We start from the raw sequence: 141,979 nt of genomic DNA, 5'->3' as shown, positions 1-141,979 counted from the left end.
TTAATGGTCTACACTCATTCAACAGTGTTTCCTGTAAAATGGACGGAATGGATGAAACACATACATTATGTTGGGTCCCACAGAGCACCCACCACTAGCCATTGGCTAGTGTCGGGGGAGTAGCCAATCCGTTTCCCCTGAGATATCCAACCCGGACGCGGATTTCCTTGTAAAGTCTTTCGCAGGAAGTTCCGAGCATTGGAAACCTACTTAAGGCCACTATAATGTTTGTGTGAAATCAATTACTTACATCCATTTTGTGAGATCATTTAGCCCTGTTTGGGCAAACGACTTTGGGTGTAAAAAGGGATATAGAATTATCGTGTCAGGTGCCTTTATTGCTGTCAGTGGATGGTCAGCTACTTTGGGTGTACACGCCAATCCCATACCCAGCGACCTGACCATTTGGGTGTTGCGGTATTGCATCCATCCCACCAATAGCGAGTGTTTGGGTAACCGAGGAATTGTTTCCACAAACCCATAGCACACAGCAATTAGAAATTATTTTGTAGCAAGCATACTACCATAATCTATACACACGCACACATGTAGTGTATTCCCAGAATAGGTACAATTGAATCAATCTAAACCATCAAAATAGTGGCCCAAAGTTAAAAATGTCCAAAAACTGAAAATATAACTGAATCAGATGATACTAAGCATTATTTTGGCCAACATATGGAACCATAATCATGGACATGACATCTATATATCCCTGTCTGTTGTCAAATTTGTGGTGACAAAATCACTGTTATGTTATATATAACTTGCTTAAGTGAAGCTCTCTCAAGGATCAACATTCATGAACAAGCTAAGCTCACAACAAACAAAGCTCACAAGTACAAGGATCAATCTTGAATGAAAGAACTGCTCACAAGACAAGACTCAAGCTGCAAGACTTCAAGAAGAGTTCAAGGCAGTTTGTACACTTTCAAGATTGAGCTACATCAAGGTTTAATCTACATCAAGTCTTCAAGGCTCATACTTCAAGGTCTCTTGTTCCTAATGTTTCAATGTCCATACTTCATGATTGAGGTTTGATTGACCATAGGTTGACCTTAGAAGTAGGTCATTTCGGATACATAAACCGAATGTTTATTTTACATGTGATTGGTCTGTTCTTCGACTAGTCCTAAGTCTTCTTCGACTAGTCCTAGACTTGCTTCGACCAGTTTAAGAAATTCCTCGACCAGTCGTGAGTTTGTTACAAAATTCGGATAAAATCTATTAGCCTTCGACTAGTCCAGAATGCATTCGACCATCGTAGGAACAGTGTCGGCGCTCTTCGACCCGATCGTACAATCTTCGACTTCGAAGTCCGAAGATTTGCGGGACCTACAACCGATCGAAGGAAACCTACGACCCGTCGTAGGAGAGCTGAGCATATCCCGCAGGATTTTTCAAATATCTGTTAGTGCTTCAACTAGTCGAAGAGCACTCTAGCAATCGAAGACCCGATCTTCTCACTTATAAATAGTGCACGAATCTCAGAAGAAATCATCGAATTAATTAAAGTATTCAAGCGAATCTTCGTCGAACTTCTGAGAGATAATTCCATGCTCCATCTAAGCTAAGTGTGCTTATTTAATATTCTCTTTCCTTAGCTTTATTTAATTGATTTTGTTTCGGCCTATTCCAATCGATTTGATAAGAGGAATTATTATTCCCTTTCTTTGGAATCAAAATCAATTAAGGCAAGCCCTATTTGGTTAAAATCTATTAGAATTAGAACCATTGTAATCAGTCTGGACATTGAACTTGGACATTCAATCATCTACTGGATTTGGTTCTACCGGTTGCTACAATGAAGGAGATATTCGTATTTTACATATTGTAAATTCTTTCTATTATTTTGGTTTCTTTCAAGATTTGCTTAGAAAAATCTTGTTATATTGGTTATCCGAGGAAAGCCAGGAAAACTCGAAAGTGGGTTTTTTAATTATGTAAGCCCACATACAAAGACACAATTGTAAGGGTTTTGGGTGAACCTGGGAAAACCTATTTTTAGTGAATGCTAATATCCCCTGTGTGAGGATATTAGGAGTGGAGTAGCTTTTTGTGTGGCTGTTGTTTAACAGTTGGTGAACACACAGGCGAACCACTATAAACCTTGTGTTGTGGTTGATTGTTTTATTCTTCTAATTTTTTATTCTTTTGTGGGATGTATGTATGGTGGTGAATGTTGTAATTATTTTCAAGCTTTGTGAGAATGTTGTAATAGCTTAGAATTTATTTTCTGCTATTCCTTTATCACTTGATTTTCAATTTCATTTGAAAGTTGTTCCAGCAAGGTTGCCCTGCCATTTTTATGGTGTATGGCTGTCCCTAGAACAATACATTTTTTATTACAAGTTATTTCAATTCACTTTATATTTATTTTTGTATTCCTCTTCGATTTGAGACTTGATACAAAGATCTTTCTAGAAATAAGGTTTCTCTACCATAAACTCTGTTTTTGGTGTAAGGTTGTCCTTAGAACAACGTTTGTATCAACCTCTCAAGATATGAATTTTGAGGTCATTTTAATTTACTGCATTGTAATTTACTTTGGCTATCATATTCTATTTAATTCCGCTGTTATAAGTTTTATTTGGCATTGTCCTATTCACCCCCCCTCTAGGACATATAGCTTGGCTTTTCAACAATGTTATTTAATCTGGTATAGAAGTCCATGAACATTTCATTTTCAGCTAACGATTTAAGCTATTTAAGATGTCAAATTTTGATAGCCTTTCAGTCACAAGGCCTCCACCCTTTGATGGCTCCAACTATGCCTATTGGAAAGCTAGAATGAGGATCTTCCTCAAATCAATGGATGAAAATGTGTGGCAAGCCACAGTGACTGAATGGAATCCTCTTATCATGGAAGTTACTGGGGTTGATGGTTCAAAATCTATGAAAGTCACACCATATTACCAATGGACCACTCTTCAGAAAAGTGAGAGTAGTGCAAATGCTAAAGCACTAAATGCAATTACTTGCGCACTATCACCGGATGAGTTCAAAAGAATCATTTCCTGTGATATTGCAAAGCAAGCTTGGGATATATTAGAAATGACACACGAGGGTACTACAATTGTCAAAAAATCTAAAGTCCAACTCCTCACAACCAGATTTGAAGAAATTCATATGGAGGAAAATGAAATGTTTATGGACTTTTACACTAGATTGAATGACATTGTAAACTCAATGTGGGGTCTTGGCGATAAAATCCCAGAAAGTAAAGTGTGTGCAAAAATACTACGCTCACTTCCTGAACGGTTCAATTCTAAAGTAACCGCGATCCAGGAACTTCGTGATACGGATAATATGAGGGTAGAAGAACTAGTTGGTTCACTACAAACCTACGAGTTAAACTTTAAAGCTCCTAAAGGTAAATCTATCGCACTAAAATCTTCTAAATGTAATTCAGAAGAAAATTCTGATTCAGAAGATGATATGGCTCTTTTAGCTAAAAAATTTTACAAAATTTTCAAAAGCAAGAAAAGGGTTAATTTTCAAAATCAAATGACAAAAGAAGTTTAGACCCAAATGTCAAAAATCTTTGAAAGATAGTCAATGTTACAATGTCAGAATATGGGCACTTAGCAAATAGATGTCCTAAAAGGGGCAAACCCAAAAAGAAGGGTATGTTGGCTACATGGGATGAATCATCGGATTCTGAAGGTCTGAATTAGAAGATTCTCAAACCGAGTCGGGTAATTAGGTCAAAGCTCTTATGACTCTAGCCAAATTCACATTTTTAAATAATGACTCAACAAGAAAATCTCAATAGTGAATGTGAAAATGAAGATGATCTTCAAGACGCTTACAATGCCCTATATAAGGAAAGTTGTAAAATTGTTACAAACTTAAACTTCAAAAAGAAAAGTTTTCTAAATTCAAAAATTGTTTTGATTCACTTGTCTTAGAAAAATCACAAATTTCAGATTGTTTTGAAAAATCAAAATGCGATTTGGAATTCAAAACTCCCTAATTGTTGATTTAAAATCTAATTGAGAATCTTAAAACTGAAGTATCTTCTCTTCCGAGTCTAAAGGACACATGGAAATATGCCCAAGGTGATCCAAAGTTAGAGAAACTTTTATCCGGATCAAGAAAATGTGGCGATCGATCCGGTTGGGCTATGATAAAAATTTACCTCCTAAACAAAAGTATACTCCTCCTATGTTTGTTAAAGGAGAGTCCTCAAACTCAAAAGGGAAAAGTACTTATCAAGATTTTTCTAAAAATTCAAAAACTTTTCAAAACCTAGAAACAGCCATGTCAACTTTAATCAGAATCGAAATCCACTAGGTGAAAAGATAGTTGATTTACTCAAGGAGCTCTTAAAATCTAACTCTATAGGTCATTCCTACAAATATACACAAAAGAAGACCAACTATGTTCCTAAACCTAAAACCATTATGAAATGGGTTCCTAAAGTCACTGCTTGGTTGCTCACACTGCGCTTTCAAAGCAACAAGTCATTCAAAGTGGTACCTAGACGGTGGATGCTCCAAGCATATGACAGTGACAAAGCTTTATTCATCGATCTGAAAGATATGATGATGGTTCATCACATTTGGTGATGGTAGCAATCGCAAGATTATAGGCCAAGTCGGTTCAACTTTTTAATCTTCCGGTGTTTAAAAATGTTTTATACGTTGAAGGCCTAAAGCACAACTTGCTTAGTATATCACAAATATGTGATAATAACCATAATGTTCGGTTTTCTAATCAAAGCTGTGAAATACTAAACAATAAGGGTTCTGTAATATTAACTGGACGTAGAACGTCTGAAAATTGCTATATTATTAGTGAATCCAGCTCATCTAATCAAACATGTTACATGGTCCATACAGACGAGACTGATTTATGGCACAAACGTCTTGGACATGTACATTATCGAAATTTATATCGATTGAGCAAACGAGAACTTGTAAGAGGTTTACCCAAACTTCAGAAATTAGATAAAATATGTGGTGAGTGCCAGATAGGCAAACAAACAAAGAACTCACACAAAAAGGTGAATTCAAATACCACATCAAGACCACTCGAACTTCTCCACATGGACCTGATAGGACCTACCAGAACGGAAAGTCGTGGTGGTAAAAAGTATATCCTGGTAATAGTTGATGACTTTACCAGATATACGTGGGTAGTCTTCTTAAGGGACAAATCTGAAACCCTTGAAGAAGTAAGAAAAGTTCTCAAAAGGATTCAAACTGAAAAATCTTCTCAAATCAGTAAAATTCGTAGTGATCATGGATCTGAATTTGAGAATAGCAATTTTGAGAAGTTCTGTACAGACCAAGGAATTTTACATGAATTCTCTGCTCCCAAAACTCCACAACAAAATGGAATTGTTGAAAGAAAGAATAGGCTGCTTTAAGAAATGGCTAATGTCATGTTGAATGGCATGAAGCTCTCTAAAAATCTTTGGGCTGAAGCAGTCAACACAGCTTGCTATATTATTAACCGAGTATACACTAGCAAAGATAATAATAAAACGGCTTACGAATTGTGGTTCAATAAAAAGCCTACTGTTAAATACTTTCGAGTTTTTGGCAGCAAGTGCTATATTTTACGTGATCGTGAAAATTTGGGAAAGTTCGATACGAAGAGTGATGAAGGTATTTTTCTAGGATATTCTTTAAACAGTCGAGCTTATAGAGTTCTGAACAAAAGGACTGGTGTGATTCAAGAATCCATTAATGTTGTCATTGATGATCACTTAAACACACTAATTTCTAATTCAGATAATGATGAAGTACTAATCAATGATAAACCCGATACTTCATCGAATCAGACTGATTCTGAGTTGAGGACTGTTAAAGATCATCCAACCACACAAATTCTTGGAAACCCTCTCACCGGTGTTCGCACTCGTAGACAACTTGAGGATATATGTAATTATGTATGTTTTACATCCCAAATTGAACCATCTAACGTAAAAGAAGCTCTGCCGATGAGAATTGGATTGTTGCGATGCAAGATGAACTCAACCAATTCATAAGAAATGATGTTTGGTATCTCGTACAAGACCTAAAGATAAACACATCATTGGAACAAAATGGATTTTCAAAAATAAGTCTGACGAATGTGGAAATATAATTAGAAACAAGGCTAGGCGGTGGTACAAGGTTATACTCAAATTGAAGGGATTGATTTCGATGAAACCTTTGCACCGATGCACGTCTTGAATCTATTAGACTATTTATATCCATTGCATGTTTTAGAAAGATAAAGATCTATCGGATGGATGTGAAAAGTGCTTTTCTAAATGGCGATTTACATGAAGAAGTCTATGTTGAAGAGCCAATGGGTTTTGAAATTCCAAAAATACTGATCATGTATATCGGCTTAAAAGGCACTTTATGGATTAAAACAAGCACCTAGGGCATGGTATGAGAAACTAACGAAATTTCTTTTAAGTCATAATTTTCAAATGGGATCTGTTGATAAAACTCTATTTGTTAAGAAACATAATGATCATATCTTAATGGTGCAGAGTTATGTTGATGATATCATTTATGGATCAACTTGTACTACTTGACTACTGAGTTTGCAGATTTGATGAAATCACAATTCGAAATGAGCATGGTTGGGGAATTGACTTATTTCCTTGGATTGCAAGTAAAGCAACAACCGAAGGAATATTCATTTCTCAATCTAAGTATGCCTTGAATCTAATCAAGAGATTTGGATTTGAGAATGACAAGAATTTCGATACTCCTATGAGTACTAAACTCTCAAAAGACTCTAATGGTAAAAATATTGACTCAAAACTTTATCGGAGTATGATTGGTAGTTTGTTATATTTAATTGCTAGTAGACTGATATTTCTCTAAGTGTTTGTATTTGCGCAAGATATCAATCGATCTAAAAGAATCTCACTTGATTGCTTTGTCCAGCGAATTATTAGATATGTCGCAATACAAAAATCTTGGTTTTTGGTATCCTCATGAAACCAATGTCCAATTAGTTGGGTACTCGGTGCTGACTGGGCCGGTAATCTAGATGATAGAAAATCAACCGGTGGTGGTTGTTTTTACATTGGAAATTGTCTAGTTTCCTGGTTTAGTAAGAAACAAAATTCTATATCACTTTCAACATCTGAAGCTGATCGCAGCTGGTAATGCATGCACACAACTTGTTTAGATGCAACGACTGCTAAGTGATTATGGAATTAAATAGGATTCTATGTTATTACATTGTGATAATTCCAGTGCGATAAATATTTCAAAAAATCCTATTCAGCATTCTCGTACTAAGCATATTGACATTAGATTTCATTATATAAGGGAATTAGTAGAAGAAAAAGTTATATCTCTGGAATATATTCCTACTGAAGATCAACGAGCTGATATTTTCACAAAACCTCTCGATAAAAACAGGTTCAAAAAGATGAAATTTGATCTTGGCATGTGCATTTTAAATTGATAATTCATGCCTTCTTGTATTATAGTGTATATATTTGCTAGATTGAATTCCAATTTTTGTTTAAATTGCAAGAAATTTGAATTTCTGGGGTTTATTTGACCAGTCGTGAGTATACACGACCAGTCGTCCTACGACCGGTCGTAGATACCCACGACCAGTTGTGGAACACGGGTTTCACTTCAAATTGGGGATTTTTCACTTTCTTCCTCATTTCTTCTTTCTTCTCCTTGGAGCCGAACTTCGACTCGTTGAACCCATCCTTCAAGTTCTTCAAGGTTAGTGTTCCAAATCCCGTTTTTCTTGCATATTAGTGTCTAGATTGCTTCCTTTTCTCTCTTGAAGCTTTCTATTTTGAAAATCATTGAGATTTGGGGTTTGGATTTTGAAAAATCTATTTTGAGCAAACCCACTTCTCAATCCTTTGCAACTTCTTTATTCCTTTAAATCCTTGTTGCAAATGGCTTCTAGAGGTAGAAAAACTACTTGACGTGGTCCTTCTTCTTCCTCCAGATCGACCGCTATCTCTAAGCGTCATCCTCTTGTTCCTAATGATGATCCATCATATGTTAGGGACATTAGATCACGTAATGTTATCATTGAACATCCTGTTGATGTCAATCATATTGCACCTTTTGACATCCTTCCTATGCTTGAAGCTGTAGGTTGGGTTAACTTATTGCATTGGGGTGGGCCTACATACCGGTCCATTGCCCAATCCATGTTTACATGTATTAGTGCATTTTCACAGGATAATTTAACTTTCCAAATATCCACTAGAGAAGGGCCTTTTGACGTTGATCGTCATTTAATTTTAGCCCTTATGGAAATTCCTGTGAATGATGAGGGTATTCCTATCCATAATTTAACCGACAAACCCTCAATGGCTGAAAAATGCATGCTCACTAGAGACTTGTGCAATATGGATGTTCAATGGACTCAAAAAGGGAATGCGCTCCCCGTAAGGTATTTGTTACCCAAATACAGAATTCTCCACAGAATCTTTGTGTCTAATCTGTATCCTCGTTCGGGTAATAAATCTGACTTGACTTCGTTTATGGTTCGTGTTATCCATGCTATCTCAAATGGTACTCAGATTTGTTTGCCATCCTTAATCTGTCATTTCATTATTCAGTTTCGACTCCATCCTGGTCATAGTGACATTCCTTTTGCTTATTTTATGACTGTATTGGCTACTCATATGTTAGTCGATATGCCTGTTGATGAAGCACCAATCCATCATCTAATCTTCAACAATACAAATATCAATAAGATGAAGTTGGATCTGCTTCCTGAACAAGGTGGTGGTGGTGGTGGTCCTGAAGAAGCTGGTGTTGACATTAATATGGATGACATTTTTGAGGAACTGGATTCTGACTCAGCTAATGATCCAGATTTTATACCATCTGATGTTGATGCACGTCTGAGTGCATTAGAGAGTAAAGTTGAGGATATAAATGTAAAGTTGGAAAACATGTCTGTTACTCATGATTTGCAATTCAAGTACATGCACAAATATCTTAGGCGCTTGAACAAAGGCATGCACCAACTTGATCCCTCTATTCCTGCTCCGTCATCAAGTTCTAGTTCTGACTAGTTTTTATGAGACTTCTGTTCTGTAATAACTTTATTACTTCGCACTTGTTTGCTTGAGTTTGAGTTGGATTTTATGCTGATATTTGTTCTAGATGTAATATTTATGCTGGATATATGTGATGCTATCTTGAGTATCTCTATGAATCTTTTGCTATACTCTCTTACTTCCTCATGTTTCCTCTCATGACTTCCTTTATTTAGTTCTCATTTGTCATATTGTGACAAAAAGGGGGAGAATGGTTTGATCTTAATGTGATTGTGTGAGGGGAATAGCAGTGGTTATGTTACCCAGGGGGAGTTACGGGGAGTATATGTAATGGTTAAATGTTGAAAATGGTTGAATGTTGAAACTGGTTGAATGTTGAATATTGAATATTGAATATTGATTTGCAGGTATTAACCAGTTGTTTTACTTTAATGTTTATCTTGATTATGTGTTTTGTCACTAATTTAACAAAGGGGAAGATTGTAAGTGCTATAGTTTATATCCCTGTCTGTTGTCAAATTTGTGGTGACGAAATCACTGTTATGTTATATATAACTTGCTTAAGTGAAGCTCTCTTAAAGATCAACATTCATGAACAAGCTAAGCTCACAACAAGCAAAGCTCACAAGTACAAGGATCAATCTTGAATGAAAGAACTGCTCACAAGACAAGACTCAAGCTGCAAGACTTCAAGAAGAGTTCAAGGCAGTTTGTACACTTTCAAGATTGAGCTACATCAAGGTTTGATCTACATCAAGAGTACAAGGCTCATACTTCAAGGTCACAAGTTCCGAATGTTTCAATGTCCATACTTCATGGTTGAGGTTTGATTGACCATAGGTTGACCTTAGAAGTAGGTCATTTCGGATACATAAACCGAATGTTTATTTTACATGTGATTGGTCTGTTCTTCGACTAGTCATAGGTCTTCTTCGACTAGTCCTAGACTTGCTTCGACCGATCTAAGAAATTCCTCGACCAATCGTGAGTTTGTTACAAAATTCGGATAAAATCTATTAGCCTTCGACTAGTCCAGAATGCATTCGACCGATCGTAGGAGCGATGTCGGTCGCTCTTCGACCGATCGTCAATCTTCGACTCGAAGTCGGCGAAGATTTGCAGGACCTACAACCAGAGTCGGAGGAAACCTACGACCGGTCGTAGAACGGTCAAAGCATATCCGCCGGATTTTTCAAATATCTGTTAGTGCTTGACTAGTCGAAGAGCACTCTAGACGATCGAAGACCCGATCTTCTCACTTATAAATAGTGCACGAATCTCGAAGAAATCATCGAATAAATTAAAGTATTCAAGCCAATCTTCGTCGAACTTCGAGAGATAATTCGTACTCCATCTAAGCTAAGTATGCTTATTTAATATTCTCTTTCCTTAGCTTTATTTAATTGATTTTGTTTCTTATTCCAATTGATTTGAGAAGAGGAATTATTATTCCCTTTCTTTGGAATCAAAATCAATTAATGCAAGCCCTATTTGGTTTAATTTAAAATCTATTAGAATTAGAACCATTGTAATCGAGTATTGGACATTGAACTTGGACATTCAATCATCTACTTTGATTTGGTTCTACCGGGCTGCTACATTGAAGGAGATATTCAAGTAATTTACATATTGTAAATTCCTTTCTATTATTTTGGTTTCTTTCAAGATTTGCCAGAAAAATCTTGTTATATTGGTTATCTGAGGAAAGCCAGGAAAACTCAGAAGTGGGGTTTTTTTTTAATTGTGTAAGCCCACATACAAAGACACAATTGTAAGGGTTTTGGGTGAACCTGGGAAAACCTATTTTTAGTGAACGCTAATATCCCCTGTGTGAGGATATTAGGAGTGGAGTAGCTTTTTGTGTGGCTATTGTTTAACAGTTGGTGAACACACAGGCGAACCACTATAAACCCTTGTGTTGTGGTTGATTGTTTTATTCTTCTAATTTTTTATTCTTTTTGTGGGATGTATGTATGGTGGTGAATGTTGTAATTATTTTCAAGCTTTGTGAGAATGTTGTAATAGCTTAGAATTTATTTTCTGCTATTCCTTTATCGCTTGATTTTCAATTTCATTTGAAAGTTGTTCCAGCAAGGTTGCCCTGCCATTTTTATGGTGTATGGCTGTCCCTAGAACAATACATTTTTAATTACAAGTTATTTCAATTCAGTTTATATTTATTATTGTATTCCTCTTCGATTTGAGACTTGATACAAAGACCTTTCTAGAAATAAGGTTGTCCTACCATAAACTCTATTTTTGGTGTAAGGTTGTCCTTAGAACAGCGTTTGTATCAACCTCTCAAGATCTGAATTTTGAGGTTATTTTAATTTACTGCATTGTGATTTACAAAGTTAAAAATGTCCAAAAACTGAAAATATAACTGAATCAGATGATACTAAGCATTATTTTGGCCAACATATGGAACCATAATCATGGACATGACATCTATAAAATTGCATTTTTTATTCAATCAAAACTGTTGAAATAACGTTTACATCTTAGATATATGGATTTAAATCTCCTAATATCGTATGTAGCTGCTGAATTTGGATTGTTGTTTTTTTTTTCACTTTAACCATCCATTCTTCGAAACTAATAGTTTAACTAATTAATTACATTATTAAATTTTCACTGATAATGATTTTTCAGTGGCCAAATAAAAGTAGGCCCCACTATTTTGATGGTTAATATTTATCTACATCTATGCCACGTGTACAAAATCCATGTGCATGCGTATAGATTATTATACATTGCCAGAGAACATTTAAGAAATCTATACAGCAATAGGTAGGGTGAGGGAGGCTCTATCTTCGTGCATGCATTTTGATGCATTTCTCCTTCTCAAGCCTCTTCTTCTCTCTGATCGGACGCGACTCGGTTTTCCGATACCCGAAACGCCGACAACGGGTATCTCCTCCGTATCGGATCCGGCACGTTTGTTACTCAAATTCCTGCTGTAAGCGAAGCGAATAAGGAGCTGAAATCAGACATGGGTTTTCTTCAGAAGGTCTGGAAATAGAAGAAAAATGGAAAAGGCTCTGTTTTTTCAATGGAAATCGCAGATTTTTTTGGGGCTTTGGAGAGAGGGAGAAAGAGAGAGGATTGATGGGTGTTTTTGTAATTTTTCAGATTGGGGAGGGGTTGATTTGAATCATAGCGTCGAGGGCTTGCATGAATGCTGGGTGCGGGGCGACGGCTACGATCGAATGGAAGAAGGGGTGGGGGCTGAGATCTGGAGGATTCGCGAATCTCTGCGATAAGCACGGGCTGAGCCGGCGTCGAATCCAAGGAGGGATTTTGCAATCCCTCCATAGCTCCCGCGTACATAGCAAAGGACGGATGACTTCCTGCAGACGAAGCCGCCCAAACAGGAAGAGGGATAGGGTAAGAGGGATTTGACAATCCTATCCCACCTAATCCCCTTTAATATGCCGCAAGCCGGTTGCCCAGACAGGCCCTTAAAGACTTAGACCAAGATTGAGTAGGGTCAAAGACTCATTTGAACAGCACGCCTGTTTGATTTTCCAGTGCACTGGTAAATACCGAGTAAAAGAGTGATGATTATTTCCTCGTGTATTTACAACATACCTGATTTGACTACTTACTTTTTTGACACGGAAACAAAAAACATTACAAAATATATGGTTCCCACTGTGATGCATTTCACTTATCCACATTGTTCATCCATTATGCCATTTGAATTTATAGTATGAGCAAAAAAATGAGGTATATCCAAAACTCAAGTGAACCACACCATATGAAAAAGGGAATCGAATACTTACCGTTAAAAACTTTGTGGGGCACTGTTTCTTTTGGTGTGGGCCACTTGAGTGTTGTATCTGCTTCATTTTTTGTCTCATGCTTCAAAATATTGTAGTAAAATAGATGGACAGAACGAATATATCATATACATTACCATAACATTCAAAAATTAAAATTATCTCTTTTGAACTAGTTTCACTAGCACAAATACCTATGAATTTTCAAACAAGGTAAACCGTAATAATTACCTATTTCCAATGTATTTACACTGGCTTTGAAAAAACAAATAGGCCCGTGAGTAATGAAATTTCTACCGTTGAAACCTCCAGTTTGACAGTGATGTTTACATGCCATCCATACCGTTCATAACGTCATACCTACCAGGATGAGGAAACGGATTGGCTACTCCCCCTGCCACCAGCCAATGGCTGGTGATCAGTGCTCTATGGGCCCCACCATGATGTATGTGTTTCATCCATACCGTCCATCTATTTTTATAGATCATTTTATGGTATGAAAGAAAATAGGAGGTATATCGCAATCTCAAGTGGACCATTATAGGAAACAGTGTTGAATGAACGTTGACCATTAAAAACGTTTTGGGGCCATAAAAGTTTTGGATCAAGCTGATATTTATTGTTTCCCTTCATCTGGCTCTTTATGACCTAATCAAAAGATTGGATGTCAAATAAATAGTACAATGGGCCTTAGGAGGACTTTAATGGTGGATATCCAATCATTATTATTTTCCTGTGGTGTGGTCCACCGAAGATTTATATCCATATCATTTTTTTGTATCAAGCCATAAAATGATCTGTAAAAATGGATGAACGGAATGGATGAAACACATACATCATAGTGGGGCCCACAGAGCACCAACCACCAGCCACGGGGCTAGTGCCATGGGGAGTAGCCAATCCGTCTCCCTGTGAGGAACTGAAAACACAAATATAATCGTGATTCAAAGCTTCCGTGGCTCCAAGGAGTTTTTAATGGTGGGCGTTCAATCAACACTATGCGGTCCACTTGAGATTTGGATCAACTTAATTTTTGGGCTTGTACCATAAAATGATCTAGAAGAAATGGGTGGATGGCATGGATGAAACACATACATCAGAGTGGGGCCCACAGAGCACAACTACTAGCCATTGGCTAGTGGCAGGGTAAGTAGCCAATCTGTTTCCTCGACGAAATTGCTTGGAAGTCCGCCTGGGGCGCGGATTGGGTACCACCCCCATTGGGACCCTAGCTAAAGACGGACGGTCCTACATACGCTCACCATCGAAACTTTCTTAGGCTCACCGTGATCTTTATGAGCTGACCTAACCTATTCATGACGTCAGGCATTCTAGGATGGAGGCAAAACATAATTATCAGCTTGATCCAAAACTTTTGTCCCTGGAGGTTTTTAATGGTAAGCATTTCATCCCCACTATTTCCTGTAGTTTTGTCCACTTGAGCCATAATATTGTTGCTTGGTTTTCGAATGTGGGCATGTTATAATTGAATTTACGGTTTAATTCAAACTAAACAACTAAGTATTGTTACTTGGCACTAAGATAGGCAAACACGTAGTGTATAATTGAGATATAATGAAATCGATCGCATATTTACCCACCCGCTCAATGTGTAAACAAGATTAGGCGATATTCAGAGGCTAAGGTTCGTCCTCTGATGATGGGTTACACATTTGACTTCCGTATAAAAGGACTTTTCAATACAGATAAATAAAAATGAGAAAGTGATTCCTATAGTCGGTCGTGAACAACAACTGCAAAGCACCTTTTCTAAGTGAAAAATTGAATCCAACGTGCAGGCATGGACTCAAAATACAATTATAATTACCAGCTATTTGATTAGCACTACGGATTACACTATGGAATGTAAAAAGTAAAGGATTACACTAAGGAATGCAATTTACTTGGCAGAAAAAGTAAATGATTATACTAAGGAATGTAATTAACTGGTAATTAAAAGGATAATTAAAGGATAATGTTTGGTTTTGATTGGGTTGGTATGAGACAAAATCTTCCTATTGAATCCCTTTTCTATTTATAACTTTAATCTGGCCATCTAGATGCTTCTCACATTCTAAAGGTTGCTATAACCATTCAGCACTACTTGCTTTCCTCTGTTTCTTCTTTTGTCATCTGTCCTATAACTACTACTTCATGATCGCGCTTTCATCAACCACTTAAACAACGACATGGCATTACTCGATGCTTTTTGAAATTGTGGTAAGACCACTACTATTGAAGTATGGAAACATATCCAACTGTCCTAGAGGGGGGTGAATAGGACTTAAAAAAATATTTACTTGTTATAACATATAATGCCTTAAATTAATTTATCAATCAAGCTAAGTAAGACAAAGTAACTCTAAGGCTTCCAAGCCAATAAAGGGTCCATTCACATAAGTTGCACATGATTTATATGTAAAGCAACTAGCCTATAAAGATAAGTGTTTGAGAGTGTGTATGGGATGTGATTCCTATCAATTCTTAGACATTCATTTAATCATGCATCATAAATAATCATTTAAGAAACATAAGCATAACTAGATCAATGCACAAATAGCAATCCCAAACATAACCATATATAGTGGTTCAACTACGTGCTTACTCTACTCCCAGCTGACGCACTCCACCCTAGAGTATGATGAAATTCACTATGAATGGTTTTAAATCAGGTTAACCATAAACATTTAGGTTAGCTAAGGAATCTATACAAGACAACTTTATATGTCTACGCAAGGTAACAAGTCCTACATAAGGACACTACTAGAAGCCTACATAAGGCAAACACGCTATGCCTACACAAGGCAATAGGTCCTACACAAGGACACAACTAGGAGCCTACATAAGGCAACCTATGCCTATATAAGGCCACAAGTCCTACATAAGAATACAGGTCCTACACAAGGACACATAACGTATTCTCCCGTCGGAAGCCTACAAAAGGTCTTAGCGAGTTTGTCAATTCAAACTCTGAATCCCAATCCTACACAGGGAAAGAGTTTCAGACTCAATGGACTCTGTATACTTACAAATAAGTGAGTGAGTCTCGTTTTATCACATGTTGTTGAGAATCTTCCTGGTGACGAAGAGTATTCAACTCCCTTGAACCGCAACCGCCTGATGATGCTTTAATCAATGCTCTGAGGTTGTTGGTTTAGGGTTTGGTCTGATTTTCTCTAATAAATGATTCTTTTTTGGAAGTTAAAGAAGATTCCTATGAGCTAAGCATTCAAGTATTCCAATACAATGATTTGCCATTAAAGAATGTTGTTGGAAACTTAATGAATGCCAGAGTTCATGATTCAATCTAAGTAATGAAGATAGGAGTAAATGCTTGTGCAAGGATTGAATGATGAACTTTTATGAGAAGGAGAGTTTAAGGATGAGGGTATTAACTATGATATTTACTTTCTTAAAACTCTCTTCAATCATAGCTCTCAAGTCCAAGAAGCAACACAAGCTGTATATAAAGACAAATCCCAACAAGAAAAAAAGACAGAAATCTGACATTGTCGATGCCACCGAAGGGTCTTCAATGCTGTCGAATTTTGAATTTTGATGTCATCGAACCTTCTCCAATTGCATCGACTACCTGCACCAAGATATTCAGTTGGGTGCAGGACAGATTCTGTCCGATCTCATTGAGCAACCTTCGATGTCATCGAGGTATGTTTCGATGCCATTGGGATTCCTTTAAACAATACACTTTGGTTATTAGACAATTTTGTCCCCTTTTTTATTCAATCGATCAGACATTCGATTCCATCGAAATTTAAAATTTGATGTAATCGAAATATCTTTGATGCAGTCAAAAGTATCAGATTTTTTTGCTAGACAAACTGGTCCTAATATCGATGTAATAGAACGAGCTTCGATTCTATAGATAACTTATTCTTTATGCTATCGAAGGAGGTTCGATTACATCGAAGAACACTTGGAGTATTTCAGAAGTGGAGGGAATAAGCCAAAGGTCAATTCAATCGACGTGGGTTCGATGCCATCGAAACATAAGTTTCGATGTAATCGACAATACCTAGCATTTGTTCAGTTTGTTGCTGGACTATATGGGCTTGTTGTCAATGCAATCGAACCATGTTCGATGCCATCGAAATTGTCCTCGATTGCATATCGATGCAATCATTAGACCATTGATTTTACCCGTATAGTTCATATTTCCTCCAATACTCAAGAGTTGTGGGTAAGTTTAAGTTCTTATATTGGGGCATATACCTAATTAGGGTTTGTTTGGGTAGATGAGACTTAATTTACATTTTAAGTACATTCGTCTTTCTTCATCTTGACAAGTCTTGAACTTGTGGTATTCACTCTGGGGCTCACTTTGACAAACAGACTTACCATTCAGGTACATTGACAAACAAGGGCACTTTTACACTCTAGCTGTGTTACCAGGAAATCCTCTCCATTCATCTCTGTAGATCTTAAAAACACCACGCGGATCCATCCAGATCACATGTAGCTTACTCCGATTGGTTCTTATGAGGAGGGGTGACTGTAAGAATGAACATTGGCCCCTACGTCGCTTCGCATTTGGAAAAAGGTGAAAGCGACGTTGACCCCTCATTTATGCAACATTAACTACCTGTGTCAACACCCCGATAATCATCTTCAGTCGACTCATTGCAACATGTCAGTAACAATTGCCCTTTATTGAAACGAGAGTTGAACCCCATTTCGATACACATTCTTACATCATTTCCAACAAAATCATAATGATGCCCTAATAAATGCTCTATCGCATCGGCCGATATAAGCGTCATTTCAGTATTCTTCCATCTTCCACAATCATTTTCCCTTATGAACATTCAGATATGAACTTCAATCTCATATTTGATCATTGGCTGCCCCATCTTCTTCATTTCCCTCCTTCCATTAAGACGATCCTGTCACAGTGATAAATGCCCTTTTTGAAACATATCTCAATAAAAGTCTTTAAATCACATATTAGAGATTATTACTGCATGGGTTCGGCATTTTCTCCAGTAACAAATGTCAATGGTGTTAGTATGATGGATCCCATGTTTGTCATCTACCCTGGTGAAACTTTGTTGACTCAATCCGGATCCGTACCAGAACCTACCAATGCTTTGAAGAATCCTTTGACATGGCCGAAGCCACTACTAGAATAGGATGCTTGGTTCACTCGTGTTTTCTCTCAATATGAGGCAACATGTAGAAATTTGGGCATTTTCTAATGCATTAAGCTATCCGTCTATGATTACCATCAGATCACACCCTTCTTACCGCAGCTTGGACATTTTAGAGCTCTTTCACCAACACATTCTTCTTTGGTTGTGGTTCCATGAGTCTAACTATCTTGGATGTTACGGTTCTGACTTAACTTCTTCCCTTTGGTGAAGCTATTTTCCCTAGTTTCACACAAAAAGAAACCAAACGCTTCACGAATAAAGCTAGTAAAGCTTATTCTTACTTTATACAAGCTTACTGTTGAGTGTGAAATATTGTATATTTTCCCCTAATTGCACCTAGGTTTTATGAACATGATAATGCTTAATCGATCCATTTATACATGTTTTTTCTTACAAGGTGATTTTAAGAGCTTAAGGTGAAAAGGATATTAAAAGCATGGATTTGATACTAAAGAATTACCAACATGAGTAATGGATCTTTGAATGTTAAGATTGAAGAATTCAAGAGTCAAAGATCTAAGAAAACCAAGTGAAGAAGGAAGAAATTCGAGATTATAAGGATTTGAATCTTAGATTTCTTGACAATGTTAGTTCCTTCGTGTGTCATTTCAAGTATATCCCAAGCTTGTTTTGTTGTATCATACGAGATGATTCTTTTGATTCATTTGCTGATAAAGCACCAGCAATAGCATTAAGTGTTTTTACATTAGCATTACTTTCACTTTTCTGACCTAGAGTCCATAGATTATATAAACTTGTACTTTCATGGACTTGGTTCCATCTTCGCTCACTACTTCTAACATTGGAGTGACCCATTGCGTCATGGTAGCTTGCCACACACTTTCATCAATAAATTTGAGGAAGATTCTCATTCTAACTTTCCAGTAGGAATAGTTCGGGCCATCAAAGGGTGGTGGCCTGGAAATGGATAGACTATCGAAATTTGACATTCCAATAGCTCTGTATCTAGCTCTAGGAAATTAATCCCAAAAAGAGCAACCTCTCTCTGATACCACTTGAAAGGACGAGCTATAGATGTCATAGAGGGAGGTGAATAGGACGATGTCAAATATTTCGATATAATGCGGAATAATAAGTCAATGATATACAATTCTGCAAAGTATTGAATTCTTGATATCAAGTAGTTCGTAGGACAACCTTACACCTAAAAGATTTAAGTAGGACAACCTTATGTCACGACGTCTTTGAAATTAAAATCTCAAACTAATGCAAAGAATAGGAAAAGTACAATAGCACAAATAATCAAATCCAATCACCACAATACACAAAAGAGTTATAATGGTTTGGTGCTTCAATGCAACCTACTCCACTTCCAAAATTATTACCCTCGCAATTTTGGCTTTTACTATTTCAAGGTTTTTCAGGGTCACCTTAACAACCTTATACAGTTATTGCGATTTTCACGGGCTATCACAATCAAACCCACTTTGTAATTTTACGGAGTCACCACAAACAAACCCGCTGAAATTTTCGGGCTATCTTATAAAATCCCAAAATTGAAGTAATTTAAACAATTAGTACTTATTTTCGATTTGACGAGTCGAAGTCGATCTTCTTCTTGGGATATTGATGAAGAAGCCGATGTATGAGTTCAACCCAAAAAGATGTAAAGGGATTTAATAGATTTTAAATGAAATGAATGAAACTATATTATTGTAGATTCGATTCTCCTTCTTCTCAAAGTGGAGTATTGATTACTCTTATCAAAATAATTTAATCTAACTTTGAAAAAGAGAATATAATAATCTAATAATAAAATATGAATTACAACACAAATAGCTTAAGGAGGCTTGAAGGATCTTTCTCTACAACACAATAAAAGAATATGAATTTTTATGATTTATAATGTAAGAAAAAGTCTCTATTTATAGCCAAGGATCTGTGTAGTTTGGCTGGCCCAAGATTCAGTTTAACTGGCCAAATTTCAAAGATTACATTCCAATCAAAATCTGAAAATCGCGGGATAAAATCTTTTGAAACTTTAGCTGGCTTAAGCCCAGATTCGGCTGGCTGAACATCCAGTTCGGCTGGCCTAAGCTCAAGTTCGGCCGACCTAACTGGCCTGGATTTTTAAATCGTTCCACTACTGGAAACTTGACCGAACCACCTTGGGCTAGCCGAATCCCACCTTGGGCTGGCCGATCCTACCGCAAAAAAAAAAAGAAAGAAAGAAAAAAAGATCTTATATAATCTGAACTTTGCATGATTGATCCAAGTAGTTAGGTTAGTCGAACTGGACGTTGAGCTGACCTAACTATTGTGTATTTAACATAAAATGTGATTCAAGATATGCACGAGTGAAATACACCTAACCTATGGTCCAACTAGGTTTATACCACCTATAGATTAACTCATATGAAATGTGTTGAACTCTGAATCTTGAATGATCTTGCATTGAGATGTTGAATCTTCTTTCCAGGTACTTGATTAGTTAATAACTTGTCTTCAGTCGAGCTTGCGATCGTAACCGGATTACGAAATTTGACAAACAAATATGTGCTTTAAGTATAAGCACTTATAAATACATTCCAAATATCAGACATCCTTCATCTCGGCCGTAATGTACAGACTGAGTGGTCCTTTTACAATCCACCTGGTCCTTGTGTTGTAGTACGTACACCTGGTACTTATCCGTTGTCAGCTATGCTTGTCACATCCTTGCTATAGTCACACATCGCTTCTTAAAAGACATCCATTAATTTCACTGCATCACGACGATCCCGGGAATGGCTAGATTAGTCTCGATAAACTCAAACACCATTGCTCCCCACATGTATTAATTGTTGCACAGCTACACCTCGTTTATAAAAATAGAACTTGGGTTCCAAGTAGTCTCACAAACCCACTTGGCCCAAAGCCTTCACCATTATAGCCTCCATCTCCGATGGATCCCCTTTCTCAGGCGGCTAAAATCATGGAGGAAATACTTTCAAATGTGTTAGATTCTTTTTCAAACTCTTTCCTACTTTATCCTTCTCCTTTCATCCAAGGTGCCGCTGCACTTTCTGTAGACTTCCAGTCTACTCAAGTGATTCTGGAGGTTCTCTCAGAACTCCGACGACTTGGAGAATATGCAGCGGCAAATCGAGAACTCGACCACTCTACTGCTTTTTTCTCACGCCTATCATCTATTAACACTGAATGCAAGACTTTACCGATTCGTCAGGAGATGGCTTGGTAGAACGTAGTACATTAGACATGAGAATGCAATTTCAACAAGGAGATGTTGCGGTTGATGAGGCTTTCCCTTAACACTTTGGCTGTTGACTTTGCTCAAATCCATCTGTTTTACTTAGATCGGGTTCAGCCAAAAAGCGAGGAGCTAGCTGCATTCATCAGGTCCTAGATAACATTTTATTGGGGTCACATCGCATCCATCAAAGCTGAGATGAGATTGGCTAAATAGGAGCATGAAACTCTGAGCCAATGTCTTACTGGCGTATAATGTTCTTTTGTCGCGCTTGCAGGTCAACATTCTTCATAAGTGAGGAGGAAACATTGTTGAGGGTCAAATACTGCATATTATCCCCCATTTATTACTTGGTTTTATAAACAGGATAATGCTTAATGTTCTACTTTAATCATGTTTGTGTTGTAGGGTGAATTTAAGAGCTTTGATTGAAAAGGGTGCTAAAAACATGGTTTGATGCTCAAGAATCACTAAGGCAAGGGATGGATCTTAGGAGACCAAGATTAAAGAATTCACATGCCAAGGATCTAAGAAAATCAAGTGAGGAATGAAAAGAATCAAAGATTTGAAGTAAAGAAAAGGAATCCTGAAATCGTCTTGAAAAAACATATTCTGAAACTCTGGGTCATTTTGTGAAATTACAAAAAGTGAAGTCTATTTTGAGAAACTGTGTAGAGTGAAGTCTATTTTAACAAACTGCGTAAATTTGAGGCGCTTTATAGAGTTTTCCAACTAGGTACGAAAGTTGGAGTTCCACAGCTATAAATAGGACTCTCTAGGATATTCCTAGGGATCTTTTAGGGTTTAAGGAGTGGAGCAAAAGGGTAGAGAAGCCGTCACCAAGAGTTTTTCTTCTTATTTGTTATTTTCATGTTTTTCTTAATAGACTTTAGTCCAATCATGTCTATGGTTGGCTAAACCTCTTAGCTAGGGCGAAGAGGTGAAGCTTATAGCATGATGGGATGTTTTTTTACTTTAATTCATATTTATATTCAACTCCATGGATTCTAATTTGATACTTAAGGAATACTTTCAGTTTTTAATGGTTTATTATGACTCAAACTATAGTAGATCTTCAACAGCTTTGAGTATCTTCTTTTCCTGATTTGAGATTGTGAAATTAGTAAGTCCTGTTATTCACCATCGTCCCTTGGGCATGGTAGAGTGATGGAATCCTTCTTAATCTTCACAATTCTCCTGCTTTAACATTATGGGATTGGTAAATCTTATTGTTTGCTATTGTCTCCTGGGCATAGTTTGGTGATGGAATCCTTGCCAATTATCATAGTTCTCCTTCATTGAGAATTAGGTCAATGGAAGTTCAGATTTGGTTTTATTGATGTATTTTCTAATTGGATAGTATAGGACTTCAATTCTAATCGTGTTACTTGAATTAAGCAAAAGGGTTCCCTGATCACTACAAGTGGATCCTTGGCACCCTAGTTCCCACCTTTAAATTCTTAGTTTTATTTACTTAATTTACAATTACTCTCTTAATCACTTCAGAATTAGTTTTACATCTTCTTCTAGTTAATTTCAGAAACACATAAGATCAGTCCTTGTGGATTCGACCTTGGTCTTACCGAGATTATTACTACATCGCGACCCTACACTTGGGATTGTGAACAAGTTTTTGGCGCCGTTGCCGGGGATCGATGGTTGCGTTTTCTGAATTTGATTAGTTTTGGAATTAGGTTAAGATTATGATTTTTCTACTTTCTATTTTTAGGTTAGGTTTTTTTTTTTCTAAAATTATTTTAGAAACTAACTTAGCTTTCTATTTCTAGGTTTAGAAACTTTCCTTTTTTATTTTTAGAAACTAATTTACCTTCTAATTCTATGATAGAAACTTTCCTAATTTATTTTTAGAAACTAATTTTTTATTTTTAAGAAGCTTTCCTAATCCATTTCTAGAAACTAATTTCCTTTCCTTTTTCTGTTTTTATAAACAAACTTACTTTCTATTTTTAGAATTTTTTATTTTTTTTAGAAACTGGGTTGCTTTCTTAGTTCTTTTTTAGAAACTAATTCACTTTCCTTTCTCTGTTTTGTAGGACCTTAATTTAGAAACTTCAAATTTAATAACTTCTTTCTAATTCTCTCTCTTTCTATTTCTAGATTTCTATTTCCCTCTTTCTTTTTAGGTTTATGTTAGATTCTGAAATTGAGGGCTGAGAGTGTTTCATGCCCAAGTGGGTCCGTGATAACACTCGACGTGTCTTGAGTAAAGGAGGATTAGTTGAGGGGTTATCTATCCATCATAGGATTAGACACCACTCGGGATCCACAGAGTTAATTGAAGTTATGGCAGCCAATCAACTGGCCAATTAATCTCCAAATCCACCATAACCTAGCGTTGATGAAATCCAAGATGAGAATGAGGTGCATCAAACACCTCCGCCTTGTACTTTACAAGATTATTTACAACCAGCGGAGGTGAGCATGCCCTCATACATGGTTTTTTTAGAAAATACGGGACGTATGAATATCAAGCCGGGACTGATCCATCTCCTTCCAAAATTCTATGGACTTGAATATGAAAATCCATATCTGCACTTGAAAGAGTATGATGAGATAATAGCCACTTTATACTTTCCTAATGTGTCTGAGGACATGGTAAGGCTGAAACTCTTTCCCTTCTCCTTTAAAGAAAAGGCCAAGACGTGGTTGCATTCACTACGTCCATGATCAATTGGCAGATGGAACGATATGACAAGGGAGTTCACTAAGAAAATTTTCTCATATCATAAGACGGACACCCTTAGAAAGTCAATCATGACCTTCGCCCAAAAGGAAGATGAAACATTCTTACAATGTTGGGAGCAGTTCAAGGATCTTGTCAGTTCATGCCCACAACACAATTTTGAAATGTGACACATTACAAAGTTCTTCTACGATGGACTGACATCTTCCATGCACCAATTGGTCGAGACGATATGCAATAGGAAATTCATGAACAAATATGTCAATGATGTGTGAGATTATTTAGACAGACTTGCTAAAAACGCACAATCATGGGACATCTCTCCAAAAACCATCACTTTTATGCCTACTCAATTAAAGGAAATGGGAGGAACGTATGCTTTAAAAGAAGAAGATGACTTGAGTGCAAGGGTGGTCAATCTCACAAGAAGAGTCAAGGTCATGGAACTTCATAAGGATAAGGCTAAGGAAGTAGTTTGTGGTATTTATGCTTGCAACATACATACAATTGAAAATTGTCCACCAATATCTGCTTTTCAAGAAATTATGAATAAGCAACCAAATACTGTGAACAACTACCAAAGACCTTTCAGTGGATTCACCTCAAATACATACAACTCCAGCTGGAGGAATGGACAAACTACTACTCTTCAAGGATTCCCTAACCAATTCCTGAATCAAGGGAACCTTCAAGAGAATTTAGTCTCAAAACACCTTCAAAATCAAGAACTTTTCAATTGGAGTATATTGCAAGCCATTTAAGACCTTTCAAAGGCCATACAAGGGTGTGAGATAAAAATTTCAATCAGGGATAAAGGGATCTTTTCGGCCTAACCTCTCCCCAACCCTAAATCGCAATACGAAATTAGTGACCCAAGCTCTTCAAATTAATATGTGGAACCATCTAAATCTATCATCACTCTTAGGAGTGGTAAAACAATTGACAAATTTATTTCAGTAAAGACTGAAAAGTCTAAGGACCCGGAAGAAGACACGGATGATAGACCTAACATTGCCCCACATAGGTTAGAACCGGAACCTCAAGGCAAGCCGATTGCTCGATTCCTTTAGCGGTTGATTGCACCAAAACTTCTATCAAACTCTTAAGATATTCTAGAGGTGCCTAAGCAAGTGAAGGTTAACATTCCTCTACTGGATGTTGTTAAATAAATCCCTTCATAAGCCAAATTTCTGAAAGATCTATGCACTACCAAGAGACGACAAACTATTCAACAGAGAATTTTTCTGACAGAAAAAGTGAGTGTCATCCTCAAATAAGATGTGCCACAAAAGTACAAAGACCCTGGTAGCCTAACCATCACTTGTGTAATTGGGAACTACCGAATCGAGCACGCACTTTTTGACTTGGGGGCAAGTGTTAATCTGATTCCTTACTTGGTTTACGAACAACTAGGCCTAAGTGAATTAAAATCTACCTGGACCACATTACAAGTTGTCGATCAATCAATTCGTGTACCGAAAGGGATAATTGAGGATGTGTTGGTTCAGGTTGACAAATTCTACTACCTAGTAGATTTTATCATCCTGGATACTCAACTCATCATGGATGTGAGCACTCAAATTCCTGTCATTATTGGTCGCCCATTCCTTACCACATCAAATGTAATTATTAATTGTAGGAATGAGGTTATGAGTTTATCTTTCAGAAATATGACATTGGAGCTCAATATCTTTTTCAATATGAGCAAATAAGTAGAGGATGATGACGATGCCCACGATATTAACATGATTGACTCTTTCGTGGAAGATAGAGCTCTTTTGACTCTATACTCTGACCATTTAGAGAAGTGCTTGGCCCATTCACTTGATTTGGATGATGAGATGATTAGGGGGATGGATACCATGCTTGATACTGCACCGATACTTGAAGTTAACCGGTGGAGACCACAATTTGAAGATTTGCACCAAACTGACGTAATGCCTCTATTGTCTAGCATCAAGACATCGAAGCTTGACCTAAAACCTTTACCCGCTGAGCTTGAACATGTTTACTTAGATCAAGAAGAGACATACTTGGTGGTGCTATCATCCCACCTTGATAAAAAATAGGAGAGTATGCTCATTTCTACTCTCGAAAAAGATAAAGGAGTTATTGAGCATATCATCACAGATCTCGATGTGGTGGACTTATTGAGCAGGAGTTGCATACTCATTCATTCATTCATTCACTATCCACTCGAGCTAGTGGTACATAGCTATTTGTTACGTGTACCTTTGCAATGGCTAGGATTTCGGTTGGGGCGCGCGACTAACCTGAGATAAGGAGTTTACCACATTGAGTATGACTATCTAAATTAGTTATGGGACTGGTTTGCATAGAAGTCCCTTGTGATGAACCCCAGCGATACTAGGTACTATCATCCCGACTCACACTTTAGCATGGTCATTCCATTCTCACCGTATATTGCATTACATCCGCGACATATGACATTTTGGTTACTGTGTTTCTGCATTTGTATGGTCTGGGTATGGCTGACATTGTTCGTGAACTCATCAACAATTGTATATTGCATTACATCCTCGACATCTTATATTTAGCTCTTTATGACTCCTCATTTGCATAGCTGATCTGTATTGCATATTTTGAAATTGATTGACTCATGGACTTGTCAGTATTTCTGCTTACTCTAATATCGTATGATTCATGATCTAACTAGTATTTTCGATATTGTATGATTATGACATTATATTGAATACTTGGCACTTACCTTGTGCACACACTTACACCACCCTCTAAGCTTTTTATAAGCTTATACATGATAGATGCGTGCAGGTGATGTTAGGTTGCAGTGGCATTGAGCATGGAGTATGCAGCTGACTTCTGGAGCTTTGATTTTGACATATGTATTTCCCTTTCAGCATTGTATTCAAAGTTTGTATTAGTGGATATGAGATGATGATGTTACTTTTGTGATTTGAGTATACTTGTGGTTAGGCTTATTACAAATAAATGTACATTGGAAAATCCTCCTTATAGGATCCCGGGATCGGAATCTGACGTATGGACGCTGGGAGCCGAGAATGGGGTACTACGGAGGCTGTCGGCATCGGATTCGGTGATCTAAAATTTTGTGAACCTGGTTTCTAAGTTTGGGGCACGACAGATAAGGCCACACCCCCTTCTAACCAACCACAACACAGTGGGAGACACGGCCTACAAGTATTCGGCACCCTACGCTCATGTATCCACTCGGTCTAGATGTTGGATCATCCCTGGTACCAAGAGGTTTAGGGACTTTCACCCACAGACATATTAGATGCTCATATGTTAGAACCAAACATTTTTGGTGTCCCAACTGACCATCCATGATATACCTATGGAGGCCATGGCCCTTATGTCGCTAGGGCGCCTAGTGATCATGTCACACAAATGCGAGATGCATGAGTCATGTCATTCAGTCATGCATCAAACATGCGCGTACCGCGCGCTCATGTGGGGTCACTCCGTCTCACAAGGAGTCCCATAATAAACCAGCCTAATGGCACATGCTATGATCAGTCATTCCTCATAACAATTATATATATGATGCACATGGACATGTATCATGATGTAATAAAATACATAGGCATGACTATTTGATAAGGCAGACAACAATAATCCACAATCGACCTTCACCGGCATGTCACATGCCAAGAGTATAAACTAAACATCATGCTCCTTCTACAACTATAGGAGTTCATGCGGCATATCCCACGTTATACTAACATTAGCCTTCCAAGGTACTGATATATCATATATTCCAAGATGGGATCCACTAGAAGGATGGTGGATCTTGTCCATACATTGAGATAGGCTTTATATAGTGGATATACCAAACTTGATACCACATATTCTTCCATCTAGGGCAAGGGGTGATGATGTACTCATCATACAAACAATGGATGACTTAAATGACATACTAACATCAAGGATTGGCCTCACACTCGTCCTAAAAGGGGTAACTGGACGGTGTGGATGATACATACATAATATCGAAGTCCTAGTAATCGGTTATGAGGGTAGAACACATCTCACAAGGCGAGTCAAGCGGGTGTACAACAAGGTGAGTTAAAGGATGAATTTAAGTACAACAAGTGGGTTTCCTCACCCTCTCTATCATGTAATAACTAGGCTTCCCTATGGGGGCCCGATATGAATATAAGGTGGGCTTTGGTGGGGTCCATACATCTAGGACTATATGTCCTTCCAAATGATCCGGGTAGCCCATTCAACGTCTAAGTGGGCCTCAGGTTTGGTCTCTAAAGTTGGGCAAACACATGTACCTAAGTGGGCCACATTTCCAATGGAAGGCACGACATGAATACAAGATGAGCTACAAGGTTTGGGTAGTCCCACAGGGTGAGGTAAAAAGCAACAACATCAATGGGGGCCCAATAGTTTGGGTTTGCCTGCTAAGGAAAGATGAGAAATTACTATCATCGATGGGGACCCAATGATTTGGGATAAGCCCAATAAGGAAGGACGGGTATCACTAGCACAAATGGGGGCCCAATGATTTGAGTTAGCCCACTAAGGCTAAATAGGTAACACTATGGGGGCCCAATAGATGAGAATGGGTCTAACGAAGGGCTCTAGGGAGGCTTACAATGTGGACATTTAACGATTGTGGACATTTAACCACCGTTACTCCCTAGAGAGTGGCCCATTAAGAAATCTAATATACATTGGGGCCCATGGCCCGAATACTACTTAGGAGCAAGAATGAGCATCACACTTAACATTTCATACATCATGGTGGGCCTCAAGAAACGGCCCATGGCCCACATACATCAAGATAGGCTATATATATGGGCAGCCCATGGCCCAGAAATATCATAGCCAAAGGGAACATACACTATGGTAGGATCACAATTGGGCCTCATCACATAGGCCTCATATGCACCACAATTAGCCTCATCACAAGAGCCTCATACACGTCATAATGGGCCTCACACAAGGGCCTCATCACGTGGGCCTCATATACATCACAACGGGTCTCATCACATGGGCCTCATATACATCATAATGTGCCTCATCACATGGGCCTCATATACATCAAGTGGGCTGCATCACATGGGCCTCATATAGGGCCGTATTGCATCGGCCTCCTACACATCAAGATAGGCCACATGAATGGACGACTTGGATATAACACATACATCATGTGGTCCCACGTCCTTCCATTGGACGGTGTGGATAAAACATCATGGTGGACCCCACATCCGTGATCTGGACAGCGTGGATGAAACCCAAACATCAGGTGGGTCAGCACCGTCCCAGCTGGATGGTGCAGGTAAAATACATACATAACGGTGGATCCCACCATCCTGCTTGGATGGTGCGGATACAACATATACATCAATGTGGGACCCACCGTCCACGTGCTGGACAGTGGATGAAATGCATATATCAGGTGGGTCCTACACAGATGGGCGGTGTAGATAAAACACTTACATCATTAGGGTCCCCATCGTCCCAACCTGATGGACGGTGTGGAATACAACACATATCACGGTGGTCCCCACATAGATGGACGGTTAGGATGAAACATATACCTCACGATCAGACCCACAGAACTTGCTGACGTCAATACAGAAGCTATATATCACGGCGGGTTCCACGTCCCACGTGAGGACGGCTTGGATTAATCACGTACATCATAGGTGGGGTTCACGACCATGTCCAGATAGCTGGACGACTTGGATTAAACACGTACATCATAGGTGGGGTCCATGACCACCTCCAGACAGCTGGACGACTTGGATTAAACACGTACATCATAGGTAGGGTCCACGTCCAGACAGCTGGACGGCTTGGATTAAACATGTACATCATAGGTGGGGTCCATGACCACGTCCAGACAGCTGGACGACTTGGATTAAACACGTACATCATAGGTAGGGTCCAGGTCTAGATAGCTGGACGGCTTGGATTAAACAGATGGACGGTGTGGGAATAACACAAACAGCAAGGTGGGACCACGTGGTGGCCCACCTACTTGGGTAAAGCTGATATTCGTGTTTTGCCTCTCCAACAGCGCCTGCTGCTGGACGGAGAAGATACAACACATATATATGGGTCCCACGTACACGTGGCCTATTAATGGATAGTGTAGATTTAATCCATTCATCAAGGTGGGCCGCAACAGGGGAAAGAGAGAGAGAGAGAGAGAGAGAGAGAGAGAGAGAGAGAGAGAGAGAGAGAGAGAGAGAGAGAGAGAGAGAGAGAGAGAGAGAGAGAGAGAGATGTGTGGAGGGGAGGGACTCCGCCACTATGAGCCCTCCCTATACATGATACAATGCATACATCGAATGGGTCCCACCGAATGTGGGCCCTCAAATCATAAAAATCAACGGTTGAAATCCCTTTCCCACCCACAAGATCAAGGTCTAGATGACTTTCTTACAATAAAAATAAATAAACATCATGATAGGGTTCATGGAGAATGGCCCCATCATGGGATGAACATATGGATCATGGTGGGCCATCGGCCACACCTAGAGTTCAAAGTGGGATCCATACCATCAATCGATAGGCTCCACTTGGCCCAACATCAAAATCAAAAATCTAGTCCTATAAACACTCACCTATTACACTTCTTCTTGGCTCCTTGGAATCCCTAGCTCCTAAGCTTCCTCTTTGATGGAGAATGATGAAAATTGAAGGGTTGGATTGAGAGTTTTTTGGGGTAGGAAGTGGGCCACACACTTGGCTCTCTTTTCTCTCCTTAGAGCTTGGAAATGGTAGAGAATGAGATGGAGTGAGAGAGAAGTGGGGTTGTGTAAGAGGGATGGTATGAGAGAAATGGGTGTGTAAGAGAGGGATGGGTGAGAGTTGACTTTTGGATGAGAGAGGGATGGGTGTCATACTTTATTAGTAAGAGAGTGATGGGCTAGGTATGGGTTGTACTTGACTGATGGATGTAATAGGTTGGGTAGAGATTCTCTCAGAATTCGCAACGCGCGACGTTTTCTCAAAATATACGCGGGCCCACAACTCCTAGCCTGGTTATCGCATCCGTGTGCGAGATACGACGTTGGAACTGCAATGACAGTGCGGTCGCTATGGTACGAGTTCCGAGTTGAGTCAACTCAGATCTACGGGATGCGACTTAGGGTCATGCACAAAAGCTATCTACAAGTTGTGGGTCACCGGGATCCGACAAGGAGGATCACGGGAGTCTAAGGAATGGTACGGACCAGGATATGGGCCTTATAGATTTTGAACCTCATCTCCAAGCTCCAGCGACTGGGAGATGTATTCGCTGAGGCGGACATAGAGATCGAACGTTGTACGACAGCATTAAATCACCTGTCAGCCCTCAGTGCTGAGTGTAAGGTTCCTACTCCACAACAGCTTGGAAGAACAGGCTGCACTAGACTCTGAGCACGAGTTCAATCAAAAAGTGTTGCAAACGTTAACGCGTTCATGTGACTGCATCCTTACTGACTTGGCCGAGACTAATAGGCTATACCCTGACCACCATCAGTCAGAGAATAATGAGCTAGTTGCATTCATGGAGGCCTAGATAGCTCTCTATCAAAGGCGCACTGACGCTAGCAAGGTCGAAAAGAAGTCGGCCGAGTTAGAACACGCGGACATCGACCACCGTCTAGCCTATATCGAGCGTACATCGGTCGAGCTCATAAATCAGTAGGCTTCCCGGATCGAGAGGCGCAATTTGGTGACAGCACCACGGGTCGAAGCTGCCAAAAGCTTCGAACATATCAAGTGGGCCGGCCGGTAGTCCCATCATTCAGCCACTCCTCTTTTTCTATCATCTTCTTCCTTATATGATGTTTTGTAACTAATAGCCTCTAAGCTTTATTTGAACGTATGTTTACTATAATCCCTTACCCAGGGTTTTATTTAAATATAGACTCTATTTATTTTACTGAACTGGTTCGACTTGATTCTTGATAACTTTCCATAGTGAAGGAAAGCTTTGTTTCAAAAATAGGCCGTTTATAGGTGCTTGTGCAACATTGCAATTTAGGTCCCTTAGAATGTAGGCTCCTCCTTTAAGGACATGCTCGAAGAAATATGGTCTGTCCCAGGTAGGAGATGTTCACAACTCCAAGTGTAGAGTCGCGATGTAGTAATAACTCGGTGAGACCGAGTGTTGAGGGTCAAATATTGCATATTGGACCCCATTTATTACTTGGTTTTATGAACATGATAATGCTTAATGTTTTATTTTAATCATGTTTGTGTTGTAAGGTGAATTTAAGGGCTTGGATTGAAAAGGATGCTAAAAGCATGTATTTAACGCTCAAGAATCACCAAAGCCAAGGATGGATCTTATGAGACCAAGAATGAAGAATTCACATGCCAAAGATCTAAGAAAACCAAGTGAGGAATGAAGAGCATTGAAGACTTGAAGTGAAGAAAAGGAACCCTAAAAATCTACATCCTTCAACTAGTCCCTCGATTAGTCAAAGATTCCTCGACTTGAACTTCATTGACAAAATCCTCTAAAATCCCATCATCCTCGACCAGTCAAAGGATTTCCTCGACTCGTCTAAGGTTACGTGAACAACACATAGACTGCATAAATTTAAGGTGGTTTTCGAATTTTTCCAACTTTGTGCTACAGTCTGAGTTGTAAAACTATAAATAGGGGTCCTTAGGATGTTCCTAGTCATCTTCTAGGGTTTGAGGAGTGGAGTAAAAACGTGGAGAAGCCATCGCCAAGAGTTTTTCTTCCTTTTCCTCAGTTGTTCTTAAGAGATTTTAGTTCAATCATGTCTATAGTTGTCTAAATTTCTTAAATAAGGCTAAGAGGTGAAGCTTGTCGCGTGATGGGATATTTTCTATTGCTTTGATTCATGTTTAAGTTGAACTATCTTTGATTCTAGTTTGATGTTTAAGAAATACTTTCAGTTTTTAATGGTTTGTTGTGACTCAAATTACAATAGATCTGCGATAGCTTTGAGTATGTTCTTTTTATATATTGAGATTGTGAAATTAGGAAATCTTGTTGTTCACCATCGTCCCTTGGGCATTGTTGGATGATGGAATCATCCCTAACTTTCTTGCCTTGTCTCCTGGGTATGGTTTTGTGATGGAATCACTTCCAGTTCTCACATCTCTCATCCATTGAGAATTAGGTCAAAGGAAGTTCAGATTTGGTTTTACTAAGATATCTTCCAGTTGGATAAGATGGGACTCTGATTCTAGTTGTGTCCTTGAATCAAGTATAGATCTCCCTGATCTCTATAAGTGGTTCCTTGGAAACCCTAGTTCCCACCTTTAAATTCTTAAGTTTCTAAATTCATCATCTCATAATTACTCCTTACTTTCCTAATTAAAGTTAGATCTTCTCCTAATTTTGATTCTAATTATTTTCAGAATAGACAAATAAGATTAGTCCCTGTGAATTCAACCTCGGTCTCACCGAGATTATTACTACATCGTGACCCTACACTTGGGGTTGTGAACACCGAGGTTGAATCCACAGGGAGTAAACCTTGTACCTATTCTGAAAATAGCTAGAACTAAAACTAGAAAAAGATTTAAATTGAAATCTGGAATAGTTGCGAGTAATTGTGAATAAAGTATCAATAATCAAAAGGAAACTAGAGTGCCAAGGATCCACTTGTAACTATCAAGATGTTACCTTACTTTGATTCAAGAGACACAATTGGAATTGAAGTCCTATCCCATCCAATTGGAAGATGAAGCAATTAAACCAAATCTGAACTTTTCATTTACCTAGCCACACATGAAGGAGCATTATGATGATTAGAAGATATTCCATCATCCTACCATGCCCCATAGACAATGATGAACAACACGATTTACCGATCTCACAATCTCAAAACAGAAAAAGAAGATATTTAAAGTCATCATAGTATCTATTGTAATTTGAGTCACAATAAATCATAAAAAACTGAAAATATTCCTTAAATTCAAACTAGAAATTAATAAGGTTCAAGAAAAACAAGAGTCAAATAAGAAAATCATCCCAACACGCTATAAGCTTCACCTCTTAGCCCTAGCTAAGAGGTTTAGCCAACCATAAACATGATTGAAACTAAATCTCCTAAATAAAATATTAAATAAGGAAGGAAGAAAAAACTCTCGGGAGATTGGTTCAACCTTTGGCTCTACTTATGAAAACTTAATTCATGTTTAGAACTCCTCAATAAACCCATATTTATATCCTTTGTCCGACCATCTTTAAAAACCGCCTCAAATTTATGTAATCTGCGTAACGGCTTCAATGTCATCGAACATAACTTGAATCCAAAAGTCACGCCTTTTCGTACTGTGTAACATCTTTTGCACTGCATAACTCTTTACGTCATTGAACATACCTTCGATGTTATCAAACAGTCCTTCGATGTCATCAAAGGGTGTTCAATCAATCGAGAATGTGTCCAGAGTGTTCCAGCGAGTTGTTCTAGAAATCCACAAAAATCTCGATGTCATCGAATTGCCTTCGATGTCTTTGAGCAAGTCTTCAGGCAATCGAATAGGGCTTCGATGTCATTGAGAACTGCATCCAATTTGTCTAGCAACCAAACTTGATTTTCATGTAATTCTTCGATGTCATCGACCTGCGGTCGATGACATAGACAGTGAAGTTCATATTCTGTGAATTTCTATACTTTGCACATCAACTTCCTTCCTTCTCTACTTGGTTTCCTTGAATCTTGGGGTTTTGAAATCTTCAATCTTGGTCTCCTAAGATCCATCCCTTGCTTTGGTTATTCTTGAGCATCAAATCCATGCTTTAACATTCTTTTCAATCCAAGCCCTCAGATTCACTTTGCAATATAAACATGTATAAAATATACCCATTAAGAATTATCATGTTCATAAAACCATGATATAAACAAGGAAAAATATGCAATATTTGACACTTAACAAGAGACCATTTACCTAACACTTGGTCCTTCTAGCTGATGGGGAAAATCATCTTCCAGACGGTGTCCCCTTCTCCGAAAGACTTTCCTTTAACACTTTTGTTATAAGCTTGGGACATCATCACTTTGTTGACCATGATAGAATTCAGGGCTCTGATATGAAACTCATCCAACCCTTCGAGTTTTGCCTGCATTGCTTCTGTAAAACTCTGGAGGAATCAATTGGGACTGATGTGCAACTCGCAATGACAGAACCATAATCTCTAAAGACAATATTACCTCATGTCAGTAGGTTAAAGCAAACGGACTGACTGCTGTAGTTGTGTGAGATGATGCTCTGTAAGCCCATAGGGCCTCAAATAACTTGAGGTGTCATTCTCGTGGGTTTCCCTAGTTCATCTTTCTTAAAATATTTTTGATCACCTTGTTACTAGCTTCGGCTTGACCATTGGCCTGGGCATAATATGGGATCAAATGTAAAATCTTTATGCCATATTAGTCAGCCATGACACACATTTCTTTGGCCGAGAAGGTAGCACCTCGGTCCGTAGTAATGGATTCTGGCACCCCAAAATGATAAATGATGTTGGTTTCTATGAAACCCATGATCTCTTCATGACCGAACTTTCTCATGGTTTTTGCTTCGACTTATTTGGTAAAGTAATTGGTCGCCACTATGATGAATGTATCTAACCGAGTTGAAGGTGGGTGAATCTGACCAATTAAGTTGATCGTTCATCCCCAAAATGGCCATGGCTTTATGATATGATGTAATTTGGTTGTAGGCACATGTTGGACTGGCCCATTTCTTTGACACACCTCACAATCCTTTGCATATTGGATACAATCGACCATCATTTTTGTCTAAAAGTACCCATAGCATCTAAGAATAAGCCTCATTTTCCTTCCTGCTTGGTGAGCCCCGCAAATGCCTTCATGAACTCCTTCCATGACCGACATAGCTTCGTTCTTAAACAAACATCAAAGTAAAACTCCACCAGTCCCTTTTCGATACATTTCATTATCAACCATTGCATAATTGTTGGCCGACCTTCGCACATTCTTATTAGTCTTTGTGTGAGGACTTTGCAAGTAACCCATGAAAAGAGCTCTCTAATCGCCCTCTTCAACTTCCATTTGACAAAATTTCACCAAAATTTCTCTCAAAAAAATAGAAGGTAAAGACATTCTTTGGACTGTGATCGATGGATCGGTCGATCCTTTCTAGGCTTCCAGGCTTGTAGCTAGTTGTGCCATTTCGTTAGCATCTACATTATGCTCTCGAGTGATGTGGATCAGTTGGACCTCATCAAATTGTTCGAGTAATTGGATTGCCACAACATAGTATGGTAATAAAGATGGGCTAGTGCAATTAAACGCTCTTGTCATCTGATTTATCACTAGCTGTGAGTCCCCGATGATCAATAGGTCTCTTACTCGTAATTCTAGCATATTTCTAGGCCAATTATCATGGCTTCATACTCGGCCTGGTTATTAGTGCATTCAAACTCTAAGTGGAACGCAAACTCTTGCCGATTCCCATTAGGAGCAATCGACACTATTCTAGCTCCATACGTCTCATGTGTCCTCGATCCGTTAAAAATCAATTTCCACAGTGTGAGCTACACGTAACATGAATTTGTAATACCCAGAGGAATTTGTTTTTCCAGATCCGACGGTTGATCGGCCAAAAAACCTACTATGGCCCGACCTTTTACTATTTTCTATGGCACATAATGCAAATCAAATTCAGATATGGCCATTTACTAATTCGACCACTAAGAATTAGCTGTTTTAACATATACCTCACTAAATTACTCATCGCTATTACGTTTACTCTCTCGTCCAACAAATAATGCCTCAATTTAGTGGTTGCGAAGTACAATGATAAGCACAGTCTTTCTATGGTTGAATACCTTTTCTCCACATCAAGTAATGTCCGAATCAAATAATAAATCACCCTTTCTTTTCGCATGTCATCATCTTGAGCAAAGAGAGCCCCGACCAAACCTGCTGAAGCTGAAAGGGGGCATCGACACGGTCGGCTTCATTAGATACTCTTTGATTATGTCAAAAGCCAACTGGTGCTCCTCCTGCACAAATTTGGTCTCTTGTTTTAATTTGAGCAAAGGAGAAAAGACGTTAATCTTGCCTGTGCAGTTAGATATAAATCATCTCAAAACGTATACATGACCCAGGAATCTTTGCAACTCAATCTTATTTCCTGGAGGCCGTGCATTAATTACAGCATGGGCCTTATTTTAATCGATTTCAATCCCTCTTTGATGGACAAAGAATCCTAAGAAATTACCGGTCGAGACACCAAAATGCACTTTAGTGGATTCATCTTTAACTTATGGCGTCTCATCCGTTCGAGAGATTTTCACAAATGGGCTAGGTGCTCATTCGCATCGGTCAACTTGACTACCACGTCGTCTATATAAACCTCCAAAAAATGACCAATCATGTCATGAAAGATGATGTTCATTGCCCTTTGATATGTGACACCTGCGTTCTTCAAAACAAAAGGTATCAGACCCAATAATATGTCCCCAAGGGTCCTAAACATCTGAATGTCGTCTTAGGAACGTTATCCAATGCTATGTATATTTAATTGTACCCAAGGTGCCCATCTAAAAAAGACACAATACCATGTCTTGCAGCTCGGTCAATAACCTGATCGGCCATCGGCATGGGCTATTCATCTTTCATCATAACCATACTCAATTTTGAAAATTGATGTAGATCCTCAACTTACCATTCTTCTTCATCACAGGGACTATATTCGACATCCATTCTGCATATTTAATATATTGAATGAAACTGACTTTTAAGAGCTGCTCGATCTCTTCCTTAATCTTGATAGTGACCTCGGCTGTCATCCACCTTGGCAGTTGTTTATATGGCTCATACCCTTCCTTCGTGGGTAGCCCATGTTCAACCATGGATCTATCAAGTCTTGGCATGTTGTGATAGTCCAATGCAAAGCAGTCAGCAAACTCTGAAAGCAGACTTATATATCATTTATTTTTCAAGCGGATGCAATAAATTGCTTATGAACACTGGCTTTAGGTTGTGATATGTTCCTAAATTAACTTCAACAATTGGGTCCTGAACTTGCGGTCGATCATCCTCTTTTTCTTTGATGAAATCTTCAAACTTCAAACCATTTTCTTCGTTCGGTTCATTTATTTCAGCCAAATTCACAAACACACCTTCATTGGCCTCATTCCATCTTTCTTTAAGTCTTTTTATTCTGGCCGTAAATTTGGCCCCAACCATCTCTTTCTTTAATGCTCTAGTCATGGGATTTCCTCAATAACATAGTGAGGGACCGGCCGATAAAAGACAATATCCTTTGGCTGGGCATCATTGCTTCGAGTTACCTTCAGAATAGCTTACACGATACTTTCTAGATTTTTTTTCACGGTAATTCTAGTAGGGCGATCAAGTTTATTTCTTCCAGTAAACTTGATAGGTCCTACCTCTTCGTCGTAATAATATGCTTCATTAACGTTTGATGTGGCCAGAAATGGATTATTATTAGCTAAAACTAGCTCTACTTTGTTTTGATTTTAAAAAATGATGAATTGGCGAAGGGAGGATGGGATAGTTGCAAAAGTGTGGATCCAATCCCTTCCTAATAGCGCATTGTAACTTGATGAAGTATCCACCACAAAGAATGATGCTAACAACATTTTAGTGCCCACGGTCAAATCGACCGGTAAGATGCCATGTGTATTTGTAATGTGGCCACCAAAATTGCTAACTTTTACCTCTAACGGGATTAAATCGATCATTGTCATGCCTAATTTAGCCATCACCCTCTTCGACAATAGATTGATTGTGGCCCCATTGTCTACTAATATCCCGGTTACAGTACATCCATCTAAATGGGTTGATATATGCAATGGTTTAAGGTGTTGCATCATGTCATTGGTAGTTTTGTCGATAATAACTTTTTCATATGCACCCTTAGCCATTATAGTGACCGTATCAACGTGCGGTGTTTTCTTAGTGCTAGTTTCATTCATTTCTTGTTCCCCGAACAGAAAGGAAGCATGTTGTATGATTATAGGAGGGGAATGTTCTTCCATATCCCTAGGCATTGTGTTTGGTTGCGTGGGCTCTGAAAGCTATTCGGTAGTGTCAAGACCATATTACAATGGAACGTTATAGGAGACAACGAACCAAACACAATTTCACTACTTAAACCTTGCCCCCCTAGTGTTTTAGATTTGATTTATTAATCTGGCTAGGGGGATCTTCTATCATAAGTAAAATTGAGAATTCGGTCCTCGGCTCATGTTTTTCTACATCTACGATCGACGAGAGTTCATTAACCAACCATTCTTCTGTCGGGAAAGAATCTTCACTTGAATAATCAGATAGATTAGCATCACCGTGTTCTTCTTTAAACACTTTCAACCCTGCTAAGTGGTTTGGCGAGTCAGCGGTATTTTGTGCTTCAATTAGTAGGATGACTTCGACTATATTTACCGCCACTTGCTCATCCATCTTAGGAGCTCTCCAAAATGGGCGAGGAAGTTTGACGCTTAATTGGGGGGAAGTCCCTTCCCTTTCTGCTTCTCTGTTTGTCGCGACTCTTTGTCTCTGTCATCGACGTTTTTGAGTTTTTGTCATGGTTTTTGGCACTGCTAGAAATTTTGCTTGAACAACTCTTTTCTACACACCCTCCCGCATGTTTGGAGGCTTGACTGTTCTCATCAAGGGTCACCTTTAACGTGAGCGGTGAACATAAGCTGGATTCATCAACTGTAGTCAACCATGAATGCTGCCGTGATATTGGGGAGGGGGGGCTTGATGGCGACATGATTTCTCACACACATCGACTGCAAATACAAGAGTTTTGCTGCCTATCATTGGTGATGGTCGGTCGATCATAATGAGGATGAGGAGTCCAGCGGTACCTCCACCTTTGTCAACCAATCTTCTCCCATGAATAACTCGAATCGAGATCGATCTTTAACCTTGGATAACTCCTAAAATCAGCTATGACCATATTTACTTCCATGTTGGCAGGAAATGGATCAGTGTCGATCAACATCACCCCCTTGTCCTTCTCAAAGAACTTCAGTAAACCACGATCGATATGATATTGGATTACATTCCTAAAAACAACACATTTGTTAGTGGTATGTGACCGAAAGCTATGCCATTTACAATAGTTGATCTTTTGCATTTCTTCGGCCGAGAGTATTATATGATTGACAAGAATTTTAATGAATTTTTCAGCCAACAAAATATCAAATATTTCCTCAGCTTGGGGGATATCAAAGGTATATACTTTTTTAGCCTTTTGTGTGGTTGGGTCGGCTGACTCCGCTTTATCCAATGCTAAACAAAACTAATAACTTCTTAGCCACTACCTCGGCAATTGCAATTTCATAGTCAAGGTCATTGTAATACGATCCTATCGATGAATTGACTTCCTTGCTCCCAACTCTATGAGTTCCTCATAGCGAAAAACTTTTTTAGTCAAATCGTATAAAGTCTATAAACTCTGTTCCAATAAATTTCTTACGAAGTTTGTAATCTAGGTCGTCTTGTGCAAGTTGCACAAATTTAGCCTCAGTCATGACCACTTTGCAACGACTTTTCGCTCGCTTAAACTGCATAATATAACTTTCACACCGTTCCCCAGTAATTGTCAGAAACGCGTGAGATTAGCCATAGTTATTTCCCTGTCTCTGGAAAGGAACTGAGCATGGAACTTCTCTTCCAGCTCTCGCCAAGTATGTATTGAATCTAGTAGTAAGTTTGAATACCAGGTCAATGCTGCAGCGGTCAAAGAATGATGGAATATAACTGCATTTAATAGTAATCATTATTGGCTAATTCATCGCATTGCATTGTGAATCAGTCGACATGTTTAATGGCCGATTGACTGTGCTCACCAGAAAATAGAGCAAAATCCAATCTATAATTCCTCAACAATGGATGCTACTGATCTACCTACTCAGGGTGTGGCTTGTGATATATAGGACTAATATTGTGGCCCAACTCTTGGACGACAACCCCTGAACGAGTTGTACGATCTGCTCCCAATCGACTCATTGAGGCTCTTCGACTAGCAGCTGGTCGAGCCAAATTGGTTGAGATTATCATAAAACATGAAGCCTTGTTGCGGATTGAATTTGACTGGTGGCCCTTGATTTTTATTGTCAGGTGTAAAATCTCTAACTTCCCCTTCATGTCGCCTAACTTCCACAAGAGGTGGCGCATTCCTGATTTCTGGGATGGGAGTCAATGGTGGATTACATTGTGGTGGAGGCATATGTGACATTGACATTGCATTATTGACCGAGCTACCACTATGTTGGGGTAATGGTTACATTCGTTCTGTTATTATGGCCAGCAACTGTTCATGACCTCAGTTTGATTGGCCATGAAACGATTGGTACCTTCGGCTTAAATACAGAATTGGTCAACCTGAGCCCTTCCATATTCTTGCACCATTTGAAGGCTCATTTGGACACCCAAAGCACCATAGACACCCCATCCAGGAGCACAGCTCAAGATGTAGATGTTAGTGCACTCATTTTTACACCCTGGTTTGCCAATCATGTAAGCCATTGTGTTTATAATCAGTTGAGTCTTTGGAAAAATAAAGACCGAAGACACATGCAGAGCATAAGCATCAAGGCGGCAAGAACAGGTAAATAGATGCCTTGGTGACCCTAACCCTTGACCCAAAACAACCCTCTTACCTCTAGATGATCTTGACCCAATAGGAATAATCAATTGATCATTCCTTAGACTTAGGAAACTAATAAAAATATGATAAACAAGGCTACAAGAGGTGCAAATCTGCTTTGTAAAAGATAAGCCCAAATAACAGAATTCGATTGATGTTCGATGACATCGAGTTATCGAACAATCTTCAATGGCATCAAAGACCTACTCGATGACATCGATTAAGAGTTAGGGATGTCCAGCAACCAACTAGATTTTCTTATGAAATTCTCAATGGCATCGAGGTCCCTTCAATGACATCGAAGTCTCCTCAATGACATCAATTGAGAGTTAGAAAATATCCATCAATCAAACTAAATTTCTCCCTGGAATTCTCGATGACATTGAGGTCCCTTCAATGATATTGAAACTTATGTTTCGATGGCATCGAAGACCCCTCGATGGCATCAATTGAGATCCAGAGATTATCCAACAAGATTTGTGGATTTTTTTCCTGATTTTCTTAATGGCATCGAAGCACCTTGATAACATCAAAGCTTGATGTTCGATGCAATCGAAGGACAGTTCGATGACATCGAAACTGGTCCAGATCTGTCCATCAAGAAAATACCATATTTGTCTAGATTGTTCGATGGCATTAGGGAAACTTCGATGACATTGAAGGACCTTCGATGGCATCGATAGAGCCATTTTCTGCCCCCCCATTTTTTATACAGAAAACAACCCTTTTTTTACAGTTAGAGCTTGAACTATTTATAAAGGGCATTCAGTTCTTGGGCTTTTAGCTGGATTTTTGGAGCAACCAGAGGTAAGGTGATCCCATAAGAAAATTCCTCACCTATGCCTATATTCCTAGGAGTTTCAAGCAATCTCCTTTGAGATTTCAACTCTAATGAGGATTCCAACCTCACCATTGGAGATGTGCTTGAACTTCTCCATTTCCTTGAGATTGGACTTAACCATCTTGGTAAATCATTATCCAGATTTTTTAGGAGACCCATCTAGTTAAATCCCCTAAGAAACCAACTACCTATTAGTTGTAAGAGATTTAACCCACTCCTATCACATTGGGCATCTCAGAGGAGCAACTTCAGCAAGGTGCTTGATCATGGAGCTGAAGCTATGGCGAAGCTGTAGCAACATGATTGAGGGAGTATCAAAGAGCTGATTGAAGCACGAGAGAGCGGAGATCAAGCAATCTACAAGGCATGACAAGTAGGGCTCAATTAGACAAGTGAGTTATCATTTTTAGAGTCCATTGTTGTACTCATTCCTTATGTAGGTTGGAGCAAGAGTTTATTTTCAAACTCACCTAGGTTCTTTTGTAGGACCTTGGCCTGTGTGGCCTAAATCTGTAGTTCTTGTATAGGACCTAGGTTGTTGGTTAGCCAAAGGAAAAACTAGCTCAAGTCCTTGTATAGGCCTCCAGCGAGAGAATACGTATTGGGTTTGAGAGTAAGACCTTTGATCTTGTGTACGACATAAATCTTAGGTTCGGGATTAGGATCTTGGCATGTGTGGCCTAAATTGTTAGGTTCGAGATTAAGATCCTAATGTGTGTGGCCTAAATCTTTAGGTTCGGGATTAAGATCATTATCCTTGTGTAGGACATAAAGTCTAGGTTCTTGTATAGGACCTTTGCTCTTGTGTAGGGCATAAATTATAGAGTCCTTGTGTAGGGCTGTAAAGGTTTGGGGTGAACCTGATTTAAACCTCCGATAGTGAAATTCGGTACACTCATGGGTTGAGTGCGTCCGCTAGGAGTGGAGTAAGCATGTATCCAAACCACTATATATGATCGTGTTTGGGATTGTCATTTGCGTAGTTGTTTAATTATGCTTATGGTTTCGAATGTTTACATTATGCTAGCATGATTAGATAAATGCTTAGCGATTGATAGGTAGAACATCTCACACACTCATATACACTATCTTATATAGGTTAGTTGCTTAATTTGCATATCTTGAGTAACCTATGTGATTGGATCCTCTATTGGCTTAGAAGCCTTTACAGTACATTGCTTAGTTTAGTTTAATTGGTAATTAGTTCAAACTAGGCAATTGTTGTTCTTAATAGGCATATTTTTTAATCAGTCCTAATCACCCCCCCTCTAAGACATAGCCTACATTCTATCGCATCGCCATATTCCGCACTTAGATGCATTATGGCCCATCTGGCGCAATTTCAGTAGACGGTCCAGCTTCACTTTCGGTTAGGTTTGTGTTCAAATTAGATGTCTCTGGGGACACTTGGACCTACACTTCATCGCTAGGAGGTAGTGTGGTCAGTGTTATGGGTTCGGTACCAAAAGCGCGGGTCATTTTTCTCATTTTCGGCATAAATCAAACTGGTAGTTAATTAAGCAGGGTCCCACCGGGTGTGCCAGAAAAATTGGTCGCTCATTTTTCCCTAGCATGGGTGGAGTAAGGGCGTGCCAGAATTGGGATTGTGGATCCAATTCAAACTGAACAACTATGACCCCGAGTGCCAAAGTAGGCAGACACAGAGTATGACCGAGTATGAGAAGATCGGTCGCCTATTCAGCAACTTGCTTAATGTGTAAATAGATCAGGCGATAGTTAGAGGGTGGGGTTCATCCTCTGATGATGAGTCACTCTTTTGCCTTCTGTACAAAAGGACTTTCAGTTCAGATAAAGCGAAATGAGAGAGAATGTCTTACAATCGACCGATATTGGTTTCTAAAGGATGTTCATTCGATGATCGAATGAGGTTCATTGTGTGAGCTTAGACTCCGATTACAGCTACAGTTATTAACTACTCGATTATCACTACGAATTACACTATGGAATGTAAAACGACGAGTGTCGATGATAAATTATTACGTTAGAAAAGTAATTTGCTAGACGAAAAAGGTAAATGATTATACTAAGGAATGTAAATTGACAAGAGTAATTGAAAGAAAGATTTGGTTTGATTGGTTTGATATGAGACGAGTTTTTCAGCTTGATTTGTCATGTTATTTATAGCTTCGATCCAACATTCTGGAGGATTCTTCCCATGTTCTAACGGTTATAGTAACCGTTTCTCCATTACTCTACTTCTAGATACTTCACACATTTTGCTTCTTTGAATCATTCTTCAACCACCTATTCGACAGTCATGCGAATTCAATTGTTAGTCATCTGTTACTTGGTCATCTGAACTAGGTCACATACATCTCGGCCACTTTAATGCAATTGATACATTGTGGCTCCATTTCTCGAGATGTGACCATACATATCTGCAAACAATCTTCTGACCATAGCATGCGCTCTGTATAGATCACACATACTCTGCCCTGATTGGTTGAAAACAGACCACGACCGAATAGGGTACAAACAAAAAGAAGAAAAACCAGCTTGAAAATAGTGAGATTAACAAAAAGGTCATATATATATGTGTTTCAATGAAAATTCAAGGAAAAGAAGGAAAAGACCACAAACAATGGGAAAAATGTCATCGATATAAAATTTGAAAGCTAGAAAAGAAGTGAAAAGGGGATAGGTTTGAAATTAGCACTTGTGTTAATCTATCCACCTTGAAGTGATGAGCATGGATGACATTACAAAATGAGAGTTATCTTCTATAAGAAAGTGAGTTGGGAGTCACTGGACACGCTAGGAACTTGAAGTTTGTATCCATTCTATTAGTTAGTTGATGTAGGAGGACTTAGTCTATTCGTTTACTCATAAGATTAAACTTGGAATTATTAAAATTTCACTCTTTCATCCTTGACTCATACTCATTCATACATGATTGCACGGAAGGATATTTTTCGAATGAAGTTTGAGAATTGGGAATTTGGAAGCTTGCTTCATAAATGTTTTGCTTAGGACTAACAAAATACTAGTTGGGGGTGCGTTGAGTGTGAAATATTACATATTTCCCCATGTTTATAGATTGGTTTTATGAACATGATAATATTTAATCGATCTATTTATGCATGTTTTGTCTTGCGAGGTGATTTCGACAGCTTAAGGTGAAAAGGATAGAATTTAGTGCTCAAGAATTACCAAGGTAAGGATGTATCTTTGGTGGCCAAGATTGAAGATTTCAAGAGTTTAAGATCCAAAAAAATTGAGTTTGCAAACTGCAGAATTCAGGAGCTGCTGAACTTGACTGTTCGATGATATCGAAGTAAGTGTTCGATGTCATCGAAGGAGGATCGATAACATTGAAAATTTAAAGGAAAATCAAGTTTGGTTGCTAGACTATTGGGTGCAATTCTCGATTTCATCGAAGATGCTTCGATCTCATCGAAGAAGCAATTCGATGCCATCAATAATTTCAGGAATTTCGAGCTCAACTTGCTGGGCAGCTCTGGACGATTTACCATTCAATCGAATACTCTTTCAATGTCATCGCTTACGGCGTGTAGTTTCCGAATTCGATTCTAACACAACTCTGATCCCCTTTGAATGTGTCATTGAAGATGCGCAGTGTGCGTAAATTTGAGGCGATTTTCAAAGTCGGTCAAACAAAGCCTATTTAAAGGGGTTCTCTGAGGCATTCTAAATATGAATTAGGGTTAGAAGATTAGAGTAAAGGGTGGTGCTGCCTCCAAGGAGTTCTTCATTTTATAGTTACTTTTTTAAGTTTTTCTTTAAGAGTTTTAGCTTAATCATGTCTTTAGTTGGCTAATCTCTTAGCTAGAGCTAAGAGGTGAAGCTTGTAGTTTATTTTAATGCTTTTCTTACTTTGATTCAAGTTATTTAATCTTCATGTTGGATATTTCATAGTTTATGGTTTGAATTTAAGAAGTACTTTGATTATTACTATGATATATTATTGACTCCAAGCACGTTAGATGCTTAGGAACTCTCTGAATGCTTTCTTTTCTATTTGTGATCGTTTGATCTGTAGAATTCTTTTATCTACCATTGACTACGGGCATGGTAAATGCTTTGAACTCTCTACAATCAATTCAATATGACAATTATATGTTGAACCAATACTATGAATATTTAAAATATATTTTGACCTGTTTATAATGTTTTAATCGCTCTATCATCCAACTGGATACATTAGGATTTCGATTCCAATTGAAGTATTGATTAAATCAAGTAAGGATGCATTAAGATGACTATAAGTGGATCATTGACATTCTACTATTTCTTTTCATTGATAGTTTTACTCCGCAACAACATCTCTTCAATTACAATTTAAAGTTTAGTCTCTAGTTCTAATTTTTAATTAGTTTAGAAACTTACACATCTTTAGTCCCCATGGGTACAACCTCGTTCTCACCAAGATTATTATTGCATCGCAACCTCGAACTTAGGGTACAAGCGAACAACAGGTGTCTTGGGTATTTTCATTGGTGGTTAGGCATTTTGAGCACGTACATTGTTTACGTACGTTGGTGACTAGTCATTGTGAGCACATACCCTTTTGAGTACTTTCGTTAGTTCCTAGTCCATCGTTTGAATGACCCTTTTGGTGTGCTAGCCATTATGAGAACGTACATTGTTTACTTTCGCTGACTGTTACCCACTGTTATTTGTGAGCAAGATATTATGATAGCACTCACCTTTAAGTACTTTTGCTGGCTCCTAGCCACTATTATTTATGGGTAAGTAGTCATTGTTGATGCACATGCCTAGATGTATTTTCACTAGTCGCTAACTCAAAAGTCAGCTGGATGTGTATCCCCAGGCTGATGTGCATTTACACATACATGCGCTAAAATAAGATTGCATTACGACTTTTATACGCTTTCCTATTAGGAACTATACTTGATTAATATGTTATTGTGTAATCTTGGAGTGATTTCTAACTGAGGTGGCCACTCACTATTCAAATTTGGAAAAATAATAGTTGTTGCAGGGAGGTCGTGGTGTGGAGCCCGAGGATGTCTACATAGAGCTTGGTGGAGATTTAGGTGATTGGAGTAGGGCAACGTTAGCCTGGCCAAGCTATAGGAGCTCGAGCCGATAGATTTTTAGCCTTTCTTTGACATTTTATTTATCTCGTACATGTGTTGTTTTATGGTTTGTGGTGGTTCCTATGGGCACCGTTTAGATTCGTACACTTATATTTGGGTATTTGGCCAGCTACTATATGGTTTAGTTATGTTTGTTTATCTTTGGATACCTGCTGAATTGATGTATTTTATTCCGATTCACTTTTGTTTATGGGATGAATGTTTATCTGACTATGTATACACGTGAGAAGTACCCATACATGCGGCATCCCTAGGTGATACTTGATTTCCGTTGTGAGAGCATGTACTCAAGCGGCGAAAATCAGGGTGTTACTCGAGTTGGTGTCAGTGCACCCGATCGACATTTATTTAACACCCTTGAATTCGAGATCTGAGTCTTCATACTCAGGTGCCGGATTTTGTGGCGTTACAATGACCTTATCTACATATTACATAAAAATTAAATACTACAAAAATATTAAGGTGCAACCTAAGAAGTTTTTAATGACATGACGTTCAATCACCACTATTTCCAATAGTATGATCCACCTGATAATTAGATATACTTTTCTTTAATTCAGACTCATGTTTAAATGAACTGAAGAAGGAGATACAAGATTTTCACATTTGTACAATATTCCTCTAGCTGAGATGAACAAATCGCAAGCCGAAATGCTGTCGAAATTAACATTCAAACTTGTACTATATTTGTATTTCTTATGTTTTATCTTAGAATCAAGGGATAAGAGAATGTAAACGAACTTAGAATTAATAAAATATTGCGATGATTATTCTCTTCATGCTTTTTCTTATTATTGTTGAGCAAGATAATCCCCGAATCAAACACATTCGTTTCTTGTCGAAACAGATCATGTGGGGGATCTCGTCTAGACATATGATGTTTTTTCAGATGAAGTAGGTAATTTTCTGCTCGATGATCTTGGCCAGGGGTTCTGCCTGAGCCCACTTAGTGAAGTAGTCGACCGCAACGACTACAAACATAGTTTATCCCTTGCTTGTTGGTAGGGGACCGATGATGTCAATACCCCACTGGGCGAAGGGCCAAGGCCCGGTCATGGGAGTCAGCTGCTCAGGTGGCTGATGAGGTATTGTTGCGAATCACTGACACTTGTTGCATCCCGGGGTGTACTGCCTGGTGTACGTCTAGATGGTCGGCTAAAAATATCCATATTGGATGATTTTGTGAGTGAGTGTGCGGCTGTCGGAGTGGTTACCCCAAATTTCTTCGTGAATTTCTCTTAGGATGTACTCGGTCTCGTCAAGTGGGAGGCACCTGAGGTAGGGGAGAGAGAATCCCTTCTTATACAAGGTGTTCCCAACCATGGTGTACCGAGCCATCCAAGATCGGAGTCTGCGCGCCTCTAGTCGTTCTTTGGGTAACTTACCCTTTCGGAGGTAGCTTTGCTAACTATATGCTTTGGAGTTCTCCAATCTAGGGATTAGGCTAATATTACACTTCAAGAATTTACCAATCAGTTCTTAGACTTTTTGTAGGTAGGCCTTCATTCTCACTTCCTTGGCATAGTATTCATTGGCTACCTGGTTGATGACAAGTTGTGAGTCACTGTGGACTTCCAGGTGCTGGCCCCCGATTGCTGCTGCTAGCTTGAGTCCGGCCAATAGCGCTTCATATTCTATCTCGTTGTTCAATGTTTGGAATCCAAATCTCAAGGCATATTGGATGCAGGTCCGGTCAGGGGCTTCAAGGACTATCCCAGTCCTGCTGCCTTTAGAATTGGATGAACCGTCAATGTCCAGCGTCCATGTCAGTAGATCTGGCTCAGCTATCCAATCTTCGAGCTGATTGGCCTGGATGTTAGGGTCGGTCCCCAGGTCGGCCTTGCGCGTGAGTTCGACAATGAAGTCGGTAAATGCTTGTCCTTTAATGGAGGATCGGGGCCGATATTTGATGTCAAACTCGCTAAGCTCGACTGCCCATTTTGTAAGTCTCCCTGATACCTCAAGTTTTTTAAGTAGTTGGCGGAGAGGTTGGTTAGTCAACGTTAACATAGAAGACATTTTTGCTGGTTTTAATGAGTCTGATTTCCAGCCTTCTCAATTTGGTGATAGGTTAGAGAGTTTAAAGAAGAAGGTGGACGCTTTACAAGTATCCCAGGACTTACTCCATCAAATTCAAAAACAACACATAAAGTATGTGAAAAAGTACCTTCATCGCTTCAATGGGAGTTTGAGGGTTAATGATCCTAAGATGCCTGCACCTTCCTCCTTTGAATTAGAATGATTTAACAGTTATGGTCTGTAATAATTTTTTTAAGTTCTTGGATTTATCTCTAGATTACTTGGATAATTGTCTTGATATATTTGGATGATCTTATTATTGATCATGATCACATGATCTTTGCTATTTATGCCTTCTGTTATGCATCTTTTGATTTCTTTCTTCCTTTGTCAACTTCTGACAAAAAGGGGAAGAGATTATGATAATGATACTCGGGGATATATCAATCTTTGCGTTTCTTTGATGCATGTATGATATATATATATATATATATATATATATATATATATATATATATATATATATTGGAGATGAATGGTTTTTTTTTCCCTGATATGATTTGAGATAATATTTGTTTGCATTGGATTACATATGGTGTAAAATTGAATATATATATATATATATATTCTTGATCAAGTACTCAGGGGGAGTTATTGATGCATATTCTAAGGGGGAGCATCAAGTAAGAACTTCAAGATATGATACTACAGGTGGTGTACAGATGATCTTTTGAACCAGAGCATATTTTATATGATGAGTTGTGTATGATTGTGTTTTGTCATGAAATTGACAAAGGGGGAGATTGTAAATGCTTATACTTAAAGTACAGTTAAGATTGTCAAGATCACAAGCACTCATGAAGATGTTCTTTGACGACTCATGAAGACTACATAAAGACTAAATCAATATTTCAAGGAAGACTCCTCATCGTAAGCTTTATATTGGCTTGGTTCGAAGATTGAAGCATCTATATGTTTCAACCATTAGGTGGTATAACCTTAGATTGACCCTAGGTTAGGTGTATTTCACATGGTATCATAATGAACATAATTTTAAGTAAAATACATTGAAGTTAGGCCAGTCTCTCTGATGGTAGACTCTTCGGAGTTTCAACACCTGGTCAAGTGTTCGAGTACCCATAGCTGGTGAAATTCCACTACGGCGTGAATGTGCGGGGGTGTGTATGCGTGTGTAAAAAATAAAAAGTTAGGCCAGCCCGACTTCTGGTTCGACCAGCCTAACTACCTTCGACTAACACAACACATTCCGGGAAAGTATACAGCAAGATAAGGATTTTTCATATCAAGTTCAGCCAACCCAACCTTAGGTTTAGCTAGCTGAACTTGTCAGTTCGACCAGCTCGAAGTGTTCAGTCAAGTTTCCAACAGTCTTAAACCTTCGGATATCAGGGAGATTTGACCAACCAAATTAGAGGTTTAGCAAACTGAATTTTGTCTTGGAACAACTGAATTTTTTAAAAATCTTTTCCCGCGTAATCTGAATACCATTGGATCAATACCGTTGGAATTCGGCCAGCCGAATTGAAAATCTGGCCAACCGAATTTCCAAGACCTTTGGTGATAAATAGATGCATTCTCTCATTCATTTCTACAACAAAAAATTGTGAGCAATATATTCAAGTAAGGAGAGAAAGTTAGGGACTTCTTAAGCTATTCATGCAGTAAATCTTATTTTAATTTAGCTTATTTTATTCTTTTTTCTCAAGTTAGTTTTAATCATTTTCAATAGAGTAATCCATACTCTACTTGAGAATCAAATAATTGAATTTACAGCATTAGGGTTTTTGTTTATTGAAAATACATTAGATCCATATACTCTTTTTGGTTGAACATACATACGTCTTCATCAATATCTCAAGAAAGAATATCGCTGCAATCAAGCTATAATTACATCTTCGAATCGACATTAGAAGATAAGTACTGTAATTTATTTTATTGTCTTTTGGGTTTTTTTACATAGCCCGAAAATCTTAGTAGATTGTTTTATGGTGATCCCATGAAAATCACAAAGTAGGTTTTGTTGTGATAGCCCGTGAAAATCACAAAAACTATATCAGGTTGTTAAAGTAACCTTATGAAAACCTTGAAATAATGAAAGCCAAAATTACTAGGGTAGTAATTTTGGGAGTAGAGTAGGTGTAAGGTTATGCACCGAACCATTATAACTCCTTAAGCAGTGGTGGTGAATGTTTATTTATTTATTGCTTTCCTTGTAATTAATTGTCTCTTGCTAAGTTTGGTATTTTGATTTCAAAGACGTTATGAAATAATGTTATCCTGTCTAAATCTTTTAGGTGAAGGTTGTCTTATGAACTATTTAGAATCAAGATTTTAATACTCTAAGCTATTGAGAATATTTTTGTTATTATTCCGCATTATATCGAATTATTTTATATTGTCCTATTCACACCCCCCCCCCCCCCCCCCTCTCTCTAGGACTTCTATAGCTCATCCTGTCAGATACTTTTGATAGATATACTCATTGGCCCACTGTCAAAAATAAAAGTGTTGGTAGAAATACTCCAAAATGATGTCAGAACTAGAAGAAGAGGAATGCTGGGGAAATATTCAGAAGGGGTTTCAGCCATAACCTCAGCACATTAAATGCATTGGCTACATCAGGAACAACTCTGAATTGAATCAAAATGTTACTCCCTAGACATATTGGGAAGAATATATCCAAAGGCCACAACGTTTTAGCTGAAGTCTCTAGAGAAATGAAGGACCTAGACCGAAAGCATCTTCATGAATCGGGGACTTGAAAATCATCTCCTCTAAACATTTTCTTGTGAATAGATCCATTATGGACATGATATCTTTCTGGTTAAATGTATGTTCAAATGAAGAAGAAGTCATGATTGAAGAAAAGGAGCAGAATAATGGAAATCAGAAGAAGAAGGAAAATATGAGTTGTAAGAGATGCGAATGTGAGGGCGCGTATATATATAGGTAATCGAGTTGCGATATTAATTAGGAAATCATGCCTTTTTACAACAGAACGGTTCTTTTTGAGACACGTATCCATTCAGATTTCATCCGTCATTTTAAATTGGTACGATCGACGCTGGCAATAACAGTTGAAGGTATTTCGTAGTTGGGTGACACGTGTGGGTATTTATGACAGTATTAATAAAATCTCAAATGTTGCAGTCTCTTTCTCTGAAAGGAGACCGACGAAGGGGGCAATGTTTGTACCATATCCGACCGGACCTCATTTCTGGTAATTCATGATCAGATGCGTGTGAACTACACATGTGCATGCTTAACGACCATAAGATTACTGTAGATATATACGACCATATTTCGAGAAAGGGTCATAAGACGTCTAGCGCATTGGAAGCAATCGATTATGGTGTGATTGAGTTTGAACTACTATGTAAACAACTAGCCAATGGTTAAGTTTACATGAGTACTAACAGATGTCAAAAGACTAGAGAAAGCAAGAACATGGGAAGGATCTTGAAGCAAAGTGAGGGAAGAAATGGTTACAATAATCGTCAGAACGTGGGAAGCATCTACAGTAACAAAGAAATATTATAAATGGAAGATTAAACGAGTTTAGAAAATTGTCTCATACCAACCCAAACAAACAAGCAAATCAATTATCTTCAATTATCCTGTCAAATTTACATTCCGTAGTGTAATCATTGTCTTTATCAAGTAAATCATTTCCCTTAGCGTAACTATTTACTTTCTGCATCTACTATTTACATTCCTTAGCTTAATTCATAGCGAAAGTATAATAATTGATAATTGTAATCATAGTTAGAACATTTTATAGCGGTCAAGCTCATTTTTTATCCTTTCTTGTTCCACTTCCCATGCATTAAGAAAGTCGTATGAAAGGCAGGAAGAAAACCATTATCAGAGGACGAACCCCACCCTCTGACTATTGCCTGATCCATTTACACTTTGAGCGAGTGGTTGAATAGGCAACCGATCTCCTCAGATCTCAGTCATACCCAGTGTTTGCCTACTTCAGTACTCAGGGTCATTGTTGTTCGGTTTGAATTGGAACTGCAATCTCAATTCTGGCACGCCCACACACTTAACACTCGTGCTAGAGAAAGGATTGCCAAAACTGCAGCAAACACCTCTATTAAAGGATCTTTAAACTAAGCTTAAGAATCCTCTAATTTTTTCAGAGCTAGTCTCAAATCATTCATTTCAATACCATTTTAAGTTATCTAGGTGGATACTGTCATACTCTGGCCGTGAACTCGGCCTTGATCGAAGGTTGGTCTATCATGGAATTTCTTCTATCATGCAACTTATAATCACATGAAAGGAAATTATAGTCTTTATCAACTCTTCTTTAATCGAATTATGGTAGCAATATCATGTACAACATATTCAGGGTTGAGTTTAGCATCAATTTTAATTAGTTTACCATTCTTGTCTTGTCCTTTAAATTATATTGGTCTAATCTCATTTCCATATAAATAAGCCTTGGCCACATTGGACATTGCTAAGAACGATTGTTTATCAGCCAAAATCAATTCTACTATATCTTGATTACAGAAGATCACGAATTGATGTAGTGATGATGGAATGCACAAGAACGAATGAATCAAATCTCATCCAAGTAAAGCATCATAATTTGACAAAGTATCGACTACAAAGAAAGCGACCAACACCTTCTTGGTTCTCATCGTTAGTTTAACTGGTAAAACACCATGTGTTTGCGTTAGACTTCCAACCAAAGTACTCATTGTGACCCTGGTCAAAATAAAGTCATCTTGAATCTTTTCCAATTTAGCCATCATTCTGGCTAGGAGAATGTTAACAACTCCATTATCGACCAGAACCCAAGTAATTAGACACCCTTTTAAGTGTACAGAGATATACAATGGCTTCAAATATTGGGTCATTGTAAGAGTCAATCTTTCAATAATTATTTTTTGAATGGGGATCCTGGTTCAACCATAACGATCGACACCTTTTTGGCTTCATCCTCAGAGTTAAAGGAACCATGCTGTATGATTATAGGAGGGCCTAACTCTTTCACATCTTCTTCTATCCTGTTTGGTTGATATAGTTTAGCATGAAAACTCAATGGCAATGTTAGCACCATAATGATCGACACCTTTTTGGCTTCATCGCTTAAGTATTCGGTTGATCCTTCTATATCCATTTCTACCTTATTGTAATTCTGATTTTCGACCAAGTCAGGCCCCACATGGAGCTTGGTCATATTAATTGATATATATTTTTGTTCTTTTGCCTTTGGTATTGCCAGCCTCGATCGAGTTGGCGAGTACTTCATCTAAGATTTGTTCAAAATAGTGGCTCATTATCTTCTCTTTGTTGTCCACTGCCTTTGCCACGTTGTTTCTAAGTATGAATCATCTTTTCTGGTACTACTTAGAATTTCATATGATTGAGCCCTTTCCACACTCCTTAAGTAGGCTGAGGTTTAACCATCCATTACCCCATGATAGGCACAAGGTGATCGCTGACATATTTAACCTTTCTATGGGTAAAGGAAATTTACTTCATAATTTCGATTGACCGATTGTCTTGTATAATATTTCAATTGATAAAATCTCTCATTTAATCGAGTCAGCCTCGCAAATTTCTCATAGAGGTGCTGATAATTTGACATTATTGCCTCCGGACGTGCTTCAGTCCAGTCGACCGTAGGCTTAGGCCTCATACTCCTCTTGCTATCATTTTGCTCATTAGCTTTGACTCATGTGAGTTCTGAGATAAAACTTTTATCATGATCGAACAGCCTTTGAGGATTAATGGGTGGTCATATTAATCTCTATAATGGACGGAAATGAAACAGTATTGATCAACATCACTTCTTTTTCTTTTTCAAGAAACTTCAGCAACCCTTTATCGATGTTGTTTTTAATAACATTCCTTAAAACAATACATTTGTTAGTGGAATATGACCGAGTTCCATGCCATTTACAATAGTTAATTTTCTTCAGTTCTTCAACTGTCAAAATCTTATGGTTTATACAAATTTTGATAAATTTGTCAGCTAATATGATATTAAAGATTTCGTTAGTGCAAGAAATATCAAACATGTACATTCTTTGAACTTTCTGATTAAAGGATGCCATTACCTCTGCTTTAACTAAGGCCAAGCATATGAATAGTTGTTTAGCCACTGCTTCAGCCAATACAACATCTTAATTAGGGTCATAATAATATGTTCATCTTGATGAGTTCTTTTATTGTATCGACCCCTGAAGCAGAACCTTATACCGAGACACCTTTCTAGTCAAATCATAAAGATCTGTAAATTATGTCATGATAAACTTCTTTCAGAGCTTGAATTCTAATCTATCTTGAGCTAATTAGACAAATTCTGCCTCAGCCATGATATCTTGTATCGATTTTTTACTTAAACAGAGCAATATAATTTTCTACCGATTCTCCTAGTAATTGTCAAAAATAAACAAGATTGACCATAGAAATTTCTTTGTCCTTATAGAAGAACAGATCATGAAACTTTTCTTTCATCTCTTAACAATTCTGTATAGAATTTAGTAACAAATTGGAATACCATGTGAAAGCTACCCCAGTGAGTAAATGACCAAATAGTTGTAATTTAGAATAATCATTATTGGTCAACTCTCCATATTGTATGGTAAATCGACTTATCTATTCTATGGTAGATTGACATGTATCACTTGTAAACAGTGTAAAGCCAAGTCGATAATTCCTCAGCAATGAATATTGCCAATCTATCCAGTCAGTATACAGTTTATGAGAAATTGGAGTAATGGTTGAAAACTTGGCCTGCTACTTCTTGAACTAGTTGAATAATTTGATTATGCTCCCAGTATTGTTGTGCAGTAACTGGAGGTACTTCTGGACCAAGCTGATATTTCTCTTCATTATATGGTTGTCCCCCACTGGTATCCCTTAATTCCTTGCGTCAAGGATTAAATTTTTATTCTCATGTTCAAAACGTCTAAAATCTACTGGTGGTAGTGAATTTCACACATCCTGGACAGGAATAGAATCAGGACGTCTGAAATCTACCAGTATCAGTAGATTTTGCATATCATTGATTGGACCAGGAATAGGAATACGTAGTATATTTCGCCATAAAGGAAGTGTCTGTGGCATTGGTTAGGTTGGTAGTACATGCACTAGATTTCCAAAAAAATTAGTATCGACATATTGCTAAGGTGCAACAAGTGTTCTTTCAATAAATAAAGCCACCAGCCGATTCATGCTCTCAGTATGGTCGACCATACACCTATTAAAGGCTTTAGTCTGAGATTGTGAGTGTTCAGCCTAAACTCACAAAAATTCTGCGATGCGTTGAATCCCCATTTGCATATCAACCATCCCAACTAACATAATCTCGAGAGGTTTAATCTAGGATGTCGATGGTCTATCTGGATTTAATGAAACAAGCACCAAACTAGGTGGTAGATTTTCTTGTTTAGGCATCCGGTGAACTTGCAACTCCTCTTGAGCAGGAGGCTCATTGGCAACAACAACATTAGTAGCAGCCGTTAAAGTATTATGACCACCTCTTCGGCACACAATTCCAAGAAATTATTACACCGGTAAGTATACTTGTGTTAATGGTGTTTTGTTCTGTACAGTTAGTATAAAATGAATATTGATGACAGCCAAGTAGTTTTTTAGTCCCACCGGGCGTGGCAAAAATGTTGCCGCTTAGTTTATTTTCTATCAGATGTAGTGTGCACGGGCGTTCTAAAATCGATAAAGTTGCTCAATCTAGATCGATCAACTTTAATCCCAAGCATCGAAATAAGTAGCTACGTTCAATGTGAACATATATGACCATATTTTAAGAAGATCGGTCATTTACTCGGCCACTTGTAGAATTTTTTAATGATCCGGCAATAATCGGAGAGTGGGGCTCTTCCTCTGAGGATAGGTTGGTTTTTACCTTCCACAAGAAATAACTTTCAGTATATCGATGCAAATTAAACAAAAGAAAAAGCTCACAATCGATCATTAAGGGCGATTGCAAGAATGTATCTTAAACGAACTGCATGATATTTGATAGAGAAGAACTCCATTGATATTGGATAGAGAATAAATCCAACATATGAGCGTAGATTTGGATTACCACTACAGAATATATCTAAGAATTATCACTACTCGATTCCCACTACTTTTAGGATAAGCTAAACTAAAGTAAATTAATAGATTTGTTTGGTTTAATTTGTAGATGATAGGTTGTTTTTTTCTTGGATTCCTCTAATATTTATAGAGTTTTGTTTCTGCTTGTACTTCCATATCCTTCTTCCATTACTACAATAGCTAAAGTAGTCAAAAAGCCTTTCTCATTATTTTTCTTTTATCACGTTTCCTTATGTGATTATTACCTCTTATAATTGTTCATCTTCTATCACCCTAACTTTGCTATTCTTAATAGCCTACTATATCTTCAACTTCTGACCATAATTCTCTCTTCATCCATTAAAATTTTAGATAACTTAGCCACATTACTTCGTCAACCATCCACTAACTTATAAAATTGAATTTAAGCCGGTTATAATTCCACTAAAAAACTCTTAAATATTTTGAAAATCTTTTCATCCACTTTTTATTTTTTCTGCATATATTAAGTATAGAACTTGGTGGACGGACTGAATTATACATATACAATATAGTGGCCCCACAAAGTTAGGGTGATTTAGGCACAGCCAAAAATAGGTTGTAATGGATTTGGTTCTATCGTGCTTGGCTTAGGTGGATCCCTGACCGTGGGGCCCATCTTGATGTATGTGTCTTACATCCATGCCATACATCAGCGCATAAGCCCATGAATGCAGTAGATCAAAATTCAGGTTGGACCACACCACAGAAAAAGTGGTGATTTCTATTAAAAATTTACGGGCTACAAGTTTTTGAATGAAGCTGATATTTGTGTATATCCTGGTCATTTTTTTAACCTTATCAGCAGTTGGATGACAAATAAACATTCTGATGGCTCCCAGATAGTTTTTAATGGCGGGCATTCAGTCACAACTGTTTCCTGCGGTGTGTTCCACCTGAGATTTAGATCTACTCCAATTTTCGGCTTATACGCTAAAATGAGATGAAGAAACATATGGACGGCGGCGTGGATTTAAGACGCATACATAAATGTGGGCCCCAAAGTTAAGGATTCACCCATCTCGGTGGATCCGGGGATCCACCAAAGCCGCCTCCGGTTCTGTCGTTTCTCGACTGAAACATTATCCTACTCCCTACCAAAAAATTATTAGTCCACCGATCAAGGATTGTCGGATCCCTGAAAATTCTCACCCAAAGAACACACCAAACCGCCGGCCTTACAGCCAAGTGGGCCCCACTCATTTGAAATAAAGGGTAGTCCTTTTTCACCCTAGGGTCCCTGTACCAACTCTCTCTGGTTACAATGGAGGAGATCCAGAAGAAAATGGAGGGACAAGTTCAGCTGTGGAAGCACATCAAAGGGTTCATCGACTCGGCCGCGCTCAGGTGCGCTGTCCAGATCGGCCTTGCCGACATAATTCACAAGCATGGCGAGCCTGTCACCATCGATCAGATTGCGGCCGCCCTCTCAATACCGTCGCTCAACAAGGACAGCTTGTACCGTATCCTCCGCTACTTAGTCCACCTCAACCTGTTCTACTGCATCGACGACGACGACGACGACGGAGAGATGAAGTATGCACTCACACCGGCTTCGGAGCTCCTGGTGAGGGGCCAAGATAAGAGCCTCGCTTCGTTTGTGTCCTTTATACTCCGTCCGGATTCGGTGCAGATGATGCAATACATGAAGGAGAGCTTGGAAGGGTCCGACACGCCTTTGCAACGGTTTCTCAGGACGGAGCACGAGAAGGAGAAGTTCAAGTGGGCCGAGGAGAGCCCTGAGAGCAACGAGGAGTACATGGAAGTCATGCGGGGCAACACGAGTATAGTGATAGGTGAGATCGTGAGCAGGTTCAGGGAATCCGGCGCATTTGATGAGGCGGGGACACTTGTTGATGTAGGGGGAAACACAGGCCAGGTGGCAGAGGCTATTGCAAGTGCCTTCCCACACTTGAAGTGTAGTGTTCTTGAGCTACCTCATGTTGTAGAAGCGGTTGCTGTGCCGCCGGCCATGATTAGCTTTGTGAAAGGGGACATGTTTGAGTCAGTACCTAAAGCCGACGTTGTGTTTATGAAGGTAATCTCTCTCTCTCTCTCTCTCTCTCTCTCTCTCTGGATAGAGGAAATCCTCCCTCCCTCCCTCCCTCCCTCCCTCCCTCCCAATTTCTGAATTCCCCCAGCCAACTTGGGAAGCTGAGGATAGAGGAAATCCTCCCTCCCTCCCAATTTCTGAATTCCCCCGGCCAACTTGGGAAACTGAGGATAGAGGAAATCATCCACAAGCTCACCCTGGTTGGATCACCATGAGTTTTGTTATGGGTAAAAATGGACTAACTAGATGTACACACTCGAAGATTATAAATTGCTTGAGGGCCGAAAAATCACTTCGGTCGCGGAGGTCGGCCTCAACCAAAGACCTCAACCTCGGAAGTTGGCTTCGGATACTGACCTCGGCCTCGAGTACTAACATCGGCCTCGGAGGTCAGCCTTGGATATCAACCACCAGCTTGGAATACAAATATACTTAGAATATATTGAGATAAGATTTTCCCGAGATATTCGTTGTGGATCTCGGGGAGATAACCACGACGCATCTGAAAGAATATCTCTTTTGTAATACACAATCACCATCCAAGAAGTATTGTCATATACGCCACCACCCCGAAAAGCCTATAAATACACCCGCCGCCATGAGTAAAGGTACACAACAAATATCCTGATTCTTCTACTCTTCCTGCGAAACTACCTGACTTATGCATTGAAGGGTCCCCGGCTTTAACCGGTGCCTCCAATGTCTTGTCTTATTTTTCAATAAATCGCAGGTACTCCGGCTAATAAGAAGTAAGGCAGGATCAACCAGATTTTTTCATTAACAATTTGGCGTTGTCTGTGGGAACAACATTAAAGTCATTCCCATCTTCTATAGTGATTCTACAATGGCGCAAAGCAAGAAGCGGGCCCGGGGCGTGATCACAGAAGGTGCTCGCCCACCAGTAGAGCAGTCTGCAGATCACAAGGACCCGCCCTTACAACTTCAGGATGATTCCACACCCGCAAGCCTTGCGCAGCGATCCCAAAATTGAGGAGGTTGGCTCTTCTCTCTGGAACATCAAGTCGAAGCATTAACCGGTAACATTAACCAAATAATGCAGATCTTAGAGAGACAAAACCCACCTCCCAACCAGGAGATAAATGCACAGGCAGCCACCGAGGCCTCTGCACCACCTAAAGCACCGGTTGACTCGTAGAAAACCAAACAACATCCTAGGCAGCCAAGCCATGCACCCTCCCACACCTCAGGAACTACCATGCCCACCGACTCCAACTTACATCACACGTTGGAGAAGAAGAGGCATGGAAAGGCTCCTGAGACAGTAGCCAAGAACGAGGGCCCCTGGAAAGCAGAACTCAAAGAACTGCAAGGTCAAATCGGCGATATCTACCAAGCTTATCGCACCAAAATACCGACCTTCATCGAGGCTATGTTGGAGAAGATGGAGTCGATGTTTACTTACAACATTATGGGAGCACGGCTCCCACCCAAATTTTGAATGCCATAAATCGCCCCCTACTCTAGGTTTGGCGACCCAGCCAAGCATTTGGAATCGTTCAGGGAATGGATGGAACTCCACAGCGCGTCAAGCTTAGTTATATGTCGAGCCTTCTCCCTAACTTTGTCAAGGACTGCACGAAAATGGTTTCAGCAATTAAAATCGAAATCCATCAATTCGTTGACGCGGCTCAACAAGGCCTTCATCACTAAATTCATTGGAAGGAATGACAAAAGAAAGACATCAACTCATATTCTCATAATCACTCAGAGGGAGGACGAGCTGCTAAAAGACTACATCATCCATTTTAACGCTAAGGTTGTCCGGGTCGACGATTATTCCGACCAAATAGCTCTGGACGCCATGGTAGCTGGCCTTAAATGAGGAAAGATCCTCTTCTCTATTAGTAAGAACCCCTCGATTACCCTCGCTGACCTACTTAACCAAGCTAAAAAAATATTCCAATGTCTAGGAGTTCTTTAGTTTATGAAGAGTTGCTAGAGAAGGAAACAACTCGGCTAAGGATAGGAAGTGAATGGAAGAGGGGAAGCCCTCTGCCGTTAACGCCAAAAGAAAGAAAAACAACCAATACTGAGACCATCGTACCAACCGACATCCGGAAAGTCACTTCCATCGATACACTCCCTTGAATGCCAAGCTGAAGCAAATACTTGAGGAAGCTGAGCTGGTCAAGGAAACCTAACGACCGAGCTGAACCAATCAACTGAGCTCGGTAATAAGACTCGTCGGCCAACCCTGACCTACTCGACTAAGAGCGACTTCCATTTTTAAAAGGGAAAAATATGTTCATGACTCTACGATTGTGTTTTCTATTGCTTTATGGGTTCTACAATAAAAGAACTTACCCAAGTTAGGGGGAGAATATTCTTTTAAATGATTTCTCGACTATTCGAACTACACGAACGATTACGAGGACTTCGCTTAATGCAAGGGAAGAAAGTCCTCCACTATGAATTCTACTATGAAAGAACCTCCCTAGGTCGGGGGAGGAGAATTTCTTTCAAATTCCGACCATCCGAGCTACACGATCGACGACTGAGACTTCCCTCGGTTGAAGGGAAGAAAAGTCCCTCCTATTAGTTCTACATCACCCAACCTACTCGCTCTACTTTGATTGGCCGAGACTGGGACTTCCCTCAGTTGAAGGGAAAAAAAAGTCCCTCCTATTAATTCTACCGTGTGAGATATACCACTGAACAATCGACTTATCGATCTTACGATTGCTTGGCTCACTAGCTTTACTCCGTCTGACCTCTTCGACGCAAGGCATTACATAGTGTCAGTCCACACTGACTTACTTCCCGAGTTCCTTAATTACGCTTGGAAGTGGAGGGCTACTATTATAGGTAAAAATGGACTGACCAGATGTACTGACTCAAAGACTATGGATTGCTTGAGGGTTGAAAAATCACCTCAACCTCGGGTATCAACCTTGGCCTCGGAGGTCGGCTTCGAATACCAACCTCCGCCTGGGTACCAACCTTGGCCTCAGATATCAACCACCAACTCGGAATACAAATATACTTAGAATAAATTAAGATAAGATCTTCTTGAGATCTTTGCCGTGGATCTCGTGGAGATAACCACGACGCATCCGAAAGAAGATCTCTTTTGTAATACGCAATCACTATCCAAGAGGCATTGCCATATATGCCACCGCCCCCAAAAGCCTATAAATATACCCGCTGCTATGAGTAAAGATACACACAACAAATATGCTGATTCTTCTACTCCTGCGAAACTACCTGACTTAGGTATCGAAGGGTCCCCGACCTTAACCGGCGCACCCAATGTCTTCTCTTGTTTTCCAATAAATCGCAGGTACTCCAGCTGACAGGAGGTGAGGCAGGATCGACCGAATTTTTGCTTCAACAAGTTTTGATGAGGACCAAACAATTCAACTCACCTTTCCATAAATAAGCCTCCCTGCTCTAATTCAATTGGCAATTATAGATTGAGGGCCAGTTTAGAATCATGAAAAGCACAGTAGAGGAAATGGTGTTTATTGGGAAACCTTATTTCTATCAAATTGTGAAAAAGGAAACATTGTTTTCTTTATTTGTTTTTAACAAGATTTTCCTCAAAGTCTAGGCTCTATTTTCAAATTTGTCATTTTGCAAAACCAAAAAATTAAAATTCTTGGAAAAAATATTTTAAATAATCACTAGCATGTGCTATCACCTGTGGCATATGTAAGATGTTAATGAATAGTGACATGCGACGTATCTAGCAAATTTAAGCACTTGAAGCTAAATTGTAGCACATGTGGTAGATATTAGGTGTTTGTAGTTATATAACAGCACATGTAGCTAAAGACACATTATCACATTTGACACATGAGCACTTTTGGCGATTTTAGCTAAAAACTCTTGGCGAAGGCTTCTCCACCATTTTGCTCCACTCCTTAAACCCTAGAAGATGCCTAGGAACATCCTAGGGAGTCCTATTGATAGTTGTGGAACTCCAACATTCGCACCTAGTTAGAAAACTCTAGAAACCACCTCAAATTTACATAGTTTGCAAAAATAGACTTCACTCTGCGCAATTTCACAAAATGACCAAGAGTTTTAGAATATACTTTTTCAAGACGATTTTAGGATTCATTTTCTTCACTTCAAATCTTTAATTCTCTTCATTCTTTGGTTTTCTTGAATCTTTGGCATGTGAATTCTTCAATCTTGATCTCCTAAGATCCATCCCTTGCCTTGGTGATTCTTAAGGATCAAATCCATACTTTTAACACCTTTTTCAATCCAAGCTCTTAAGTTCACCTTACAACACAAACATGATTAAAATAAAACATTAAGCATTATCATGTTCATAAAACCAAGTAATAAATGGAGGATAATATGCAATATTTGACCCTCAACAAAAGGTCCTACACCTAGAACCCACGTTTAGGCTCACCAGCCAAGGTCCCACACCAGACACCCATGTTTAGGCCCACGGCCAAGGTCCCACACAAGACACCTACGTTTAGGCCCACCGGCCAAGGTCCCACACTAGGAACCTAATCGAGTTTCTTGATAACAAACTATTAGCATCAATCCTACATGAGGATAGAGCTCTTAACAATGACACTTACTTGTCGGATTGAGTCCTCTTTTGTAGCTTGTCTTGGGTTGCTTGATCTTCTCTCTTTCGTGCTTGAATCAGCTTCCGGGTGCTCCCCCGATCGCGTGGCTTGGATTTTCCTGTTGACTCGACTTCACGATCAAGAACCTTGCATAAGATATACTTATAAAGGTGACCAAGGTAATAGGAGTTTGGTTGAATCTCCTATCTAGGATAATGAGTAGATTTCCTAAGGGATTCAACCGATGGATACACTAGAGGATGGTTTAGATTAAGGATATACCTATAGGTTTGGTCTCAATACTTTAGTGAAGGCTTGAGATCATGTTCTTTATAAATAAGAGCTTTGAATGCTCATGAGTGATGAATCACAATGAAAAGAACATGAATCTCATGTGGATAGAGTCTAGGATGAGATATTAGAGCTTGAGACAACCTAGGGACTTTGAAATGCCTAAATCCACGCTTTTTGCAAGTTTCTACAAACCACTTTTATAGAGAAACAGTTTCAACGGATAGAAAACGGCTAGTTTACGGTGCTACCAAAGCCAACTTTGGTATAACCGAACTTGCTTCGGTGGTACCGAAATATCAATCGGTAATACCGAATTAATTCCTCAAGTTGATGAATGAAAAAGGTCTATTTCAGTGGCACCGAATTTTTGTTCGTCGGTGTCACTGAAATATCTAGTTAGCGACACTGAATCTTTGTAATATTGCTGGACTGTTTTGAGCACCTTTGGTAACACCGAAGGTATCTTTGGTGATACTAAAGGTGTTATTCGGTGGTACCTTCTTCCTACCGAATGTGGACAGATTTTTCTGTTTGTCCATTTAATCATTCACCAACTTGGGACTTGCTAAAGTCAAGACTAAAGGATAAAAAATATGAACTCGGAATTGGCTTTGAATAGATGACCTAAGTAGGTTTTCCTATTTGGGTTGGGATCATCTATTTGCAAGGTCAAGATCATAGAAGCGGTTCTTCGTCTTCAATATGGCTTTGATGCTTCTAATCCAGTTGGGTCACCAGTCTTCATTTGCCAAGAACTCATCCGATTACAGACACAACTAGTCACGTGATTGACAAACAAGTGTGCAAAGGTGGGTGCACTTACAAAGGATGGTTAGATCATTTGATCCGTGTTATTTTTGCATGGTATCCCATGAAACATGTACTCGAAAAAATAGACCGTTCACATTGATTGATTGAACTATTCAAATGGACCAATGCAAGTAAGAGTACTATAACTTATTATGCCCAACATTAGCAACATCCCTAAACTTATTAATCTAAACCATTCATTCATTCATAGAAGTAGGAGCAAGTCATGGTGTAAGAATCAAGCTGATTGGATGATCCTAACCCTTTAAATGGGCCCAGTTTGTTATAAGTATTGTCCATTGTTTATGAACCATAATTCACATAGATTTATCAAATCAAAATATTACTTTAGAATCATAACAAATACAAAGTGAGCTCTATATAGTAGATATTTCAAAATACGGGCTTTTTCCATTAGATGTTTCAAGATGATGATTGGACCTCTTTTGTTCCTTGGTCAAATTTGACTGTCATTTTCTTACCATTGATTGGAAGCTTGGGATACCCAATTAGCATAATTTTATGCCATGGCTTGCTCCTACTTACATAAACAAATAAATTCTTTGGATCGACAATAGGTCACCCTGTGTGTCATTTAAAAGGTTGGGGACATCAGCAATATGTGCACGTGAGTGTGTTGGTTACACTTGGGTTTTATATTCTGATTCAAACCATTGATCTATTGCAAACCACCACAGATGGTTCGAGCTTAACACAACATATGTGTTGGTTACACTTGGGTTTTATATTCTGTTTCAAATCATTGATCGATTGCAAACCACCACAGATGGTTCAATCATAACACAACATATCCTATATTTGTGTGTGTGTGTGTGTGTGTGTGTGTGTGTGTGTGTGTGTGTGTGTGTTTTGTGTTCTGATTAAAACCATTGATCTATTTTGTCCCACCATGGATGGCTAATGACATAACATGTCCCATATTTAAATATCGTAGCCACCAATGCTGACACTCTTTTGTTGAATGTGCACTCTCACTTGGACCATTCATTTTTAGGTTTGCAAATGTTTGTTTTCCCATTGATTTTCCTGAATTTTCTTTATTTATTCCTATTTTTCTGTTTTTATATTATATTCATTTTTTTGTTGACTTGCATGTCAACCCGCCCAAGTTGCTTCAATTCACCACAATTTTGAATAATTTGAGTATTCGAGTTTTCAAACACTGTCCCACTAACACCAAGTTGGAAGTAAATGGTATTAATGAAAATTTGAGCTCTTGAGCTTAATGGATAGGCATTTTAAGAATGAAGAAATGATCAGATGCATCAGCTTAACAGGAGATCTGTTATAACCATTTTTTTCCAGCTAAAATGTACTGGGTATGATATCCAGTCTGTTCGAAAGGTGTGCCTTACCATGATACTCGATATGAAAATTAGGTGATCCACTCATTGAGTGGGCCACAGCAGTATGCTGAGTCATACCATTAGTAGTCCATTGATTTTGATGTACAAATTGTTACAATACGAATGTGCTACAAAAGAGATATATTAGCAGGGAAAGACGATACAAAACACAAGTCATGATGCAGTTGACTGTGGGGAACCACACGGTTATTATTTTTTTACAACTTTAAAATATGAGCAGGACTTCAATGCGCTCAGAAAACATAGAGAATCAGTGCACACATTACCTCCCGCCATTTAAAGAACGTTGAAGGGAACATATATCTATTCCAATATCTGAAGCTTCAAAACTACTTCTAGGAACACATTAATGATTGCAGATAGATATGCTCCCTCCTGTTAGAATGTACGGGTGTCTCATGTTTTTGACAGGGATGACGGTTGGGGCAGGGGTTTTCAGCAGCCAGGGCTGGTCAGGGCGACGCTTGAGTAGAGTTAATATCTGGTGGTCCCGGCGATCGGATCAGTCGGGGCTTTAAGATCTGGTGGGTTTTGACAGCGATGATGGTGCAGGGGAGCGATGGTTTTCGGATTCTACAGATGGTGGCGGAGAAAAGGGCTAGAGCTAGGGTTAGGGTTTGGAAAAGCTCTGATACCATGTTTAGGGTTTGAAGATTAGAGTTTTTCCTCTCCTCTCTCCTCTATTATAAAAGTACAAAAATAAGAAAATAATGGTAGCTTAAGGTCTACCAAACATGATATGCCCATACATTCTAACACCTCCAACTCTCTCCCTCCATGCTGAGGAAGAACAATCTTTTCCTTAAAATATCCTCCCACATGGCCTAATTATATTTACTCTGGCTGACTGCAGTCTGTCCTACATGACTGGAATGATGAGGATTGTATCAGGATTCTAAAGAAATGCAAGGAGGCAATACCATCAGAGGGTGGGAAGGTGATCTTGGTGGACATTGTTTTGGACACAAATTCAACAGATGGATTAGCTGGTGCAAGGCTTGGTATGGAGATGCTGATGTTAGCTGTTGGTGGGAAGGAGAGAACTATGGATGAATGGAAGAAGCTCATAAACAATGCTGGATTTAGTCACTATAAGATCATACCCATGAAGGCCATGGAATCCATCATTGAACTTTGTCCTTAGTTTGATTTCTTTCCCTGTAATAATAAAAATAAGAAAAGCCCTTCTTACACCGATGCAGGAATTTGATCATGCCATGATAATCTTGTTTCTATAGAAAATGTCTTATGACCTTATATTATTCTCTGCCTATTCCATGTTTTTTTTTAATTTACATTTATTAGTTGATTTGGAGCAGCTTGTTTCGTCCTGAACAGAGTCAAGACTGCCAAGTTTGGGGTCACACAGTAGAGTCAAACTGAGTTACCCTCCATTTTAAATGCCGACTTGTGTTGCCAAACCAGATCGGACTTGGCTGAGTGTGAATCAACAAGTTGCATATGATCCGGCAAGTCATCAATCATTGGCCTATTCACTGTTAGGTATGTTTTAAATTCTGACAAATGGGGCCATGTTTTGGTGATCTAAACCACTGTTTTGTTGGATAGTCCATGCCCTGCAAACCTCCTCAACACGGTCTTTGTGACTGTTGTGAAGAGGGATGATGCAGTGTTTGGGATGCATTTTTAAACCCTTCTTACACCGATGCAGGAATTTGATCATGCCATGATAATCTTGTTTCTATAGAAAATGCCTTATGACCTTATATTATTCTCTGCCTATTCCATGTTTTTTTTTTTTAATTACATTTATTAGTTGATTTGGAGCGGCTTGTTTCGTCCTGAACAGAGTCAAGACTGCCGAGTTTGGGGTCACGTAGTAGAGTCAAACTGAGTTACCCTCCATTTTAAATGCCGACTTGTGTTGCCAAACCTGATTGGACTTGGCTGAGTGTGAATCAACAAGTTGCATACGATCCGGCAAGTCATCAATCATTGGCCTATTCACTGTTAGGCATGTTTTAAATTCTGACAAATGGGGCCATGTTTTGGTGATCTAAACCACTGTTTTGTTGGATAGTCCATGCCCTGCAAACCTCCTCGACATGGTCTTTGTGACTGTTGTGAAGAGGGATGCAGTCTTTGTGACTCTCTCTCTCTCTCTCTGAGGGATGCAGTCTTTGTGACTCTCTCTCTCTCTCTCTCTCTCTCTCTCTCTCTCTCTCTCTCTCTCTCTCTCTCTCTCATGTTTTCAACATTGAGGTCTTGGTATCGATTCCCTAGTGGGAGTGGCTAACAGTGGAGTATGTACCCAGTGGGTGTATACTAACAAGGCTAACCCAAAAAACAAAAAGCAATGCTCTCCTGGATACTGTTCTCATGAGAACTATGATGTGTATATGCAATCCGAACAGTCCATTAGATAAGTCACCTCATGAAACCCCTACAACCCAAAACGTAGCCTGATTCAAAATTATAGTGGGCCATAGAAAAGTGAGAGGCAAATCAAGGGAGGAAATTTCCTCTCGCCTTGTTATGACCCACCAAATTTCTAAATCAGGCTAACTTTTGGGCTACGTGATTCATCTAGTGGACCATTCAAATTTTCTGCTCACAACATGTATCAAAAAGTGTTCACGAGTTCTCATTAGAGCCCGTTCCCATGTGAGCATTTCACTATATTATATATAGAGAGAGAGGCATGCTCACCTGCGCACCTACGTACCTTTGCACACGTGTCATAGGCGTCTAATCCAAACAGTCCATGTGATGCAGAATCACATGAAAACCCCAGGGACCAATTTTCACCTTGATCGAAAACTCTGGTGGGCCATAGAAAGAGATGCAAATTAAGGGAGGAAACTATTTTCTTTTTTCATGGCCCGCCAAAGTTTTTTATAAAAGTAAAAGTTGGGTTCTAGGGGTTTCATGGGGTGATGCATCACGTGGACCATTCAGATTTTGGAATCACATAACTTATGATGAGTTCTTAAAAAGTTCACACGAGTTCCGTGCGAACTGATGCGCAGCTGAGCATTCGGCTATGTGTGTGTATGTGTATGTGTGTGTGTGTGTGTGTGTGTGTGTGTGAGAGAGAGAGAGAGAGAGAGAGAGAGAGAGAGAGAGAACTTATTTACAGTCTTAAAGTATGGGTGGGTGAAGTAGGCCCCACTGTGATGTTTAAGTGAAATCCACCCCGATCACTAGGTTTGTGACCCCATTTAGCCTTGGAGCCTTAAAAATCAGCTCAATTCATGATTGGTTGGACCATTCAAAGGGACAAAGTTGGAAGAGGGATGCCTACCCTTGATTTTTACATTACCCGTTGAGATGCTTATGAGAAATTCATTTTGACCATTAGATGCATCATCCCAAATTAGATCTAAGGTTAAAAAAGCAAGCTAAAATGTGATTCAACTGGGCCACACCAAAGAAATAATTGCAGAAGAGACGTCCACCCTTGATTTTTTTAAGGCCCACTATCATTATATGAAATCCACTCCAACCATTGCATGCCAAACTAAAATGTATGCTTAAGTTCGAAAAATCATTCTTATATGTGATTCAGGTGGGCCACACTAAGGGAAATAGTTTGGAGGGTGAGCTTCTCCTTTCACACTATTTTTGCTCGTGTAGGCTGGTTGCTAAAATTATCGGGCCGTCCTTGTTATGACGGTGATGGTTGTTGCGAAGTCTTTTAACATTGTTGAAGTCTAGTTACTTGGCAGGGTTATGAAGAAGTCCAATGCTATGGTTGAATCTCCGAACATTGTGGTTGTTAGTATGGGCAGTCAATGCTATATTACTTGGTCTATTGTGCGATGGTTAGTGCAATCTTGCTCCAGATTAAATCTTAGCGCCTTGATGTGGAGTAATTTTTTTTGCTGGTGGTGCGAGGTCTTCACATGGTGTAGTGACATCATATGCCTGCATCACGTCATTCTGGGGAAATACTAGATTATTAGAATCTTGGGATGGGTCTTCACATTGCTAAGGCGTGTCCACGTAAGGTTGAATTGTATTATTTGAGAGTGGTGTCGTGGCTAGGTGTATCCATGAGTTTGAGGTTGTGGCACATGGCTCCTTGGACTTATTTGTTGATGTTGGGTGGTTTAACTTGTCGATGTAGTTGCTGAGGGAGCTTTGAGATGTCATGTGGCCCTTGTTATTATGACCATGATGGAGGCCGTTGATATAGTTGTCAAAATTGTCATGGCGATCCTTGTGGATACGGCAAAGATGAGCTTAGGGAATGGTTGTGCTACAAAGTACAGTGGAGATAGTCGGTGCATGGATGTGCGCTACCCAAACGGAAAAGGCTACGGATAAAAACCGTAGCTAAATCCCACTTGCTACGGTTATAATCCGTACAACGATCGTGCAATTGGTCATGCAGCTAAAGGAAAAGAACATATAGCAGTATTCTGGCTACGGCTTTAAAAGCTACGGCTAATATCCGTAGCTAATTAAAAATGTTAAAAAAATTTGTAACAATGGTGTCTGTCACCATTGTAAGAACCTGTTGTGATTGATGAACTCATCTAAACTATAGTACATAAAATGCAATCACTAAAAAAAAAATGATGCATTTATTACAAATAGCAATCAAATCATAGAATACATCCTATATTCACATTTCTAAATAAACAATACTTCACTTTGCTCAAGCCTCTCCTAAAACTTTCCAATCTAGCATGTTTAAAAGGCCTTCGCCATCAATTGGTCCACCATGTATGTGCCCCAGTATGAAAATCAGGCTGGTCCAACCATCAAATGGACACCATATACCAAAAAAAGGACAGGTAGAAGGAATTACACATGATTTAACCTTCCCTCGGAGTTAAGGATATACAACACTAGTAATGAAGCCTCACCTTCACTTGGGATATGTTACGCACATCCAGTGTCTGCACTGGATAGAACTTGTAAAACCTCATTTTCTCATATGCAGCTTTCGTTTCCTCATCCATTTCTTCAACAGCCTTTTTGCGAGCTTGCCTTGCCTATGGCAGGAACCATATTGGTATTCAAAACTTAGGAATGTGAACAGTTCTATAAATTGTCCAATCAAAACTAAAAGCTGTGTTGTAGTTTAAATACCTCCCGCTGTGCTTTCTTTGCTTCCCTGACCTCTTCTTTGATGAAATCCTGCAGAAACAGACTATGTTTTCTATAGTTGGTAACAAGACATGGAAGGAACAGAAGGAACACATTCCTAAATCGCATAGAAAAACCTTAAAAGGCATCTTTCTGATCTTCTGCCAATACCTGTGTTCTATAGTGGTAGTGTATAAAAGTTCACTGATCCAAATTTGATTAATGCAAATAATGATATTTTATTTCCATTTGTATTTCTTTCTGCAAGGTTAACATTTGATTTTTTCAGTGTACAAAACCAGTCACCGTTATTGGCATAGAGTTTACATCCAGAAAAAGATCGAGACATGTTTCTTGGCATTTCAATGTTTTGGAATCCTAGAATTGGTAACTCAGTCTCTCATGACAACAAAAAATATATCCAGCGATGTCAAATGGCATCCTCATGGCAGGCATGTAAAATGCATATTGTGCGGAGACAGATATTATTCTCCAGCTTGGGAGATATCTTCATATTACAATGGTTGTAAGCCTAGATGAAAAGATCCTTTTCTTTTTCAGTGATTGAAAGGTGTACATGACTTTTTGAGAAGTTCATTACCAGTAATGAATCATCATGATTATTGATTGAGAAAGAATGGTATAATGGATCCAGAATGTGAAGCTGACACATCATACACCGATCCGCTGTATGTATAAGACCCTTCAGAGTTGCAGAGAAGTTTCAACATCATTTGTAAATTGCATGATAAATAAATACAACTAGCACTAAGATCAATCCTACAACATGCTTAAAGCTGTGGTGGACTCCTGGCCATTTGAGAAATAATTTGTGATTTTGGATCTTCTACTCTTTAGTGGAATTTCCAAATTTTGTGAGATGCTCTTTTTTGTCATATTGGAAACAAAGAGATCTTACTTGTACACATAAAAATCATTTCATGTTTTCCCAGAAATTCTTAGAAGTCTAGTAATCCCAAAAACCAAGAAGATTTTTCCCATGGCTTGAGCTAAATGCAGCCAAAATGTCAAGGGAATTAAATTTTTTATCATTGAATAGGGCAATTCAGCATGAACAAACAAAAGATCTCAGTATTATAAATGGGAAGACAAAGGTTTAATGGAGCTGAGCAATTCAGGCAATGATGTTGATTTTTCTAGTTTCTCCCCTATTTAAAAAGAAAAGTTGGAAAGGGGTGCAGACGACATTTCTAAGAAGTTTAAAAATGGGGACAGCCAACATACCATGATAACCATCCAAAATTCATGGATTATCGGAGGCCCCCGCAGCCTTGAATATCTCAGCTCGAGCTTATAATAAACCATAGTTCAAGTAACTGCATGAGAGAGGAAAGAGCGATGTTAGCTGATTCATATTGGATGTGACATACACAATAAGCAGACAATGACAAAGCAAACCTGCAGAAAGCAGGTTTTTTTTCCTTTCTTTCTTAAAAGCAGTTTGATGTATTTTTATTCAATCCTCCACGGTTGATAAGCCATTTTAGTAACAATTAACGAATTTCATCAAACACGAAAAGGTAAATAAAATGCAAACTCCTGAAGCTTCCGTTAATTTGAAAATTCAGGCTATTAACATTTCAAAGATGTGCTAAAAAGAAATTTGTCGAATGTTGTACTCAGTAGAAGCTGATCTGCATGATTTGATACTAACCCAAACCATTGTCACCAGTTTCTAGATATTCAGGATCAAAAACCACCACCAGATAATACAAATACTCAAAAGAAGAAGAAGAAAGAAAGAAAGTGTTCCTGTGATTTGATTTTAAATGATGACACTTCAAAAAAAAATATGCAGCCTAGAGAATTACCAGTACCTGTAGGCCATCATAGCTCAATTGAACATTCAGAACCTCAGTCTCCATCAGCTTTGCAAGATCTTCATTCACTTTATCGTGGTCCATTAGATGCATCATCCCTTTGAATATACAATAGAGAGAGAGAGAGAGAGAGAGAGAGAGAGAGTATTCCAGAAATTTATGTTACACAATAATATGAGTGAAAGTCTTTATGACTAAATGGAGATTGCAACAATATTTTATGCTAGTACTATAAAAGGCAAGATAAATTTCTGATAATATACGGAAGACCATAAGAAATCAACTGTCAGGTACTAATCTCAGAAAAAGCCCCCATTTTTAAAGGGGGACGTATGTTATGTGCTTGGGGCCATTATGATAGTGGCAAAGGCTCACAACATGCAGCTAGTCAAAGATTAACTAAGACTCATCATTGTTCAGCTTCATCCACAGGCACCTGCTGTAGACATCTCCCAAACACATCATCTGTAGTCACCTTACATTCTAGTGCCAAAGAGCTGTTGCATCTGACTCATCAATAAACTTTAAGCCCTCAATTGGAGCTTGTTTAAAACCTATACGAGTGACTTGCTGGTGCAAGGACCTATTTTGGGCACCACCGTGTTTCCATAATTTTTTTAGCACCATGTGATCCCTTGGTTGAGCGGAGTAAGACAGAAAACAACTTTACAAATCCTGTTTCATGCATGTAACTAACAGGTGGAGTTGGGCAGGAACTAAACACAAGGATTAATTCGCATGAAACATTTGCAAGCTATAATAATAGCTCTACATCTCCTATATCAAGTGCCTTGCAAGCTGTAGAGGATACAATCATGAGCATGCATTCCCAACTAATGTTGTGGCACACCAATGAAAGACGTACCTCCTGAAGTTCCCATTTGACATTGTCCAACCCACCAGTGTCCTCCCATGAGACATTAGGCACCTCCACAACCTGCCAGAAACAGTTCATTCTCATGATCAGGTTACCTCCACTTGAGTTTATGGAATTTCTGAACAACCAATTCCAACTAACCAGCAGTTAAATCATTTATAGTAGACAATCCGGTTCCTGGAAAGTTGGTTCAAGATTGTACTAAAAATGAACCACAAACAACTAAGGAACAATGACAATCACATATCCCAACTGAGAAATAAAAGCTACTACATACTGGAATGACAGAGTAGAAACCATTGGGACTCCGTCCAGAAAATGATCAGTTCCCTACCAAAAATTCCTCCAGAAGTAGTTGGACACCTTGATTTTTTAAGTGATAGTCATTGTTGGACATAGAAAACATGTTCTTCACAACAAAAGGTACCAGGTCTTTGGTCCAGGGGTGATCCACAATAAAAGGTACCATTTACAATGAACTAAAACCATGTATTATCCATACCTTGATTGGACTTACTACAAGGGTAATCTTTCAATGATGGCCCACTGCTTCTGATAATCACTACAAGGGTAAGAAAATTACAAAAAGTAAGACTCATGAGATAACGACTTCAGTCATTCCAAGTATTTCAGTTAACACATTAACAAAACCAAGAACGACGACTTTTCAAGCATTGTAGTAGCATTGAAAAAGACCTTATATAGAAACTTCCATTTTAGATGGATTCAAACATTCCATAAGAATTACCAAGATCATTGAGTAGAAATGCAACAACAACAGTTCTGCTTTGCTCAGACCTGTGATATTCTCTGTAATTTGGTCATCATATTCATTAGTTCCAATAAAAGAAAAATTCAAAATTCAGATGACTGCATCATCATTAAATCCACAAGCAAAACAGAATTTTTGGAATCAACACTAAGTATATGAAGATTAAGATTACACAGTAACTGTTGAGAATGCAAAATCTCTCAGCTGAACTAAATGTATGGGATAGGTGAACCACTGCTCGACATTTTTTAACTGTCCATCTTCTCCATACATGAATGCCAACCAGTTTAGTGATGCCAAGAAACATGCTTGGTGGATCTATCTGATGGATGGCTCTCACAAAGAAATAAATGTGACATGCTGGCAAGTCTTATCCGCAAGCAACATATAAAAAAAGCTTTGTTACTAAACCCATCATTTTGTATGATATGCACAAATCACTATATAGGAAGGCCTAGAACAACAATGGCCATTGATGGTAAATCACCCCCAAAAGTAGCTTATGTAACCACAACTCAGGAACAAATGGAAGAGTTGGAAGGCCCTATGTGCTGATGATTCTGGACCAGTTGCCAAATTTCATTTAAATGCTGGAGATGCTCTTGCACCGATTCTGAAAATATCATGAAGTCATCAATATAATTGGTGATGAAATGATTTGAAATTTTCATCCATTTGCCTTTGGAATTGGGACAGGGAACTCTTTTTCAGTCCAGATGGCATTACTAGTCATTCAAAAAGCCCAATGGGTGTAGTTCAAGCCATTTTGTCGATAATGGGTAGTAATGCCATTTGGATTAAACATTCATTTTTTCAATCACATTCAATTGAGAATTTGATGCATTCTATGCAATCTTAGACAATGAGATTTGTTGGAGTTATTAACTAGTAACTATGCTTTTCTACAAACTTGATTAGAGCCTATGTAGCTACACTCTTCTTTTATTGACAACAATCTTTGTTAGGCATTCACATCTTGTTATCATTCCTGGTCTCTTCCTCGTATATGTTCTTTCCAAATTGCACTTACAACGTATCTCTTCTTTCGAACATCTCAAAATCCTCATTAGCAGTTCACCAGTTTTTGAGACTTTCAACATTAACTTTTTTGTATGCTAAACCTACAAATTCTTGCATATGCAGTATATAATCTATGAGCAACATTCTTTGAAATGAATTTCTTCCCAAGTTTCATTTTAATTCATCAGGTGCTTGTGGGATTAATTCGTTAGGATGCAAAGTTGTAATCACTTCTTCGTCTGTTGATTCTACTTCTTCTGATTGAGGGAAGTCCATTAGTTGTTGATTAGAAGGATTGACATGTGACTCTAGATCCATCACTTGATCATATGGATTAACGTGTGACTGTGACTCCCTTACTCCTTGATTACATGGATTGACGTTTGAGTGTGAGTTCATTTCTTGTGCAACAAAGACACAAAACCTACAGACATAAAAGAAACAATCCATCACTCACATCACCAACAAAGAACAAAACTAACATACAATGACGAAATTGAACCTACAACAATAGAGGAGTCCTAACACATGCAAGTGATAGCCATTATTCTGGATATCCATTCAAGAGTTGATAGTTGCATTGCTAGACATAGACAACTCAAACACCCATGTGTAAATTCTAGTAGTTTTCAACGTTCTAGATATATTGGAATTATGTGCTGATTTTTATATCATTAAGTTTCCTAAATGGAGAAAAATCAAATGAATCAGTATAGAATTATATATTTGGAGAGGAATGCTAGGAGATGATAGAGAATTTACACACATTTATAATTATTTTTTTTTAAAGATTCACGAAGATTGCATTAAAACAAGTGGGAGAAAAATAGGGAAAAGAAAAACAAGAAACAAAAGAAAGGGAAAAAACAGACAGCATAGGAGGGCCGCTGAGAAGGCGAACCAACTATGCACCAAGAAAAAGAAGATTACACCCTTCAAGTTTGTTAACATTGACAGCCCAACCTACGATAAGCTGCTTGATTCTGCACACTAGGGACGACACTGAACTGGAAACATCTCTGAAGCATCTGGATAGAGACATTTATAATTGTAAAGGTGTAAGCAATGCAAATGCCTATCCCTGAATTGTTCAAAAAGGACAATTTGAGGATTTTTATGTCCATATGCTGCAGTGCCTATGCATTGTATCCAATTTCAAGACAAATTCAAATCAATGAATCTCATCTCAACACTAAGATGTGACATGGCATTAAACATATAGGAATGTATAAATCGTTGAAAATGCAAGTGATGGTCATCTAATAAAAAATGATATGTTGAAGAACTTGGGAAAAAGCTAAGCGACAAATCAAATATCAACCATCATACTATTTACTGAAGAAAAATTTAGCAGATCTTTAAAAGAATGAACTGGTTATACCAATCTGTCTTCCTTGAGTGATGTTTTCATATAGCTGTCTGATGTTGTACGTGCGAAAGGCAGGGAAGCCCTTTCCAATTCTTGTTGGACATCCTCATTGTTTGGGGTGGGTGCTGAGGGAAGAACTTTCAAATCTTTTCTAAGATTTGATAGAGATGCCAATATCGAGGCTCCTGCAACAGCTGAAGGATCTCTTGACCTTGTTTCAAGGTGAATTTCTTCAATAGGTGCACTCTGGTTTCTGTTATTCTAACTGACGAAGGAGCAGCTGGAGTAGTTAAGTTCTCATTTGCCAGTTGCTGAAAAATCTGAAATTTTGTTAAGGAATCTGCAAAATCAATCAAAAGTCATGTGTATCATTGCCATTATTGGTATTTATTTGCAAACCAAGCAATACATCATATTAGTGATAGATGGGTCACTCAAAAGAAAAAAAAAGGTATAATAATCCATATAAGCAAAATCAATCATAAATCACGTATATCATTCCCATGATTGGTATTTATTTGCAAACCAGGCAATACATCATTGCCTTCCTTTGATTCACGTTAGCCACTAGTTTCACCTCTCCTACTGTTTCTCCTCTAATCTGTCATTAAAGAACGTCTTTCAGCAGTATAAGAAAATGACAATAGATGGTAGAAGCAAGAGAGAAAGGCATCTACTTACTTCTTTGCACATGAGAGTCCTCGGTATGATCCTATAAAGAAAACCCATCAAAGAAAAGGTCAAAAACCGTTCATTAATCCAATGAAAGCAAAAAACCATATCAGAAAGCATTCCTTTTTTATGATTGTGATGGTTTTTCTCACCCTAAAACATGCCCTCCTCCTTTATGAACAACTTCAGAAACTAGTCCCACATTTTTTGATGGGTTTTCCTCATTTTGAAAGCTTCTTCAAGGTAATTATCCTAAAAATATGGCGTAAGAAAACACTGATTCAATAACCACATTTCTGTGGGAACAATCTTTTTTTTTTCCGTGGGAATGATCTGTAATGGTTGGTACCTGAATCATGTCTATGGTCTAAAGTGCTTCCCCACGTGTGAAAATTATAGCATGATTTTGATTTTGATCGGAATTTGAACCACTAATAAATGATTAACACCATCTGCTTGCGATTTGGGCCATGAACATATGGATAATGAGAAGCACATAAGAAAATCAAACCATTAAACTATAAAAGTAATTTTTTTGGGAAAGCCCTGATCCTTTGCCTATTACAGATTTTAGGAAACCCCTAATTCCAATATTGTTTCTCTGTAATCTGTGGATTTGTAGATCTATAAACAAAAAACCTAAATCTCCATTTGAGAGAAATGAGTACCTGTCGGGGAAGATGTGCTCGGGGAAGATGTGAAGGCGGGAGCTGCTGGTTGCACCAGATCTGGAGACAATGATGGTGGCAATGGAGACGATGCGCCGAGAGGGAGAGGTAGCACGAGACGGAGAGGGAGATGGAGCAAGAGACGGAGAGAGATGGAGCACGAGATAGGGAGAGGGCGAATGGAGAACGAGAGAGGGAGAGGGAGATGGAGCATGAGGCAGGGAGATGGAGAGGGAGATGGAGCACGAGACGGAGAACAGAGAGAGAGAGAGAGAGAGAGAGAGAGAGAGAGAGAGAGAGCGATAGTGGAGATTTTTTGGGCGCGGCTCCGTTTTGAGCGCGCGCCCATTTTTGGGCGTGGATATTGCAAGACGGACCATGGACGGTCCTGTCAGGGGCTCCGTGGGGCCCACCATAATGTATTTGGTTAATCCATTCCGTACATTAATTTTAATAAGTATTTTCATATCTTTATCCCAATTTTAAAATAAATTGAAGGCCTAAGTGGACCGCCACCATATGAAGCACATGTGATTTAATCTTCATTTTCATCCCTTGTGGTTCACTTGAGCCTTCAATCTAGCTGAATTTTAGTTATAGATGGACAGCTTAAATAAAATACATATATTTTTGTAAGTCTTATAGAGCCCCTTACACCACTGTTATTTATTAATGGTGTTACAACTCATTAGCCATGGAGTAAACCCGTAGTAAATATAGCTACGGCTTATATCCGTAGTAGAAAACTAACGTGGTATGTCTTTGTCTCTTTTTTTGGTAGTATGCAGCACATGCTATAGAGGTTACTTGTAGACTCGATAAGGCATGGGTCTTGGACTTTGTGGCCAGTAGAGATGAGGCAATTATTGACGTTGAGGCATAGATTCCCCCTTGAGTCTATAAATATGGTGGTTGTCGGGATGAAAATGAGAACCATGTTAATACTGGAGTTGAGGCGATCGGCATAGATGTGCAATATGATCTTTATATTTCTTCTTTCGCTAAAAATTTAGTCTGTAACCTTTAGTTTATTTTTTGTAGTGAATGCATGATAACTTCAATCCTTAACACATGATAACTTCGCCCCTTAACATATGACAACCTTGACCCTGACGACATCAACCTTGACAACTTCAACCCTGACCCTTAACACTATAAGGACACCATATATAGGGCCCACAATCGAATATGTGTTAAGGGTCGAGATTGTTATGTGTTAAGGGTCTAGGTTGTCATGTGTTAAGGGTTATGGAGCCTACCATGGGATGTGCTGAAGATCTATTCCATCAATTGGATTTAAAATTTTATTTAATGCCATGTTATGTTTTCAATTTTACTACTTTCTATGACCAACGAATGAGTTATATCCACATATAAGGTGGACCCCACCACAAGAAAATAGTTAAGCGTGAACCGCCGCCAAACATTATTATTGGTTGTTATGGGACATCGTGATGTATATAATTTATCTATGCCATCTATTTCTCTTAACATAATAATTTAGAACATAAGCCCAATAAGGAGGCAGACCAAAGGCTTAACTAAACTACACTACAAGAAACAATGGTGATTAAACTCCTATAGTCAAAAACTTTTTAAATGGACTACACCACAAGAAAACTTCCAAGGGTGTTCGTACACTGTTTGTAGGGTTCATCATTGCATATGTGTGGAATCCACCACATCCGTTAACTTCAGAATTTTATAAAAGGCCATGGTTGGAAGCATGATTAACATCCGTCAATCACATTGACTACATCACAAGAAAATAGTTCATATCCAACAAATACGATTATAAGTTATCAAGTTTTGTAGGACATAGAGAGATAATGTCAACAAGAAGTTAGCATCTTTTCAAATAAATAAAAGGCTACAAAGAAAATAAATAGATTGGATCTACCTTTCAGTAGGCCCAATAATCAATCCCGTTGACATCATTTTATCGGGATTAGAAATTACGTAACTTATTCTCCACTCAAAATTCATATATCTATTGATCTAGGAATAAAGGCAATTTGGTCTGAAAATGTTTTCAAAACCTTTTTGATAAATAATTTTATAATATTTGAAATATTCCTTCATATTTTGGCTTTGACCCAATAATCAATCTTGTTGACATTACTTTATCGGGATTAGATATTACGTAACTTCTTCTCCACTGAAAATTCATATATCTATTGATCTAGGAATAAAGGCAATTTGGTTTGAAAATGTTTTCAAAACCTTTTCGATGAATACTTTAATAATATTTGAAATATTCCTTCATATTTTGAGCTTTGACTATACCACAGTGCTAGTACGATAAGGGCAGCACCGACTGAGTTATATTTTCCATCCAACCTATTCATAAGGTTACGTGGACTTGGATGAAGAGAAAACACAAATGTTAACTCGGTCCACAACTTTTGTATCCTCCAATAAGTTTTCAACAGTAAGAGCTTAATCCTCATTGTGTGGTCTACTGTCTTGGATCTGCTAAATTTTGTTCTTATATCTGAAATGCCATGGAAAAATGGATGGACGGTGTGTATAAAACCCGTACATAATGGTGGCCCCTCGAAGCTCCTGCCCGTCCCCAGCTAGAGAACGGGGAAATGGACTCCCCCTCCACCAGCCAATGGCTGGTGGTTGGTAATCTGTGGGACCTATCAAGATTTATGTGTTTCATCCTTGCCATCCATATATTTTTCTAGATCATTTTATGGTATGAGACCAAAAATGAGGTATATCCCAATATCAAGTGGACCACATTGCAGAAAACAGTGTTGAATGAATGTCAACCATTAAAAATTTTTTGAAAGCCATAAAAGTTTTGGATTAAGCTTATCTTTGTTTCTTCCCTTCATCTGGGTGTGTATGACATAAATAACAGATTGGATGCCAAATAAACAATACAGTGGGCCTTATGAAGATTTTAATGGTAGATATACAATCACTATTGTTTTCCTGTGGTGTGGTCCACCTGAGATGTATATCCCTCTCATTTTAGGGATCTAGCACTAAAATGATCTCTAAAAATGGATGTACAGAATGGATGAAACATATACATCATGGTGTGGCCCGCAGGTGGAGTAGCCAATCCGTTTCCTGAGACTGGCGGGGTTAGGACGCAATCCGCTTTCTTAGTTCTTACCCACGCTCCCTTGAGTGAATCAACCGTCGACTATGCTCACACGTTCCTTTCAAATGTGGATACCCTCCATTCGAAGAAGACAAATCGCCGGCCCAACCGCGGTTTTTTTTTATCCTACTGCAGGACATGTAAGATTCTTCTCATCAGATGGACGGTCCAATACAAAAACCAAAACCTAACCATTGCACTTTGAGTCGGCTTAGTCATTCATCTCGTCAAACTCAATCCTAAGCCGATCAACCAAAAATGGAGGAGAGCAAGCAAGAGCCCAAACTAGCTGGAGACGAAGCAATCACAGCCCAAGTTCAGCTATGGAAGCACATACGTGGATTCATCGATTCGGCTGCACTTCGATGCATGATCCAACTGGGCCTTCCTGACTTGATCCATGATCAAGGTGGGCCCACAACCTTCGATCAGATAGCAATCGCACTTCCGATCCTTACTCTAAACAAAGATTGCTTGTACCGGATTCTCCGGTACTTGGTCCACATGAACTTGTTGTGCGTTGTAGAAGAAAACGGTCAGTACAAGTATGCACTGACGCCAGCGTCGAAGCTCCTAGTGCAAGGCCAAGAAAAGAGCCTTGCACCGTTCGTGATGTTCATGATCCGCCCTGAGTCAATGCAGCTCATGCAGCATATAAGTGAGAGCTTGAAGGGCCCCATGTCGCTGCTTCAACGGTTTCTGGGGATCGAGCACGAGAAGGACAAGTGGAATTGGGTGGGTGAGAATGTGGATAGTAACGCCGAGTTTGTGAAAGTCATGATGGGGCACACGAGCCTGGTGATCGAGGAGGTGGTAAGGAGGATGGAGAAGTCGCGCGTGCTCGATGGGGTGGGGACGCTCGTCGATGTAGGGGGGAACACGGGCCAGGTAGCAGGGGCCATTGCCAAGGCCTTCCCACATGTGAAGTGTAGAGTTTTGGAGCTCGCCCATGTTGTGGATTCCATCAGTGAGCCACCACCAATGGTTAGCATCGTGAAAGGGGACATGTTCGACTCTATACCTCAAGCCGATGTTGTGTTTATGAAGGTGATCTCTCTCTCTCTCTCTAGATCTCTCTCTAAAACTTTGGTGTAGGAACTTCAATGGGCGAACATCGGGATAGATCGAAACCTTAGAAAAAGTTTTGATACACAGTAGCACAATTCCTACAGCTAAGGAGGATACCTAATCATCTTGGGTTGACCATGTTGGATAGTCCAATTGACTGATTGGACCATCAAAGAAGTCGGGATAGTTTAGATAAGAGTAAACGAATGTAAATGGAATTGGGAGTAAATGGGCTGATTTGAAATTGGAAGAGGAGATTTTCCATAGTAAATGGGGTGAAATGCCTTTTTATGCTCCCTCGAGAGCCACAAGAGTAAATGAAGGTGTGCGTAGAGTAAATAAAGGTGTGCATATGCACATATCCACGGTCCACATGGCACACTAATGATACTCCGAAAAAAATCAATTACTGACTACATCACTAAAATAGTTTGACATCTAAATGGACAGTTAAAATACGTTGGTAAGTTGCTTGTTTATGATCCTTACATTTGCAACCCACTTGAAGCCCAGAAAATTTTCCATTTTGGCCAAAGTATATATTTTAATGGGCTTATTATAATCATTCTATCAAATACCACATATGTACACTAATTTGGGATAATAAAGCTGATTTGGGATATCACGTATGTTCTTGTGAATATATTAAAAGTTTCCAATGCATTTCAAGTCCTCCCTTTTACTCCCATCCAAAACGAAAATTTGGATTTTAATGCATTTCATTTACTCCCATCCAAAGACAACTAAGTCATTAACACTTAAAAGTGAGAGTAAATGTAAAATGGATTCCATTTACCTCCCCAACGACCCCCAAGCTAACCTATACCTCAGTTAGCTTATCTTGGTTTCCACGTATTTCACATGTATGTATGTATGGTACACAACATACTTATTAGCCAAAAATATAGAAAAGCGTGTTTGGTTTCCAACATCATATAAGTACTTATCCCTTGCGTTTTTTTGGTCCATCCTTAATATCCATCATCCATCATATGGGGCCAACCTTTAATGTAGACCGTTCATTATGTTGGGCCCACCCTGGCCTATCTTTGACGTGGACCATTCATTATGTTAGGCCCAACTTGGCCCTATCTTCAATGTGAACAGTCCATTGTGTGAGGCTTACCTTCAACATGGACCATCCAACTTGCGAGGCCCACCTTGGATGTGGGTCTTCCATCATGTCAGACATTGGATGTAAGGCGTCCATCATGCAGGGCTCACTTTAATATGGATCATCCATCATGCAAGGCCCAACTTTGTAGTGGGTCATGCATTGTGTGGGGCTGCCTTAAATGGAGGTCATTCATCATTAGAGGCCGATTGATGGCCCACCTTGATATAGGTCATATACCATGTCGGCCCACCATCAATGTTATTGTCCATTATGTGGGGACCACCTTCAATATTCATTGCCCATCATGTGGAGCCTACCTCTAATGTGGACTATCCATCATGTGGGCCCCACCTTTGCTATGGGTTGTCCATCATGTTGGGTCCACCTTGGAAGTGGGTCATTCATTATTAACGGCCGACATTTGAGGTGGACTATCCACATGCTGGGCCCATCTTGATGTTGGTCATCTATCATGTGGGGTTCACCATCAATGTTATTGTCCATCCTATGAGGCCCACTTTCAATATTGACCACCTATCATGTGGAGCCCACCTTTGATGTGGACCATCCATTGTGTGGGCCCCACCTTCAATGTTGGTCCTCCATCATGAGGGGCTCGCTTTGATGCGGGTCATTCATCATTAGGGGTTGCCCTTTGACGTGGACCATTCATTGGGCCCACCTTGATGTGGGTCATCTAGCACATGGGCCCACCTTCACTATCCATTGCTCATCTTGTGGAGCCCACCTTTGGTGAGGACCATTCATTGTATGGGACCCACCTTGGATGCCGGTCGTCCATCATATAGGGCTTACCTTGGATGTGGGCAATTCATCATTAGGGGCCGACCTTTGATGTGACCCGCCCATTACGTGGGGCTCACCTTGATGTGGGTCATCCATCATGTGGGCCCACCATCAATGTTAAATATCCATCATGTGGGGCCCACCTTTAATGTTCATTGCCCATCATGTGAAACCCACCTTTAAAAAAAAAAAATTATTTTGTTTTAAGGCAACAAAACAAAAAATTCATTAAAGGAAAAAAGGATACATGAGGAAGAGAACATAAAAAAAAACAACGCGAGAACAGAAAGGCAAAACTGCTGAGATAGCAGCGACACCCTAGCAACCTAAAAAGCTGAAATCAAAATTGGATAGATCCCTCACATTAGCAGCCCATTCTATAACCATCTTCTTAGCCCTAGCACCCACAGAAGTAACAAGGGAGGACTTATCATTAAAGCGCCTGTCGTTCCTTTCGGTCCAAATGGCCCACCAAATGGCGAGGATAACCATGCGCCAGACGATCGACTTGAACTTCCCAAACTTAGGCCCATGCTAAGCCGCAAGGAGATCAGCGGCTGCTTCGGAGTTGCACCAATAGATCGAGAACCTCTGGTAAATATCGGTTCATAACGGAGAGAAGTAAGAATAATGAACCAGAAGATAGTTGACAGTTTCAGCCTCCCGCATATAGCACACACATATATTTGCTATCTGCATACCACGTTTGGCCAAATTGTCGATCGTGAGGATTCTATTACGACCCGCGAACCATCCAAAGCAAATGACTTTTGGAGGAGCCAGATATTTCCAAATGAAAGGGTTGACTTGACCGGGAGAAGGCACAGAGGGGAGGATGAAAGAATACAGGGATTTTACAGAGAATAAGCCAGATTTGTCTAATTTCCACCCAACTTCATCAGGCTGATCACAGAGAGGTATAAACTTAGAGATGAGGTCACGCAGATTAGTAAATTCGTTGATTTCTTCATCCTTCAGATTCCTGATGCATCTGATAGACTAGACAATTTGCGCCAAAGATGGGGAATAACATCTGTTGATCGAAATGTCTTTGTCTGGGGAAAGACGATAAATGTGAGGAAATTGGACAATCAATGGATTTTCCCCCACCCAAAGATCTTTCCAGAAACGGATAGAGGAGCCGTTACCAAGAACATAGCTGCAGTTTTCAATCACCGGATTTTTTACAGCCAGGATGCCTCTCCAAATATGTGACGCCTTGTAATACGATGAATCTTTCGGCCACCATCCGCCTGCAGAAGAGCCATATTTCCCTTTAACGATCGAGGTCCATAACGCATCCTTTTCAGTCGCGAATCTCCAAGCCCATTTCCCAAGCAAAGCAACATTCATAACTTTCAGATTTTTAACATTGGCTCCTCGCTCCTTGAATAATTTGCAGACTTCGTTCCACTCCAATAGGTGAAATTTCCTTTGATTCTCCTTTTTGAACCAGAGGAAGTCCCTTCTAATTTTATCGATCATCTTCCTAACTGTGGCCGGGCATCCAAACAGAGACATAAAGTAGAGAGGAAGACTAGATAGGGCAAATTTGATCAACGTCAAACGCCCACCCAATGATAAATATCGGCATTTCCACATCGACAGATTTTTGTGTAGCTTGCTGACAACTCTGGCCCACATATGCTTAGGAGGGGGTCCAACGGCCAGGGGGAGACCAACGAAAGAATTCGGAAAAGAATCAACCTGACACCGCTTCAAAACAGCGCAAAGTAAGGATGTCGAATGGGACACGTTAATCCCTAGGATCTTCGATTTACTCATGTTGATCCTCAGACTAGACACTGCTTCAAAACAGCGCAAAGTAAGGAGGTTACTAATGTAGTCTGAAGAAGCAGTGGAAAAAATAAGTGTGCCATTTGCAAACTGAATATGGGTAATGAGATTCGACAAGCCTGGTATCGTAATACCACGCAGGAGACCATGAGTCTGCCCTTTGAGCAGCATCTGGGACAACACTTCTCCAACGATTATGAAGAGAAGGGGGGAGAGGGGATCCCCTTGGCGAAGCCCTCTGGAGCTTTTAAAGAAACCCTTTGGAGATCCATTTAGGATAATAGAGAAATGAGCAGAGTTGATACAGGCCTTAATCCATCTTCTCCATTTGATTCCGAAACCCATACGAGTCAGCATGTACAAAAGAAAATTCCAATCGATATGATCATATGCTTTAACAACGTCCAGCTTGCAGAATATCCCTTGAGAGTTAGATTTATAACAAGAGTGGAGAACTTTGTTGGCAATGAGGGCTCCGTCCAAAATCCTTTGATGTTCATTGCCCTTCATGTGGAGCCCACAGCGCCACCTTTAATGTTCATTGCCCATCATGTGGAGCCCACAACGCCACCTTTAGTGTCCATTGCCTATCATGTGGAGCCCACTGTGGCCGGTCCATTGTGTGGGCCATCCATTAAGCAGAGCTACTTTTGACATAGACTACATTTTTGGAGAGAGAGGTAGAGAAAGTAGAAAATTAAAAAGTTAAAAAATAAAAATAAAAAATTACTGGTAGTTAGAAATATTTTTAAGGTTTCAAGTTACTTTCGAAATGGTGTTTACCAAACTAACTTGAAATTTAAAAAGTAACTGTTTAACTACCATAAGTTTGCAAAGCTACTTATGAGAGCCTTACCAAATAAGCCTTTAATGAACAACTGTACAAAAATACCACCAATCACATTATCCTTTATTATTATTTTTTATTTTTTATTTTTTTTCCTGATCGAACATAACTTTCAAAGGGCAATCTCAAAATCCAGAATACATCCAAAATGCACTAATAAAAAAAATCAAAACATAAATCTCAAAAAAGTACCTCTTAAAACTAAAGTTTTTTGAGTCTAATATCCTTCTTCGATGACCTTGGTTCCCAATCCCTTGAGCCCTTCAGGTGGGACCTCTGCTACAGTGACCAACGAATAAAGCTCCTCCTTAGCATCTTCCTCTTCATTCCTCTTGCGAGCAACGCGCACGCAAACACGTCTAGGCACACCCCGGATATCCCTGCTCCATATGTGCTTGTTTAGCTTCACGTCGACCCTAACATCGGTTGTCCCCATTGCCTTTTGTGCAAATTTCTGTATCTCTTTTGTGGCTTTGGGAGCCATCTTCTTGAAGGTGCATCCATGGAGACGCCTGTGGAGATTGATAGTGTATTCTCTTGTCACTACCTCCTCCTTTCTCCCTTTGGCCGTCTTCTCCACCATCTTGGCAGCTATTCCCTCTCCCGCTCTCTCAAAACCCTAGTTCCCGAAGTTTCGGCTGTGAGAGACCGATCACATTATCCTATCATCTTTTGTTTGGCCATATTTTCTATAGCCATCTCTTTTATAAACCATGGATGGAATGGTTGTGATTGGTTAACAAAACTGATTCTTTGTAATAGTAAGCAATCCATAACTCGCCCTTACACGGATCAAAATTTTGACTTGATCAACTTTTGTGTAAACGATCTTGACCGTCCATATTACAGGTTATTAATCAAATGGTTAATATTTTTTTTCTGAATGGTGGGATATTTGCAGGGTAGCCTATAAAATGTTGCTCGGACCCAATGAACAGTTTGGTTTAATGGATTGGTGCAACTAGGAGCATTACAAATCATAGCTTTAAAAATTAAAAAAAAAAAAAAACCCCTCGAATAAACTCAACTCCACTCGCCCAATTGACTTGACTCAATTGGATTTCACCAAGACTTTGGGAAAAGCTCGATCCAATCATGACTTAGATCGAAAGTCAAGAAAACCATGCTAAACTCGACAAAACTCAAAAGCGATGAAATTCAATTCTACATGACCAAAGAGATTGTTACAATACATTCTGAAGTATTATTATTATAGGATACATCGGGATTTTTGCCTTTCAATCTAGCGTCATTTCTTACTTACCAATACAATACTGTTTATTCGATGAGCCTCAGCTTAGATGAGGTACATGCAAAACCTAGACACTCTTAGTTTTGAATATTTTAACCCTTCATTTGTTTGATTCTTCTCCAGTGAATACATTCACAGGCCTATTAACCTTTTACAATCAAAGGATTTAAATATTTCAGTTCTTGGACATCATCCATCCAAAAGTCAGTCCCATCATATAAACAGTTTTGGATCACTAAATAGATCTTAGCTAGATCCAGCAGGTAACCAGATGTATCCACTTGCAAAACGTTGGTGTGTATTCTAGAAAACCTCTGGTCTAATAGTGATGATATTAGTGCACACACATTTTCTTTTTATAATACACTATATGTGCCCAGACGTCACATGTACCATTACACAGGACTGGGCTCGTTTTACACATCTGCGTAAAACACACAATCCATGTGGGACCCACCATGTTGTATATTTAGATCCGTTCATCTATCAGGTGAGAACCCCTTTTCTTTTATACACACACATGCACACCCACATACTCAGACGCATGCATGCTTACCCACCTTATGGGCACACGAACCCATGACCTCAGTGTTGAAACAGACTCTAATCTGGCCCTTAGCCATGGATTGAACCACACCAGAACCCTTATTTTAACTGTACATACACAGGATCAGCCCAGCAAAAAACTCCTATGAGCCGCATCGACAAGAACAATGTGAAATGCCCCTGAAACTTTTAAGTTCAGCTAGTGTGGCCTTCTTGATTTTTTATTTTTATTATCAGGCTGATTGTTGTATCTTCACTTCTTCCTAGTGAGTCACACCTGGGTTTAATGAAATATATATGCTATGGTGGCGCCACAAACAAACCTAATGGTGGCATTCCATCCTCATTGTTCTTTATTGTCTAGCCCACGAGAGCTATGGATGGGGCTGATTTTTAATCCCCATCCTGGAGTTGAGGATGGAACCTGCTGGATGGAATGAATTTTACACATGTAAGAGGAGATTCTGAGGTGTTGTAGAGGATTTGGGACCCATTGCATCCGACAGCAAAATTATGGTGGGACACGATTTCCACGTAATGCCATGAGTGGCATGGTATGCACTAATATTAGAAGGATATTTATGAAAATTTGAAAGATTGACTTCACATTTTCGTGCTTTCCCGTAATTATTTAACTGGGCAATTGCAGTCTATCTTGCATGACTGGAATGATGAGGATTGTATCAAGATTCTAAGGAAATGCAAAGAAGCGATCCCTAGCAAGGGAGGAAAAGTGATCTTGGTGGACATTGTTTTGGACACAGACGCGACGGATGGACTTGTTGGTGCTAGGCTTTGCATGGAGATGATGATGCTGCTCATTGGAGGGAAGGAAAGAACTAAGGAGGAATGGAATAAACTCATCGAAAGCACTGGTTTTAGTAGTTATAAGATAACATACATGGAGGCCATGGAATCCATCATTGAGATTTATCCTTGAACTTTTCCTCCGTGGTGATCAATCTTCCGTTTAAATACAGAGGTTTTTTCCATTGTAATAAGAAAGGTACGAAAAAATCATTTTACGTTTTTTTTTTTTTTTTTTATATTGACATGGGATTCTACTTATTGGAGTTGCAAACCAAAACCCATTTTCCAGCAACAGCTGGTGACTATTGATCTTCTAATGCACAGCAACAATGTTCATGGTGGTGTTTTGGAAAAATGCAAAGGCTGTGTTGACTAGAAATATTAAATGGTGGAAGCTCTTAGCAGGGGCATTGTTGTCTTTTCACCTTTCATTCAAATGCCTATAAAAGGGCACATTTTGTATCCGGTTGATGCAAGAAGCAAGAATGAAGTAGCAGTAAAACAGTCCAAAAAATTAAAGAAAATAAGTTCTGTTTTGTTTTCTTCTCTCTTCTTTCCTTCTAAAGAATCAGTTTTTTTTTTTTTTTGTTAAGTTGTTTAGAGGCTTTTTAAAGCTAGTAATTTCCTCTTAAAGCAAATAAAATCTGGCTTGTACAACCAACAAACTGGTATCAGAGCCAAGTTCTTTTAAAGTTGCCAATAATTTTCTAGCCAAGAACAGATTTTCTTTTTTTTTTTTCCAGAAAAATCTGCTTAAGAAAAAAATCAGATTTCTATTCCATCCCTTTCTCCCTTCCTTCTTCAAAAAAATCAGTCATTTCTTCTTTAAAAAAAATCAAACTGTTTGGGTCATCTAGAGGCTTAATAAAGCTAATTTATTTAATCAATAAAGCTTGTTGGTGTAAAGATGGCCACCACAATCCAGTTGCACGTTTCTAAGTTGTCAAAGAACAACTATAAAAATTGGTGCATCCAAACGAAGGCGATGTTCGGGTCACAAGATATATGGGAAATCGTCACCGATGGGTATGTAGAACCAACTATGGAGGAAGAAGTCGCCTTCACCAATGAGGAAAAGAATGCCCTAAAAAATCAAAGGAAGAGAGACATGAAGGCTTTGTTCCTCCTCCATCAAGGGTTGGATGAATCAACCTTTGAGAAGATTACTGAAGTAACATCAAGCAAGCAAGCTTGGGAGATCCTTAGCACCATCTTCAAAGGTGTTGATCGAGTGAAGTAGGTTCGCCTACAATCTCTTAGAGTCGAGTTCGAAACATCACATATGAAGGTAGGTGAAAGTATCTCTGACTACTTCTCACGTCTACTTGTTATTACTAACAATTTGAAAAGAAATGGTGAAAAGGTTGAAGACATACGTGTCATGGAAAAGGCATTGCGATCTCTCACAACTAAGTTTGTTGGTTTGATCACGTGGTTGCGATGATCGAAGAATCAAAGGACTTGGAAAAATTGTCCATTGAAGAGTTGGAGTCATTGCAAGTGTATGAGTAACGAATGCAAAAGAATGCAGGAAAGATCCTTAAACATACCTTAGAGTTTAAGCTGACTCTAAATGAACAAAGACGTGGCAAGTACATATTGTAACATCCCAAATTTTTGCAGCCAGAGTTTATACTCATACCCGAGAAAACTGGGTATTAATAATTGAATAAATTGGATAATTTAAAAATCGCACCATAATTTTTTTTCATTTAGATCACATCTAGTTATATTTATGAAGGTAACTATTCACGAGAATAAAATCAACTGTATTTATTATTTTGTTAGAGTAAAAGAATTCAACAAATTATCAAATTTCCTCTCAATGAGAGCTTATTACATTATCAAGTTTGCAACGGAAATATAAAATTAAATCATAAAACTTTCTTGTTCTTTCAGTATAATCTTCCATAGGGAGATGCTCATCTAGATCTTCAATCTGTACATCACCTGCATCATCTATACGGTTGGAGAGGGTCAATGCCCTACTCATATTGATGGTTATTGTTTAAGATTACCAATAATTCAAGAGATTCATAAAAGTAATGTAAGGGTTCCGATACATCACGTACTCCACTGCTACGAGATGTGTCAGTATGCGCAAATAACCTACATAAGATGTATGCCTAGCAAAGTGTGTGCGGTTCATTATACGTAGTAATCATTACAATGTGAAATATAATTTATAGAAAACTTAGCTAGCCCTGCATTCTCACACTATGGAGATTCGTCGGTATGTCCAACGCTACCGTGGATTTACGTGAATACCTCAAGACAGCACAACACATGAGTCAAATGAATTACGTAACACGATTTGTTCATGGAGCGACTATTTATGACATCCAATCCCGGAAGTGATGTAACATGCATTGCGAATTACTTACATCGATTTGTGCACCACTACCCAAACCCATGGAATTATACGTCGACCAAGAGGGTCTCTACCCGAAGCGCATTACGTCCATGACATACTAATTGAATCACTTATTGTGATACCTTCAACACATCACTTGCATCAAAGAGAATATAAATTAAATCATGGGGGTTGAGAAATACCAAGACACATGCCTAAGCCATAAAGGTAGATAACATAAGGCTAACAAAATGAAAAGGAAAGTAGCAATGACTAACTTAACAAAGGGGAGAGTGGCAATGGCCAACCCAACAAAGAAGAAAGTGACAATGACCAACTCAATAAAGAGAATAGTAAAAATAGCTAACTTAACAAAGAGGAGAGTGACAATGGCCAACCCAACAAAGAGGAGAGTGGCAATGGCCAACTCAACAAAGAGACGAGTGCAATGACTAACTTAACAAAGAGGATAGTGGTAATGGCCAACTCAATAAAAGGAGAGTAGCAAGGACTAATTCAACAAAATTGGTAAAGGCAAGGGCAAGGCTTGCATCCGTCGCCCCACATAAAAATAATGAAGATTAATCGTAATTAACATCATACCATAATCCTAAAGGGTAGTAATTGTTGGTGGTAAATTAAACACTTTTAAAGAGAGAATATAGTAACATGAGAACAGATAAAAGGAAGGATAACTCATATCAACTTAAATTAATGCAAACTTAAATGAATCCCTCACTTTAGCATTATATCTAAATCCTAGGTAGATATCTATATAGGAAAGCTTCTACATGAAAAGCTTCCACATAAATCACGACATTGCTTGAGCAAGAGGAAAACACCATACATATGGAGAATAAAGTGGGCGTCTAGGCTTCTCTTTCTCTTTCTTTCTCTCTCTTTTTCTGTTTCTTTTTCTTTCTCTTTCTCTCTCTCTCTCTTTATTTTTCTCTTTCTCTTTCTCTCTCTCCTCCTTGGACGTAGGGGGTATGGGCATGTGAGTAGAGAGGGGACGCACGCTCCTTTTATAAAGGAGTAGGTGTGTGAGAGGGGTGTGTTTCCCATCCCACTTGGATTGGGTTTCTCCAATTTTTCCTTTTCTGACGATCTTTCTTTAAATCTAATTCATCCATTACGTCAGGGTCATCGAATAGAGCTGGGGTATATGATTTTCTTGGTAATCCGAAATTTATATTGACCTATTTTGAAAATTCTCCTAACGAGTGCCCAGAATGAACTTGATCTCAATTAACGGTCCACACTTAATGATTACTTGGAGAAATAAAGGATAATATGCTTGATTTGTGTGTTCCAGTGCTATGCATAGCATGTGCGTGCGTGGGGGCTTGCACTCGGGCATGAGCATGGGCGAGGGTGTGAGCAGTGTGACTGTAGTGGTGGTAGATGACGCAGTTTGCACTGCGCATCGTGTCATAAAGTGTCCCTTACGACCTTGTGCAAACCGTCACAAGACGGTGGGATCGCGGTGCGAGAAGTGTTAAATTGTCTAGGTTTTATAGGCTACTAGAAACATTCGAATCAATGGATCGAAAATCGTCAATTATAGCAAAAAATGGTCCAAAAATAGACAGGCCTTGATGATCCAATGGTCAGATCATTGATCCAATGGTATGAAATGTTCAAAAATTACTGCCAAAAGTTAGAAACATTTCATAAATGTTCTAAACTATTGATGACCACCTATCAATGGTTCACACCTCAAATGCTATATAAACTGGACCATCCAGGTCCAGAATCATCCAAGTCCAACAGATTCAATCAGGATCTAATCTGATATCTCTAAACATTTTTCTTTTTAAGAAATTGGTGAGTATTTCAAACATTGTTTGAGTTACTAAGTTCGACCACACAACAAATCTGTTAAATTTACGAATTGCGTTAACCGAGTTCCTGAGTAGATCCCTTCGTGATTGTTGTACGCAAGATCAAAACAGGAAGGCTTGTCTTATCATGGAAGCAATTCACCTGTAACCTTATCAGCAATCTCAATTTCAATCGAGAAGGGGCTGAATCAAGTTTTAAGGACAACGTATTCATACATGATCCAGCCTCGTGTTACTTTCACTATTTTTTATTTTCAATTTTTCAATATAATTTCTCCAACATTCTTAAAGCTTGATTATAGATATAGAAAGTCTTACATCGGTCGAAATGATGAACTAAGATCTAATCAGACTAGACCGATTTGATGGTACAAACTTCACAAGATGGCAAGGTAAGTTGAAGTTTCTTCTCATTGCCTGTCCAATCTTCAACCTCTACCAGGAGCAATCAACAATAACACTCTAGAATAGATCGCTGTCAGAATTGAACAACAAGAAGACGGACTGCTATGCTGCGGTTATATTCTCAACGCTCTCCAAAAGTACTATTCATAGTAATTTAAAAGGTTTTGAATTTATTTACTAAATAAAATTTAATATCCCTAATTAGTGTATGTATGTAATGTTTGACATAATGATTGTAATAAGCTCATTGAATATATACTTTAGCAGGGTACAAGGAATGCGACGGTGGACAGGTATTTATAGGCAGTGACAATGCCTGTAATGTCGTCGCTGTTGGTACTGTCAGCATCAACACGTTTGATGGGATGGAGTGTACCTTGACTGAGGTAAGGCACGTTTTTGATATGAAGAAGAGTTTGATATCTCTCAGTGCACTCGAGGCGATTAGGTGCAAGTTCACCGGTTTCAATGGTATCCTTAAGGTTTCTAAAGGGGCGCTCACAGTTATAAGAGCACAGAGGCATGGTAACCTTTACAGGTTGATCGAAAGCACTTCAACAGGTGGAGTTGCACCTGCGGTAGCAGATTCTACGTCTAGACGTATTTGGCATGCACGTATGGGACACATGAGCGAGCGGAGCATGAAGGTACTTTCTGACCGATGCTTAATTTCTAGTTTTAAAAGTCTTGATACACATACACACACGAATATTGTATATATGGTAAACAATTTAAGTTATCTTTTAAATCTAGAAAACATGTATGTAAATGAGTCCTTGACTATGTGCATTTTGACGTATGGGGGTAGTCGCCCGTGATTTTCATTGTAAGGTCATCATGGTTTGTAATATTTATTTACAACTACTCCTAAAAAGTTTGGATTTATTTCATAAAACATAAATCCGAAGTTTTCACCAACTTCAAACAATCGAAGACCATGGTGGAAAAACAAATATAGTAAAAGGTGAAAGTTTTAAGGACTGACAACGATGGTGAATTTACTTTTACTGAATTTAATCAATTTTGTAAGAATGGAGGGATTATAAGGCACGACACAGTGTGCCACACACCCAATCAAAATGGTGTGGCTAAGCAGATAAATCAAACTCTCTTAGAGAGGGTCAAATGCATGATTAGTAATGTTGTGTTGGGCAAGGACCTATGGACTGAGGTTGTTAACACGGATTGCTATTTGGTGAATCGTTCCCCTTCCACGGTGATTGATTGCAAGATTCTAAATGAAATATGGAGTGGTCAGAAAGTAGACTACTTAAGATTGCGTATATTTGGTTGTGAGGCTTACTCTCATGTACCATCAGTTGAGAGAGATAAGTTAGACCAAATAGCCAAAAAGTATATCTTTGTTGGCTATGGTGGTGGTGTAAGGGGATACAAGCTGTATGACCGAGTCACACGTAAAGTTGTTATTAGCAAAGATGTTAAATTCGACGAAGGCTCTCTATTCCATAAGAATAGGGAGACAGATGCTCAGGGTGACGTTGACGTTTATATTGACACGGGTGATACTCAGGGTGAGACAGATGCGTAGACAGAGGTACCAGAAGAGGTCGAGCAGCCGCCTAGAAGAAATCTGCTCTGGAATCGTAGGTTACAGGTAAGATACAGGGACGACTCTAATATCGCATATACCCTCATTACAGATAAGAGGGGCCTCGTCTACTATTCAAGAGACTCTTGATGAGCCTGATACAGAAAAGTGAAAAGTAAGAATGGACAATAAAATGAACTCTTTGTACAAGAATAATATATAGGAGTTGGTGAAGCCTCCAGTGGGCCAAAAAGAAATAAGATACAAGTGTATATTCCAGAAGAAACATGATAGCTAAATACAAAGCAAGGTTGGTAGTGAAGGATTATACTCAAAAAGAAGGTGTGGAATTCAAAGATATATTTGCACCAGTTATAAAGCAAGTGTCTATCAGATTCGTGTTGCCACTAGATACTTAATACGATCTTGAGCTAGAACAGATGGACGTGAAGACTGCATTCCTGCATCGGGAATTGGAAGAATAGATCTTCATGAAGCAACCATAAGGCTACAAAGTATAAGGGACAGAGAACAAGGTTTGCAAGTTAAAGAGGTCGTTGTAAAGCTTGAAACAGTCATCTAAGCAGTGGTATAAAAAGTTTGATTCTTTCATGTTGAGTCAGAAATTTACCAAGAATGAGTATGATCACTAATACGTATTTCACACACACGGAAGACGTACTCGTACTCAAAGAAATCTTGAATTGATTTTTTCTTCGGCATTACACATTCTGTTATTAATATAATGGCATAGACCCTTACGCATGCCTTTAGGGGAATGAATCATTGCATGCCAAGTGACCATGATCAACATGCCTATTTATGAGGCAACGTACCTAGCATCGTTATGAAAGATCAGATATAATCACGGATATGGTGACACTACACCAAAATTCCTCTTTAGGAGTAGTTTAAAACAGTTCCTTAAATCATTTAGAAACGGTTTAAACCGTGGGTAAATAGGGTGTCACAAAAAATTAGGAACGGTTCTAAACTGTGCCTGAAATAGGGCGTCGCAAAAAATTAGGGACGGTTGAAAACCGTCGCAAATTTTCAATTTCCAGCCCAATTTTTAATTTTTGGGAATGGTATTTAAACCGTCCCTAATTTTTGCTAAATCATTTTAGAAATAGACATTGCACATACAAATCCATTCTATTATCTAGATAATAAATACCTATGAATATCGCAATGCTACTAGACAAAAAAAAAAAAAAAAACGGAAAAAAGGCCCTGATTGAATACTCTTATAGAACAAAGAGAACGAAGAGGACATACCGCAAAATAGACAATGACTAACGCAAAAGTCCACCTGCAGATCAGTTATCATTAACTCGGTCTCCATTGATTTTCTAATTTTACAATCATCATCATCTCGACTATTATGGGCTGGCTATTACAATAATACTTGTCTTTTAGGAAAAGAAACATAAGCAAGTTGGAGGCAAGAACCTAATATCAACTAATAAAATAACACAAACATGCATAAAATATACTATTAAGCAGTATCATGTTCATAAAACCAAGATATAAATAGAGGAGAATATACAATATTTGACACTCAACACACTCCCTAACCAGAATTTTACTAGTCTCGAGTAAAAACATGCATGAAGCAATTCTCAATTCTCCATGGTCAAACCTTTTTTAGAAATCGATCCTTTATGCAATCAAGTATGAATGATTAAGATTAAGATAAGAAAGCGGGATTTTGAAAACCTAGAGCCGAATCACATAAGTAATCAATCAAATAAGTTCTTTATCAATTACATCAGAGTATAAGCTCATATATCAAGTTTTTTAATGTGCTTGGTAAAAATCAACTTACTATTATTTCATAATGTTAGCCATGCTCACCACTTCAAGATTGGTTGAAAACTTAAGTGTTGATTCTGAACTTATGTCCTTTTCCTTCTTTTTTCAGTTTTTGATTTTATATCGACGATCACTTGTATTCATTCAGTATTTCTAGTCTCTTTATCTCCATTCTTTTTCAGACTCTACATTCTTTCATTCTTTTTCATTCTTTTCCACTCTTTTCATCATTCATGACTTTTTTGTCAATCTCTTGTTTTTTAACTGGTCCCTTTAATCTTTTAAGGTAGATAAAATTCTTCAGACTCAATTCTCAACATCTATCAATGATTTACATACTAACTATCAGAAATTCTAGCATTATTCACAGAAAGTAGCTTGAACGTGTCTTGTGATTTCGATCTTCATGATATTCAAACTTCCTCTTAATCAATTAAGTACAAGAACTGTAAGTGATAAACTACTTATTCAATCAAACTCCAATAATTCAAAATTCGATTTCTATCTTATGATCATACTCGAAGCATTCTTAATCCATAAATTATCAATTTCCAAAAAGGTTTTATTTTGAAAATTTGAATTTTTTTTACAGTTATTTGCTTAAAACTAAGAAAATACTGATTAGTTTACCTAATCCACACCCTAACCTAAAATCTACATTGTCTTCAATGTAAAAGATATAGGCATGCAATGCATATGAGATGTTCATTACCCCAAGTATAGGGTTGCGATGTAGTAATAATCTCGGTAAGATCAAGGTCGAATCCACGGGGATTGAACCTTGTACATATTCTGAAAGTAACCAGAACTAGAATTAAAATAAGATGTAATCTAAATCAAGGAAATTTAAAAGAATAATGGTGAAATATTAAACTAAAACTTGTAAAATTCAAAGGTAGGAAACTAGGGTGCCAAGGATCCACTTGTAGAGATCAAGGAGATCTATGCTTGATTCACAAACACAACTAGATTTAGAGTTCCATCTTTATCTAGTTGTGTCACGCCCCAAACCCAGAAATCGGATTCACAGGAATTCTGATCGCCGAATCCAGCGCCGACAGCCTCCGTAGTACCCCATTCTCGGCTCTTAGCGCCCATATGCTAGGTTCCGATCCTGGGATCTTACAAAGAAGATTTTCTAACGTACTTTTTTTTCCTCGTAAGAAGCATAACCACAAGTTTACCCAAATCACAAGGGCAACATCACCATCATATATCCACTAATATAAACATTTGAATACAATGCTGAAAGGAAAACACACATGTCAAAATCAAAACTCCAAAAGTTAGCTACGTGCTCCAAGCTCCACGCTGCTGCAACCTAACATCACCTGCACGCATCTATCGTGCATAAGCTTATAGAAAGCTTAGAGGGTGGTGTAAGTGTGTGCACAAGGAAAGTGCCAAGTATTCAATATAAAGCCATAATCATACAATTATCGAAAATACAGGTAAGATCATGAATCATACGATATTAAAGTAAGCGAAAATACTAATAAGTCCATGAGTCAATCAATCTTACAATACACAATACAGATCAACTTACAAATGAGGAGTCATAGAGAGCCAAAATGTTAGATGCCGAAGATGTAATGCAATATACAATTCTTGATGAGTTCACAAATAAAGCCAGCCGTATCTAGACCGTATAAAAGCAGAGACATAGTAACTCAAAATGCCATATGCCGCGGATGTCATGTAAGATGCAGTGCGAATTGAATAACCATGCTGGAGCGTGAAGTCGGGATGATAGTATGTAGTATTACAGGCTATGGGATCCATCATAAGGGACTTCTATCCAAACTAGTCCCATACCTAATTTGGATGGTCAGACTCAATGTGGTAAACTCCTGATCTCAGGTTAGTCACGCGCCCCAACCGAAATCCTGGCCATTGCGAAGGCACATGTAACAAATAGTTGCGCACCACCAGTCCGAGTGGATAGTGAATGAATGAGTATGCAACGCCTTCTCCACAAATATGTACTGTTCATCTCTGGGATCATCACTAGGGTCTAGTACACTCTACACCAGCTTGCCGCCTCATTAAATGCACAACTAGGTGAGTGGAAAAGACCTCACTATCAGCCTGACCAGTAGTCGGCCAATATCTACCCGGCACGTTGATAGAAGACCCATTCACGAGCTGGTTAAACTCAGCCTAGCTATGCCTACTCCCTCAGGAGGGTAAGGCCACACCCCCTCCCAACCGACCACTATACAGTGGGAGACGCGACCCACTAGTATACGGCCCTCATGCGCTCATATATATCTACTTGGTCTCGACGTTGGGGCATCCTCTGGTACCAAGAGAGTTTAAGAATTTTCACCCAGGGCCATCTATGGCAGCCCGATGCTAGTAACAGATTTTTGGTGTCCCATCTGGCCATCCAAGACATAACTGTAGAGGCTACATCCCTGATGTCGCTAGGACATACAGTAACCACAACACATAATGCAAGATGCATGAGTCATGCGGTCCAATCATGCATCAATCCTACGCATACCGTGCGCTCATGTGGAATAACTCTGCCTATCAAGGAGTCCCAAAAACCATCTGTACCATACTCATAATCGGTATCAATAACTGGCATCAACAATCGGCCTCGATAATGTAGATATTTAACCAACATTGCCCCCAAGGAATGGCCCACATAGAGCCTAACATATAGTGGACCCATGGCATCACACAAGGGCCTAATATACAACACCATGGGCCTTACTCAAGAACTTAATACACATTATGATGGGCCTCTCATATGAGCCTAAAATACATCACAATGGGCTCCATTGCTTGGCCCTCAAATACATCACAATGGGCCTCATCACATAGACCTCATTCATCACATTAGGCCTTAAACACAGGCTGAATACACATCCCAATGGGCCTCAAATACGGGCCACATATACATCACTTTGGGCCTCGACAATCAGCCTCGATATCTGGCCTTGATAATCAGAATCGGCAATCGATTACGATAATCAGCCTCGGTCGTTAATCGGCCATGACAATCGGAATCGACAATCGTCATGATAATTAGCCTTGATCGCTAATCGGCAATCGGCCACGACAATCAGAATCGATCGAAAATCGGCCTCGATAATCGACCACAACAATTGGAATCGGCCTCAATAATCAGAATCGGCCTTGATAATAATTGGAATGACCTAAACAGTCAGAATCGACCTTGACAATTGGAATCGGTCTCAATAATCAGAATCGGCCTCGATAGTCGGCACCAATAATCAGCCTATAAGCAAGGTGGGGTCCATATATGAATAGCCGATCGAACCACAATATAAAGATCGGCCCTCAGCCATGGTTATATCAGACCCAATAGCGCGAAACCATCCATCTATGGTGAATGGGGCCCATTGATTAGGGTTACCCCATGAGAGAATGATGAGGAAGGGCCTAACAAGGCCTAAAGGAAGGTCACAAATATGGGCGTCCAACCATCATTGCCCATCAATGTGGACCTTTAACCAACATTACTCCCAAGGAATGACGCTCAAAGGGTCAATCGTATAATGGGTTCATGGTCTCATATAAGGGTCTATTACACATCATCATGGGCCTCGCTTATGGGGCATATACGCATCACATTGGGCCTCAGTCATGGACTAATGCATATAATATCGGGCTGTATCAACGGGTCGAATCAAATGGGTCGGTACAAACGGGCCAAATTAATTGGGCCAAGTTAATGGGCCGAATCAAATGGGCCAAGTCAATTGGGTCAATCAAATGGGCCGAGTCAATGGGCTGAATTAAATGGGCTAAGTCAATTGGGTCGATCAAATGGGTCGATACAAATGGGCCGAGTTAATGGGCCGAATCAAATGGGCCAAGTCAATTGGGTCGATCAAATGTGTTGATACAAATGGGTCAAGTCAATGGGCCGAATCAAATGGGCCAAGTCAATTGGGTCGATCAAATGGGCCGAGTCAATGGGCCGAATCAAATGGGCCAAGTCTAATACACCATTCATCCATTATTAGAGATCATTATAGAGCATAAAAAAAATGAATCATATCCAAAGGATCATCCGGACCATACCACAAATGACAATGGTGACAATGATTTCCACCGTTAAATTCCAATGGGCCCACCATAGTTTTTATTTTCCATCCAGTCTGTGCATAAGGTCACAAAGATCTGGATATAGAGGAGAAACAAATATTATATTGATTTAAAACTGTTGTGACCTAAAGGGGTTTCAATGGTGGGCTTTCATTCCACTATTTTCTGCAGTGTGGTCCACTTGATATTAGATCTACCTTATTATTATTATTTTTAATCTCAGGCCATGAGACGAGGTGGCTAATTAGATGGACGATTTGGATGGATCACATCCATCAAAGTGGGGCCGCTGGAACGCCAAATGGAGGGACAGTTTGGATTACGTCACTGTGGCCTCCACCCGTCCAGATTACTAGACGGTGTGGATGAGACCCACACACGTGGTGCAGCCCATCCAGTACCGTCCAGAAATGGACGGCTAGAGTAAGCACCATGGGTCCCACGAAATTTGGATGGACGACATGGATTAAACAATACGTCAAGGTGGGGCAGATGGATGGACAACTGGATGAACCGTAACAGTAGGTGGGATCCACACTCACTAAATGGGTAGACGGTTGGATGCAACACATGCATCAGAGAGTGGGGCCCACCATAAAAATGGATGGACGGTTTGATATAATATATGCCCCGAGGTCAGCCCACCATCCAGAACTCTGGACGGTGCAGATTGCTTGCATCAAGATGGGCCCCACGTACGTGGCCCACCTCCAGAGGGTATGCATATATACTATAATATAATATAATATAATATAATATAATATATATTAGATATAAGGAGCCCACCGTCTAGACCGTCCAAACCCCTGGAGGTTTGGATGGTATAGATCTGATGTGCGTAACGTGGTGGGTCCACATGTGTGGCCACCACAATATATATAGGCTATATATATTAAAATATTAATATGATTATTATTATTATTATTATACTATTATTATATTATTATTATTATTATTATTATCATTATTATTATTATTGTCCAGTCCAGCGTCCAGCCCTGGACGGGTGGCCTGGTTATGAATAGAGAGGTGGGTCGTCCCACATTCAATGGGCCACACGTGTTGGATCAAGGTGATATTTGTATTTACCTCCGTCCAGGCCTGATCACTGGATGGTATGGATCATACATTAAGGTGGGATTTCCACCGTCCACGGTGTGGATCTAAACCGTCCTTCAAGGTGGACCACAATAGGAAAGTAGAGAGAGAGAGAGAGAGAGAGAGAGAGAGAGAAACGATGATGGAAGGGAGGGACCCCGCTACTATAGCCCTCCCTTTCTTACAATGCATACATCAAAATGGGTCCCATCACAAGCGGGCCCTCAGATCATCAAGATTAATGGTAGAAATCATAGATCACCCACCTATTAGCCTCTTTCTTGCTCCTTTAGCTTCCTTAGCTCCTATGGTCAACTTTTGACGGTGGATGATAGAGTTTTGATGGTGGGGATGAGAGATAAGAGGGTGGGCCACACTTGTTGATTTGGGAAAGGTTGGGGAGGCTTGGATGTTGGAACTTGTTTGTTGCTTGGGATTGAGTTTTTGAGAAATGAGAGAAAGAGAGAAATAATATATTAAAGGGATGGGTGTTGTATGGAAGGGGATGGGGAGGTATGGTTGTATTTGAATTTTTGTAAAAGAGGAGTGGTTAGGGGAGAGAAAGTGTTGACTTGTAGGAAAAGAGGGAGTGGTCATTTGTACTTGTTGTAGGGTAAGGTGGCATTGAGGTAAGGTGGTGTACTTGACTTGATTTGATGTGACATGTTGTAAAGATTCTCTCAGAATTTGCAACGCGTGGCGTTTCTTCAAATGAACACGGGCCCACTTCACCTGCTCGGGTATCGGATCGATGTGCGAGTCGCAGCATTAGAACCTGGGCGATGGCACGGTCACAAGGGTACAAGTTTCAGGTTGAGCTGACTTCGGTATGTAAGTCTTGGCTTAAGAATGTGCGTAAACGTCAGATACAGGTTGAAGGTTGCTGAAATTCAACCGGGAGGACCACAGAAGCCTATAGAATGGTATGGACTAGGATACGAGCCTTCCAAAAGATATATCATTAAAAACTAAAGTTGAACTTCCTTTGATCCCGTTTCAAGAAATGAGAGGTATAAGAATTAGAATTGATTCTATCACAAAACCATGCCTATGAGACAAAGCAAACAACAGAATTTAAGCAATCAACAACCAATCTAAAAGAGTTATGAATGTTAGGAAGGATTCCATCATCCAACCATGTCCATGAGACGATGGTTAACAACAGGGCTTCCTAACTTCACAATCATAATAATGAAAAGAACATACTCAAAGCTATCACAGATCCATTGTAATTTAAGTCACAATAAACCATTAAAAACTATGAATATTCTTTTTAATCAAACTAAAATCAAAGAGAGTTCAACATAACATGAATCAAAGCCATAAACAACGCCCCATCACGCTACAAGCTTCACCTCTTAGCCCTAGCTAAGAGGTTTAGGTCATCATAAACATGATGTTCTAAATCTAAGAAAAAAATGACATAAAAAGGAAAGAAAACCCAAGTAGAAGGAAGAAACTCCCAGCCGGCCATGCTCTCTCTCTCTCTCTCTCTCTCTCTCTCTCTTCTTTCTCCTCCTTGCTCATGTCCCAGGATGCCTTTCCATGTCTCTCTCTCTCTCTTTTATAGCCACATGAGGCGGTAGCTGCTGGGGTCGGTGGAGGGAGCTTTTACGTAGCAAATTGTGTGCACATGAAAATGCAAAACAGTTTGCATTTGAAACTGATTTTCGGGATGCTGATCATCCCAAAACTTGATTTAACTTCATGGATAGGGTCGTGGCCACCTGTCGCAGCGTGTGGACGATCCGAATCATGGATCTAACCGTGTCCATGATCGCAGAACGGCCCACAGCGGCCGAATTTCATGGACGCAGGGGCTGTGAAAATCAGCTTGTGCTGATGCTTGGTAGGGCCCATGATTGAAGTCGACAGAGAAATTCACTCCATCCATTGGATGCGTGGCGAAAATTCGGTCAGGTAGGGGTATTTTTGGCCGTCCGTTGATGCGGTCCACTTAATCTTTGCTTCCGCCATCCATCCAACGTTTGAACTTGATTTTCGTGTGTGCATGTGCATAGCAGTACTTGGACACCATAGTTAGGGTCATCCCCACCATCTGGATCGAAGGAACGGTTCAGATCGTCCATTGGGACGATGGGGATGACCCATTGATCATCACAACGTCGGTTGATTACGGACGCTTTGCGTAATTAGAAAGTAGATCGGGTTAACGACCCTTGACCAGTCTGCCAAGTCCGGTGTGGTGTGGGAGTGCACCGGCTGTGCACACGCACGTGTACATGTGGGGTCCACTATGATGTATATGAGAAATCCGCTTCGTTCATCCATTTTGCCCTCTAATTTAAGGGTTTGAGACTAAAATTGAAGCATATCTAAAGATCAGGTGGGCCCTAGATAAATGATTTATGGGCTGATCTATCCATTGGGCCACTTCCATAAAGATCGAAGGGATGAATTTCAACATGTTTGGTTAATTTAGGGTCCTCAAGCCAGATATAAAGTTTTGAGCCAAACGGATGGTAGGACCTGTGATCTTGCATTCAAGACGACTTTCAGGCCCCTTTAACTTCAATCACTTGATTTTCTCGGATCTTTGGCGTGTAAATTCTTCGATCTCGGTCTTCTAGGATCTGTCCCCTGCCTTGGTGATTTGTAAGCATAAAATCCATGCCTTTAGTATCCTTTTTCAGTCCAAGCTCCTAAATTCACCTTGCAACATAATGACGATTAAAATAGAACGTTAAACATTATCATGTACATAAAAACAATTAAGTAATAACTGGGGTCTAATATGCAATATTTGACCCTTAACACAATCCCCAACCAGCATTTTGATAGTCCCGAGCAAAATATGTGAAAAATAAGTTGAGAATCACAGGATAATTTCTATAAACTCGAGTGATTTTTGAAAAACAATCTAAACAATAGAATTCTAAGATACATGAATGTTGGGCATTACTTTCTCTTAAACTCAAGCCCACGGTAAACTTCATGGTCAAGTTCAAAGTATTAATCCATTCATTAGAACAATTCTAAACATTAAGTTCCATGGGTGTATAGTGTAATTTCGGCTTATCATCATTAAGAGTCCAATCGCCAATTTTTATGATAACATTGATAATCAAATAGAGCATTCCTGGATAACCCAATCTAACCTGAAACTTGCCTTACAATTCAGCCTTTTTATTCTTCCAGCTTTTGATTTTTCCATCGATGGCTTCATGCTGTGTCAACCTTTTTAAAGATCTTTAACAGGTAGCCGTTTTCGAACACAACTATTTGTTTAAAATTGGGTATTCTCTTCTTCTTTTTTTTTTCATTTTCAATGAACATGATGGACAAATTCCCAGGTTGGTTCCTCCCACGCTTAGTGATTACTAGGTTAATAATTCAATATTGAACTGAAACCTTCATGTGTAAGTTAGGTGTGACATGTGAAATCATGACTCAATAAATGTTTAAAATTTCTAATCATGGATTATCAATTCGAACTTAACAGTGAAATCTGACAAATAGCTGAATCCAAGAGTCATAAATTACCAACATTACATATTTTATATTTTTAAATCAAAGATGGCCGTCAAAATCACTTTGAAATCACAAAAATTTTTAGAAAATTTTTAAAAATTTTCACAATTTTTGCTCAAGACCAAGAAAATACTGATTAGGTAACCTAATCTCCCATCCCAACCTAAAATCAACATTGTCCTCAATGTAAAAGATATACGTATGCAATGCACATGAGACAACGAAAGTAAATGAGAAGTGATGGAAAGATAGTACCTGACAAGGAAATTGAACAACTTTTTCCAAAGAGATCTCAGAGGGAAGGAGGCTCGGCACAAGAGTTAAACTAACAAAGTAAACTATCCTAGAACAACTGGAAAGCAACTTATCCTAACGACATAAAGCCGACTATCTTAGAACGACAAAAAGAAAACTACTCTAGTCCTATGAAAGCAGTAAACTACTCTATTCATGTAAGCCCGTATCCTAGACCGTACCGTTCCATAGGCTTCCGCGGTCTTCCCAGTTGAATTCTGACAACCTTCGACCCTTAATCGGTATTTGCGCGTGACCCTGATTCTCATGCCGTCAGCCCGAGTCGACTCAACTCAGGACTTGTACCTTAGCGACCACGTCGTCGCCGCGGTTCCGATGCCGCGACTCACGCGCTGATGCGATTCCCTAGTTGGGAGATGTGGGCCAGCGTTCGGTGCGAGGAAAACGCCGCGCGTGCGAATCCCGAGAGAATCTATACAAGGTGTCATATCAATCAATCAATCCATCAATCCCATCATGTCAAGTACACATCACCTTTCACCCTTTCCCAAGCAAGCCCCAAAGTCAAAAAGTTCTTACACAACCCATACCCTCTCTTACAACTTTTACTAAAAAAGTCAAAAAGAGCCTCTTACACTCATCACCACCACATCCATCACCCATCACTCCCTCTCTTTCTCTCTCTCTCTCTCTCTCTCTCTCTCTCTCTCTCTCTCTCTCTTCCTTTACAAGTCTCTCTCATTTTCAAACTCTCCCATAAGCAAGAAAATTCCCATACGTATGACCTCTCCAAGCTTCCCAAGCTTCATGTGTGGCCCACTTTTCATTCCTAGATCTCTCATCCTAGCCATCCATTTTTCATCTTCCTCCATCAAAGAGAAGCACAAGGAGCTAAGGAAGCCAAGGGAGCAAGAAGATCAAGCGGTGGGTGCTTTGATAGGGTAGTTTTAATGTTTTTAAGATGGGCCAAGTGAGGCCAACCGATCAATGGTTCGGATCTCACTTTGGACCCTAAGATGTGGCCAATGGCCCACTTGGATCATCATGATCATTCTATGATGGGGCCATTCTCCATGGACCCCATCATGATGTTTATTTTCTTGCATAAATAGGGTCATCTAGACCTTTCATTTTGGTGGAGAAAGGATCTCCACCGTTGATTTTAATTTTGATGGGCCCACATGTAATGGGACCCACTTGATGTATGATTTAGTGCAAGGGAGGGCCCATAGTGCCGGGGTCCCTCCATCACGCGGGTCCCACTCTCTATCCCTCTCTCTTTTATTTTATTTTATTTTTGTGATGATAATGAGGTTGTGTGGCCCACTTGAATGGACCCCACCATGAGGTAGGTATTTTATCCAAACCATTTATAAGTGGGGCCCACCTTATATGTGTAGTACCCATGCCATCCATCACTTGGTGGCCCACCTAAGCAGGGCCCACCTCCAACGAATATGTTAAGTCCAGCGTCCAGGGACGCTGGACGTTTGCTGGAAAGAAACACAAATATCAGCTTCTTCCCAAGCTTTGGGGTGGCCCACTCATGTAGGCCCCACCTTGATGCATGTATTCAATCCACGCCGTCCATTCCCTTCTCAACCCCATTTCAGGCGTTGAACCGAAATACAGAGTCAATCCGAGGTTCTGGCGGGCCACACCATATCAAATGGTGGTTTTCACCATTGAAGCCTTCCCTGAAATTATTATATGCCAAAATATGTCCAATATTGGACTTGTTTTGCTCGTGTTGAGCCATGTAAGGCCATTGGACGGAGTGGATTGTCCAAATGTGGACCCCACCTGTAAAATCCATGAAAAAAAAAATCAAAAATAAAAATAAAACTCAACACAAGAAGCTTCCATTGTGTCGAGGCAGCAGGCACTGCCACGCGTCTTGGCGTGACGGCAATGGGGCCCACTCACTGTAGCCGTGGCCCCACCTCGATGTTTATCTACCATCTAACTTGTTGATTGGGCCACTACCCGACGTGGGCCCACCCCAAAATCAGCGATCCAAGACTCAAGTGGCCCACACCGTAGAAATAGTGGGATTGAACCTCTACCTTTAAAATCCTTTTGGGGTCCACAAGTTTTGGATCGGGTGAAATTTGTTCCCACCCTCCATCTAGGTCTGTGCGACCTTACCAACGGATGGATGGAAAAGAAACATTACGGTGGGCCCCACATGGAGCCCATAGTGATTTATGTATTTTATTGCCACCGTCCAGGAGAATGCGTGTAGCAGGCGCTGCGGCGCTATGCGGTAGGCCCCACCGTGATGTTTGTGTGTGAAAGTATGTGTGGGTGTGTACGTGTGTGTGTGTATATATATATAATATTATAAATAATATTGTATGTAGTATATATATAAATAACATATTATATTATATATAATTTTCTGCTGGTGGGAGGCCCATCTCAGCTTACTTGTGGCCTATGATTGAGGCCCACTTTGATTTATATGTAAGGCCCATGGGTCGAGGCCCATTTGATGTATTAGGGGCCCATGGGTTAAGGCCCATTAAAATGTATTGGGGCCTATGGGTTGAGGCCCGTTTGATGCACGTATGGGACCCAATTGGCGAGGCCCATTTGATACATATAAGGCTCATAAGATTAGGCCCATTTGATTCATTCTAAGGCCCACGGGCTATGGCCCATTGCAATGTACATAAGGCCCATTGGTGCGGCCCATTGATGTGGCCCACTTAATGAATATAAGGCCCATGTGATTTGGCCCATTTGATGTATTTAAGGCTCAATGGGATGTACCTAAGGTCCATTGCAATGTGTGATCCCAACATGGGTTATGTAATGATGTTTACGTCGGGCTATGCCTTGGGAGCAATGGTGGTTTGACGTCCACATTGCAAGTATAGTGTTGGTTAAATGTCCGCATTATGACTTTCCCTAGGGCCCATTGTTAGGCTCATATGTGTTATGTGTAGGCTGTCTAGGCCCATCTTCGTTATGAACATCATCCATCCCATATAACATGTTTAGTTCCATGATTCATGATCATATGCATCATACGTATGCTTGATATGAGAAATGACTGATCATAGCATATGCCTTTGGGCAGATTGTTTAGGGGCTCCCGTACAGGGGGTGTTGCCCTACATGAGCGCATGATATGCGCAGGATTGCTGCATGACTGAATAGTGTGATTCATGCATTCGCATTGTTTGATATGGTTACTATGCTCTAGCGACATCGGGCCGTAGCCTCCACAGACGTATCGTGGTTGGCGGATTGGATACCAAAAATCTTGTTCTACATGGGGTGTGATAGATATCCCTGGTGAAAGTCCCTAAACCCTTATGGTACTAAGAGATTGCTCCAACGCCTAGACCGAGTGGGTGCATGAGCACCGAGTGCCGATTACCGGATGGTTGCGCTTTTCACTATGTCGTGGTCGGTTGGAAGGGGGTGCGGCCTTACCAGCCCGAGAGTAGGGGGCAATGCTAGCCGAGTCGACCAGCTCGAGGAATGGGTCCGCTATTGACGAGCCAAGCCCGATATTGGCAAAGGCGGATAGTGAGGTCTTTTCCACTCACCTTATTGCGCCGATGGGGCGGCAATCGCTTGGAGTGTACTAGACCCCGGTGATATTCCAGATTTTGAGCTATATTAACATGTGGACTTAGATGAGGATTTGTATGCTTGAGTTGCATTTCGCATTGCATGGCCTTGGTATGGCCGACATCATTCTTTGCACCACATGGCCTTGGTATAGCTAATGATATTCTTGGCTTTCATCAGCATGTTCCGCAATACTGCATGACCGCATTACCACCTTGAGCATACACTTTCACCACCCTCTAAGCTTATACTTATACACGCCGCGTGCGTGACGTTGATCGCAGCAGTACCGAGGCTTGGACGCGTGGCGCATCATTTTGGAGCTTTTGATCTATCATCATTGTATTTCCCTTTATGCTCATTGTACTTGTAAAGTTTTTGATCATAGTGGAAATGTGATGGAGTTTTTGGTTGTTGTTTGTGGGTTATGCCTTTGGTTATGCTTATTACGAATCAAACTGATGTTGAAAATCCTCCTTGTAGCATCCCAGGATCGGAACCTGGTGAATGGGCGCTGGAGCCGAGAATGGGGTTCTACGGAGGTCCGAATTCGGCGATCGAAAATTTTGTGAGCCCGGTTTAGAGTTTGGGGCATGACAATACCTCCATCAGACTAGGAAATCAATCTTGGTACACAGGATCCGTCGGAGGCATGGACATGTCCTCTTAATCAAATTTCTTGACAAATGGCTTTAGTTAATGTCCATTCACTTTAAGCTCATTGCCATTGTTTGGATTTCGAATCTCGATAGCCCCATGAGGATAAACATTGATAACAGTGAAAGGGACGGTCCAATGAGATCGAAGCTTACTCGAAAAGAGATGTAATCGAGAATTATACAAAAGGACTTTTTGACCTGGTGTGAATGATTTTCGTAGAATGTGTTGGCCATGAAACGCTTTCATCCCATCCTTGTAAATTCTCGAGTTCTCGTACGCATCGTTCTAGATTTCTTCGAGTTCATTCAACTGAAGTTTGCGTAGCGAGTCAATGTTATCCAGATTGAAGTTCAGATTTTTGCTCACCCAGTAGGCTTTATGTTCCAACTCCACAGGAAAGTGGCAAGCTTTCACATAGTCAAGTCTAAATGGAGACATTCCAATAGGGGTTTTAAATGCAGTACGGTAAGCTCATAAGGCATCGGTCAATCGGATTGACCAATACTTACTGTTAGGGTTAACCGTCTTTTACAAAATGTGTTTGATCTCCCTATTGAAAATCTCAACTTGCCTACTTGTTTGTGGGTGGTATGGAGTGCTCACCTTATGAGAAATACCATATTTCTTCATTAAATTCTCGAATGGTATATTATAGAAATGTGAGCCCCCATCACTAATGATGGCTCGAGGCGTTCTGAACCGGGAAAGGATGTTCTCTTTTAAGAATTTAATGACCATTCGATGATCATTGTTCCAGCACAGAATCGCTACAACCCATTTAGTGACATAGTCTACGGTGAGCAAAATATATAAATTTTCAAAGGATTGGGGGAATGGTCCCATGAAATCGATGCCCTAACAAGCAAATGCTTCTATGATAGGAATGAGGTTCAAGGGCATTATATTTCGACGGGACAATGCTCCTAATTTCTGACAATACTCATAAGCTTTACAAAGCTCATAAGTGTCCCTGAACATAGTGGGCCAGTAAAAGCCACACTACAGAATCTTAGCCAAAGTCTTTTTAGGAGAAAAGTGCCCACCACAGGCTTATGAGTGACAGAAGGAGATGACACTCTGATGCTCATCATCTAGCACATATCTCCTTAAGATTTGGTTTAGGCAATATTTAAACAAATATGGATCATCCTAGAAGAATTGTGCACCTCGGTGAAAAATTTCTTATCTTACACAGTCCAATATGTCGGTGTGAAACCTGTGGCAAGATAATCGGTAATATCAGCGAACTAAGGTGAATGGGAGACTTTGAACAATTATTTGTCAGGGAACATGTCATTAATATGTGTTGTCTCAAGGGAATCAAAGAGATTAAGGCGGGAAAAATGGTCAACCACTACGTTCTTTACTCGCTTTTTATCCTTTATTTCTAAATCAAATTCTTGGAGTAAGAGGATCCATCTTATCAAGCGGGGCTTAGCATCATTCTTAGAAAGAAAATACTTGAGCGTCGCATGATTTGTGTAAACGATTATCTTGGATCCAATCAAGTATGACCTAAATTTATCCAAAGTGAAAACTACGGCCAGAAGTTCCTTTTCCGTAGTCGAGTAGTTCACTTGGGCAGGATTTAGAGTTATACTTGCGTAATGGATAACGTAGGACTTCTTTTCTTTTCTCTAGCCTAAAACTGCCCCAAGAGCATAATCAGATGCATCACACATTAGTTCAAAAGGAAGACTCCAGTCGGGTGGCTACATGATAAGTGCAATGGTTAACATGCCCTTAAGCTTAATGAAAGTTTTCTGGCATTGCTCAGTCCACTCGTATGGTGCATCCTTTTAAAGTAGATTACACAATGGACGAGAGAGGAGACTAAAGTTCTTTATGAATCTTCTATAAAATCTGGCGTATCTTAAGAAGGATTACACATCTCGTATGTTTTTGGGTGGAGGTAGGTTAAAGATAAGATCAATTTTTACCTTATCTACCTTGATTCCTTTGGACGAGATGATGTGTCTAAGGATAATTCCCTTACGAACCATGAAATGACACTTCTCCCAATTGAGTACCAAATTATTTTCTTCACATCTTTTCAGCACACATTTAAGACTCTCTAAGCACTCGCTGAAAGATGGACCAAAGACAGAGAAATTGTCTATGAAGACCTCTAGATATTACCCCAACCATATTCAAAAAAATACTCATCATTCATCACTGAAAAGTGGCGGGGGCATTACATAGTCTGAATTGCATCATTTGGTAAGCAAAGGTGCCGTAAGGACATGTAAATGTAGTCTTTTCCTGATCTTCAGGAGCTATCTCTATCTGATTGTAGCCTGAATACCCATCAAGAAAACAGTAATAGGAATGAACAGCTAACCTTTCCAAAATTTGATCAATGAAGAGCAAAGGAAAGTGGTCCTTCCTCATGACTATATTTAACTTCCTGTAGTCAATGCACATTCTTCAACCAGTAGTAACTCTAGTTGGTATGAGTTCATTATTGGCATTGGCTACGATGGTGATTCCGGACTTCTTAGGAACCACATGAGTTGGACTCACCCATTGACTATCGGATATGGGATATATGATACCAACATCCAATAGTTTAAGAATCTCAGCTTTGACCACTTCTTTCATGTTTGAATTTAGTCTACGTTGTGATTGCCGAGAAGTCTTTGCATTATCCTCAAGATATATGCAGTGAGTACAAATTGAAGGGTCGATTCCCTTGAGATCCGCAATCGTCCATCCAAGGGTTCCCTTATGCTCAATGAGAGTAGATATGAGCATACTCTCCTGTTCTTTCTCCAGGTGGGAAGAGATCATCATCGGGTATGTCTCATCTTGACCTAAATAAACATATTTCAAATTAGAGAGCAAAGGTTTTAGGTCAAGCTTAGGTGACTTGAGGTTAGACGGTAGAGACACTTCATCAGTTTGGGATAACTCTTCAAATTGTGACCTCCACCGGCTAACTTTAAGAACTGGCGTAGTATCAAGCATGACACCCATCTCCCTGATCATGTCATCATCAAAATTATGGGAGTGGGCCAGGCACGTATCTAGAGGATTACAGGATAAGGTCAGAGGCGTTCTATCTTTCACGAAAGAGTCAATTATGTTAATGTCATGGAAATCGTCACCATCCTCCAACTGTCTGCCTGTATTGAAAAAAATATTTAGCTCCAATGTCATATTCCCAAAAGACATACTCATGACTCCATTCCTGCAATTAATGATTACGTTTGAAGTGGCAAGGAATGGGCGACCAAGAATGACGGGAATCTGAGTGCTCATGTTACTGATGCGTTCAGTATCCAGGACGATAAAATCTACATGATAGTAGAATCTGTCAACCTGGACCAACACATCCCCAATTATCCCTCTCGGTACACGAACAGAGCGATCGGCAAGTTGTAATGTGGTTAAGGTGGGTTTTAATTCACCTAATCCTAACTGTTTGTACACTGAGTAAGGAATCAGATTTACACTCGCTCCTAAGTCAAGAAGTGCGTGCTCAATGTGGTAATTCCTAATTACACAAGTGATGGTTGGGCTATCAGGATATTTGAATTTCTGTGGCACATCTTGCTTTAGGATGGCACTCACTTTCTCAGTTAAGAAGATTTTCTTTTGAATATTTTGCCGTCTTTTGGTCGTACATAAGTCTAACTGGAATTTGGCATATAAAGGTTTTTTTTTTACGGTATCAAGTAGAGGAATATTGACCTTCACTTGTTTCAACACCTCTAGAATGTCTTGAGAGTTAGAGAGAGGTTTTGGTGCAACCAACCGTTGGAAAAATGGAGAAATCTGTAACATCTCGAAAAAATTCGTACAAAGACCCGAGTACCACCTCAGTCAGAAATCCTTAGGCTTTTCATGCCCTTACCAGAATAGATTTGTCAATTATCTTCCCACTCCTAAGAGTGGTAATAGATTTAGCTTGCTCTACCTGATTTGAAGAGCTTGAATCACTTATCTCGTATTGCGGTTGAAGATTGGGGAGAGGTTGAGCGAGAAGCATCCCCTTTTCTATAACCGTAACACGTGAATCCATCTTTTGCATATATTTCATAAGATCTCGTATTGCTTGAGTAAGCTCTTGGGTTTGTGTGGAATTTGGAACCGGTTCTTCTTGAGGTTTCACTTGATTTGGAATTTGATTAAATAAACCTTGTGAGGTAGCAGTTTGTCCATTCCTCCAACTGAAGTTTGGATGATTTCTCCAACTAGGATTAAATGTATTGGAGGTAGGTCCATTGAAAGGTCTTTGGTAATTGTTCACGGCATTAGATTGCTTATTCAACACCTCTTGGAAGGCAGGTATTGTTGGACAATTTTCAGTTATGTGAACGTTGCAAGCACAAATACCACAAACAGATTCTTTAGCCTTATCCTTCTTTAATTCCATGGCTTCGAGTTTCCTGATGAGATTAGCTACTTTAGTACTGATATCATCATCCTCTTTTAGGAGATACATTCCACCCCTTTCCTTAAATTGAGTCGGCCTACACATGGTGCTTGGTTTTGGAGAGATGTCCCATGATTGTGTGCTTTCAGCAAGTTTATCAAAGAAGTCTCACACCTCATCGACACCTTTATTCATAAATTCCCCATTACACATTGTCTTGACTAATAGGCGCATGGGTGATGTCAGTCTATCATAGAAAAAGTTCGTGATGCGCTACGTTTCAAAACCATGCTGTATGCATGAACTGATAAGATCCTTGAACCGCTCCCAACATTGGAAGAATGTTTCATCTTCCCTTTGAGTGAAGTTTATGATTGACTTTTTAAGGGTGCTCGTCTTATGGTATGGAAAAATTTTCTTTATAAACTCTCTTGTTATGTTATTCCATCTATCAATAGATTGATGGCGTTGTGAATGTAACCGCGTCTTAGCTTTCTCTTTCAAAGAAAAAGGAAAAAGTTTCAACCTGACCATGTCATCAGACACGTTAGGAAAATATACAGTGACTATGATCTTGTCAAACTCTTTCAGATGTAAATATGAATTTTCTGACTCAAGCCTATGAAATTTAGGAAGGAGTTAGATCACCCTTGGCTTGATATCCATGTGTCCCGTATTCTCTGGAAAAATCATGCCTGAGGGCGTGCTGACCCCCGCCGATTGTAAATAATCTCGTAAAGTACGAGGCAGAGGGTGCTTGATGCACCTCATTCTCATCCTTGACTTCCCCAACCCTAGATTTAGGTAGTCCTTCTAGTTGATTGGCCAGTTGATTTGCAGTCATAACCTCAATTAACTCTAGGGATCTCAAGCAGTGTCTAGTCTTGCGATGGATAGTCAACCCCTCAACCAATCCTCCTTCAGTCAAGAGACGTCGAGTGTTGTCACGGACCCACTTGGGCATGAAACACTCGCAGCCCTCAAACTCAGATTCTAACCTAAAACTAAAGAAGAAAAGAAATAGAAATTTAGCAATAAAGAGAAAGAAGAGTTGGAAAGAGTTTACCAAATTAGAAGTTCTTAAATTAAGATCCTGCAAAATAAAACAAAACAAGTCAATTTCTAAAAATAGAAAGTTCCTAAAAAAAATAGAAAGTAAATTAAGTAGTTTCTAAAAAAGGAAAATTCCTAAAAAATGGAAAATAGAAAGTTTCTAAAAACAAATTAGGAAAGTTCTAAACCTAAATTAGATAGTAAGTTAATTTCTAAAAATAAAAGAGATCCTAAAATTAGAAAGTTTCTAAAAATAGAAAATAAAACCCTAATACTAAAAATAGAAAAATAGAAAAATTAGAAAGATATTAACAATTTAGAAAGTCTAACTCAAGGTCCTACAAAATAGGAAAGTTAGGTTAGTTTATAAAAAATTCAAACAGAAAAACCTAAACCTAAAGTTAGAAAATATAAAAACCTAATCTTAAATTAATCCCAAAACTAGTTAATCTCAGAAAAATGCAACCGTTAGTCCCCGTCAACGGCGCCAAAAACTTGTTCACTACCCTAAGTATAGGGTTTCAATGTAGTAATAATCTTGGTAAGACTAAGGTCGAATCCACAGGGATTGAACCTTGTACGTATTCTAAAAGTAACCAAAACTAGAACTAGAATAAGATGTAATATAAATTAGGGAAATCTAAGAGAATAATGGTGAAATATTAAACTAGAACTTGTAAAATTCAAAGATGGGAAACTAGGGTGTCAAGGATCCACTTGTAGAGATCAGGGAGATCTATGCTTGATTCACGAACACAATTGGATTTAGAGTCCCATCTTCATCCGATTGGAAGATATATCATTAAAAACCAAATCTAAACTTCCTTTGATCCAGTTTTCAAGAGATGAGAGGTATGAGAATTAGAATTGATTGCATCACAAAACCATGCTCATGAGACAAAGCAAACAACAGAATTTAACCAATCCACAACCAATCTGAAAGAGTTATGAACGTTAGGAAGGATTCCATCATCCAACCATGTCCATTAGATGATGGTGAACAATAGGGCTTCCTAACTTCAAAATCATAATAATGAAAAGAAAATACTCAAAGCTACCGCAAATCCATTGTAATTTAAGTCACAATAAACCATTAAAAACTATGAATATTCCTTTCAATCAAACCAAAATCAACGTAACATGAATCAAAGCTATAAACAACACCCCATCAAGCTACAAGCTTCACCTCTTAGCCCTAGCTAAGAGGTTTAGCTCATCATAAACATGATGTTCTAAATATCAGAAAAAAATGACATAAAAAGGAAAGAAAAATCGAAGTAGAAGGAAGAAACTCCCAGCCGGCCATTCTCTCTCTCTCTCTCTCTCTCTCTCTCTCTCTCTCTCTCTCCCCTCCTTGCTCACATCCCAAGATGCCTTTCCATGTCTCTGCCTCTCTATCTTTTATAGCCACATGAGGCGGTAGCTGCTGGAGTCGATGGAGGGAGATTTTATGCAGCTCTTTACGTAGAAAACCGTGTGCGCAAGAAAACATAAAACAATTTGCATATGAAACTGATTTTTAGGATGCTGATCATCCTAAAACTTGATTTAACTTCATGGATAGGGTCATGGCCACCTGTTGCAGCATGCGGACGGTCCAGATCATGGATCCGACCGTGTCCATAATCACAGAACGGCTCACAGCGGCCAGATCTCACAGATGCAGGGCCTTCGAAAATCAACTTGCGCTGATGCTTGGGGGGCCCATGATTGAAGTCGACGGAGAAATCCACTCCATCCATTGGATGCGTGGCGAAAAATCGGTCGGGATAAGGTGTTTTTGGCCGTCTATTTATGTGGCCCACTGAATCTTTACTTCCACCATCCATCCTGCATTTGAACTTGATTTTCGTGTGTGTGGGTTGGCCCCACCGTCTCAATCGAATGAATAGTTCAGATCGTCCATTGGGACGATGGGGATGAGCCATTGATCATCATAGCGTCCGTTGATTGCGGACATTGTGCGTAATTAGAAAGCGGATCAGGTCAACGACTCTTGACCGGTTTACCCAGTCCAGTGCGGTGGGGGAGTGCACCGGCTATGCACACGCACATGTACATGTGGGGTCCACTATGATTTATATGAGAAATTCAATCCGTTCATCTATTTTTCCCTCTAATTTAAGGGGTTGAGACCAAAATTAAAGCATATCCAGAGATCAGGTGGCCCCCAGATCAGTTATTTATGGGTTGATCTGTCCATTGGGCCACTTCCACAAAGATCCAAGGGATGAATTTTGACATGTACGGTTAATTTAGGGTCCTCAGGCCAGATATAAAGTTTTGAGCCAAACAGATAGTGGGAACCCTGTGATCTTGCATTCAGGATGACTTTCAGGCTCCTTTAACTTCAATCACTTGATTTTTTCGAATCTTTGGCATGTAAATTCTTCGATCTCGGTCTCTTAGGATCTGTCCCTTGCCTTGGTGGTTTGTGAGCATAAAATTCATACCTTTAGTACCCTTTTTCAGTCCAAGATTCTAAATTTACCTTGCAACATAAACACGATTAAAATAAAACGTTAAACATTATCATGTACATAAAATCAAGTAATAATTGAGGTCTAATATGAAATATTTGACCCTCAACATGAGACAACAAAAGGAAAGGAGAAGTGATGAAAAGGTAGTACTCGAAGAAGTAGAATATACACTATTAATTCAAGGATCTCAGTGTGAAGATGGGTTAGCACAAAGATTAGACAAACCAAAAGAAAACTACCATGATCTTATGAAAGAAATAAATTCTAATCCTAAACTAGGAAAGCAAGGAAAATCTACTCAATCATACAGCAAGGTTCCTCCTCCAGCCAGTATCTTGATAAATTTTTTAGTAGGTTTCTCGACAAGATAATCCAAAAGCCCTTTTTCCGATAAGTTTGGATGCCCTGGAGCATGAATATCCAGAGAAATTTATGGACCTCACCATAAAGTTTCCTTTTAATCTCCTGAGGTGTCCAAAGTATATATGATTCACATATGACAGAAAAATTTTCAAAGTTAGTACAATATGGTGAATTAGAGACTACGATTATGTGAATTTTTTTAAAAAAAATCTTAGTAGGTGTAGTCTCAACACATTTTGAAGTTTCAGACTTCGGTTCAATTCTCAGCTCCTTGTCCCTTAATGGTAAAAATTCAAGATCTAGAGAAGGAGGTTTTTCAGAATAAGGATTTCCTCGGTCAGTAACATTTACCGAGGCATTGTCTTGCAAGGCATCCACTATTTCTTGAATCATGTAGTCATTAGGATTCTCAAAGTGTATCAAACAATCTTCCAGAGAGTGGAGAGATTCAGTTGAGAGGGACTCGTTTTCCACATAGAGGTTTGTGATGATATGCCCAAGGGCTCCATCATATTTGAGAATAGAGTGAAACATGCTCTCTTACTCTTCATCTTGGTGAGAGTCGATCATCACCAGATACATCTCGCCTTGCCCTGCATAGATAGATTGAGAATCAGAAGGTGAAGATTTAATGTGAAGACTCAGTTCATTAATACTAGTCAGTAGAGGCATTTTATCACCAAGGGATGACTGTTTCAATGGTGGCTTCCACTAGGTAGTTTCAAATAACGGAGTCATGTCTAGCAAGTCATCCATTTGCCTAATCAAATCATCATTTAAATCAGGGGAGTGGGCTGAGCAGGCCTCAAAAGGGTCATGCGGTTCACTAGGAACGAACTCGCCCTCCACATTTAAATTAAATGTGTCAGATAGGTGGAGTAGATCATTATGGTCAACAATTCCTTGTACTTCTTGATCATTTACCTAGACCATAATTGAGATTGATTCCTGGGAAATTTGGGCTGTAAATTTATGGTTGCCATCCCACTCCTCATCATTGTCTAATTCAGTATAATTCACAAGTGAGTTGAGATCACTTTCCTCATATTGTATTTCTATGTTGGGTTAAGGCTCAATTAAACTAGCCTCGTCCTCCTCATTGAGATCAAATGTGTCATGTGAATGGAGTGAGTCAGCATTATTATATTTGAAAGATACCCATGTCTCTTGATCATTCATTTGGACGGTCATCGAGATTGACTCATCGAAAAATTGAACCGTATGCTCGTTAACAAGATCCAACTTCTCATTCTCAATTTCAGTATTCTCCCTACTCGCATAGCGTGAACTTATCTCTTGCATAGCTTTTGAAACTTCTTATAATGCTTGGATGAGCTCTAGAGTTCGTGTGGAATTGTCAAGTGAATTCTCTTGGATTATTTCTATTTGGATTTCAAAAGTAGGGGATCCAAGAGAATAGCCATTATAATCCATTGTTGGTTCATCTCTCCAATCTTGATGTTTCCACTGATCATAGTCATGCAGGTCATAGGTGGGAGAGTTTAATGGTTGTTGGTACACATTATCAACCCAATAATCATGTACTATTCTCTTAATCGGTGGGGTGTAATTATTCTCCCTCATATGATTGCATAGAGACTTCTTAATAGGTGGAGAGTTATATCCTGGTCGGTTCTTAATCATGGTTTCAGCAAAATTTTGAGACATAAGTTGTTTTCTAACATAATCATCGGACAGCCCTTCACAATATTTCTCATTTTCTAGAAGTATCTCAGCATACTGACGTTCCCACTCTTGCATATGCATGGTGAAACCCTAATTCTGAATTTAATTCTAAAAAAAAATCTACAGCAATATAGAAAGTAAGTAGATGGAAGAAGTTACTAGAAGAGAAGAACTACAATTGAAAATCCTACAAAATCAAAACAATCAAACTGTGTTAGCAATCTTAGAAGAAGAAAGAGAAAAGAAAAATAAAAGATAAATCCTAAAAATAAAATCTAAAAGCTGAAGAATCCTAAAAGCCCTAATCTTAACGTAACTAATTAATTTCATAAAAACGTAACCGTATTCCCCGGCGACGCGCCAAAAACTTGTTTACAACCTCATGTGTAGGGTCGTGATGTAGTAATAATTTCGATAAGACCGAGGTCGAATCCACAGGGAATAATCTTGTACGTTTCTGAAAATAACTATAAGTAGAACTAGAAGAAGATGTAAATCTAAAATCTGAAATAGTGGGAGTAATTGTGATGCCACCTTGCTTGATTCAAGAGATCCAACTAGAGTAAGAGCCCTATCTTATCCAGTTGGAGAAAGAGGTGATCAAATCTTTGAACTTTTCATTAATCCAGTCTCCAAGGTGGAGAATTGTAAGGATTTGGAAGGGATTCCATCACCCAACCATGCCCCGGATACGATGACAACCAACAAGATTTACCAATCCCACAATCTCAATTAAGAAAAGAAGATATCTAAAGCTATCATAGATCTATTATAATTTGAGTCATAATAGACCATTGAAAACTGAAAATATTCCTTAAAATCAACTAGAAATCAATGAAGTTCAATATAAACAAGAATCAAAGCAAAGTAAACATCCTCATCATGCTACAAGCTTCACCTTTTAGCCCTATCTAAGAGGTTTAGCCAACCATAGACATGATTAAACTAAGAACTCTTAAACAAAACAAAAAGACCAACTAAGGAAGAAGAAAAAAACTCCAAAGCGGCGGCTCCACCCTTTTGCCCACTCCTTGAACCATAGGTGATACCTAGAAACTTCTTAGGGACTCCTATTTATACTTGTGAAGCCCCATCTTATGCAACTCCTTGAAATTTTCTGAAGCCGCCTCAAGTTACGCACTCTGCATAACTCCTGCGTTATGCTTCGGTCGAACCGAATTAAGATTGAAAATCACACTTTCTCACTGGACAATTATGCACAATTTCGGTTGAACCGAAGTTGACTTCGATGGGACCGAAGTTGATGCTAAAAATTCTTGTGCAGAAAATTTGTCAAATTTAAGTCGGACTGACTCCAATTGAAGTACTTCGGTCAGACCAAAGTTAGATCAGATAGGACCAAATTATCTTGATTTCTTGCTGGACAATTTCCTGTGATTTTGGTCGGTCCGAAGTTGGCTCGGGTCGGACCAAAATGTCCCGTTTTCTGCTAGGGATTCTGCATTCTTTCAACTCTTTTCTTCATCCTATGTACTTGGTTTCCTTGGATCTTTGGCATGTGAATTCTTCATTCTTGGTCTCCTAAGATCCATCTTTTACCTTAGTAATTTTTGAGCATTAAATCCATGCTTTTAGCATTGTTTTAGCTTGCAACACAAACATGCATAAAATATACCATTAAGCAGTTTCATGTTAACATATAAATAGGGGAGAATATGCAATATTTGACACTCAACAATCTCCTTAACCAAGCCCAGACGTAGTCTAGTACGGAGGGGTTCTTCAGCTAGCAGAAAGCTACTAGGAGCAAATGTAGCTCGACTAATGAGAGGAATCACAAGGGGCGGAGGGAACCGCTCACCATCAACAGCAAGAAGAGAATAAACGATGATCCGGGCAGAGGTCAATGACCGAGCTGATGACTGAAGAGAAGGTTCTGCTCATATAGCCCACTTAACGTGACTCCCAAGCAAGTCCTTATGGAAATTCATAATAAAAGGATCCTAAAGTGGCAGATCAGGATGAAGGCCAATGCAGACAGAATAGATAAGTGGAAGTACTGCCACTTCCACCACGACCAAGGATACACCATCGTCGAATGTTTTGACCTCAAGGAAGAGATCGAGTCCCTCATTCGAGGCGGACACCTACAGGAATACATCAACGAGGGGAGGAATGAGCGACCTGATAAAAGGGACAAACCACAAGGTGATAGAAATACAATGAAGCGACGGGTGAAATTCACACGATATTAGGAGGAACCATAGGAGGTGGGGACTCGAACAGAGCTCGTAATTTATTCTAAAAGCATCAATAGTAATAGCACAAAGCATCACATACACCTCACAAGTAAAGTTGTGAATGAGCAGAAGTTGATTCCCTGCAGCTTAACCTTCACTGAGGAAGACGCCCAAGGAATCCACCACCCACATGATGATGCCTTGGTGGTGACCATGGTCGTGGCCAATCTTCATCACCATCTTTGATAAAATGGGAATTAGGAGGTCCAGACTATGTCCTATCCACACTCCCTTACTCACGTTCGGGGTGACTACTATCCATGACTGCAGGAGATGGTCACAACTAGACCATCGTGATGATCTACTTCCTTGTGGTCGGATGCCCCTCCTTCTATAACATAATATTGGGACAACCATCCCTTTATGTCATCAAAGAAGTGGTATTTACATACCACCTTGCGATGAAGTTCCTGATCAGGCATGGTGTTAGTCAAGTTAGGGGCGATTAGCATAAAGCCCGACAATGCTACTCAACGGCAATTAGGGCAAAAGCACATTGGCAGATGATGGCGATTACATCTCTGGATCCCTGAGGAGAATTTGTAGAGAGAGGGTCTCCAGTGGAAGATCCAGTGGTCGTACCTCTCTACGAGACCGAAGCAACTCGAGCGGTTCAGGTCGACTCACTGTTAGTTGCAGATCAACATGATGAGATCATCAGCCTACTAAAGCGGCATGTTGACGTCTTCCAATGGCACACCAGGACATACCTGGCATCAATCCGAAGGTGATGGTCCACAAACTAAAAATCAATCTCGACCATCGATCTGTGAGACAAAAATGATGAGCGTTCGAACCAGAGCAGTACAAATCATCGATGAAGAGGTCAACAAACTTTTCGAGGCCAGATTCATTAAAGAAATCTACTATCTCGACAGGATTATGAATGTCATGTTGGGGAAGAAATCAAATGAAAAATGGTGGATATGTGTCGACTACACAAACTTGAATAAAGTGTGCCTCAAAAGATAGTTTTCCTCTGCCGAGGATCGACCAACTAGTCAACAGCACAGCCGGCACGAGCTCCTCAGCTTCATGGACACCTACTCGGGTTATAACCAGATCGTCATACACGAACATGACAAGCAGAAAGTGACCTTTGTCACCAAAAAAGGGCTCTACTTCTACAAGGTCATGCCTTTTGGATTGAAAAATGCTGGAGAAACATATCAATGCCTTGTTAACAAGATGTTTACTAAGCAAATCGGGCATTCTATAGAAGTCTACATTGGTGACATGCTAGTCAAGAGCACCAGAGCGACAAACCACGTGGCTGACCTCAAAGAAACATTCACCATCCTGAGGAAATACCAGATGAAGTTGAACTCTAACAAGTGCGCCTTTGGGGTAAGCTCGAAAAAGTTCCTCATCTTTTTAGTGAATCACAAGGGAATTGAAGCAAATCCAGACAAGATCCAGGCATTGTTGAACATGAGCTCGTCCAAAATTACAAAAGAAATTCAATGCCTCACAGGAAGAATTGTGTCCCTCAACAGATTTGTCTCCAGAGTTATAGACAAGTGCCCACCATTCTTCCAACTAATGAAAGGCAAGATGAAACCAACATGGGATGACAATTGCGAACATGCCTTTCAATAGCTCAAGCAGTAACCAAGGTCATCCTCATTGTTATCCAAGCCCGAACAGGGAGAGCCACTACTGCTTTACTTGGTTTTCTCAGTCGCAACGGCTAGGTCGGCCTTAACACGAGAGGTCGGAGGCAAGCAACTTCCTTTGTGTTACGTGTAATACACCAAACTTTTCAAAACTCGAGTATTGAAAGTTCTTGAGTGTTACCATGAAATTTAACTCAGTGTGTACATGTGTACGATACCAATTTACCTATCCTAACCTTACATCTATTCTCCAACATGAATCTGACCATTGAGAATGATCTTTATCCATAGATCAAGCCATCCGACCGATGATTTTAAGACAGACCATTATATATCTAAGTATCCTCACTCATACATCATAACCAACTGCTTTGTCAAATATTCACTACTAGATAGAGACATCTGACCATCCACTTTGATTTTGGACCACCAGATCATAGTAAACTACCTACTTGATCTCTACATCCATTTGTGCATGCATCAGATTGAGATTCTGATCCGTTCATCTTGTTCACCACCAATGAATATGCCTAACTAACCATCAAAACTATAATGTGGGAAACTTACACATGTGAAGAAGTCACTTGAATCTAATGGTATACATGTCCTACCTCTTGATCGCTCCAAAAACCTACTTGTGATCATCTATTTACAAAACTGACCATACATCCACATACATACATTATCAAATTACTAATCATCAAGTTTTTCTATTTTTAACATGTCATCTGACTATTCGTTATGTTGGTTGATATATGTACATCCCCTTAATTAATTTGGTGAATAATTTTTTATTCATAAATATTTAAATATAAGTTCCCTTGTAAGAATTACTTAGAAACGTACCTATAATGATGTAGAACCATTAGATTTTTCAAAACTCGAATATCAAAAATAATTATGAAAATGCCATTAACCTAGACCCTTGAATTCTAGATCACATAGTTCTCATGATTTGTTTGATGTAAAATTTTATACCATCTTATGTATCATAAACCCTCACTTGGGGTGGCAAAAGTTCGACCACCGTCTCGGTGACCAGACGGGCCCTAATGGCCTAAGCTTAGGCAAACGAAGCTGACCCGACGACTGCCTCGGCCGCAATGGCAACAGGAGCTAAGGCCAGCATGTCCCTCATGACCTCATGAGCGACAGAAGAAGAAGGTACAGCCTTTCCCTTGCTCTTGGTGGTCGGTTTCTTCTTCTTCTGAGCAAGCTCGGCTGGAGGGGTTGCCTTTCTCTTTGACGCCTTACCTCTGGCATATCTGCACAGTGGAAAAACTTGGCGAAAAATCTGCAAAGTATGACATATCCTTAAGTGACCTATTAAAAGACTTATACCTATCAAGAAAAGGTGATCAAGACCTGACTTAAGGAGAAGCTCAGGCATAAGGAGCAACCTCCAAGACCTCATGTCGACATCCACCGACCGAACTTCAACAATCCAAGCAAGGGTCTCTGTGCCCATTGCAGTAGGATATTTGGGAACAACTAGAAAAAAAAAAAGAATACCAGTTAGAACAAAAGCAACGAGCAAGCAAAGCGAAGCGGGTCCGGACATACCGACCTGACATAGAAAAGGAGGTCGGGACCCACAAATGTAGCCCGAAGATCCCTGGCGCCTCCCACTCCCCCGACACTTATAACCATTTTTCTTCCAATTTTCATGCAGAGGTCGGGACATCCGTGATCAAGGCCTTGCCAGTCCCCCTCCATGAGAAGAAATAATACCAACCCTTATGTAGAGGGTTGGATTTCACTTGGTAACGGTCAACTCGGGTTGGTCGAGATCGGACCAGAGGATGAATGACCGCACCAACGTTCTCCAAATGTTGGGGATTAGTTATCTTAGAGCTAACCCAAGATGCATAAGTATTTGCCTCACTATCCTCTGAAGAGGAAGCCTAAGGTCACATTGGAGGGCGATTTGAAAAATGGCCACCTCTCCTTCAGGGGGCTCATTGGGAAGCTCACCCGTTGAGGGAGGTCAGAATACCATGGATTCTGGAATGTGGTATCCCGACATTATCCTCACCATGTCGGCTTTCTTCAGCACAGACTCTACTTACCCCCTTTCCTCCAACTCCGACGGATTCGCTATCCTCCTTCGCCACCGGGAAAGTCCCCTCTGTCTCTGTCGGCTGCTCTGCCAAGGACTGTTCAAGCATTAGTGACGCATGGGACACCCGAAAATCAATGCCACTCATCATCATCAGTGGTGATGGCGGGTTTGACATGGGGCAAAGATCATCTACCCCGCCATCATGGCTGGAATTCCCCTCCCGCGAACTCGAGGTTTTTAGCATGGCTGTAGGCCCAAAATTGCCAAAAAAACTAGAAGAAGAAAAAAGAAAGAAAAGGGAGGGGAGTAACGGAGTAGAAACGAGGCTCACTAAGGGAAACAGTCCGCTTGAGAAGGACGTCAGAAGAACACTCGCTGAAAATCGCCTGATACAAAGGAAGGAGAAGCACGCGAAAGCAGGAAAGGGCAAGTAACCCCGCCCGATATTAGGGCACTCCCTTTCATAGTGGAGTCACGCATACAAGCATTCATTGCTCGTAATCAATGCATAGCCGAAATAGCTCCTTGGCTCTCCCATCTCGACAGGTGGTGCACTCCCACTCACCGCACGACTCCACAACCACGGATAGGCCACGCATCACTACCTCACTCGCATGGCACCGAAAAGGTGCCCTGACAACCCACATGACCTTGAGTCGTGGTACGCCACCTCGGGGGTGCTATGCTATGATTACCGATATGCCTCAATATTTGCGCCTGCTGCCTTATTGAACATTAATGATGGGATGACCCAACACCATAAGTAAAATAATCTGACCTGACTGGGTCCGACTTACTTCTCAAGCCTGTTCCACAGACTTGAAAGTAGGGGGCCTTACTGCTATGGGGGAAAATGGACCGACCCATGGGAGCAGGTCAGGTTGGAACCTTACATGCTCAACCAAACAAAAGATGACAAGAAGCTCAGTCTCCATGAGGTCCCACTTCCTACACAATCCATGACCGAGGAATGTGCCTGCAAAAGCACCTTCTCTGATGATTCCAATATCTCTAGAGCTCGTTAGGAACTCCCGTTTCTCTGCTCAACTAGGGAGGCAGGTCGGTATGTCCTAGGTTGGCATGACACAAGTTGACATGTCATAGGTCGGCATGACCCAAGTCAGCATAACCCAGGTCGGCGTGACCTAAGTTTGTTTGACCTAGGTAAGCATGGCTCCTCCCAAGTCAGGTTAGCCAAGGCCACCTCAGCCTCCCACTGCACATCTCTGATGGTTTCGAGTAATCAGACCTCATCCATGAGAGATCCACCCGAGGTCTTCTCCGAAGATCTCGAAGGATATCCACGACACGCTCAAGATCCCGGGATCTTCGCCGAGGATCTCAGAATATCCTCCTACTAATACGGGATCTGAATGCACTTACAATATGCGCTTATTAAATAGGAAGATCTCCTCCACGTTACCACCTCTCATAAACTATAAATATAGATGCCTATAATGGTTAAAGGTACGCACGGTCTTTAGCAAAAAACTCTCAATACTCAACTAGACCCAGATTCCCTACCTGACTAAGGCATCGTAGGGTCCCCTACTCTCAGCCAGGGTTTTCCTTATTTGTTCCTTGCGCAGGTACATGGGTCCAAAAAGGGCTAACCAGATTTTTGCATCAACAACATGTAACTAGTGTAATTTTTATAACTTCTAATGCCATTTGGTCAATTTCTTTGTAAATTTTAAGGGCATGTTGAGTTGTGTAAGGGCACTGTGGGTAACATTCCCAATGAAGTAAGTCACCAATTATTTAGGATGTGCAACATATTCACAAAAATCCCACAATTATTTAGCAATTTAATTTAAATCAAATGGTCTCCAGAGTTACCTGAGAATGGATCTAAAATAAGTTATCCTTTAATATCAAAATTGTAAAAGAATGAATCTAAAATAAGTTATCCTTTAATATCAAAATTTTAATGGTCCTTAATCTATCGATGAGAATCAATGCGGGGCACACCAAATTAATCGGAGGACTGAATGCACGACTTGGACAACCTGAGAACATAATCAAATTCTACGCATTCACGGTGAAGGGTAATATGCTGCAAGAATTCACCGTGTGTCAGATCGAAGTCACTCACCATGTGTGGCTCCGTGGATACGCCCTAGTCAATAAATTAGGCCTGTCTTCACAAAAGTGCACCACATTTACTTGGGAAAGCTGGAAAGAGGTAAAAGACTGGTGAGGTCTGCCTTCTCCGTACAAGTGTCGTGGATTTGACGCGATAAGCCTGGTTTTTGTGCCAGGTCCTGTTCAGAGTGGGACCCACTTGATGAATGAGCTGAAACTTACACACAAATTCTAGGTAAGCACGTGTTGGTTGCAGATGGCCTTTCAAATCTTATCGTCCGGGAAATGGTATTACGATTAATCTAATTAAAAATATAGAAGGGATCGCGTCTTTCTAGATTAGTACGCAGAGAATAGGAATATAAAATGGGCATTGCTTGTACTAATTGGAGAATGACAGCGGCTTAATTCATAAACTGACTTTTGTGGTCCTCTCATTTTGGCATCGACACCATTGATGAAAAAAATCTGATTCACTCTCGCTGAACCGCTGGACTTCAAAACACCTGCACAAAAAGAAGACAAAGGATACCCTATTTAGAGTAGGGGACCTTCCAATACCAAAGTCAGGCTAGCAATCTGAATCTAGTAGTATTGAGGGGTTTTGGGTGAGAGATTCTGCATACCTTTACTCATGTCAGCATTTTTATAACCTTTTGAGTGCATGTCGTGTATTGCAAGGCCTCTTGAAGGGTGATTGGAAGATATATTCTACGTGATTGATTTGCCGAGATCCTTGGTGAATATTCTGAAAGATAATTATATCTCATGTTAATATATTGCAAGCGTATTTGAATTCTGAGGTCTATCTGAGGCCCGAGGTTGGTAACCGAGGCCAACCTCAGCCTCCAACGCCCAAGGTCGACCTGTAAGAAAGAAGACCATCTCAATGAATTTTATATATAGATGTCCGTGTTTCTCAGCCTTGAATGCACTTTGAATCCCAATAGCTCCTTTAGCTTTCTTTTTCCCTCCGGTTTTATGAAAATAAGGATGGCTGCTCACATCCTTGTACTTGCCCTTCTCGCAGTCACTGGTTCTCTCACACATGCCTATGACCCCAGTCCCTTGCAAGACTTCTGTGTTGCCGTACTAGAACCACAACCACCAGGTTCCTATGCTCTTCTTTGCATTTGGTTTTGAAACTTCATGATGCACTCACTATGTCGTCTCTGATTTTATACATGCAAGATGCAACCACCAGTGTATTTGACATCACATGTGACAACATATGAGATCCAACTCACCCATCAGGTGGGCCCAACTTCGTTGATTCCCTGGGCAGAGAAATAGACCAGATCATGCGTCTGGTGGGCCGAATTTATGAAATTTAAATGCTCAATTAACATCTTCCTAGCTCAGATGATGTTGTCATGTCGGTCGCCATATGAACTGAGCTAGATGATGTTATAGAGCCCACCTGATGAGTGGCATGGATCTTTCATGTAAGGCCGGGACCACACTAGTGAGCCTAATTGGCATTTTTCTTTAGAACTTCAATATTTGAAGATAAGTGTTCTTCTTCTATCTTATGTAACATTTATTTTGCAGTATTTGTAAATGGGTTCTTGTGTAAGGACCCAAAGATGGTGCAAGCTGATGATTTCTTTTTCAGTGGACTAGACAGGCCGGGCAACACTTCAAATAAGGTTAGGTCCAATGTTACATTAGTCACTGTGAATCAGCTACCCAGACTCAACACTCGGTATATCCCTTGTCCGCATCGACATTGAACCTTACGGTGTCAATTCTCCTCACGAGCATCCACGGGCTTCAGAGATCTTGACTGTCATAGAGGGCACACTCTACGATGGGTTCGTCACCTCCAACCCTGACAATCGCCTCATAACAAAGATCCTAAATAAGGGTGATGTGTTCGTCTTCCCAAAAGGCCTCATTCACTTCCAATTCAACATTGGCAAAACCCATGCGGTTGCAATCGCCAGTCTTAGCAGCCAGTTCCCTGGTGTCATGACCATATCTAATGCTGTCTTCGGTTCGAACCCGCCTATCTCTGATGATGTTCTCACAAAGGCCTTCCACGTGGACAGCAAAGTGATTGATTTACTCAAGGCACAGTTCTAGATAATTAAACAGTTAAATATGTTATCCCCAAATAAGAAATGTTTTCTTCACCTATTATAATAAAAACTTTCTGCTTGAATAAGTCAGCTTAATAATAAGAGGTTTTATTTGGTTGGTTTGAGAAATTGTTCTTTTTCAAGTTCATTTATTTATTTATTTGTTTTTCCAAACTACCCATTTGTCATTGAAGGCAAATGAATTTGTTCACTAGTATCGGCATCAAGAAGCGGTAGAAGAAATTGAAGTTGAGCATCCGCATGCGTGGCAGAGCTAGGCCAATCATTAGCCAAGAGAGACACGAGCCCTGGCCCAAAAATCAGCTGAATCCAATCATTTGGTGCATGAAACTTTGTAACGAAATGTTAGATCTTGTTTGCAGAATTACTAGAGGATCTATGGTGCATTGGAAATGGATATGGAGGTTTGAAGAAGGTGATGGCTTACCTTGCTGTGATGTCATTGCTGTGAAAATGGAATGCTAAGGTCTTCCTTTTCTTACACCCTTTAGAGAAGATAAGGTGGGCTTGAGCTTCTGTCGGTGGTGTTGGATTGGGAGCCAACCCTGTTAATATAGATTAGAGGGGTGAGGAGTTAAAAACCCATCAAAACTCTTCTCCCCAAGACTCCACAAGAATTGGTAATCCTAGTTCCCCTAAATTACTGTGTGTGTATCAAAGTTGTAACACTCCACCCCTTATACGAATTTCTAGATGTATCACAACTTAGTAGGGCCCACTGGTGCACCCGATGACACTATCCAACCTTTAGGTTAATCTAGACCGTTGATCAATAAATAAAAAATAAAAAAGACCCTACCTTATATGATTCTTACATTCTCCCACTTGGGCCACATTGATCAATGTCAATGATTAAACTTTTGGAAATATTTTAAAATTTTGAGAAAACATCCAAATGATTGACCAATTTTATCTTTGGATAATACGAGTAATGCTATTATAATTCGATCCATCAAGATTGTTAGTATCGGATTGCGGCAGCCATTATAACATTTAATCTAAGCGAAGTGAGACTAAGCACGGTCACAAATATTATTAGCCTTGACGACATAAATTTGAAACTAGGAAATGTGGTATAAGGATTATACACATAATGTGATTATCTATGTCTATCCTCAAGAGGTCTTGAAGCTTTAAAATGTCTCGAATGAGACATGACTATAATTTTACTTACTCGAAATTAGATTACGCATACTTAGAGAGAAGCATAAATAAACTTTGTATCGAAATCATCAAAACGTTATCAAATGAGATCTCTCGAATGTCTATGAAAATAAAACACGTTCAAGTCCCACTAACTGAAAACATCCATGAGATTAATGACTCTCATGGATGCTACATGCTCCTGAAATAGCGTGATAGGGATCCTTTTAGTGAGCAGATCTGCAATCATCTGCTTAGTGCCGATGAACTCCATAGACACTTGATGATTATGAACTCTTTCCTTTACAACAACATACTTGATGTCGATGTACCTCGACCTTGACGAATGCTTGTTATTACTAGAGAACGAAATTAAAGCTGAATTATCATAAAATATTCTCAACGATTTCAGAATATGTTCCAGTATTGGCAAACTTGAGAAGAAACATTGCAAGCATAATGCCTTATTAGATGCTTCATGATAAGAAATTAATTTAGCTTCCATGCTGGTTGAGGCTGTGGTTAACTGTTTAACGCATTTCCGAGACAGCCTCACCAACCATCATGAAGATGTAGCCTGAGGTGGACTTCTTAATATCAATGTGGATAGCATAATCTGCGTTTGATTATGTAACCAACTCCAAATGGTCAGATCTTTTGTATGTGAATCCGAAGTCCTTTGTTCTTTGCAGGTAGCGAAATACGTTCTTTGCAGCTATCCAATGTTGCATTCTTGGATTAGATAAATACTTTCCCAACATTCCAACAACAAAGGAAATATCCAGTCACATGCAGACTTGAGCACACACGACGCTTCCTTTTACTAATGCATACAGAAATTCCTTTATTCGATTCTTTTCCAAATTATTCTTAGGACACTGGAATTGGCCAAAATTTTCACCCTTTACAATGGGCAACTATCCAAGAACATAATTTTACATGTCATACCTTTCGAGTACCCTAGTAATATATGCCCTCTGTGACAGGCTAAGCAGTACATGTGATTTGTCATGAATCTCAATGCTGATGACATAAGAGGCATCACCAAGGTCCATTTCAAATATTTAAGATAAGAATTTCTTATTGTCTCTCAGCATCCTGATATCATTGTTATTCAATAGAATGTCATCAACATACAAAGTCATCATAACAAACTTACTCTCCTTGATTTTAATGTAGATGTCATACCTCGAACTTTACAATAAAGTTCTTGAGTGTCACCAAAAAATTTAACTTATTATGTATGTGAGTACAATATCAATCTAATTATATTAACCTTACATCTATTCTCCCACACGAATTTAACCGTTGGGAATAATCTCCATTCATATATCAAGCAATTTGATCATTGATTTTAAGATAGGATCATCATATACCTAAATATTCTCACTTGTCCATGATAACCAACCACTCATTTAAATATGCACTGTTAGATCGAGACATCTAACTGTCCACTTTGATTTTAGATCACCCGATCGTAGTAAACTAGCTACTTGATCCCTACATCTACTCGTATACACATCAAGTTGATATTCTGATCTGTTCATCTTGTTCATTACCTATGAATATGCTTAACCCCACATCAGAACTACAATCCGAGAAACTTACACATGTGAACAAGACACTCGAATCTAATGATACAAATGTTCTACCCCTTAATCACTCTAGAAACCTACATTGTGTTCTTCCGTTTATAAAATTGGTCGTACATATACCTATATACACTGTTAGAGTACCAACCATCAAGTTTTCCTATTTTAAACATGTCATCTAACTATCCATTGTGTGGTTTGATATATGTATATACCATAATTAATTTGGTGAATAACTCTTTATTCATAATGATTTAGATATAGGTCCTTTTGTAAGAGTTACTTAGAAACATTCCTATAACCAAGTAGAACTATTAGATTTTCCAAAACTCTCATGTCAGCAATAATTACGAAAATTCCAATAACCTAGACCCTTGAATTCTAGATCACATGGTTCACACAATCCGCTTGATGTGAAATTTTATACCATGCCTATGTATCATAAATTAACCATATATGTCAAATCCTAGCTCTTAGATCATTGTAAAATTGAATCAATTAACAAATCAATCCCTTAACCGTTGATTTTGATGTCCACCGAGTGAAGAAACCTCGTGAGTAGTCGTAGTAAGATTTTCCCTTCATATGAATGACTTGAATTGCTTATAATACAGATCAAGTGTGAAATATGAAGACCCCACTTTGGTAGGTTTTTCCTTAGGCACGAAGTTATCCATATGACTCCTTATAAATCTGGATCTTTCGATTTAATTACTTCCTTCCGTCCATTGCAACTCAAATTTGAACCACACTCTGGCATCATATGACTATGAGGTTATACAAAATTTAGACCCCGATATATGATCTTGCACCATTGAATGCTGATGCCAGTTTCTTCATTTTGATGCAAAAGGTGATATTTTAAATTTAAGCTTTTTTCCACCATCGATCAACTACCAAATTTTACCCAATCGTTTTCTTATCCTGATTACACATTTTCTTCAAAATTGGGCCCTAATCATTAAGTGTGGACCGTTAATTGAGATCAAGTTCTTTTTGGCACCCGTTAGGAGAATTTTCAATATTGGCCAATATAACTTTTGGATCACCAAGAAAATAACATACCACGAATCTATTCGAGACCCTGACACAATGGATGAATTAGATTTAAGGAAAGATCGTCAGAAAATGAAAATTGGAGAAACCCAATCCCAGTGTGATGTGAAAACATGCCCCTCTCATACACCCACTCCCTTTTAAAAAGGGGGCATGCGTTCCCCTCTCCATTCACACACCCAACGCCCAAGGAGAAAGAGAGAGAGAGAGAGAGAGAGAGAGAGAGAGAGAGAGGTGATACATGCTCATATGCATCATTGGTATAACATTATGATACATGCTCATATGCATCATTGGTATGCTAATTATGAGGGGTGATGGATTATAGTATATGTCATTGGGCTGAGATGTTTATGGGATTCCTTGTGAGATGGAGTTGTCCCACATGATCGCACGATACGCGCAGGTTTGATCCATGATTGGTTGGCATGACTCATGCATCTCGTATTTTGTGTGACATGATCGACACACTGAGAACATGCTTAGCATAACATCATGATACATGCTCATATGCATCATTGGTATGCCTGTTATGAGGGGTGATTGATTATAGTATATGCCATTGGGCTGAGATGTTTATGGGACTCGTGAGATGGAGTTACCCCACATGATCCCATAGTATGTGCAGGTTTGATGCATGATTGGATGGTATCACTCATTCATCTTGTATTTTATGACATGATCATTTGGCGCCCTAGAGACATCAGGGTTGTAGCTTCCACAAGCATATCGTGGATAGCCAGATGGGAAATTGAAAATGTTTGGTTTGAGCATATGGGCATGTTCGATGTCCTTGGGTGAAAGTCCCTAAACTCCCGTGGCCAGGGGATGTTCCAACGTCGAGACCAAGTGAATACATAAGCGCACGAGGGCCATATATCATTAGGTCGCATCTCCCACTATATCGTGGTCGGTTGGAAGGGAGTGTGGCCTTATCCGTCCGAGTGTAGGGGGTATAGCTAAGCTGAGTTTGAACAGCTCATAAATGGGTCCGCTATCGATGTGTCGGGTAGATATTGGTTGACTACTAGTCAGGCGGATAGTGAGGTCTCTTCCACTTGCATGGTTGTGCGTCTAGTGGGCGGCGATCTTGTGTAGAGTGTACTAGACCTCGGTAATATCCCAGAGATGTATGGTACTGATATGTGGACTTACTGAACAGGAGTTGTGTACTAACATTTAACTCATTCATTCATTCACTTACTATCTACTCGGGTTGGTGGTGTACAACCAAATCATTATGTGTACCTTCGCAATGGCTAAGATTTAGGTTGGGCGCGCGACCAAGCTGAGATTAGGAGTTTACCACATTGAGTCTGGCTATCTAAATTTAGGTATGAGACTGATTTGGATAAAAGTCCCTTATGGTGAACCCCACACCTTCTGATACTACGCACTATCATCGCGACTACACACTCTACCTTTATCATTTCTTTTGCATTACATACTGCATTGCATCCTCTGTTTATGAGATATTGTGATGCCCCGTCACTGTGGTCACATGTGAGGGGCACACGTGGGCAGACGCTAATGTGGGCAGGGCCAAGTGGGCCTGAGTGAGCTACCAGTGGTTGGAAGGATACTGTGCACACATTGAAGGCAGAACTTTATCCCATGTATTCGTGGACTTATCAAGATTTGCATATTGCATTGCATCCTCAGTACATGACATTTGGCTTACTATGTCTCTGTATTGCATAACCGATCTACATTGCTTCCTCTGTATATGATATTGGCTTATTATGTCCTTCAAACACAGCCCGGACAAGACTGATGGTATTTATGGATTTGCCAGTATTTCCCCTTGGTCTGATATTTATATACTTGGCACGTGCATTGCACACACTCACACCATCCTCTAAGCTTCCTGTAAGTTTATGCATATAGATGCGTGCAGCTAACGCTAGGACGCAGCCGAGCTGAGGCAGGAGCATGCGGCTGAGCTTCTGGAGCTTCGATATCTATCTTGTATTTTCCTTTCAGTATTGTACTCGAATGATTTTATTAGTGGATATGTGGTGATGATATTATCATTTGTATCTGGGTTATGCTTATGGATATGTTTCTTACCAAAAAAATGTACTGAAAATCCTCCTTGTAGGATCCCATGATCGGAACTTGGTAAATGGGTGCTGGGAGCCGAGAATAGGTACTACGAAGCCTGTCGGCACCGGATTCGAGGATCAAAAATTTTGTGAGCTTGGTTTCCAAGTTTGGGGCGTGACATTACTTGATTCAAGTAATCACAATTGGAATTGGAGTCTTATCTTATCCAATTGGAAGATATAGCTATTAAATCAATTTAAACTTTCATTAACCTAATTCTCAATGGATGGAGAATTGTGAAGATTGGAAAGGATTCCATGACCAAACCATGCCCATGGTACAATGGTAAACAACATGATTTACCAATCCCATAATCTCAAGACAAGAAAAAGAAGATACTCAAAGCTATTACAGATATATTGTAATTTGAGTCACAATAAACCATTAAAAACTAAAAGTATTTGTTAAATATCAAACTAGAATCAAAGAAGGTTCAAAATAAATATGAATTAAAGCAAGAGAAACAACTCATTATGCTACAACCTTCACCTCTTAGCCCTAGCTAAGAAGTTTAACCAACCATAGACATAATTGGCTAAGAGGTTTAACCAACCATAGACATGATTGAATTGAAGTCTCTTAAGAAAAGCATAAAAACAAGCTAAAGAATAAAAAGAAGAACTCCTGGACGGCGGCTCCACCTGTCACGCCCCAAACTTAAGAACCGGTCTCACAAAATTTTTAATCACCGAATCCGATGTCGACAGCCTCCATAGTACCCCATTTTTGGCTCCCAACGCCCATACGCCAGATTCTGATCATGGGATACTACAAGGAGGATTTTCAGTAAAAAAAATGTAAAGAAGCATAACCACAAGTATACCCAAATCACAAAAACAACATCATCACCACATATCCACTAATATAAATATTAGAATACAGTGTTGAAAGAGAAATACATAAATAAAAAAATCTCCAAAATGATCTTCCACAAGCTCCCGCCTCAACGCTGCTACGACCTAACGTCACTTGTACGCAACGGTCGTGTATAAGCTTACTAAGAAGCTTAGAGGGTGGTGCGTGTATGCACAATACATGTGCCAAGTACACAAATATCAAAGTAAGCAGAAATACTGACAAGTCTATGAATACTATCAACCATAAGAAGGTTATGTAATGCAAGACATAGTATGTTAAATGTTATATGCTGAGGATGCAATGCAATGTGCAAATCCTGACAAGTCCATGCATACCATCAGCCTTATCTAGGCCATGTAATGCAGAAACATAGTAAACTAAATGTCATATATAGAGGATGCAATGCAATATATAATGCAAAAGAAATGACTAAGCTGAAGTGTGTAGTCAAGATGATAGTACGTAGTATTACAAGTTGTGGGGTTAATCACAAGGAACTTCTATCCAAACTAGTCCCATACCGAAATTTGGAGAGCTAGACTTAATATGGTAAACTCCTAATCTTAGGTTGGTCGTGTATCCAACCGAAATTATGGCCATTGCAAGGGTACACATAATGATCTAGTTGTGTACTACCAGCCCGAGTGGATGGTGAATGAATAAATGAATGAGTCAAATACAAACTTCTACTCAGTAAGTCCACATATTATAACTACCACAGCACTTCCGATGTGGGACAAGGTTTCGCCCCATTGTATGTACAGTAGCCTGCCAACCATTGGTAGCTCCCCTAGGCCCTTACGCCCCACCCACATCAGCTTCCACCCACGTGTGCCCGCCCATATGTGCAACAGTGACAAGGCGTCACAATATCAGTACCTTACATCTCTAAGATATCACCAGGGTCTAATACACTCCACACTGGTTGCCGCCTCCCTATACTCACAACCAGCAAGAGGAAAAAATCTCACTATCCGCCTAACCAGTAGTCTAATAATACCTACCCGGCTCGTCGATAGTGAACCCATTTACGAGCCGGTCATACTTAGCCTAGTTTATAGCCCCCTCAATCGGGTAGATAAGGTCACGCCCCCTTCCAACCGACCACGACACAGTGGGAGATGCGGCCTACTGGTATTTGGCACTTGGGCGCTCATGTATCCACTTGGTCTAGACATTGGAACATCCCTTAGCCATGGAGGTTTAGGCACTATCAAAAAATCAAGCTAAGGATACGGACTATGCCGAATTATAGCTATGGTTTAGATCCGTAGCTATATTACTTTGGGTTGAGTCCATAGCTAAAAGTGTAACACCTCGCACCTCAGGTACACGGGTGTTACCTTCTTAAGTCCACAGTAAAGGAATAAAACAGTTTAACCAAGTTAGTTGAACATTATATGTGTAGGATGTGAACTCCAGCCATCATTAAAGCCATCCATCTGAGGGACCTAAAGGCTGAGGCAGAATCCCATGATAATCGCGAAGGTAACAATTAACCAATCTCATTAAATTTAAAATAGTTTTAAGTAAATTAGTGTGAGGTAATGACTAAACGCCCTATTAAGCTAGTCTTCGTAGAATGATAGGCAGCAAATTAAGTCATCACTGCGCCTGGGCACCACTTTTGACCGTTAGGACCAAAAATCTGGCCAAGCCGGCCGTTAGGTTAGTTGTATTGACCACTAGAAGGACTGAAAAGCATGATACGACTCACCTAGGGCCTGGCCCCGTAGCCTAATGGGTCAGTACTCCTATTCCTGGGCCCCAAGAAAAATGGATGGAATGGACTTGTCACAAATATCACAATGCCCCCCCCCCCCCCCCCGGTGTGCATGTGCACCACATGCATTTGCACCCAGTATGCACTAGGACGATGGGCTCGGTCAAATGACCTTTGACCGAGTCTTATTCGAAAACGAGAGGAATGGCTACTCTCCCGCCCATTTTAAGTTCAAACTGGTGACCTTCGGACCTCTAAGTGGCCCACCATGGCCACTTTCTGAGCCATCTGATCCGTTCAAATTCTTCGTGGGGTCCAACTCAACAAAATCGTATAGCCTTTCGACCCCTTGTAAACGGATGAAGGAGATGGGCTACCACCGTCCAACGCATTGCACATGGAAGGCATCTGAGAGGTGGGACCATGACGGAATCGGTTGGACGGCTCACGATCGGTCCAATCGTGCAGTCCCGTCCGTCCGTTTTCTTGACTGAGGCGTGCTCTCCCTCTATGCCAAAAAAGGCCAAGCAGGACCTGTAGGTGAAAAAAATAGGAGAGGACTTTCTCCTCTGGGGAGAAACAGAGGGGGACAGATTGCAGCCATCCGTTGGCTGCGTGAAAATCCGACCATTAGTGCCTCCCCTCCCTTGCTATATATATGGTCCTGTAGCTCTCGGGATTCGGACCAGCAAGAGAGAGAGAGAGAGTGAGAGAGGAAGAAGAGTGAGGAAAGAAAAAAAACAGAAAGGTGGCTGGGAGCTAAACTAGATAACGTGTTGCCTCCTCTCGCCTCTCTATCCTTCTTCTTTTTTTCCAATGGTGGGAATGCCAATAGGGGAGCTGGTGCTGACCTCCTTCAGGCCATGGAGTCAGATCGTGCCAAGCTCCAACGAACCAGAAGCCGAGTGGGAAACGGGCCAACCGATGGCCGTTGTCCAGGATGAGGAACTAGCCAACTAATGGCTGTACACTCGAACTGAAGACAAGCTTACACCACAGCTGTAACCAGGCCAAATGACGGCTAGAGCTTAGGTGAAAACAGGCCAATCCATGGCTGTTTTCAGACCTAAAGCTAAGGCAAAAGAAAATAGCATTCTAAGGGGCTCAGGATGGGGCCGTTTTATGGTGTATTACAGGCCGAAATAAGGACCTTGGGACAGCTCGGTTTCAGCCCAAAGCCAGGCCGCTCAATGGCTATGGGACGGGCCGAGTTTATGTCCCTATTTTTAGTCTAAAGCTGAGCCGATCAGTGGTTCTATTTCAGGCTGAAAACAGACCATGCGATGGTTGTGCCTTGGGGCTAAAATCAGACCCAACTGTGGCATCTGTCTCAGGTCAGGATCAAGCTAAATAGTGGCCGAGGTTAGGCCAGAATTGTGGCAAGGAAGGGTCCTATTTTGTACTGAGTAGCAAGGCTCAGATGGGCCAAACAGTGGCCATATATCGGGCAGAAATCAGGCCAATATAGTGGCATTTTTCGGGCTGAAAACCAGACCAAATTACAGGGTTGTTTCGGACCTAGGCCAAGCTAATTAATGGCTGAGTTCTGAGCTGGGGCTGTGGCAAGAAACGGACCCTTACTTTGCTCAAAAATAGGCTGAAACCCTGGCCTGCATCAGGCCGTGTATCGACCTGAAAACCCAGCTCTCACCAAGCCATGAAGGCATTGCAAGTCCTATTTTCCTTATATTACTTAATATATTGTTTCTTGTGCAAGTCCTATTCATCAATACTTCAGATTTGATAACAAGCACCACAAAAATCCATGTTTTTTTTGCATCTGTCCAGAACTAGTCTTTGGAAACATGTTAGAGGTTTCACGTATAATAAAATTTTTGGCTCATTTCCTAGATGTTCTTGTTGAGTGAGCATGGAAGCATGCTCCATGCTTTCCACAACATGACTGGAGGGATGCTGATTTTTTATGCTCATGTAGATAGCATCATCACATGAGCAGATAGCCTGCAAAAGGGAATATACCCAAGA

At 39.7% G+C, this 141,979-nt stretch overlaps 4 protein-coding genes, 1 non-coding gene and 1 pseudogene across 9 annotated transcripts; 3 read left to right on the top strand and 3 right to left on the bottom strand.

Moving 5' to 3' along the window:
- Positions 1-23,922: 23,922 nt before the first annotated feature.
- LOC131222184 (small nucleolar RNA R71) lies at positions 23,923-24,029 on the bottom strand. The gene has a single exon (XR_009159892.1). It is a non-coding gene; the product is annotated as a small nucleolar RNA R71 (small nucleolar RNA).
- Positions 24,030-58,743: 34,714 nt separating this feature from the next.
- Positions 58,744-67,907, top strand: LOC131221314 ((RS)-norcoclaurine 6-O-methyltransferase-like). The gene is made up of 2 exons (XM_058216525.1): positions 58,744-59,582; positions 67,499-67,907. The coding sequence occupies exons 1-2, from the start codon at positions 58,809-58,811 to the stop codon at positions 67,787-67,789; spliced, it is 1,065 nt and encodes a 354-aa protein (XP_058072508.1). The 5' UTR covers positions 58,744-58,808; the 3' UTR covers positions 67,790-67,907.
- A 3,273-nt stretch (positions 67,908-71,180) lies between these two features.
- LOC131221313 (protein HEAT INTOLERANT 4-like) lies at positions 71,181-78,909 on the bottom strand. 5 transcript variants are annotated; one of them, XR_009159187.1, is made up of 8 exons: positions 78,407-78,909; positions 78,264-78,294; positions 77,595-78,183; positions 74,924-74,983; positions 74,410-74,481; positions 73,536-73,642; positions 72,949-73,040; positions 71,181-71,754 (listed from the first exon to the last, which is right to left on the bottom strand). XR_009159187.1 is itself a non-coding variant. In XM_058216521.1 (7 exons), exons 4-7 carry the CDS (start codon positions 73,027-73,029, stop codon positions 71,322-71,324), a joined length of 300 nt encoding a protein of 99 aa, XP_058072504.1. In that variant the 5' UTR covers positions 73,030-73,040; positions 73,536-73,642; positions 74,410-74,481; positions 74,924-75,163; the 3' UTR covers positions 71,181-71,321. The 5 variants fall into 5 exon arrangements, 3 of the variants coding, with proteins under 3 accessions (XP_058072504.1, XP_058072506.1, XP_058072505.1); XM_058216521.1 differs by lacking the exons at positions 77,595-78,183; positions 78,264-78,294; positions 78,407-78,909 and having other exon boundaries at positions 71,181-71,363; positions 71,481-71,609; positions 71,707-71,754; positions 74,924-75,163; XM_058216523.1 differs by lacking the exons at positions 74,924-74,983; positions 77,595-78,183; positions 78,264-78,294; positions 78,407-78,909 and adding an exon at positions 74,699-74,915 and having other exon boundaries at positions 71,181-71,363; positions 71,481-71,609; positions 71,707-71,754.
- A 3,271-nt stretch (positions 78,910-82,180) lies between these two features.
- LOC131221310 (columbamine O-methyltransferase-like) lies at positions 82,181-90,518 on the top strand. Its single transcript, XM_058216519.1, has 2 exons — positions 82,181-83,090; positions 90,127-90,518. The coding sequence occupies exons 1-2, from the start codon at positions 82,302-82,304 to the stop codon at positions 90,415-90,417; spliced, it is 1,080 nt and encodes a 359-aa protein (XP_058072502.1). The 5' UTR covers positions 82,181-82,301; the 3' UTR covers positions 90,418-90,518.
- Positions 87,795-88,342, bottom strand: LOC131221312 (large ribosomal subunit protein eL31-like). The gene has a single exon (XM_058216520.1). It carries the CDS (start codon positions 88,260-88,262, stop codon positions 87,897-87,899), a length of 366 nt encoding a protein of 121 aa, XP_058072503.1. The 5' UTR covers positions 88,263-88,342; the 3' UTR covers positions 87,795-87,896.
- A 39,834-nt stretch (positions 90,519-130,352) lies between the features above and the next one.
- Positions 130,353-131,623, top strand: LOC131220476 (germin-like protein 8-2; annotated as a pseudogene).
- The last annotated feature ends 10,356 nt before the right edge of the window (positions 131,624-141,979 follow it).

The sequence above is a fragment of the Magnolia sinica genome, chromosome 12 (assembly GCF_029962835.1).
Source record: "Magnolia sinica isolate HGM2019 chromosome 12, MsV1, whole genome shotgun sequence".
Classification (NCBI taxonomy): domain Eukaryota; kingdom Viridiplantae; phylum Streptophyta; class Magnoliopsida; order Magnoliales; family Magnoliaceae; genus Magnolia; species Magnolia sinica.
The sequence above is the reverse complement of the archived record's forward strand: the minus strand, read 5'-3'. Positions and strand labels throughout refer to the sequence as shown.

Excerpts from the sequence above, each read along its gene's own strand:
- LOC131221313 (XM_058216521.1), bottom strand. The coding sequence starts at position 73,029 with ATGGTTTATTATAAGCTCGAGCTGAGATATTCAAGGCTGCGGGGGCCT. Across the intron at positions 71,755-72,948 it reads AATTTTGGATGGTTATCATG|GATTTCATCAAAGAAGAGGT; the intron begins GTATGTTGGCTG and ends CTGTTTCTGCAG. Across the intron at positions 71,364-71,480 it reads GTAACATATCCCAAGTGAAG|CCTGATTTTCATACTGGGGC; the intron begins GTGAGGCTTCAT and ends TGGTTGGACCAG.
- LOC131221314 (XM_058216525.1), top strand. The coding sequence starts at position 58,809 with ATGGAGGAGATCCAGAAGAAAATGGAGGGACAAGTTCAGCTGTGGAAG. Across the intron at positions 59,583-67,498 it reads CCGACGTTGTGTTTATGAAG|TCTGTCCTACATGACTGGAA; the intron begins GTAATCTCTCTC and ends GGCTGACTGCAG.
- LOC131221312 (XM_058216520.1), bottom strand. The coding sequence starts at position 88,262 with ATGGTGGAGAAGACGGCCAAAGGGAGAAAGGAGGAGGTAGTGACAAGA.
- LOC131221310 (XM_058216519.1), top strand. The coding sequence starts at position 82,302 with ATGGAGGAGAGCAAGCAAGAGCCCAAACTAGCTGGAGACGAAGCAATC. Across the intron at positions 83,091-90,126 it reads CCGATGTTGTGTTTATGAAG|TCTATCTTGCATGACTGGAA; the intron begins GTGATCTCTCTC and ends GGGCAATTGCAG.